Below are 144179 nucleotides of genomic sequence, written 5' to 3'. Positions count from 1 at the left end.
TCACAACTGCACATCTCCTATTTTTGCTATGTTGTCCATCTAATTGCATGTTAAATGCCAACTGCATATCTCCCATGTTTGCTATGTTGTCCATCTAATTGCATGTTAAATGCCACTGCATATCTCCCATGTTTGCTATGTTGTCCATCTAATTGCATGTTAAATGCCACTGCATATCTCCCATGTTTGCTATGTTGTCCATCTAATTGCATGTTAAATGCCACTGCATATCTCCCATTTTTGCTATGTTGTCCATCTAATTGCATGTTAAATGCCAACTGCATATCTCCCATTTTTGCTATGTTATCCATCTAATTGCATTTTATATCACAGCTGCACATCTCCTATTTTTGCTATGTTGTCCATCTAATTGCATGTTAAATGCCAACTGCATATCTCCCATGTTTGCTATGTTGTCCATCTAATTGCATGTTAAATGCCACTGCATATCTCCCATGTTTGCTATGTTGTCCATCTAATTGCATGTTAAATGCCACTGCATATCTCCCATGTTTGCTATGTTGTCCATCTAATTGCATGTTAAATGACAACTGCACATCTCCTATTTTTGCTATGTTGTCCATCTAATTGCATGTTAAATGACAACTGCACATCTCCTATTTTTGCAATGTTACACATCTAATGGCGACCGCACTGCTCGTGCCAAATTTTATCTACACCCACACTTGCTAACTTAGATACTAAAACAGCAAAACAGCACACAATATGTGCACCCCAATTTCACTGCTGTTACTATTGTTAGTTTTCTCCGGAGATGCATAACAGCACACTTAACTTTCACACCATGCGAGTGGGCCATACCCCTGCTTAAATATGATCACTACTAAAGCCTATACTCCCGCAATCAGAGCCTCTCCCTTTCTACCATCACTAAACCTCAACATACTTAATGCCTCACTCAAGCCCACCACATTCTTACCTAAGTTACTTCTTGACACCATTTGCGCTATCAAGACCAAGTCAGGACTACCCACCATTAAGTGCACCCTAACCACACCCACTAATCTCCCGTGCCAAATCAATGACAGAAACTACAGACTCTGTTCCAGACTACCTAGTCACACCCATCCTTCATTCAAAGACCACGACAAGAAACCTATTCCAACTACCAAGAAAATCTCCCCCATTGGGAACTCAATCACAAATAAAATCCCCAATAACCAATACAAAAATCTAAAAAAGCCCAGACATAGTTCCACTATATCCAGCGATTCCAAACCAATGCTCAAAGGAGCACTAATAAACTCAAGGTCTATGATAGCTCATGCCACCAACATAGCTGACATCATACTAGCCAGAAATCTGGACTTCTTAGCTGTGACAGAATTGTGGCTGCATGCAGCTGCTGACCCGGCACTCCTACTCACGGTACCAGACAATTACTCCCTCATCAGAGTGGACAGACCTAACTCCTAAGAGGAGGGTGTATTGCCATTATGGCTAAAACTAACCTAGACATGAGACTAGCCACCTCACCGTCAATCTCCTCATGCAAACTGCTATCAGCCAAACTGCTGACATCGCATACAAGCACGATCACAATTCATCTAATCTATAGACCGCCAGGACCCATAGGCTCATTCGAGGAAGAAATGATGACTCTACTCTCCAACAATATTAAAACCTCCTCAGAAATTCGAATACTAGGTGATTTCAATCTAGGCTTCAACAACTCTAATGACCTCCAAGCATTATCATTAGCTAAGACCTTTACCGAACACAGTTTCACGCAAAAAATTACCCAGCCTACCCATGAAAAAGGGACGACCCCCAATTGGGTAGCAGATCTAAACTGTAACATCACAGTTACAGACAACTTTCCACAACCATGGTTCGATCACCACCTTCTCTCCTTCGATTTTGCCAATAATAATCCACCTAACAAACCTAGCCCAACAGCACCACCTTGCCTAACCAGAAACAAAAGAAACACTACTATAGATGCGATTATGCCACTTGTGATCCCTACCCTTAACTCTCTTCAGGATACCACTGACCCTGACTTACTAGTGGACATTTACAACTCCACAATGACCAACGCCTTAGACACAGTTACCCCCTTCAAAATGTGCAAAAGCAAACCAAAAGCCCACCTGTACTCCTGGTTCACCCCTGAGTTAAAAACCTTAAGAGCTGAAAAAAGAAAACTCGAGACCCAATGGAAACAAACCCCATCCTTAGAGAACAAAACCAATCTGGCCATCCTCTCTGCCAAATACAAAGATGAGATCATCCGTACCAAATGCGATACCTACAATAACAGAATTAGCCAAGCAAGCTCCAGCACTAAAGAGCTCTTCATCGTCTGGAGAGAAATTGAGACGCCTAACCCCTCTGCCGAATCATGCCTAAAAGACAAACGATGGTGCGCAAACATCCAGAACGCCCTTACAAACAAAATTGCTACCCTGCAAACTAAAATAACAAACGGCACAACCTAACCAATCTAGCCTCGACTCCCTCTCCCCAAGAGCCGCCTCTTATTCAACCCTCCCAAGGCTTTAAATTCTCAAATGTGTCAGCACCAGAGGTGCAAAAAATCATTGCCTCCCAGAGACCTACTAGGTGCCAAGGTGATAGCTGTCCAGCACAGATCATCAAAGACGCTGCTAGAGACCTGGCCCCATTCATTACTAATTTAATCAACATATCCTTCTCCACAGGCATTGTACCTAGCAACTTGAAGGTATCTTTGGTACTTCCACTACTTAAAAAATAATCTCTAGATCCTACTAGTCCCACAAATTACAGGCCAATTAGCACGGTCCCATTTCTGCTGAAGATTCTGAACAGGGTGGCATACCTGCAAATCCAGGATTACATAGTCCAATCAGCTCCTGGGGACTCAACAATCTGACTTTAGACCTCAACATGGGACCAAAAGAGCCCTGATTGACTTAAAAAGCTAGACTGACAAATTTAAAGACAATGGAAGACTGGAAATCCTGCTCCTTCTGGACCTATCGGCGGCCTTCGACCTGGTTGACCACAGAGAACTCTGTGATCACCTCGCCACGGGGGTCCATTTCTCCCAGTCTGCAATCACCTGGATTTAATCATCCTTAAACAAAAGAACCATGCGAGTCTTCTCACCGTCTCCAGCAGCCGACCCAATACCTATCCCTTGTGGAGTGCCTCAGGGTTCCTGTGTCTCCCCACCCTGTATAATATCTCCACAAAGCCACTGTTCGATAAGCTGGACTGTCTGGGTTTCACCTACACAAATTATGCAGATGACACCCAGATCCTCCTTCCTCTAACCGGTGACTATGAAGCTGATACTCGACTTGTAAACGAAATGTATCTAATCATTCAGGCGTGGATGGCCACACATGGCCTCTGCCTGAATGACGATAAAACAGAACTCCTGCTGGTAGGTTTCCCAGCCAACCTCAAAAAGATTAGCCCAAACTATGCATCCTTCAATATAGATGGGAATAACATCTGAGTGGCCAAAGAAGTTAAAACACTGGGTTTTTACCTGGACGCTACATCTAATCTACGCAAACAAGTCAACATGACCGCCTCAGTCACCGCCTATACGGGCAAACTAATAAGGGGCTATAGACCACTGCTGTCAACAGAAAGCTGCCTCATACTAGCTAGAGCACTCATATTCTAGTTGGACTACTGCAACAGACTCTATCTGGGTGCCATGCCAGTAAGTATGTGCTCAATAAACTGCAAATTATGTAGAATAATGCACTAAGATCTTCACTAAATATACCAAGTAGAGAGCATGGGCCTCATTACGAGTCCGGTATTACCATTCCGCCTCCGTGATTCCCGGAATTACCGGGGCATTACAACCCCGGTTTTCCGGGAATCACGGAGGCGGAATGGTGTAAATCCCCATTCCCATTGAGTCCTATGGGACTCGATGGAAATGGGGATCATGGAAACACCGGCAGCATCTCGTAATGCTGCCGGTTTTTCCTCGTCCGCCTGCATGTGGGAGGTGTTAAACCCGCCAGGTCAGACCTGGCGGGAACATCACCTCCCGCCTGCAGGGGTCGGACTCAGGCGGTCCGGAAACAACGGTGGCGGCGGGTTTACCGCCACCGTTATTTCCGGACCGCCTGGGTCGTAATGAGGCCCCATATCTCCAATATAACAAGACACCATAAATGGCTCTTCATAAAGGAAAAGGTTGCGCTGAAAACTCTATGTCTCACATTCAAATCCCTGAACCACACAGCTCCTCCCTACCTAGCAGAAGAATCCTCCACTCAAGTCACTAGATCAGCCAATACGTCATGCCTGGTTGTCCCGAGATATAAACAAAAAAAATCAGGAGGGAGCAGCTTCCCTGTCATGGCGGCCCAACTGTGCAATACTCTCCCACCCTCCATATAGACAACCAAGCTGCCCAACAACTTCAGAAGAAACGCCATATCCTGACTAATCAGTAAGAACTAACAAAGATTAGGAGCTCACCTTATAACTCTTCAACAAGTGTAACTAATTGCCTACCACATGCCCATATCTGCAACCAACTATACTCTTGCCCAATGGCTGCTACATTTGAGAATGTAATTGTACCGTGCCGTCCATGTCTGTAACCAGCTGTACTTTTGCCCACAGCTGCTACAATTGTAATGCAATATTATCATGTTGTCTATGTCTATAACAATTTTCATGTGCTCTAATATGCCTAGATACCACAGGGTCAGGTGCGCTATAGAAATAAATAAAACAAACAAACATCAGCAGGCTTATCTCTGAATAGTCGTGGCTCATTGATTAGTTGGAACGCAGTGAAAATAGAATTATTAACCAATGATAAAACGAGTGTCTAGTCAAGGTTCTATAAAAATATCAACTTTATTATTATCACCACCACAGACAATCTAATAACACTACAACTCCAACCCACCCTGTAAAGGAAAGCAGAGGACACACAGTTTCTAAGAAAGAAAAGGATGCACTCTGGATATTCACTTGAGGGTAGTTAGTATGGTTAATAACCACAATAATTTATTACAGTTTCTTGGTTTCAGCCGAAAGGACAAAAGGGTCTTTTACCTTTTACTGTAGTTTTACTTGTTGCTCGACAGTGTTGAGTCAGCTTTAGGGCACTTTGCAGGCTTGTGTGACAGAGTTCTAGACAGGAGTCAGCAGCGGGTATCAGTCAGAAAGATGGTTAAGCGAGTGAAGCTTGACGAACGCTGCAGAATGGTCTTGACGGTGAATCTGGGTCACAAATCGTTGTGTCAAAGTACTGGTAGAGATGTCTTGTGTTCTTTCAGGGGCTGCAGCTTGATGGCAGACAGTGTTGCAGGCAGTTGCGGATCGAGGAACTCGACTGGCTCGAGAATATCCGTTAAGGTGAACAGCGCTAGGTGCTTGTCATTGCACTTCTCCCAGCTTCTTCAATGGGCTTGCATTGTCCTTTAAGGCGGACGGGTCAGAGCTAGGAAGTGTGTTGCAGGCAGCTTCCTTGTCCTTGGTTTCGGGTTTAGAGACCTGGCGCTCCCTATACACAAAGCTTGCTGCAGAGCTTAGCAGGGCACGCTGTGTGCTGACTGGGTACCAGTTTCGGAGCGGCTGGAAGGTCATCTGAGTTCTTTTCTCCCTCTGTTCCCTGGGAGACATTAATGGGAGGGATCTTGCTACTCCTTTTGGATGTCCTGAGCTTCCTTCACTGACGGATGATGTAAGGCATCCCTCAGCCAGGTACAAGTATGTACAAAGACTGTACCCTCAGCCAGGGTACAAGGATGAGTTCTTCTTTCTTACTTCTTGTGAAGTCTTCAGACGATCAGCTTAAAGATGGGCTGCAGCCCTCTTTTAAAGCCAAGTTAACCACAGTGATTGGTGTAGGATAAGCCTACCTTAGTGGCCCAATTCCAGGGTCTCTACCAACACGTTTCTATATGAGTGAGGTTTTAACCAAAGTGCTTTGCAACAGGAACAGGTAAAGGGGTGAACCAGGAACCAGGGGTGGAAACTTCACATTAACAGAGAGATATCTGAGTTCACGCCCTTGTGTTTTTATGTCCCACTCATCTTCCTGTCTGCTGTGATCAAAGAGTCCCTCTGATTAATGGATCTCCCCATGCTTCCTGATTAAAGCGGCAGTTCTCCCTTGAAGATTCTTAAAGACCAGACTCTCTGGCTTCTGAAAACCACATTCTATTATCTTATGAATGGGGTCCTGCTAGTGGGGGTGGCCTAGTGCAATAAAAGACCCAGACAGGTCAGTTCACTTGTTATTGATACTGAGGGCAGGAGCTGGCTTCAGGTTGACACAGTTACATATGAAATATTGTTGGGTTTCCTGCCTCATTTGTTATCCTTTGTAGCCAGGACCTGTTTGAAGCACCCTCTGTTGCTTTGTTAATTGCTGCCACCCGCTGCGAGGCCTAACAAAAGAGCAGGGTGGTTCCATGAAAATCTTTGTCAGTTAATCAGGCTGTCCATGGCAGGGGGATGTTTTGTCCTCCCCCTTCTAAGGATGACATCACGCCTACCTCTTCTGTCACATTCCAACTAAATATGACAGGGCAGACTTTGCCTGTAGGCTGTGTCTATGCCAGAGTACACAGGTCTATGCAATTGTTGTGGTGTGAGAAAAGGAAAATGTGTGCGGATTAGCCCCACACATTTTCCCGAGTTAGGTCTAACATCATTCCATTGAATTTTCAAATTTCTAAAAAGCCCAAGCGAGCGCATGCCCTCCATGCGGATCGTCGAATTCCTCACAGAGGTGCTCGAGGAAATCAAAGGTCTACACAGAGCACTCTGCATGCCTTCCACATCCTTAATAGAGACTAACAGTAGCTGTCCTGGAAGAGGAGAAATCACACCACCAACATCTCAAGGGTGGCACTGTTCAGATTGTCCAGGAGATGTCCCATCATCTTAAGGCAGCTTCCTCCGGTGTCCCTTCTCAGCAACTCATCAACAGCCTAACAGAGCTCATTCACATGAGATCAATGCACTCTGTGCCAACACTGCATCTCCTGCACTACACCTCCACCATCACTCAGCCTCCAGCCACACTGAAAACTATGGCTGTGCTCTTAGGCTTCAAAATGGTCATGGTCCAGAATGTCAAAAAGTCCATGAAATCCTTCAAGGCCTCATCAACATGCATTGATCTCTGGAAGCCCAGAATTGCTTCATTTGGGTTCCCACTCATTTATCTGCTGATCACAAACCTCACCAGCACCCACATATAGGTAATGATAGTGCCCCCAGGTTTAAGGCTGTGATCATCACACCAGTTCTGAAGAATGTGTTTGTAAACCTGACTTCCAAGCTAAATTCAGGTCTCGCAATAGTCTACCAGGACATGCATAGGTCATCAATCTGCAATTATTTTAGCCCTCACCCTACCTTGAACAGCACTGCCTCTTTAGTGACTATCAAGCAAGTTTCTGCCTGCATAGCTACTGAAACGGTATTACCCGAATTGACTGATCACAATTGAACTTTTGACCTAATTGACCGAATTACAGTGGTCCTAATTGACCTTCTGTACAATTGACTGTTACGTTTTATATATATATATATATATTGGGTTGGTTTTGGTTTATAATAATATAAGGGGATTGGGTGGGGGGTTGCGAGGGTTTGGATTGGTTGGGGGATTACGGGGGGTTTCCCCCGCATATAAGTCCTAATTGACCTTTTAAATTCGGTCAATTGTCAATTCAGTCAATTGTGAAAAGGTCAATTCGTATACAACCACAGAAACCACTATCATGGGTGTCCATGAAGAATGACATATTGCCTGGGTAGGGCCTGTGGCCTGATTCTACTCAACCTCTCAATGGCCTCAATACGGCCGATACATGTGATCATTGCATATGTCTCTGCTAACTAAATGAGCCACTGGAAAGGCTTGTAGCTGATCAGTCTCTTGTCTCTTGCCTTTTGAAGGTTGAGGCACAGGTTGAGAGTTGCTCCTGTGCTGTCCTCGATCAGGTGAACCCCATTCAGAGAGCCCCAAGGTTTACTCTTGCCATTGGTCCTTCTCAATGTCCAATTGGCCCTCTGTCCCAGATACACAGCCAATATGAGAACGCGTATTCTTTGTGTGCTGGTCATGCACAATTACAAAGGTTCTGGCAGTGTCCAAGTGGTGCAGCAGTACCTCCTGCACTCCCGGCGTGGGTGAACATGAGCCACGCGTGTCCTAACCCATCCATGACATAGGCGTTGGCATGGCTTAGGGATTGACAGGAATCCCAGGTCTCGGTTGGATACATCAGACACATTAGGAGTTTGGATCCCATGGAGTGAGGTTTGGGAGTAAATACAAATGAAGCGGCTTGTTTGGGCTTTGGCACTATGCCCTTGCCTCCCTCCTGATCAAATCAGCTCTGCCTGGGCAAGGCAGTAACTCACAGTCTCTGGGGTTTTAAGTCTGCTTCTTCCTTGGCACCTTGTGCATTATTTCGGGACTGGACTGGTCTTGACTGGATGATGCAATGGTCCGCCTTGATGAATTGAGTACCTAGAACCATCACTCCTGTCTCCCATCCCAAATGTGTCCTTCTTACTCCAGGTTTCTCTCCATCTTTGCTACTTCTCTTGCTCTTCTACACCTCAATGTATCCTTCTTCTATTCCTCTTTCTCCCTCCTTTTCTCTATCCTTCAAATCCACGTCTGACTCTCCTATCTGCACTCCATTCCTTCGTTCTCATTCTCTCTCCCCTCTGCTACTATTTGTCCGTCCTCTACTCGTCGTACTCCCTCCTGTGATGCTCTTTCACTCTTCTCTGCTGCCTCTCGGCGTCTGCTTTCCTTTCCCCTTCAACCTCTCTTTCCTCTCTCTTCACCATTTTCTGTCGGCACCCCGCCTCCATGCCACCCACTGAATGCCTAGTGCCCTCCCGTACTTCTAAGCCCCACATCACCTGCCAGGCACGGCCTACTTTTATATCCGCAGGGACCTGAACCTGAATTTGTTTAGCTGTGCGTGGGGCATGTGAGGTATAGGATCAACACCTGGGACTAACTGGTCATTGGCAAGTGCTGTGGACCTGTGGGCCAGTGGATGAATTCTACCAGGGTGTCATCTTTGTTTCACATTCCACGTGTGGACTGACTTTGCAGTCTGCCATCTTGTGTGGTGTCTGCCATCTTGCAGACTGTGTGGCTGTGCAGGTGCATGGTCCCTGCACTGCCGGGACAGCCATATAGATGCCAACATGGTCCATTCCAGTCTGTAGGTACGTATCCACTCCTGTTTTTTCTCTTCATTCTGGGACTTGTAGGCTGCGTTCTGTAAAGGGAAAGCAGAACTGCAAGTCCCTGAATGCAGACCCGAAAACAGGACTGGAGTAGCATCTCCAGATTGGAATGGATCGCGTTGGCAACTATGGAGCCCCACTGGTGAGCTGCTGCCTTTTCCTGTGCCCTTACACGATCCGTGGATGCGCTTGCTGGTCCCTCCATGAACAACAGGACTCTTGCTTATCATTTGTGTGTTTTGCTGATATGGTAATATTGCTTTATAACACTTATCTGCCATTTTAATGTGGTTATGAGATGGTAGCCTATCCTTACTCTGCCAAGGGTCATGTGACTGGCAAGGAGCGGCACACATATGAGGCTACTGATGGACTGGGGCGCCTGAGATATCCTTCTCTGGGGTCTGCATCATAGAACGCATGGCATCCCCCAGGGTCAGCCCAGTCCCATCCACTTGCCTTAGATTTGGTACTGTGTCACAGTCCTAAATGTTGGATTTCATGATCTGCACCTCCTGCCATTCAAGCCGCTGGCTGGATTCCTATGCCCTCCGCATAAAGACAGTCAATCCCCATCACACATACAAATGCTTTTGAGTCAGCATTGTCACAGCTCATCCCAAGGTGGCGTCTGGGCATTTCCTTCTTTTTCATCTGAAATGGGCCCACACACCCCGAGGGACATCCTGTGACAGACAGGTCACTTAGTGGTTCAGTGCACAGTTTGACAGCGGTTTGTTGTTGTTGTTGCTATGCACAGGGACATACAAATCTTACTTTATAAACCGTCTCCACACTGTCTCTTCATTGAATGATCTACCGTTGCACCCCAAAATCCAGGCCCAAACTGACCCCTTGACATATCCACCAAGGAAGCCACATTCTATGCTGAATGCTAATCGACCTCTAAGCCAGCAAGGAAGCAGTTAAAGGTGTGAATTGTGAGAAATAAAACCGTTATTGCAATTGTGTATGATGTTGTGATGGCGCGAGCGGATGCGTGTGACAAGGCTTTAAAACATCCGTAGATTACTTACTCGTGTGTGTGTGCTTGGCCGCGCTGGGCGAATATCCGTGCCAACAGAAAACGCTGCTCAGCTGTGCCGTCAGCGTCAAGTGAGGGCCACGCCCGCAAAAGAAGTCCGGCTCCTGCAACTGTAGTGCTGTAATCGCTGTTTTGGAGTATAGTGCCAACCGTTCGAGGCGAAGCTTCGCGCCTAGTAAAACGCGCCTGAAGGGGCTAAGAGTTAATGTGCTCGTTTTAGTTATTTAGATTTTCAAAGCACTATACATATAGCTTAATCAAAGAGGCTACCAATAAAACATGGCATGCCCATTTCACAACAATAGTCAGCAATTAAGAGTGAGCGCAGGGCAGTAATTTAAATGAGTTTGAAGGAGGGTGTGGAAAGGGAAGGCGCTGATGGCACAGGGAGGAGGGCGTGGGCGCTGCAAACATAAAGAGCACAAACGTGATCGAGAACACGAAACAGCTAAGGGATTATGAGAAGAACAGAGAGAGAGGGGAGTGCTTTACATTGGGGAGAGAGAGGGGAGTGCTTTACATTGGGGTGGTAAATTGAGGGGGGCTCTCGTTGGGGGGCGTGGCCTAAGTATGAGTGCTTAGGCCACGCCCTCCAACAAGAGACCCACAGAGCCCTTGCATTCAAGGAGCCATGGTTAAAGAAATGCCTGCAGGCGTCGCTTACCCTCCCAGTCAACCCTTTAACCACATTGCTCCTTGAATGCAATGGGCTGCCTGCTGCGTGATATATTCTGAAACAAGAGGAGGGCTGGGTTGGCCAGCCTCACCTTTTGTTTCTGAGTAAAGAGCTAACACGCATTTGAAACCTTTTAACCTATAGCAGTTAATGGGCTTCCTGCTGCATGCTAGCTCTTTAGTCAGAAACAAAAGGAGACGCTGATCAACCTAATAAAGAGACATCACGCAGCAGGTTTAGCCTAAGTGCTGCTCGGTTACACAGCGGACTCCAGGTCTCACAATTTTCGTATTCGAAAAAAGGAACAGTGATGCCTTTTTTTAAAAATCCGAAGTGCTGACACCTGCAGGCAGCTGCATAACCGTACAGCACTGGGCTAAATGGCTGCCTGAGAGGTCGGCGTGGCTGGGCTATTCGGGGTGAGCCCTGGCAGGGACCCGGCTTGGGAGCCCATTCCAGAGACTGTCGAGCCTTGGCCCCGGCCCACTTAAATAAAGCCCTGGTAACAAGCGAGAGCAAGACCATGAACACATTTAAATATAATACAAAGTTGTCAAAATCTGATTTATGAGAAAAGAGGAACTAACAAAGAGGAGTAAGAGAGGGAGAGATGTGCAAGTTTGAGGGAGGTAGATGAATAGTGGAAGAGCAGAATTCAAGATTGACTGCAGAAGCGAAGGGGCAGTAACAGGAAGACAAGGAAAGAGGGAAGAACAATAGTCAAAACAGGAGAATATTAAGGTCAGAATGAGTGTCCTGGTGGCCTGAAAGGTGATAAACGGACAGATTTTCCAAACATTATAAAGTGAGAGCTGACAGAAAAGCTCAGTATAGGTGTGACAAATCAAATCCCGGGGTCCCAGTGGTCCCGGGGTGAATATTGTTTTCTGAACTGTAGTTTAGCATATATCTTAGAACTGCCTGTGCGGCTGACTTGGTTCCCCTGTAACCACGGAACCATCATGCCAAACACCTTCCTACTGCCACTGTAAGTCAAACGTCTTTGTTTTTCTCTGCTTCTCCCCCTGCATTGAAGTCATCCCCACTGCTTAAGCCACCACGATCTGGTTCCACTGTAACCAAGGAATAGCTGGCTAACCCCGCCATGTAACTCTAACTCTCACTGTAATTTTTAACCTGATTGTCATCATTATCAATACTCTGTACTCCTCTCTCAACTAAGTAAGCCTGCTATAACAGCACCACGATGCCCAAGAGCCGTTTTGTGTGCTATATAAATGTAAATAAATAAATAAACCATCAATACGTCCCACACCCCTAATACTCCAGAATGGATCGGAACAGAATGGATTAAACAAGCATACAATTCAAATTATAAACCTCCTTGCCCAATTTTGGTAACGTGGATGGAACGGCAGGCTTATCTTCTCTGAAGGTTATTTGCAACACAGTGAAAATACAATTATTACCCAATGTTAAAAGGAGTGTCCAGTCAAGGTAGTATACAAATATCTACTTTATTATTATCACAACAGACAATCTAATAACACTGTGTGCTTGCTGGGTACCAGTTCTGAAGCAGATGGAGGGTCTTCTGAGTTATTTTCTACCTCTGTTCCCTGGGAGAAGTTAAAGGTAGGGATCTTGCTTCCCTTTTAGGATGTTCCTGGCCTTCCTTCACTGGCGGTAGCTGGAAGTCAGACAGTACCTTCAGTCAGGGTCCAAGGATGAATTCTTCTTCATGCTTCAAGTGAAGTCTTCAGATGATCTGCCTGAATGAGGGTCTCCAGCCCTCTTTTAAAGTCAGGTAGGCCACAGTGATTGGTGTAAGCTGAGCCTACTTAGAGAGCCAATCCTGCGGTCAATTTTCTGTATGTGTGAGATTATAACCAGAGTGCTTTGGAACAGCAAAATGTAAGGGGGTCGTACAGGAACAAGGGGTGTCCCGGAACCAATATGGCTGAACCCTTTTCTCAACACAAAGAGTTCTGGACTCACGCGCCTGTGATACTAGATACCACCCACTTTCTTGTCTGCTGTGATCAAAGAGTCTCTTTGGTCAATGGTTCTCCCTGTTTGGTTCTGTTTTGAAGCAGCAGATCTCCCTTGAAGATGCCGAGAGACCAGACTCTCTGGTTTCTGCAAACAACATAATGATATCTTATGAATGGGATGCCCGTAGCAGGAATGTGTCTACTGCAACAATAGACTACGACATTTCAGTTCCCTGTCATTGATACAGAGAGCTGGAAGCTACAGTTACATATGAAAGGTTTGTTGTGTTCCCTATCTATTTTGGTATCCTATGTAGCCAGTCCCCATGGGGGCCTGTTGAAGTACCGTCTATTCATATGTTAATTGCTGCCACCAGCTGCAGGGCTAACAAGGGAGGAGGACAGTTCCATGGAGCCCTTGTCAGTTAATCAAGCTGTTCATGGCAGGTGGAAGCTCCCCCGCTTGGGATGACACTGTGCTCTCCTCTCCTGTCATATTCCAACTAAATATGACAGGGACGCACTGTACCTGTAGGCACTGTCCATGCCGGAGTTCTCAGGTTTATGTGTTTGTTGTGGTGTAAGCATAGAAAATGTGTGTGGATTAACCCCACACATTTTCCTGGGGGAGGTCGACCATCATCAATTCACTTTGCATTTGTATCAGCACACTTAGCCTTGAGGCATTGAGGCACTAGTTACAGGCAGTAGAGATTTACCTACAACACAAGCAGGTCCCACGGTAGGATGCGAGTTGAACAAGTAGGTCTTCAATTGTCTCCGGAACAGTCTGTAGGAGGGTTCTGACCTGATGGCCGGGGGGAGTGAGTTCCAGCGCGTGGCCGCCAAGGCAGGAAAACTGGAACCTCTTGAACTGCTTGAACCTAAGAATGGACAGGCGGTTGCATTATGGGGTATATGTAGGTCTGGTGGAGGTGGGTCTAGACAGTCTTTGGGCCAGGTTGCTGGGGGCAGTGTCAGAGAGGCACTGGTGTGTGATGGTGAGGATTTTGAACTTTATTCGTTCTCTAATGGGGAGCCAGTGTGCATTTTTCCTTGTAGCAGAGATATGGCCATGCTTGTTGAGGCTCAGGGCAGCTCAGCGGGCATTGTTTTGTACCACCTGGAGTTTGTTAAGGTTTTTTTCAGCGGTACCCCCAAAGAGCACATTACAGTAGTCCAATTTGGACCCAATAATGGAGTTTGGACCTTACTGAGGGTCTGGCTCGTCATATAGGTGAAAGTACCGGCTTAGACCATCTGCATTCCCATGATGGGAGCCTGGATTGTGCTGAAAGTCCACATCTACTCCCTGTAGAGATAAGGCCCAGCGCAAAAGCTTAGGGTTCTCCCCTTGCATGGCCATTAACCATCTAAGAGGCCAGTGGTCTGTTTGGACTGTGAAGTGAGACCCAAAGATATAGGGTTTCAGCTTCTTCATGGACCAAACAACCGCATAAGCCTCTTTCTCTATGATGGCCCAGTTCCTATCCCTTTTTGTCAATCGCCTGCTAATGTAGGCGACAGGTTGCTCCACCCCTATAGAGTTCAGCTGCGCTAACACTGCTCCTATCCCAAAATCATTCCTGACCATAGTCTGTCACTTTCAGAACTGGGGCTCTACACAATCCATCCTTCAATTCCTTAAAAGAGGTTTGACAGACGGGGGTCCTAGTTCCCTTTCTTGTCATCTTTTTTGAATTTACATCATTCAGGGGCATGGCAATGGTCCTATACCCCATGATTAACGACCGGTAGTACCCGGTGAGGCCTAGGAAGGCTCTCACCTGTGTCTGTGTGGTCAGGGTGTCCCAATCCTTCACAGACTGTACTTTGGCTTCTAGAGGTTGTCTCAAACCTCCACCGAGCAGGTGGCCTAGGCAAGCCACTGTGCCCTGAGCTACCTGACACTTTGTGGCCATGATAGTCAGACCTGCATTCTGCATAGCATGAAACACTTGTTTCAAGTGTGATATATGGTACTACCAGTTGTGGTAGAACACAACAATGTCATCTTAATAGGCGACACCTACGTTTCCAGGCCATACAAAACCTGGTTAACCATCCTCTGAAAAGTGGCTGCGGCATTCTTCAGTACAAAGGGCATAAATGCAGACTTTGTGAGCCTCTTGAAAATGATCTTTCACAGATTTCCCGACCCTCTTCAACACGTCAGCTGTGCGTTATCACCGGCGCGTTTGAAGAAGCCAGTTTTCTCTGCATTAAAAGTGTATTCCACACCCTCAGCGGCCGTTTAATGAAGTGTGCATGCCATCAGTGTTTGCTTAAAAACTGAAGCTACTGACAGACAAATTGTTGCCACGACTTGAAAATCCTTTTTTGATGTAAACTGTGCTCTTTGTTCTTAATTTGTGGAAAACATTGACTAGCACTTGTGCAGATGACTACTTGCCGCTGCAGACTTTGTGAGCCTGAATGTGCTGGAATTGTAATAGTAGTTTCTTGAAAACTACATTTCGCAGCTTTCGTGGCCCTCTTCAACCTGTTGGTGATGCGTTAGCACTGGCGCATTTGAAGAGGCCTGTTTTTGCCCCATTAAAATATAATTCCACACCCTCAGCGGCCGTTTAAGTAAGTGTGCATGCCATAAGTGTGTGTGCTTAAAGAATATAGCTACTGGCAGACACATTTTTGCCACGATTTGAACAACCTTATTTGATGTAAATTGTGCTCTAACTCTGTTCTTAATTTGCGGAAAACACTGTCTAGCAGGTGAGCAGACCACTACTTGCCACTGCAGACTTTGTGTGCCTGAACCTGCTGGAATTGTGTTTCTTGAAAACTACTCTTCCCAGCTTTCTGGACCCTCTTCAACATGGCAGCGGCGCGTTTGCGACGGATCGCAGTGTTTTGGCACCTGCTTGCATATCCACTTCTTCCAAATGGCCTATGTCTCTGCCCTCCTCTGCACCCCTGCCCGGAGTAACAGAGCTGCAGTAATCCTCAGGAAATGTCAAGCAATGGCTCTTCATCCGAACAGTTTAGTATCCCAGCATGAAAACGTTCCACTGTTGTAACCTCTTCCCACCACCATACAACGGGACACGGTGGATGTTGAACCTTTAGTTATCAACTATGCTGTGTGTGACCTATCCGCTTTGTCCTCCTCACCAGTTAGTGCCAGGCCCGATCCTATAGGGATCCTTCCTCCTTCACATCACTAAAAACAGCATAATAACATGGACAACACAACCATGTCTAAATCCAATGTTAATATGGACCTGCTTCCTATCCACTCCAATATGGCTACCTATAAGGCAAATACCCACCTTATACAGACATCCTCTGACATTTATAGAGATGTGGATTTGCAAATGGTTACTTGCAATACAGAAACCATCCAACAGGAATGCCCCAGCCTGCAAACACTTCTTCTATTTCTATTTCTGCATATTTGTTAAGCACCAAAGCCCTTAGGCATCTGGGCACTGAGTTCCAAATTATAATACAGCACCCTTCTTACTTGACCCTAATACTGCAATCCACATAGAGGATACCACCAAATCCACTACAGGAGGACACAACAAAAAGCTTATATGCATGCTGTTAAACACCAGGTCATTAATCAGAGACACCACTGAGGTAGCTGATTGCATTACCACCCACAAGATCGAAATATGCGCAATTACATAGTCCCGGCTGCATGCTACCGTAGGGCCATCACTTTCACTTGCAGTTCCCGCAGGGTATAATATCTTGAGAGAAGTTCGTATGAACGCCATAGGCGGGGAGTTGCTGTGATTTACCGTATGTCTTTACAGATTCAAAAGGTTGAGAGTATTGTTTTAACTGATTGTGAAGTAATATGGGCCAAGTTGGCGATTGACCCCAATGCCACAGTTAATATCTTTCTCATCTATAGACCCCCACACAACATCCCAGATTTCCTACTGCACTTGAGTGATCTGATATCACCTACTCTCAAAGCCCTATCAACAATTATCATTCTAGCTGATTTTAACCTGGGATTTGCTGACAACTCTGATTCACTGGCTATGATGGTCAAGACCACTCTGCTTGACTTGGGCTTTAATCAGCACATCAACGTACATACCCACAACAAAGGCAGGACCCCAGATTGGTATCACTATTGGGGGTATTGAAATTAACCCATGCCCATGGTCCGCCCACCATTTAATTGAATGGACCATGTCTATACCAGCCCCAACAAAAAACAGACCAACTAAATGCTGGGTTTCATATTGGAATCTTCACACGTTAACACCTTCCACCATGGCCCATTTTATTGCATCAACTATTGGCAGCCGCATATCAAAATTCGCTTATGAACACCGTTCACAGCTTGGCTCTGGTGAAATCTCGCCTGTTGAAACACAACCCAATAAAATTTGGTATTCCGCCGACATCCACAATCTTAAACAAACTAAGAACAAAGCTCTGAAGCAGTGGAAGAAAACCAAATCCACTGAGGACAAAATTATTTATTCTCTTGCAGTTAAAGCACATAAATCAGCCGTCTGTGATGCAAAAAAACTATCATACGACCATAGAATTGCGGGAGCAGCCTCCAATTCCAAGGAGCTCTTTAAAATTCGAAGGGAATTGTAGGACCGCTGCCCTCGCCTTGTACAGGTGTACGATCATGCAAAATGCCTGGACAGGTAAGTTAAAAAACATTGAAGTAGACATTGCAGCCAAATGTGGTGCAGGAGAAAGATCTAAAGAAAATAGGTTCCACGTAATAATGTCGCCACAAAAATATCGCCATGCAAAAATATCGCCGAAAAAAGTTCGTTTTTTGTTGCGACATTATTGCATGGAACATGCGGGCGACACCCCCGCAACCCCCAATTTTTTTTATTTTTTATTTTTTTTTAAATACATTTATTGTTTTGCCCCTGTCGCCATATATATGGTCACCCAAATAATATTGCCATGACATTTTCCCAGCAATATTATTTACGGCAACCATATATGTGGCGATATTAATACCTGATACCAGAAAATACAGCTCCCATGAGGATTAATATGACCCGCCCTAAGTTTGAGCTTCAATTATTAACTGAGCACGATTAAGCAGCAGCACTAAGGAAACTTAAGCCCACAAACTGTAAAGGGGACATTTGTCCTGGCCTTACGGTTAGGTCATGCACCCCACAATTAGTCCCTCTGATCACAAAATGTGTGAATTCTTCCTTTAGGGAAAATGATGTACTATTATATATCAAACAGGCATGGATCTCTCACCTGATCAAAAAGCCCCCCTGGACCATAATGTGCCCGGTTAACTACTGGCCCATTACCATTGTTCCCTATCTATCGGAAATACTAGATAAGGTGGCTCACATGGAAATCAAGGAGTTTCTTCTGAACCATGAAATCCTGGGACAGAAATAATCTAGTTTGAGATGCGCTCACATCTACTCTACTAGACCTGAAAACTAACATCTTCAACACCTTTGAGAAAGGCAACACAGTGTTGCTCATGCTGTTGGATCTGTCCACATCGTTCGATTTAGTGGACTACTCCATATTGGCAGATAGTCTCCCGAGCATGGCATTGTTCTCATCATCAGCAACAGAGTAGATAAAATCCTTTCTCTCTGACTGCAAGACCAACGTTTTCTTTGAGGAGGTTATGGCAGAGGGGTTTCTGGTAACGTTTGGGGTTTCCGGTAATGTGTGGGGTTCCACAGGGGTTGTGTGTGTCTCCAATGCTGTTTAACATCTTTATGCTACCCCTATTTCAACAACTGGATGCAAAAGGCATCATTTATGCCAACTATGCAGATGACACACAATGCCTTATTCCTCTCTGGGAATTATATTACTGACTGCATCACTGTTAACTCCACCTATTGCCTGATTCAAACTTGGATCCGAGTTAATGGGCTTGTGCAAATATGATTCCAAAACATTGCTCATTGTCATGGGCACAGCACCATCAATACGTAAACTAAGCCCAGAATATGAGCACTTTCTCATCTCAGGGTGTTCTATCACCACTAAACCCAATGTTAAGACCTTAGGAGTTACCCTGGATCAAGAGCTTCCCCCAGAAACTCACAGTCTCCAGAGTCCTAGGCTGGACTACTGCAACAGTCTCTTTCTCAATCTGCTTTCCTTGACTCTTCAGCCTCTCCAGCTAATCCAGAACAGGAATGTGAGACTGTCCTTAGCCTCAAGCCCAGGGACCATATTTCTCCAACCTTGAAATCCCTCCACTGGCTCCCGGTGGCTGCAAGGATCGATATGAAGACCCTCTGTATCAGCCACAAGGCTTTCTGAGGCCAGGGCCTGCACTAAAGCCACCTCTCTCTTCCAAAACTCCTTCCTTCTCGAACCCTTTGGTCAGCTCCCTCAAACTCACTGAGGGTCAGGCGCTTCTCCGGGCAGAGAGCTGAGGGTAGATCTTTCTCCTCTGCAGGTGCTTCCCTCTGGAATGGCCCCCCTGCCCCTCAAAAACTTGAACTAGAAAACATAAAGTTCCGGAAGCCGCTCAAAACCTTCCTTTTCTCCTCTGCTTTGTCTCTCTCTCTCTCTTGATCTCTCCTGCTGACCTACTTGTCTGCTGAGCCGACTGGTTGCTTGGCTAACCTCAGAAGCTCACTGGGTGCCAAGCTCCTCCATGATCAGTTTCCCCTGCACTGCCTACGGGCATACCGTGCACTTAGGGTCTGTAACTGTAACCATTAGTCCCCTGCCCTGGCTTCACTTACTCAAAGCAATGCTGCCCTGATTGCACTTCCCTCTCCCTGATACATCCCCTCTCTCCCTTCCCCCTGCACTTAGCATTGTCGCACTTGCACGATCTGAATGACACAAAGTCTAGTCAGATCATTTGTCTTGTCCTCTCTCTGTCTTCCCTTCCTTGTCTTGTCATACTGTAAGGGATGCATGCATGGTATCACAAGAATGACACTGACCCAAAAGGTACAATTTGTCAAACCTTTATTCAATTTTCAGGGTTTGGAAGAACTCCTACCTTGCCCTATAGCTAGGATGGGGGTAGTCTCTGCCATCAAATAATAAATAAAACAGTCGTAGTTGAGTCTGTCAAATCAAAATGACCTACACTAACAAAACCTAATGCCTGCCCTATCTCTTGTACAACAAGTGTGTAAAGGAGAATATGCATGCAAAGGAAAATCAGTGTTAAGATGCAAAGAATAAATGTGGCTGAGTCAGCTCTCCTCCCCACTTTAGACAGCAAGGAGTAAGGCGGTCCCCGTAGACAGGATACCACACTCTGGCTCAGCTTCTCAAAATAAAGGCAGTTTAAAACATGGATCGAGATTAACATTTCTCTTTCCAGCTTTCAAAACACAGTTCAATAAAAAGTTTGTGCCGGTCTCCCTCTGCCGGGCTCGAACCTTGCAAAGCAAAATGTCCATGTAGGTCTCCCTCAGTCGGGCTCGGACTTTGCAGGGATTCCCTTCCCCATGCTTAATTCATATCCTTTAGGGGTTCCCGTCCTCTAACTTATCACACCTCTGGTCTCCCTCAGTCGGGCACGGACCTGTTCCTGATGTTGAAGACTTTTGAATGTGCATGGCTTTTACTATAGACCTCTGCAGGACTGTTAAGATGGATTTCTGAACTCTGATCTGGTGGGCAGAGGTTCAGATAGCCAGCCTAGTTTCTTGGAACAGGGTAACCTTCTGGACAAGCCAGACCAATCAAGGTAGCATTGGGGATGGTCAAGACTAGGTCTCAGGAGGGGTGAGGGTGATCGAAAGCCCACAAGGAGCACACACAGTACATGCCACTACAAATTACTCTCAGTCATGTGTATATATCAAAGATACATATAGATTTATTCAAGGCCTTTTAAATCAAACGCACAGAAAATAGCAGTAATAACTAAACCAACACAATGCTACTATTAAACATATATACAGTCACGAATGGCCTAAAGGAATAGTACACAGTAAGGATCCACAACCTGTAAAGAAAAGGAGCATACAGTGAAAATATTGTTTAGGCAGTCGTTCACTTATCAAACCCAAACTGAGAGGCAGTCCAATCCCTAAGATGATGGGAGCCTTGTGCTCAAAAGTACTTTCTGTGCTGGTGCATGTGACCATGTGGTTGGGCAAAAATGGGGTCTCTTGCAGGGGCTGTATTGACTCAGGAAAGTGGGTGAGGCAGTAAAGAATAAGTTCCCACTATTCGACGAGGGTCTCTCCAAGAGGGCAGAACAGGATCCAAGAGTTGGGAATAGTTTGGTAGCACAGTCTACTTCGATAAGGGTTGCAAGTACTCACCAACCCTCGGCGCACTCCAAACCAAACTTCAGCAGTGGAGTCCAATTCGATCACAAATCCTGCAGTTGCGCGGCTCTGCGGCTTTCACAGGCTGCGTTCCAGGAATGATTCTGTGGCATGACAGTGGCGATTTCTCTACTCCTGGTGAAGGGATCAGGCCAATTCTGCTGCAGCGTGTCTGAGGGCACAGGGGGGCATAGCAGCAAGGCACCCACAAAGTATGTAACCATGACTGGGCGACACAATTACCGCCTGTGCTCAGGTTCAGGAATACTCTCCTAATAACGGTCCTAGGGATGCCAGGTGTATGAAACATGGCTGGGGAATGCCTTATACCCAGAGCTTAGAGTCTCCAAAGTCTCAAGTGTCAACTCAAGATGACAGTGGTTCCAGGGCAAAGGTCCCATGCAAGCTGGTCAGTTCACTGGTTGGTCCAGGAAAACCTATGAGTAGGCTTGCTTTCAGGTTAAGTTGGAGGTGCTGAGTCTAGTTAGACCCACTATTCCAAAGGGGTCAAAGCACCTTTGCAGACCTTCTAGGTTTGATCAGAAACAGGGGGTCCAACAGGACGACAGCGGGCTCAGGGTGCCAAACTTTCCTGTGGATCACCAGTGGTTCCGCTGCTCTGCTTCTTGGTTTCAGGATACTTGGCTCCTATCCTAAGTTCGGTGTGAACTCAAGAGATCAACCTGGAATGGGTGTAAGATGCCTTCTCTTATTCAGAATCTCGTGCCAAACCTAAGAGGACCCAATGAGAGATCTGCTCACATACAGACATCCCAGACGTGGATCAATAGCGGACCATGGTGCTCCCAGTCATTCACAGCACACCAAACATCCTGGCACCCAGGATGTTTATTGGAACTAGAAAGTCCACCCCAAATCCCAGAGGCACGCACACAAGGCATGCAGAAGCCTGCAAAAGCTTTGGTTTGTGCGGGGATCTACATGGCCAAATAAGGACTTTCCCGTGTCTGCTCGACCTGGGGAAGGCAAAGGGACAAGATGGCCAAAGGACAGAATAAAGAATCTCGTGGCAAGGCCATTTTAGGCACTAGCCACTGTCCTGGGCCAAATGCGGTAAACGGGGTATGGACCATAGGAAAGGGTTACAAATATATGAAAAGTAACTGCTGCCACCAGCTCTGTCCAAGGTACTGCTACCGAAAAATCCTTTGAGGGTGTCTAGGGCTTTAAAAATGAAAGGAAGACCCCAGCGCACTGTACTGTAAGGTACTTTGTGCACAGTTAAAATGTTTCAAAGAAATAGCAACAAAGTGAAAGACTAATGAAAAAAGCAAAGTCTACCAGTACTGACGGTCTTTGAGGGCATGTCAGTTTCCCCTTAACAAAGAGAGCAAAAGCCCAGGGGAGTTGGGGGTTCACAACTGGAGTGAAAATTACACATAAATGGAAATCTTTCCTAACAAGGACCACTTCGATTTTCCCTTCAGTTTACACTCTTGTATTATTTGTCCCAGTGTCTCTTGGTCTGGGTAGTGTGCCTTTTTTTCTTGCCTTTGCAGTTTTTAATTCATGAGTCAATGTTAATACCTTAGGCTTGGCCTCGCCTCCCCAACTCTGCCGTTCACTCAGGAGGGTCGCTGGCATCCTTGAAACACAATGCGGTCTTCTTGTCTGGGATTTGGCCTTCTCCACGTTTCTTGCGACGACCACCTTCAGGGAACTCCTGGGGTTCTCGACCCGCTGCTCTCATCACTCAGTCCATCACTCTGCTCCAGTGGGTTTGCCTTCGCCCCGGAAATTCTGCTCTTGCTCGTTTTCCAGCTTGCACAGAGTGTGTCTCTATGTTGAGCCTTTATCCATGTGAGGAGAGCTAATTGGTATCAGACGAAGGCACTTAAAGTCAAGCGCCTGACTTTGCCTGACCCAATTAGCGGGACACGTCCAATGAGATATGTAAGGGTTAGCCTCTTTAATCTCAGTCACCCTGTTCCTTGGCCCAGAGTTTGTGTAGAAAGGGGGGGAGTTGGGAAATTAGAGAATACTATAAAATAGGATGGGTCATGTGAACGGAAAAGGGCAGAATACCGTGTCTCACCATTGGTCACCTCACCCCCACTCCCCGAAGACCACTCACCCAGGTGATCCTCCCACACAGGACTACCCCCAGGGTTTGGATCCAAAGGCAATGGCTGTGCCCTGGCCACCTGACAGAGAGATCCCCAGGGCGCTAGTAGGTGAGACACCCTTTGGTTTCTCACAACACCTAGAAACACTTGTGTACAGGCATCTTAAAATGACATATCTTATCATTATTAAATATGAAAGCTCAAGTTAATAGCCTTGTTTCAGGCACATCCAAGCATCTTAAATTGCTCACTCAGCTGCGACCCTTTTTGAATACCACCAACTGTGCTACCATTGCATGAGCCATCATAGGGACAAAGCTTCATTATTGCTCCAGTCTACTGCTGGGGATTGCCAAGGGTGAACTCACTCATTTACAGTACATTTACACTGTACGCATTGTCGAGGGGCTGCGCAGAACAGACAATGGGCCTTATTACTGGTCCTCCCCCAGACAATGCATCTGCAGAGTGCCAGAAAACCTCCACTCTTTCCCTCACTCTTATTCACTCTTCCTTCCCTCAACCCCTCTATCCCATTCCCTCTCATTTACTCACCCCATACTACCCCTCATGTCGTCGATCCTCAAAGACCCACTTTGCAATGCCTATATCAAAGCCAAAAGGAATGGCTTTGCCAATGCTTGCTTAGATTTTATATAGCATTTCATAAAGTGGTTGCTGTTCTATGAACTCCCAATTTCGACACTAAAGTAGATTAAGGCTCAAAGAGAGAAAGAGATGATGCTCTGCCCAGGATCCCATCATTTTGCTAATGTGCGGAATCCAGGTATTCTGTTTCCAAATCAAGCTCCTGTGCCTACAACAGTTTGACACAAATAGGAATTGTCTTATCAAGCGGACGTACCAAGCCCCTAACCCAAATATTTACTGTGCTTTGCTTAACCTGGGGGCAGAATGCAACACATCCTTTGGAGAGCCATCCTACAGTGGATCTCCTCACCAAGCAAACATTCGAACTCATCAATTGTATATCTTACCTGTGAAAGAAGGGGGGGGGCTTATTTGTGTACCTGCCAGTAGATAAGAGCTAACAGAAAGATGTTAGGTAAAACAAGAATGGTTCAGTTTTAGAGGGGAAGTAGCACAACAGACAGTGCATATCTTTCAAAGTCAATATGGCAAAGCAAGAAGATTAGAACAATAGAAATCGATTGTGTTATTTGTAGGATGTCAAATGCATGGAAGGAAACACATAGGGCCTCATTACGACCCAGGCGGTAAGTTACCGCCTGGGCCGTACCTTTACCGCCATGGCGTAAACTACGTTTACGCCATTGTGGTTGGCGGATTTACCGCCCCATTCCGAGGTTGGCGGGGCGGTAAGTCCCCATTAACCCATTTACCCTTCCCCATTCCCATTTTTGCCCCATAGGGCATAATGGGAGTGGGGAAGGCGTTAATTACGCCACCGTAAATTACGGTGGCGTAATTAACGACAAGGTCCCTTAGCGCCATGGATTTTAACACCTGCTAAATGCAGGTGTTAAATCCTCCATGGCGCTAAGGGACCTCGGAATCAGGCGGTAAGGGTCGGCGCTGTTTACGCCGCCGTAAACCCCTTACCGCCTGGGTCCTAATGAGGTCCATAGTGAATTAAAAATTGAGGAGCTAACAAACTTGATGAAACTGAACTACTTCTGCAGAGTGATGGGGTTATGAACTGCTGCATCTGACAAGAAATGTAGACCAACGTGATGAATACAGTTTGGAAAGAAGAGAAGGAATTTCATTTTGAAACCTTGATTATTGGAGAAGACACGGATCTGGATGACCTTTTGGTACCACCAAGCAACATGGATTTTGAAAGGTTGTTTGGCTGCGAAAAGGATCATTCTGCGTATTTGGAAATCATCTGTATTCCCAACAATTGAATCATGGATGGAGGAAATGTACTCAATATGTAATATTGAAAGAGTTGTAATGTCCCTGCAGAAGAAGGAGAGACTGTTTGATGTGTCACATCTAGATAGAAATGTTAGCATGTGCCACACTTAGATGGAATTCTTAACTTTAGCCTGCATCACATCTAGACAGAAGTGTGAATGTTAGCATGTGCCACACTTAGATGGAATTCTTAACCCTGGCCTGCGTCGCATCTAGATAGAAATGTGAATGTTAGCATGTGCCACACTTAGATGGAATTCTTAACTCTGGCCTGCGCCGCATCTAGATAGAAATGAGAATGTTAGCATGTGCCACACTTAGATGGAATTCTTAACCCTGGCCTGCGCCGCATCTAGATAGAAATGAGAAAGTTAGCATGTGCCACACTTAGATGGAATTCTTAACCCTGGCCTGCGCCGCATCTAGATAGAAATGTGAATGTTAGCATGTGCCACACTTAGATGGAATTCTTAACCTGAGCCTGCGTCACATCTAGACAGGATTATGAATGTTAGCATGTGCCAGACTTAGATGGAATTCTTAGCATGTGCCACACTTAGATGTAATTCTTAACCTTGCCTGCGTCACATCTAGACAGGATTGTGAATGATAGCAAGCACCACACTACGATGGAATAGTGAATGATAGCAAGTATCACACCTAACCATAATTGCAAGGACAACAATGCCAACTAACCAATCCACTAACAATTTCATCCCTCTGCATACACCTCTCAAACTCTAACCACACACAACCACAAGCCTAAAACGCAGCAATCTACACAAACTTCACTACACTGCAACAAAACAAACCACACATAGACTTGCACAACAGCACACAATGACTACCGACCGTAAAACACCCCAAGCTCAGCCAACGGACCCACCGGGCTGAGGCTGCCATCTGCTCTCTTGCACTTTTCCAGCTTATTCCTACTAATTCACCCCCCCTCTCCTTCTTTCAGAGCCGCCAGAGCGCCAGGGGAATACTCCGGTGGTGATAGTGCGCGGTACAAATATCCTTTAGCATTAACATTAACATAAAATATGGGGTGGTGTTCTAAGCATGGAACCGGATTAAACTGGTAAAGATAGAGAAGAGATGATGACTTGTTGAAATCTGGATATTAAGATAGGTCAATTTTTAATGATTTCATGAATCTGCGCTAATATTCATGGACTGTAATGTGTATTTGACAACATATGTAGTGTGGTGTACGGGCTAGGGTCTGTTTTTTTCTCTCTGTCTTAAAGGCGGCGGGAAGTATTATCGTTTGATTTAATGGATAGTAATTCTTAAAGATAGGATGTATTAACTGAAATATATTCTGATATATATTTGTATGATGGTAAATTGAATAAACTAGTTTAAAAAAAAAAGAAATGTAGACTACTCACGCGTGGTCACAGGTTATATGGCTGCAGACAGCTGTTGACACCTGCAGCTTCACCTCATTGATGTATGCCCCCCAGTCTCATGGTCACAAGTTGGGAATGTCCCAGCAGGAGGACGAAGCCTGATGTCCATTAGGTGCTGAGAGAGATCATCAAATGAATTGCTGATGGTGGGCAAAGAGTGTGAGCATCTCCAGGTGCCCTATTGTCCTGAAAGCAGAGTGAAGTCCCAGTGTATGCCGCAAAGCCCAGGGTAAATCACCCCGACTGCCCCACTCCTGATGGTCCCGAAGAAGGGAATGATGAGCAAAGTATAGAGTGATCCACGGGGTCAAAAACTGCAGACAAATCCAAAAACATAGCTGGGAAGAAATGATTACTCCCCTGGAGCAGTGCAGGGATGAGAATTGACAAAAGTGAAGCGCCTACTCATCCGAAGCGCTACTATTAAACACACAGTGATTCAAATCATAAAGGTGAAAAGGGCACAGCCTGACAGGATTACCTCCAACTCTTGTGGTACTGTGGGCCAAGGGCAAGCTATATGCTCCAAGAGGGATGTGAGCTAGCACAGGAGTACCCAAACAGTCACAGTACTGAGATACCAAAATAAAAGAAAGTCCAACACAGATTCTATAAAATAGGAGAATTTAATTAAATGAAAAATATAAACACACTAAACAAAAACACTATAACGCACCTCTGTAAGAAGATACAGAATATGCAGTCTTTGTGATGAAAAGGAGAACTCTGGGTCTGAAGGCAGGGGTGCACAGGCATTCATTTCAGCAACTGAGCCATGTTTACTGAAGATGTCCTTTAAAAAGGTTGATAGCGGGGTGTTGCTCATCTCTGAGGCCCATTAATGCAGGTCAAAGGCACAGAACCACTTCAAATAATGTATAGGTTTATTCTTGAGGCTCAAGAGCATGGAGCCACGATCCTATGTACTTTACAACGGGTCGATTCAGCGTTGATAATGTTTGAGTTGTTTATTCACAATAGATCGCGAGTGTGGAGACAGTCAAGCCAGCTCAAGATTGGGCACAAATGCAGTGCAGTCCTGTAGCAGTGGCCACCTCGAATCTGGTGAAGAACAGGCAGGTGATTTGGTGTCTCCAATTTGTCATATCGGCTCATAGAGGTCCATCAAGGGGATGTGGTTCTTCAATGGCGATCGGCTCGGAAACGGCTGGCACGCTGGAAGGTGATGAGTCGATGGCTCGACAGCTGATTGAAAAATAGTGAGTGGACTGGCCACCAGGGGGCGCACGTATGATCGCCTACCCCGTGTGAGCTCCGTCGTCGATGGTCCGCGAAGTGACTTGAGCCCCCACATCGCGACCCCCCCCACGGCGACAAACCCGTGAATAAGGCGTCGGAACACTTCCCCACGGAGCAGGAAAAGACCCTAACGAAATCGGGGCTGGGAAGCCCAGGAAAACCCCATCTGAAGTTTTCACCCCATCGGAAGCCAGAAAACGAAACTAGTCGACCCGACGCAGCCGCGCTGGATGGCGGGCCTACCCAGAGGAGAACACTCGACTTCTGGACTCCTCGCCCAGGCCGCGGCCCTTAGTGTTGTAGTGCCCCCGCTGACTCCCCGGCGCGGACCCCCACTCCTGGCCTGTGGAAAAACAGAAGGACCTGCCAAGGAAGTAGGCCGCACCCCGAGCCGAGTTTGGCCTACACAGCCAGTGGAGTTCAAGGCTCCTCGCAGTCCCGAAGCCCGTCACTCGGGGGACTGAACCGGACCCCCCCACCTATGAGCGCCCGGCATAGACGCACATCGCCCGAGGTGGCCCCGACCCTGACCAGGCCAAGTGGGGATAAAGAGGTGGCGCGGGACCCAAGGTGAAGCGCCCGACCCCCTAGATAACGAACGGCCGCCATCGTCCTACGCCTCATAGACTGGTCACCTAAACCTTCGATGGCGCCACGTCAACCCAGATACCGAAAATAGAAGACAGCCTTGAACCTGCATTCCTGCATGTCTCCATAGAGGGTAGGGCCCCCTACTCAGGGGCGTGTGCCTCCTCTTACCCGGGTCGTACTGTATGGACCCACTTCACAAACTAGCCAGATTTGCCTACCATCCTCTCCCCCCGCCACGTAGGCCTGCAGCAAACATGTCCACGGACTCATCGGAGGAGAGTGCTGCCGCCACCAAAGGAGACATTACCACATTACTGAATGAGATAAAAAACATGGGAGCCAACCTTGGCGGTAAAATCGATAAAATTACCCAGAGGATGGACAGATTTGAGGAACGGCTGGAATGTGTGGAAAATAATCAAACGTCGATCGATACCCTCGAAACTCAGATGGATGTACGGATTCGTAACATTGAAAAAAGAGAGGTTGAGGCGCGGCTCAAGATGGATGACTTAGAAAATAGGGAGAGGAGGAACAATCTCCGCTTTTTCGGTATCCCAGAGCGCAAAGGAGAAACTGGAAAAGACCTCAGAGATACCATATATGATATCATAAAAATACTCACTGCTGATGAGGAAATTGATGAGCTCATGACCGAACGCATACATAGAGCTGGCGGACCGCCCGGCGGCCCGCGTTCCGTCCTAGGCAAATTCCATCGCTATCAAGACAGGACCAGGATTCTGGAGAAGGCCAGATCCGCAGGCCCACTCACAATGGGGGGCGCCCAAATCACGATCTTTCAAGATTTATCGTCACTAACATTGGCACTCAGATGCCTCTACAGCCCCCTGACGAAATGGCTCAAGGACCAAGGTACACGATATAGGTGGGGCTACCCTTTCTCACTCACCTTTGAGCACGGGAGCAGAAAAATCGTGCTACGCTCTGAGGATGAAATCAAAGACTGCATCGCTGACTTCCTTGGCACGGGCTCGAAGGGCAACGAAGGAGGTGACAATGAGCAGCTGGGACCACAGTGGGAGCTCCAGGGCCCCAGGCGCAAGAGGGTGAAGGGATCGAGGAAATATAGACGTGCCAACAACACGCCTGACAAGGAGCAAGGGAGTTGAAATGTGTACGACCCGGCCACTACCGGTGAAGAACGAGACGTTGGCCCCCGCAGAGTTCCGAAGAAGTAATATCTGTCGTTGGGGTGCCACCGCTGGCGGGGCACCCCTCTGGACTAAGCAACGACGTAAACTCTCGCGGGAGGCCCCGGGAACGCACGTAACGTTAAACTTTTATATGCTTGTTACCATTACTGTTGAAATGTTGAAGTTTTACAATGTTTTTGGGGGGGGGATTGAAAAAGGGGCTCACCCTTAAGTTATGATGGTATACTCGACCGGGACCGTGAAGCAACGGTCCCCACTGATGGTCCGCCAACGGGTCGCACAATGCCATCCGGCCCGTACCGGACGCCGTCAACAGCTGCCCCGGCAGCACTCCCAGTTCCCAAGCTCAATGGAGCTCCACCAGATACGGCGGAACAAGGGGGGAGAGGTGAAGGGTCAGAGACACTTGGGAAAAGTATGCGCATCATTGGGCGCACTCCGGAATGTCACCGTTCAGATGTCATTGAGAATCGGCAAACCTATCTGGCTGCAACAGATGCACGATCCTCAAACCCAAATTATCGATGGCTTCACTTGAGAAGTCTAAGGGCAAGGGTCTCCTGAGAGTTGGGACTGTCAATGCGAAGGGATTGAACTCTCCTACTAAGAGATCACTGCTCCACAGAGAATTCCGTAGATCTAACATAGACATTCTTCTCATCCAAGAGACAAAATTTGCAAGGGGAGAGGAGCGAAGCATCCTGGGAAGACGCGGTGGTATGGAATACTGGGGCTCCAGCCCACTCAGAAAGGCAGGCGTCGGAATCCTCATCAAGAAGGGAGTTGGGTTTGAATTGGAAAAGACTTGGTCGGATGTGAGTGGTCGAGCCCTTCTAATAGTGGGGAGAATTGCACGAGTCCAGGTCACAATTGCTACAATATACTCACCCAACAACGGGCAGGCCGCATTCCTTAGAAAAATGATCCCCAAAATTGTGCTAGAGACCGCGGGTCAGCTCATCCTAGGTGGTGACTTTAATCAATGGGTAGACCCTGCCGTAGACTGGAGACCAGGCACGCCGGGCCTGAAGACCCAACACAAAGGGAACCGTACTGAATTTGCCGCCATGATGGATCTATACGACCTACGTGAAGTGTGGAGGACTCTACACCCGGACGAAAGTGGCTTCAACTTTTATTCGCATCCCCATGGCACACTCACACGGATAGATTACATATTCCTTTCTCCTGACCTTTCGGAATCCACAAGCTACTCTGGAATCGTCCCAATAACATGGTCTGATCATGATATGGTCTTAGCGGACGTCAATTGGACAGACCTACCAGTCGCTGGGGGATCTTGGCGCTGCAACGAGTTCCTCTGGACTGATGCAGTGTTCAAAAACGAAATGGAGACCGAGATCGAAGAATATTTTAAGGTAAACAACAACGGAGAGGTCTCCAAACAAGTGGTCTGGGAGGCTGGGAAGGCCACCTGGAGGGGAGTACTGATGCGCGAGGGCCCATCTAAAAAAAGGGAACGTAAGATTATAGAAAATACACTGCATAATGAGATACACCAGCTGGAAGCAGAAGTAAGAGATAATGCAGGGGTTGACCCCACCAAACTAGACGCAGCCCACCGTAAAAGGGAAGAACTACGACTGTTAGAACATGGCCAGGTGGTGAGAAAACTGCAATTCCTCAAGCAACATATTACGAGAAAGGGGACAAGGCCGGTGCACTACTAGCTGCCAGACTAAGAGAACGGAGGGAAGAACGTAAGGTGAGAGAGATAACAGAGCCCACTGCTCCCCCGGCCGACCCCCCCGCTCAATATTCGAGTGCTTCGCCGACTTCTACCAAAACTTATACACCTCTGAGCTGATCTCTACCCAATCTGACATATCCTCCTATCTGTCCTCAATCAACATGACTACAGTAACACTCGCGGAAGCCGAGCTCCTTGACACTCCTATACTTGAGCATGAGGTACGAGATGCAATCAAACGATTAACGCTAGGGAAATCCCCGGGGGAGGATGGTTTCACGGCAGGCTTTTACAAAACCTTTAGCGACCAACTCTCTCCCTTCCTCACAGAACTCTTTAATGAGATAGTGGACACTGGGGCTGCCCCGGAATCTTTCAAGAAAGCCCTCATAACAGTCATCCCTAAGGAAGGCAGGGACCCCAAATTATGTGGATCATACCGCCCCATCTCCCTCCTCAACCTCGACGCCAAGATCTATGCTCGAGTGTTGGCCACAAGACTGGAAACCTTGATGCCTAAATTGATCCACCCTGACCAGGTTGGGTTTATTCTTGGGAGACAGGGCGCCGACACCATGCGCAAAACTCTGCACCTCATTCACGCAGCACATACTCTACCAGAGGACCCGGTCCTCTTATCCATTGATGCAGAGAAGGCCTTTGACAGGGTGGAGTGGGATTTCCTGAGAGCAGTCCTCCAGAAAGTAGGGATAGGCCCCAAATTCTGCGATGGGATACGTGCAATATATACCTCTCCCAAAGCATCGATATTCGTGAACGGGGAGTATTCCAGGTGGTTTGCGCTACAGCGGGGAACTAGACAGGGATGCCCCCTTTCCGCGATCTTGTTTGCACTATCCCTTGAACCCCTGGCCCAAAAACTTAGAGAAGACCCCCTGATAGAGGGTATAAGGTTGGGAGAAACGGAATATAAGGTAGCGTTGTACGCAGATGACATCCTTCTACACGTGACCAAACCCAATGACTCTATTCCCCATGCCCTAAAACTAATAGAAGAATATGGCCAATACTCCGGCTTTAAAGTAAACAAGTCAAAGTCCACTCTCTTCCCCCTCCAAGGCACCCCTGATGAGAACAATGCCAAGTTCCTACCACTCGGGCTTAATCTGGAGCATACGAAACTGCAATACCTGGGTATTCAGATTACTAGATCCCTAAGCGACTTATATGAGGCCAACTTTCCCCCTCCTACTCCGACGATTCGAGGCGGACCTTGAGAAGTGGAGTAAACTGACGATCTCCTGGCTGGGGCTCCAAGATGGTGTGCCTCCCCCGCTTCCTCTACCCTTTCCAGATGCTCCCAATTGAGATGCCCAAAACATTCTTCACAGAGGCCCGTAAGATCATGATGCGATTCATTTGGCAGGGGAAAAGACCAAGGATCGCATATGACACACTTATACTCCCCAAAGACAAAGGCGGGGTAGGCCTTCCCGATCTAACTACTTACTACAAGGCCGTCCAGTTACGTGTCTTGATTCCGCACCTTAGAGACCACAAACACCTACAATGGGTACAGATGGACAATCATTACATGTCCCCCGCCACGGTAGCGAAATGGCTATGGTCTCCTTACCAGAGGGTCCAGAGGAGAATCAAACACCATCCCATACTGACCACCATATGGAGTATATGGCACACTGGGAAAGAGATGCGAGAAGTCACAACCTGGCCATCCCCGCTCAGTCACTTGTGGTCTCCTGGCATAAACAACCATATTCCGAATCTAGAACGGTTTCAGTCATGGTACGAGGCGGGCCTGGAGAGGGTGGGGCAACTCCAAAGAAAGGACTCGTTCATAACGCTACCGGACCTAACCACAGAATTGGGGATAGGTAACTTATCGACATTCCACTTTCTCCAATTGAAGGGGGTGCTAACGAAACCTGAGTGGAGAGAGAAACTGAAGAGAGATCTTACCGCCTTCGAGAAACTACTAGATTCCAGAACGGAAATGAAAGGTCTTATATCTGTGATGTATCAGACGCTAATAGCGGCGGGGGGTGGATCCAGAGACCCCCTCAGGGCCAGGTGGGCAAAAGACTTTGGTGAAGAGATACTCCCCGACCAATGGGACTTAATGTGCAGAGCTGCACCCAAAGCCTCCTTGTCCAATCAATACAAGCTCCACGCCATAAAGCTCTTACATAGGTGGCATTATGATCCACTTAAACTCTCTAAAATGTTCCAGTAGTTGAGCCCGAGATGCTGGAGGAACTGTGGAGCATCCGCTGACTACTGGCACATGTGGTGGAGCTGCCCGCATATCACAGTGTACTGGACCGAGGTCCTGGGATGGATTAAGGAGATCGATGGAATTCAAAGGGAGCTCGACCCACTCCTTGTGTTGTTCGGCCTTGAGAGAGACGATGAAGAGTGGCTCTGGGTGAGAGGTCTGGCCCCCCAGCTGCTGTTGGCAGCGAGAGCCCTGATAGCGATCAAATGGAAGTCTCCCCTAACCCCAGGGAAAAACTAATGGATTAAACTGGCCATGAGCATTTACGTGATGGAAACGATCACAGCCTCCCTGCACAATAAATCAGCTAAATGTGAAACCTTATGGATGGACTTTAAGAACAAACACATCACACCCATTACAGACTCTCAGTCAGAAGAACCCTCAAAAGCCTAACTTAACGATGTCACATTCTAAAGAACACTGCGAAGGATCAGAGACTCACTCCCAGCAGCCACGGTGACGACAGATGTTGCACTACGCCAAATAGGTGCTCCCAATGTTTATGTTAAATGATTATACTTACGATGTACATTATCCCAAGTGGGGGAGGGGGGTGGGAGCGGGTTGGGGTGAACAGTATAAGAGACATACCCAGGCAAATGGAACTGTCACGAATCTAAGCCATTTCTAATATTGTTTTTTACTTTGCATTGCTTCTCTGACATGTACCCCTGGACGATGTACAATTTTCTTTGAATACTGTTTGCCCTTCTTTTGTCTTCTGTTTCTGTAAAACCAATAAAGCAAAATTTAAAAAAAAAAGAGAAAAATAGTGAGTGTCAAAGGCAACTCAGAATGTTTGCGGCAACACAAAAAAAAATCTTGAAGCAGTCAAGCCAGCTCAAAAAAATAGATTAAAGTAGGCAATCAGTCCCCAGAGCTGGTTCTTCACATCTCGTTGCTTGGGGACCTCATCCAGGGTGTCTGCAGGCAACGTGGATCCTTGTTATGCCATTTCCAGCCAGGAAGATTTCTGGAAAACACTTGTAGGGGTCATCACCTCCCATGACCTGATTCCTGGGTGCCCGTAGTCTGGGTTTACAGTAGACCTTAGCCAGCTAGCAGGACACCCCAAATGTTCCTGTGGGACGTTTGAGGGAAAGTGATTTCTACTTTCTTGAAAGGCTTTGTCTTCACCTATATGGAAGATGACTTTGGGATAGACCCTACCTGCAATTAAATTCTGTAGTCCACATTTGGTTCAACCAAGGGGCTGGGCAAATCTCCTTAAATAGACAATCTGTCACAGAAGGTTAGTCCCTTTATACCATTCTGTATGGGGCGCAATGTTGATTGCTCTGTTCAGAGTTTTTTGCCTGGTGATGTCAGTCCCTTTGTCTGCAGGAAGTGGGTAGGGGGTACAGGAAGTGTGGGAGCTCTGGCAAGTTCCAAGATTGTTGGACCCCTCTGTGGAATGGTACTTAACTCCTGACTGCTCTGACTCAGCCCTCTCTTCTATATGTATTGCATCAAGGAAACTATGTCAATTACCACCCTGGTGGGAGTTCTCCATCCTTCTGACAGGGTTCGCTTTTGACGATAAGAGGAAGAGTCCTCACCACTATAAAGTTAAGAGTGTGTAGGTAAAAAAATACACAATATCATTAGACATGATTATTTGGTGCAAACCATCATACCATCCGTGCAAATGGATGGGCATACATATGTACATGAACAGACTGAAGAACATCCCTAATGGTTGTACCAAAGTAGTATAACACTACAGACATTTCTAAACAACATTACAGCTTGACAGGTATCAGGTAACAAAACTTCATATACAAATCTCGGTGCAAGGCTTTAACGGAAGATCACGCCGAGTCGTCCAATGCATTTCGGACCAAACAGGTCCTTCATCATGACGATATCTGCACAGCAAAAAAACAACAACAGACCCAGTGGAGTAAAATTGTAGAAAACCCAAGTGAATGAAAAAGAGAGAAAAAAGAGGAATATAGGACTCGTGTTATACCCAGTGGTCGAAGTGGATCGGAGTGGTATGGAGCGGTGCTCGTCTAATTTTTGTAATTACTTTTTTGTTCCTATACTTTTATTTTACAAAGAAACCGTTCCAGAATGGTTACATTTTAAAATGGAAGTGTAGGAATCACTGCAATGAAATTTCTCTTAACCAGCCGGCCCATGTATTTGGGGGGTTGTATTGTGCGTGGGAGGTGGTTCTTTTCGTACCATGCGGCCACTGGTCATACTTGGCCCGAAGGATTGCCAAGTAAACTACTTAATGAGCTGAGTGCCTAAATGTAATCTGAACGAACAAAATAGTGCCAATAATAGGATAAAATATCTCATAAGATTGCTTAGGAGATAAGAATGAGAAACTGATCTGTATACCATACCTGACGCAAAGAGAGGCCATGTGAGCCACTCATGAAAAAACAATTCTGCATCGTAGAGCCTATCAATAACACTTACAAAATGTAAATAAATAAAAAAAATGGTACATGGACCAGAGCAAGAAGTATGTAAACAACAAAAACATGTATAGAATCAAAAAAGGTCATACCTTATACTACAACCTTCTCAATATGTGTGCAATGTGGCACATGCACACGAAGCCATAATATGTAAAGTATGAAAAAACAAACAAAAACGCTAAGCAAACCAGCATTACAAAATTTAAAAAATTCCTGAAAGGTATGTGTCCAAAATAGGTCATATGTATTATTAATAATCACCTCAAGGTGACAACTTAACAGCCGGCGTTGTACAACATGTGGCAATTGTAAGGAAAACCCCAAAAACCTTCCTATATGTAAGTATTTAGCAGATGGCAAATGTCATTAAAACAAGCGTTCTCTCTACCGTGAACTGGTAGATCAATGATGCAGTCGCGTGACAAACGCGTAGGGAGTGCTTTGACATCATAGCGTGAAACTCCATGCGTCACTCACCTTGGATAAATATGTAACTAAAAAAATGTAACTAAAAAATCTAGTCTTATATACAATAAGAAAAAGGTGAATAAACAGGTTATAAAAATTGAAAACAGGAAGTCAAAAATAATTTTAAAAGTATGAGTGGGGGGGCTCTGTTGAGCAGCCTGGAAGATGGCTGCTTAGCTGTTTAGCTCTGTGCCATACTGACGGAAGATCCTAGGACAGCGGCGGTTCCTTGGTGCAGTTCCACTTTTAAATTGTTCCCAGCTGCAGGTGAAGGTGGGGAGCTCATCTGCCCCGAAAATCGTGTGGATTGGGCATACTGGTGCTGAGATCTGGCCATTTACTTTCCACTGTGGCGTGTGCCCGAGGTGGCCTGGCGTCCGTTGTGGCTGGGGGGACTGTCCTGCCCCCTGAGCCAATCTGAAGCCGGCGCCCGTTCGGAACAGCTACTGTGGCCTGCCACTGCTGGGGATTTGGCTCGGGTGCTGGGCCTGTGGGCTGCCACCTGTCACTGCCTGGGCGCCGCGGCCCAGGCACCCACCCTCGGCTCTGCGGCCTGGGCCCGCTCCTGTTCCCTGCGTGCCTTGGGACAGCGCTCCACCAAGAAGTGTCCTGCAACATGGGGGAGCTGACTGGCCTGCCGGGAGATGGCCATGTTGGGCTCCCCACATTGGTGACACCTGCGGGCTTGTCTGGCGCTGCACCCTGCCCCCGGACTCGACCTGGTGGGGGGTCCGCCTGCCCTGCGGTGGTCAGCCCGGGCCGCGGGCTGTGCAGCCTTCATCTCCTGGCGGCTGCGGGCTGAGGAGCCGTTCGACACCCACGCTGACAGGTAGGCCTGTCCGCGGGGCGCTGCCCTGACTGATCCTCTTGCGCTGCCCCCGGTCAAGACATCCTCCTCCTGGGGCGCCGGGGCTGGGCCCCCGCCGGGTCCCTGCAACCCCAGCATTATATTCAGTGACTCTGTTGTGCCGGATGCGCTGCTTGTGGGCCTGCATGAGCCACCCCCGCTTCCTGAACAGCCAGCACCAACTCCCTGCCAGCCAGCCCGCTGCCCATTACCTACTCATTGCCACCTTGCGGGCCAACGAACCATCCGTGCAGGGTGGGTGCCTGGGGATCCTGATGACACTCCCCGTGCCTGAGGCTCCTACCACACAACACATGCCACATTGTAGGGGGATACTTGTTGTGGCGAAGGACCCTTTCTGCACGAGGCTCCTGCCTCTGCCCTGGGCTCCAGTAATTTATCTGAATCTCTGGCTGGGCACATCCCTCTTTATACTGCTAGGGTGAACTCCGGCCCTCTCCTTGCCTTAAGGGCCCCCGTACGCGCCCTTCGATCTTTGGACACCCTTTTCTTCCTGTGCCTGCTTTCTTTGCGGTGGGGGCCCCCCTGTGCACCGCCTTCTTCTGGATCGACCTCTTTGACTGCATAGCCCGCATTTCATTGCCCCCTGTGGAGTAGCTGGGCGCACCTGTTCTGCGGCTTCCCCCCTGACACCGAGCAGACGAATTCGACTGGGTGACCCTAACGCAATCTGGGACTCTGGCACAACTGCGGTGGTGCGCACTGGGACCCTTGCATCTGTGCGGACACACTTGTGCAGCGTTTTAGTGCTCCCTGCTGGGTGGCACATACCAGGAACATCTTCTCACCCTTGCTGAGGTCTGGGCTGCCCACTAATCCTGTGGACTTGGGGGGGCCTGCGACTGGTAACTGTGTCTAGCCCCTGCTGACAGCCCGGGATCCTGCTGGACCCACGCACGACAATGCACCACCACGGCTGAGGAACTTTGAGCTTTCGAGCGCTGTGCACCTGGACCTGGGGGGACATCACCTGCACAGACCATGTCCAACAGATCCAGTGGCGCTAATAAGGTCAGAGCCATGGACAAGTTTGCCAAGGCGGCACCCTTCCACGAAAAGCTGGATGATATAAATGCAAATGTGGCTTCACTCAAATCCCAGCTTGACCATGCCGGCACTAGGATCACAGAGGCCGAGTCTAGGATCAGAGCGAATGAAGATGGCATAAATACCCTTCAGGACACAGTGGCTCCCCTGTCTCGCGACATGAAACTCGTGAAAGCAAAATGTGACGACTTGGAGTCCAGGTCACGCAGAAACAATATTAGAATCGTGGGGTTCCCGAGAACGCTCTGAAGAGAAGGATGGAGTCAGCAGTCGAAAACGTACTCAAAGAATTACTGGACAATCCTGACTTATCCCCCTTCTTCACCGTTGAGTGGGCCCATCGCGCCTTGGCTCCACGCCCCAGACCTGGAGACTTCCCCAGGCCCATCATTGCCAAATCTTGAGCTACAGAGACAGGGATCAGGTTCTTTGTCTGGCACGGTAGAAGGGGGAGCTTCGACTCGGCTCCAAGATAATCAGAATTTTCCCTGACTTTTCGGTAGGGGTTCAGCAGGAGAGACGACAATTCACTGGAGTAAAGAAGATGCTCTGGGAACGAAATATCCCATATGCCATACTGTTACCTGCATGGTTTAAGTTCACCTTTAGAGAGAAGCTCTACTTCTTCACGGTCCCTGATGAGGCAGTAACATTCATCAAAGCACAGATTCCACTGAATAACCCTGCAGACGACCTTATGGAAAATGATTAAGAGGGAAGTGGGCGCCGCATGTAATTTTCGGACTCTTGGGCAATGCCATCCTACGGCCCATGTGTAGATAGCGACAAAGAGAATCCTCGCCTTCCCATTGACTATGACAGTGTCTGACCAAATGAAAATTGGCAGTCTTCTTGAGCTAGACAACTCTTTGCCCCCTGCCAATGATCAGCAAATTGAAACACATGTTAAAGTTGGTTGTACACTGCACGCTGCATATAACTGTGCTGACTGGACTAGGGTTGCATATTGCCAAACAACACTGTCATTACTTTCTGGTATCCTCACTACTGTACGTTGGTAAGATAATGAGGTAACCTATACTGTCAAATATATGCATTGCTGATTAGCAATACCAACGATGCTACAAAGTTGGTTGCACAGCAGCAGCGCACCCCACTGCGGCTGCAAAGATTGTTTCGTTGGTTTGGTTGCATGTGGGCCCCCGTTGGGCCTGCTAGGCAGAGGGGCCAAGTTGGGGGCGGCCTTCCGATGATTGGACCAAGGGGGAGAATACTGCACTGCCGGTTGGGCAAGGGTGGTGGGGGTGGAAGGAGGCGATGTTGGGGAATGTTGTATTAAAAACTGCAGAGGTGGTGGAGCATTTCACGCATCGGACAAGCGACAAAAGCACAGCATTGATATGGGAGTACTTACACGGAGTGATAACAGCTGGGATGTCCCTTGAAGTAGTACAATGGCAGTATGCCTAATGTCGTGGAATGTCCACGGGGTGGGGAACTACACGAAAGCCCATAAAATTGTGGCCTATGCTTATAGACATGTGGTCAAGATACTCATGTTACAGGAAACCCATTCCTGCGGCCACTTGGCCATGAGCCTACCACCATCCTGGGGACCTAACAAATTTTACACGTCATATTCTACAAAGGCCCAGGGCGTTGTGACTCTGATCCATAAGTCTGTTAAAATTGTACTGAAAAGGAGCTACATTGACCCATAGGGCCGATATGTTAATTTATATTGCATAATGGCGAATGTAGAGTATCTAGTGGTGAATACATATGGGCCCAATGTGGATACCCCGGGCTTCTTTGACGCTGTTGCGTCAATCCTCGTGGGCTACATTGGGGTCCGGATCATCTGGGGGGCGACATGAACCTGATATTAGATAATGATCTGGATAGAACCGTGGCTGCCCCTAGGGTATTATCGCGAGCAGCCCGTAGGCTAAGCACGCACATGATGTCGCTCGGCATTTTGGATGCCTGGAGGGCCCTCAATCCCCAGAAGCAAGAATATACATTCTATTCGTCTGTTCACGACAGCTCCTCCAGGATTGATCTTCTCCTGATATCGGGTGAGCTGATTGGCAAGGTTACCAATGCCCAGATACTTGCTCGCATGTTGTCTGACCATGCCCCTACAATACTGTCCATTGAGGTGGGACTGCCCCCCCTGCCCGTAACAATTGGCGCTTCAAGTCGACAGCCCTCCTGGACATTGTCTTCAAAGCAGACATCCTCGCTGGTATTGACACCTTTTTTGAGTGTAACACACAACATGCCACATCAGCTGGGGTGCGGTGGGAGGCGTTTAAGGTATACATTAGGGGTATGGCGATCCTGAGGGAGGCAGGAGTGTTAAAGATGATATGAATCAACCTGTGCAGATCTGAGGCCATACTACACGCCCTGGAACGTGAATGTGTGACAGCGGCCACTCCCGCTATACTAGCGCAGATAAGGGAAGAACTTGAGGTTTTCGAATCCAATACTTTGCGGGAGGTACGCTACTTCTCCTGCCCACAGGCCGCTAAGGGCAAGGCTGCGGGGCCAGATGGCCTCATGTCAGAATTCTACCCGGAACACGTAGCGATCCTGGCCCCTAAGCTTCTGGAGGTTTGGAACAAATCACTCAAAAAATCCATTCTTCCCCCCTCTCTGCGGGCGGCCATCATCACCGTCTTATTAAAGCCCGGCAAGCCTAGCGATGAATATGGCTCATATAGGCCCCTCTCTCTCATGAACATCCATGCTAAGATCTTTGCAAAAATCAGTGCAAACAGGTTTCTTCAGATCATGCCACACTTGGTGCATGAGGATCAGGGAGGCTTTGTCCCCAGGAAATCAACCTCTCTCAATATCAGACGGCTCTTTAATGTCATGTCAAGGATTGACCAGGATTTGGATGCTGTGGCAGTGACGCTGGACGCCCAAAAGGTTTTCGATATGGTGTCATGGCAATATATTTGGGCAGTTCTGGAGAAAATGGGCGTAGGCCCCAAAATGATTGGTTAAAGCAAATTACTGTACACAGATCCCACGGCTAGAGTTTGGGTCAACTCTATGACATCCAAGGCATTTACGCTACATAGGGGCACATGTCAGGGCTGCCTGTTCTCCCCGATCCTCTTTGCGTTAGTCATCGAGCCTATGGCGGACTATATCAGAGCTATGCATGCTCCCAGAGGGATACGCTTGAAGGATACCCCTGAAATAATATCCCTATATGACAATGACATACTGTTGAACATCAGAAACCCTGCTACCAACCTTGAGCCTGTTCTACACGATGTGACATGCATAGGCACCTTCTCGGGATTCATGATCAACTACTCCAAGTCGGAGATTTTCCTGCTCACTAGCACTACCCCGAAATCTGTGTGCAAATACCCTCTCCGTTGGTCTCCAGGGGGAATTAGGTACTTGGGGGTCCAGATATCCTTAACCAGACTGACACTAATGGCAGAGAACTATACTGCCGTGGCACAGCAGTCTGAATCAAAGCTTATGAAATGGCTCTGCCTCCCCCTTTCACTTGCCGGGAGACTTTTCCTGATTAAGATGATTTTGGTTCCCAAATTCCTTTATCTCTTCGGGAACGTACCGATATGGCCAGGTAATCAGTACTTTGATGATCTGCATAGACTGTATGTGCAGTTCCTGTGGCATGCCGGGGCGGTTCAGAAAAAATGGTTACATATGACCCTGCCCTATGAAAGGGGGGGATTTACCGCCCCTAACCTGCTCCTATACTGGACTGCTCCGCAGGCCCAAAATGCTTCCTACTGGTACCCGTCCGAGATGGTGCCACCACATGTCAAATTGGAAAAGCTGGCTACTCCTGAGGTTAATACCATGAGACTCATACTATGCCGTAATTACGCGGCTGATTCATTGGCCGACCCCATTGCAACCACGATGCTAGCATGGAATCGGCTGCTGCGCACGACTACACAACCCTGTCCTCACTACAAGTGGCTCCCGATCTAGGAATTCCCAGGGTTAGAACCTACACATGACAAATGTCTTGCTCAGCACTGGATCTCCTTGGGTTACCAGGCACTGACTGATCTGTTTCCCGATGGGAAGTTTGTTACCCCCCAGACTTGGCGGCCGGGCCAAACCGGGTCCGAGCTCCAGATGCTGCAATATTATAGGTTCTGAGCTGCTCTTCGCCCCATGTGGCCATTGTGCCCTGACGAGCTCCATGATGCTCCGGAAGTCGTGTACATAGCTAACTCGGGCAATGCCCATGGAGTAGTCTCCTCTCTTTACAAGATGTTGTTAGCAGAATGTCCGGACCAGCCCCCTAGAGTCTGCAATGGCTGGCTGAGGATCTTGGCCTGGAAATTTCGGATGATATGTAGAAAAGGATCTGTTCCCACACCAACAGGGAGTCCCTTAACTTCTGGTATAGGTGCATACAATACAAACTCCTAAACAGGTTGTACTACACCCCCACAGAATTGCTAAATTTACGAGCGATAGTGTACACACCTGTGCTCAGTGTCGAGAAGAAGGGGCTGATCATCTGCACATGTTTTGGACCTGTCGGGCATTGGAGGACTTCTGGGATGGGATCACGCGGGCCCTCTCGGATATCATTGGTGCAGCTGTAGATCCTTGCCCGCTGGGGCTGCTATTTGGGTTATGGAACACAGATGATACAAAGAAAATGCTAAATGTCTGATTATAGCCTGCATGGTTGCCAAGAAATGTGTGCTACAGAACTGGAAGAGCACGTCCCCTCCGTCTTTCAAAAACAGGCTGAATGCACTAACCTGGTCTCAGACCTGCGGGAGGAATATATTAACTCTCTTCCGCCTCACTCGCGTCCCAAGAATGTGTGGTCGGCATTTGGTAGCCATCTTATTAGACAAGCTGAGAATGTCTCCGGAACATCCTCGCCTGGGCTCCTGTAGGAATGATTAATGTTGACAAAGCATCACGTGACTATCCACTCTGAGATCTGTACTGTCCCTCTCTGTCTAATGCCGGAAATGTGTCTGCTACAATTGTTTTACTTGCTTTGCTGATGCTGTTTGCTGTACGCCTCTGCTAATAAATAACGTTTAAAAAAAAGTACGAGTAAAGAAACATGACAAATTAAATTAGAAACAAATATAATAAAAAATCATTTGAATCTGAAAAGCAATAAAAAGAAGTAAAGAATAAGTGAAATAAACAACGGTATAAAAAACATGAATAAATCATACTTAGAAAGCATATATAGTGAGTTTTCTGCTAACTTGAAACCAACAGGTTTTGTATACACAATTACACTGTAAATTATATGTGAAAATACTAGTGTGTCATCCTACAGAAGCTCCCCTTAACGTGTTATAATTCTTAAAGACTCCACACAGATTATCCAAAATTCCACTGTTAAGTCTGCATCCAACCTGGCGATGCGGTGTAGAGTAGCAATGGTAGCAAGCGCTATCCAACAGAAATCCTAATCATGTACAATTCTAAAGACTCCACACAGATTATCCAAAATTCCACTGTTAAGTCTGCATCCAACCTACCGATGCGGTGTAGAGTAGCAATGGTAGCAAGCGCTATCCAACAGAAATCCTAATCATGTACAATTCTAAAGACTCCACACAGATTATCCAAAATTCCACTGTTAAGTCTGCATCCAACCTACCGATGCGGTGTAGAGTAGCAATGGTAGCAAGCGCTATCCAACAGAAATCCTAATCATGTACAATTCTAAAGAGTCCACACAGATTATCCAAAATTCCACTGTTAAGTCTGCATCCAACCTACCGATGCGGTGTAGAGTAGCAATGGTAGCAAGCGCTATCCAACAGAAATCCTAATCATGTACAATTCTAAAGAGTCCACACAGATTATCCAAAATTCCACTGTTAAGTCTGCATCCAACCTACCGATGCGGTGTAGAGTAGCAATGGTAGCAAGCGCTATCCAACAGAAATCCTAATCATGTACAATTCTAAAGACTCCACACAGATTATTCAAATGCACAAAATTGCACAGTTCGGGAGACACACTGGCACTGTTAATGTGGGGTAGCAATAGTCGTGTGTGATAAAAATGAACAGAATCCCACCACTTCCCCCCACCGTATACAATCCTGGAGACTACACACAAATTAGATGATCGGCAAGCGGTGATGTACCGTTGCACAAAGCAACGTACGCTCGCCTCTGCATTCACGCATTAAGGAATAAGAGAATTCAGCATGTGTATCCAACAAGTCTCCTCTTAATGTTTCCTGAATCACTCCATCTGCTGACTACTTGTAGAATCTGGAAACGCAATTGTGTGACGTGTATCCATGTCTATTGAAATATCTCGCAAGAGAGGATTTGGGATTATTAGTTCTAATGCAAGATTTGTGCAAATTCCATCTCTGGCTTTCCGAATGGTCTGTCCCACATAATAAATGCCAAGAGGGCAACGTATGAAATAAACAATGTTTTCTGCGTCACATATATTGTAAACTGCCTAAACTGTATCTTCTCCCTTCTCCTGTGGTGGAACACATTGTTATCCATGACAATATTATTGCAAATGACGCAATGTAAAAATTGTTATGTTTGTTGATGTGTCAGCCTTTAATTGTAAGTCAAGTTATTGCTCCTCCTGTGGGCAAAAACATGAGGTGTGGTGAATAATCCTTTTGCTCTTACATCTTTCTCAAATATTTCCCAATGCTTGTTGATGCTTCTTTTGATTTTATTATTAAGTATTTAAAATGTACAGACAGGTACAGACATATACCAACAATGGTGGCGTCTTAGTGATTTTATCCTGTAGAAGGGATTCTCTAGATCTCTCTCATGCTTTAATTTGGGCTGGGTTTAATTATTCATCAGAATAACCTGTGTTGGCAAGTGTACGCAATAATCTATCGAATTCTCGCTGGCATTGAAGTACTGGTTTTCAGCTAATCCCCAGGGGGGTTTCCTGTTTGATGCTGAAAGTGACACGTCTTCCCAGAGATAAATACATGGGCTGGTGTTCCTGAGCTGGGCCCAAATTGTTGTTTTGGACACAACCCAGACCCAGATGCTGATTCACATATGCCCCTGTCAGTTGTAGGAGTTACCAGCACCCACGCGGACAATAAAATGACATCCAGTAGGTTGAGAAGTGGCCGGGGAGAGTAGAAGGCAGTGAAAGCCATGTACACACCACTGGTTCAAGCACAGACTTTCGAAATGTGGTGGTCCTGTTCAAGCCACCATTGATTATCAATTTAAGGATGATTACCTAATTAACATGATGATCCATAGTGTTATGTCCATTGAAAAGATAAGGATGATGGCTATGAAACTCAAGCACTATGGCGAGGTCAGGAAATACATTGATGTCTGCTATAAACAGCCTCACCACAAAACACATTACAAGATGCCAGAACCTTATTTCTTATTCGATAGGGATGGCCAGGCATAAACGGCTTGTGATAATTGCCACCATTTGGCCTCCCAGTGCATTTGGATCAGTGAGTCCCAGTGTTGCCCATAGTGGCTTCCCCAGGAGCAGGACTCAACCCCTCTCTAGCGTCGATGGCCGTGGGTGGCCATTCCTGTAGTGTCATGAGCCTAAGGGACCCCTTCAGTCTGCGCTTCATTCTCTGCTTGTTTGCAATTCTTTGAGGCTAGGTAAGCGGGTCACCACAGGAGTGAACAAAAGGCCCACTCTAAATCCTGTGCCAATGATCACTTCCTTTTTATCAGATGCTGTACTTACCCACCAACTCTGTCTCGATTTTCCCCTGGGAACCTGTGACATGGTCTTAGGGACCTAGAAGAACATGTCTCTAAATCAATTGACAGGGTCATGATCTTGGAAAAGGAGGCGGACGACCTTTACTGCACAAATAAAACAGGTTAACATGAAGGGTTCATAACAAGATAATTGCTCCTGGAGGTCAAACATATGCATTACAAGGTTCACAGAGGAGGCATAAAAAGGGAAACCAATTGGATTCCTACAAAGGGTGTTTCTTCAGAACAGTTACCACTTGCAAAGACCCTTGGAATCGAAATGGCACATAAGGGCAGGCCGTTAAACCGGCAACTCACCCATCCCCCAATACCTTTATAGTGGGATTCCTGTGTTGCCCAAGTAAATGTTGATCAGGGAGGCCAGAGATATGCAGACTGTATGGCGTGACAACAGAAAGATCATTTTTCTTAATGACTATAGAAAGGCGTTAGTGGACCAGTGGTGGGAGATAAATGAGACTGAGTGACCTGTGAGAGAAGACAATGAACATTACATGTTCTACCCTGAAACCTCACAGCTTATGATGGATGGATTAACTCATCATGTCATCGATCACAAGAAATCTCTACATTTCATCTCCAGAGTGGGGAAGGATTCAGTGTAATTAGGGATGAAAAGAAGAGAGGAATGTTTATTGATTGTGCACTGTCTGGCATTTTAGTTGCGTTTAATCTTATTACAATGTGTTGGTCAGGTGTTTCATAACTTGTAAAGTTATTTAGTAATGTCACAAAGTCAAGCTGGATCGTCAACAGGCAGACATGGAGATATGATTCAAGTGCAGTTTATTAGGATGTTTACATCAGCTTCCGCTTTGTCTCACCGGAAACTTCCGAAAATGAGCCTGACAGTCAGCCAGAAATGTTTATCTTGAACAAGCCTTTTCCTAGTGCCAATACCGTGCAAAATGCACTAACACTGGTGAAAGAATTCTGTAATATGGCTATGGCATCAAGAGTGTGATCAAGCGAAAGTTTCAAAAATGGTTACATGCACTCAGAAAGGTCTACCCATAAACCATCTTAATTCCCACACATCTCTCTGGCATTACTACTTGTTTACTAGCGTGTCTCCTCAGTTTAGAGGGACTTGGAAAGGTTTAAGAATGCTGTGGTTTCAGAATATGTTTGCAATTCCATCCTGGTAGGAGTCCCCATGATTCAAGTAATGTAATAGAGATAATGATTTATACTGGCCCAAAATACGAGCTTAGTAGACACTGCCCTACAGATGAAAACATCACTGGGTGCCTGCAGAGTGTTGTCCCCACAGTCCCCTGCAAGTTTGGGAAGCAAATCAAATTTTCCTCAGTGCTTCATCCAGAAGTACAGCAGAATTGGTTGATCTTTTGATCTTGAATTGTAGAACATGCACATTCAAGTTCAAAGGGGGGCCATTCTACAAATAACCCTAAATAGGATGACCACACCACATCCTCAGAAACATCCACAACTGGTGCTGTAATCGCTGATAATGTGAAGAATTCCCACAGTGAACAAAGCCTCCCGGATTCATATACTTTAGAGTTTATGTTTCTTATGTTTATGTTTATTCGGCTTATATAGCGCTTTAATCCAAAGCGCTTTACAGTATAACAACAAAGTACAATAATGAAAGAAGCATATTTATAATCATGAAACAAACCAGTGATACAATATGTAGAACAATTTACTTATATGGAGGGGAAGAGGGAAGGGGGTAGGGAGGGGAGAGGAGGTAGGTAAGGAAGGTTTCAAATGTCTGATTTGAGATCAGTGGGTCAGAGGAGAAGGGGAAGAGAGGGAAAGGAGATAGGAAGGGAAGGGGAGTTGGAGAGGAGAGAAGTTAGGGAAGGAAAGTCGGGGGGGGCGAGTGGAGAAGCAGGGCTTTCAAGGAGGTGTAGAAGGATGAGTAGGTGGGAATGGAGTGGATTGAAAGAGGTAAGCAGTTCCAATATAGGGGGGACCAAGAGCTGAAAGGAACGGAAGCGTGAGGAGGCAAATGGGGCAGGGGGTACAGTGAGTAAGAAGAGATCAGCTGAGCGGAGAGAGCGGTAGGGAGAGTAAAATGAGAGGAGGGAAGAGAGATAGGGGGAGCGAGATCATGGAGGGATTTGAAGACCAGCCAGAGGAATTGAAATTTTAGTTGTGAGAGGAAGGGAAGCCAATCAAGTTGAGAGAGTGAGGTGGAAATAGAATCTCGAAGATCAAGGAGACAGAGAGTACAGATAAAGGAGTGGTAGATGGAGTCAGATGAGAAGAAGAGCAGTAGAAGAGGTGAGAGAAAATAAGGGAGGAGATTAAGAGTTTAGAAGCATGGAAGGTGAGGGAGGAGCGGATCTTGCGGATGTTGAAGAGATGGTGCAGATAGGCACGAGAGGTGAGAGAGATGTGGTTGGAGAAGGAGAGGGAGGAGTCAATGTAGAGACCAAGATTGCGGGCATGGGTGCAGATGGGGAAATTGGAAAGGGAAAAGTGGATGAATGGGGGGGGTTAGGGGAAAGTCTGTTAGGAGCGGAGAAAGGGACTTCCATCTTGTCAGTGTTGAGGGAAAGAAAATGAGATGACATCCAGTTTTTGATGGCCGTTAGGCAGGAAGATAGAGTGTGATGAGGTTAGGAGTGAAAGAAGAGAAGGAAAGAGTTGGGTGTTATCAGCGTAGAAATGGTGGGAAATGCCGAAAGAAGAGATAACAGGGGTGTGAAGGGAGGTATAAAGAGAGCAAAGAAAAGGTCCAAGTACAGAACCCTGGGGGACGCCATAGTTCAAGGGGAAGTTGGAGGAGGTGCGGCCACCCCAGGAGAAAGCAAAGGATCGATTGGAGAGATAAGAGGAGAGCCAGGTGAGGTCAGAGCTTTTGAAGCCGAAGGAGGACAGAGTACTAAGAAGTAAGGGGTGATCTACGGTATCAAAAGCAGCAGAGAGGTCAAGGAGGATGAGAATTGAGGATTGTTTGGCGTAGAGAGCAGTGAGGAGAGAATTAAGTACGTAAGTGAGAGCACTCTCAGTGGAGTGTTTAGGGCAGAAACCAGATTGAGAAGTGGGGAGGAGGGAGTGAGTGGATACGAAAGCTGAGAGTTGAGAGTAGGCTAGGTGGTCGAGGAGCTTAGAGATGAAGGGGAGAAGCAAGATTGGTCAGAAGTTGGAAGCAAGGAGTGGGTTAGCAGAAGGTTTCCTCAGGATAGAGATGATGGTGGCGTGTTTGAAAGCTGAAGGAAAGGTGGCAGAGGAGAGACAGGTGTTGAAGAAGGTAGTTAGGTATGGAATGAGGGAGCCTTGGTCCACGACAAGCAGAAAACCATTCACCATAAACTGTCCCCTAACCACAGAATGGTACCATTACTGTAACTTCAAAATGTCATCCGGTACAAAAAGTGCACCTTTGCGCAGTCCCAAAAATCTGACCCCCATTACACAGGCTACAGCGAGTGGGGTTTGCAGAGGTGTGGCCCGCTCTCCTCAGTCGGTGTAACAGAGGTCGGTGCTTCTGTTACATGGAGAGCGGGGACATAGTTTAAGAAAGAAAGGAAAAGAAAAGGACCCTGTGGCGCCAGCTCCGACCCATGTAAGTAGGTGGGAACTGACGCTGCAGGGGATAGAGGCAGGTCGTCAGCACACTTCTGTGCCACTGAGACGGTAAGTGTGTTGGGGGTAGCTGGTAGGGGGATTCGGGCGACGAGTGATCTATGTGATAGAAGTCGTGCTGTAATAGGGGTCACATAGATCCTTAGCCATTAGTTAAAATGTTCAGTTTTGAGAAAGTACCAAGAAGTGACAGGAAAGTTTCCCTGAGCAACATTAAAATGCTGATGCTCTCCTAGCAATGGTATCACTACATTTTTATCCCCACCAAAAATATCGCCATATATATGGTCGCCTGGAACGGCCATAGGTGATATTTTTGGGGGTTTTTGGGAGCGGGTGTTGCGGGGGTGTCCCCCGCTCCTTTAAAAATAATGCGGGGGCTGCAGGGGTATCCCCTGCAGGTTCCATGCCTTAATATTGCAGCAAAAATATGGAAATATTTTGTATGTCGATATTTTTGCGGGGATATTAACACATGGAATCCTTTCAATCCACAGACCGAAAACAGCTTAGAAAGTCTACAAGAGGGTGAACCCCACTTGGTAGTCAAGCTGGAGTGAAGGGCCTGGGAGACAAGCATGTAGTATTCCAAGGTGCGTTAAGAAAGAAGAGGTTCATCTGATTGCAAAAAGAGAGGAAACCTAGTGCCTGGAAGATGAGGGAACTTAACATTATCCCTTATTGGGCAAGCCGTAACTCTGCTTACATATGCCCATTTCGGGTACCTCAGGGAAATGCCAACTGCAAGTGCAAATAGGATGGGGGGGTCACATTATAGTGATTCTAGACAAAGGGGGCAGGAATATTGCCTTTGGGGCAGATGTGGTCCCCCTTCTCCCTACAGAATGATGTGGGAAACTCTGTTAGTTGTGTCCATGGCTACTGGGACTGTTATGCCTACTTATGCATTTGGATCCAGCAGCAGTAGGATAGGTATCCAATGGCGATTGTGGAAATCCCCAACCTACTCAGAGCTATTTTGTTTGGAACCGATTTTCTCCAATTCAGTACACGGTCCAGCCAGTCCTGTAGGCTGTTCCATTAAGCCCAAAGACAGAGGAATCATGTGGGTGCACACCCAGTTGTTATGTTTCTCAAGGGTTCAATCACGTACAAAACATAGCAAAACATTGGGCCTCATTACGAGTTTGCCGGTTCGGAAACAATGGTACCGGTAAGCTTGCCAGTATTGTTTTCAGACCAGCAAATTACGAGTTCTGCCAGCGGGTGCCATTCAGCCCGCCAGGTCTGACCTGGCGGTTGGAACGGCATCCGCTCGCAGACCTTGACGGATGCACGGCACTGTTGCACACAGTGCCGGTGCATCCGTCCTCCCCATTTCCATTTTTGAGTCCAATGGATGGGAATGGGGAAAAATGACTCCGGCGGCAGCTGTGCCGGTATTTACTGGCACGGCTACCGCCGGACTCATAATGACCCCGATTGTCCAATAGAAGTGGATGATCATGGGTCCAAAGTTATACAACATAATCACAATGGAGATCTAGAGGGAAAGGGAAGGGCTGTGTCTTAATGTTACAGGCGGTACACCCTCTTTTGACGCCGTTGTTTCACCACAGGCAGGTTCGGCACAGCCAGTTGCTCAGCCACCAATTCAGTGTACACGATTTGGCGCAGGAGCCTTTCTGGCACGGGCGATTTGACGCGAGGGACATTTGGGCGTGGCTGACATTGCAGCCACTCCTAAACTCCCTCACGCCACATTTAAAAGCATAATTCTTTGCAAATGCAGCACGTTGACAGGTACTGTCCCTGTTAACGTGTTGCATTTGCAAAGAATGATCAGCCGCTCCCATGAATGAAAGACTGTATCTGGATGGAAGTGTAAAAAGCTCAGAGGGATGGAAGCAGAGAGGCAGGGAAAGGGGGAGAGTGGTAGGTGATGGAAGGTGGGAGTTAGGAGGGGAAAGGAAGTAGCTAGAGGGGCAGGACTTAAGGCAGAGGGGAGACAATCATTAAAACATTTTTAAAAAGTAGTGTGCTTCCCTGACTGTCAGTGGTGAAATATGTAACTTGTGCACATTGAGATTACAGGAGGAGTTTGGCCTTGCGCTCTAGTGGCTGAGCTAAACCTGTATTTGTTTTTAAATGTGCAAAACATTACATTATTTTAATTTTAATGGAAAAATAAAAAAGGTTCCGTTTAGCCACGAACCAGGGGACACGTATGCCGCTGTGGTGGATGTCTTAACTACAAGGCCAAACCCATCTTGTAGTTAGTGTGTGCACAAGTGACACATTTGAGCAACATCATTTATTATTGTAATTAAAATTAAAAAGTTACATATTTCAATATGTTTTGGCGTGACACTGTCATTAAAAGAAAAATAATGTCAGTGTCGCCAAAACATACTTAAATATGTAACTGTTTTACATATTTCCCCAGAGGCTAGGAGTGGAGCTCTGCTGCCATGCCTGGATGGGTCCTTCTATTTCCCCAGAGGCTAGGAGTGGAGCCCCGCCGCCGTACCTGGATGGTTCCTTCTCTTGCATGTATCTGACAGTGCAGGTAATCTGTGTATACGATGGGGAGCGAGCGTGAATGAACGACGCCTTACACAAACACAATCCCCCAAAGAGGGCAAGAGAAATTCTGCACGAGACCTGTTACTCAATTTCTCTGTATAGGACACATGAGCAAAAGGTAGAACTGCCACCTTTCAACTCCATTCTTAGAAGTATGGGAATTTCCTGATACATTTCTCACAGGTCCAGGGCATTTATCCCAGTGACCGGCATCAAACACTGTACATATATATGTAAAAAATGCATCTGCAGAATTGTCAATTTTCGACATCCCTCGCGGCAAAACATGCCGGCAGCGAAACATTCCCACGTTGAAGTGGGCGAGCCAAAATGGGTGTGCCAAAATGTCCGCTGTGCCAAAGCGGGCGCGCCGAATCGCGCCGTGCCGAACTGGCCACACCAATACATCCTGCTCCGTGTCACAGGGGATTCATCTTCGTCTGGTCTCCATGTAATTTGGAAGAATTATAACAGGGATTTCCCAGAACCCCTCCGAAACATCCCACAGACCCTCATCTCTATCCCCGCTCTTCCGTAATATCAACCCAACAAGTGCTAGATGATTATGGAGATTCAGTGCAGATAGCTGGTACTGGTGGAGGTCCCGCCTTTGCAGTCAGTCTATCCTGGGTGAGACCATCTGAGAGATATTTCCCACCAGTCTCTCCCATCACTCAATCAAAGAAAGAATAGGACCCCCACAGAAAGGTACCCTGCCTCCTTTTAAGAGAACTGGAGTTCATGCAAACTAAACCCAGGACTAAGAAGAGAAGTTCATTGTGCAGCGCCACTTCAATTGTACGGCGCCCTGTTCAGGGACATTTAGCAATCCACCCACACACATGATGTGTACAGTGAATTAATTTGAGCCCTATTTTGTTTGGACACCTGCAACCCCCATATAGTGGCCTAAGAGACAGTAATCCCACTCCCATCCTCTGGAGGAAAAAGAAGCTGTTTTCAAAAATAATTAATTTTATTCCAAGTGTAGGTTAATATTGCACACAAATCAAATAATTCCCAGATGATTCCTACATACAATACAAGGGAAATACCTAAAACACTATTGAAAATTCGAAGCTCGCAAAGCAATTGATTCTAAAACAATACAATCTATTTAGATTTACCCTTTTAATAAGCTGTGTAAACAATAGAGTAGTGAAATGGCATCAAACATTCCAAATAAACACCACTCAGGTGTATGGGAATTCAGAACAATACCTTAGTTATCAAATTCATGTGCTTGAATTGGTAAATGCACTACCCACAGTCTCATGTGCATGAGTGTGCATTTCAAAATGTTGCAAGAGGATATGCCATGCTCATTTTGTAATGTTGCAAAGTCACAGGTTTTGGAAATATCAACATAGTATGAACATCTGCAAGTCACATGCTATTGGCCCATATGCCCACTTATATTCAACACTTTACATTCTATGTTGCTTGAAAAAGGAAATCATTCCACAGTGACTCTTAACTCCTCTAGGAACATCGAAACGGAGAGTGTGGCGCGCTCATAGATCCCTGCAGAGTAGATTCCCTCTATACCCACCCCCCTTTCACGCTGTCTATGTTCTAGGCCATTGAAATCCACAGTTTATCTGTGAAATCCGCTGGCCAGTCTGAAACCTCAGTTCTGTGAGATCCTTTAGTTGCTGCACTTAATAGGGAATTGAATTGATTTGCTAATTTCAGTTTACAGAAGTAACAATCCTCTGCACTATCTTTGGAAATCTGTAAGGTTGTAACTGTGAAATATTCTTTAAGCGCATCCTGGTTCACTTAAATTTTGAATTCTTTTGATCAGAGACAAAGCATCAGCGCCCTGCACATACCGGTCAATCTGTGTAACTCCATCAGGCAAATCTTTCCTCTCTATCTGGACCCGAGCATTGCACCAGCTGTTCAGAGCAACCAAGTCCAACTGGAGGTGGTCTGATTCTGCTTCGAAGCATTGGGTTCCTTCTGCTTTTCTTCCAATTTGAATCAGAGCTCCACAAATGCTTTCTGGGTCCCCTCCACGAGAACTATGCATATATCTCCTTCCGGCTGAAATCAAATCCCTTTTCTGTAATCTTGACTAACTTCCTGGTTGTCTCTCTGACCCCCGACAGGCTCAGGCTTTATGTAGGTCCTTCAACATACATTTTGTAAGATATTGTAATGTGGGGCACTTTCGGTTTTTTAAATAATTGAATTGGCTCCTATGACATCTTGAAAAATCCAGCTACCACCTGATTTGCTACATGAGAATTGCTAACCTTTCATTTGAGTTTAACCGCGAGGCAATGACATCGCCCAAAGGATCTGTTTTGTTGGAAAAAACTATCATGGTTAATGAAAATGATTCTTTTTAAAAATGTCACGGGCTGGAAAATTGTAAGGTTAGATAAATGTGAGTGAGTTGATTTCAATGAATGGATTTACATTTCTCTAGAAAGAGGAGTGATAAAGATATCAAATTCTTCTCAACATGGCAACACGTGCCTGAATAGGTGCACATTTAATATTTCCTGGAAGTCAAAAGTCTCTTGTTTACAAATGTGCATTCAGAGGAACAGTATTTTGTATGCCCAAAAAGTTACAGAAAACTGGAAATACAATGATTGCTTGCTTCAAGCATGGTTGCCTTAATGTCTGCACAAAGTAACACTCAACTGGATACATTCAGATTAGGGAAAACGTGTGTCCGTGTCTTTGTAGATTATATAATCAGTCATCCATTTTGCAATTTAATAACTAATCCCTTCTATGTACAGGTAGTTTCAGTGGGAGTTGATAGACTACCCAAGTTCTGTGATTAGAAATTAATATCCTTTTGAAGCCAAAGCTGCTTATTTATTGCTTGCTTTAAAGTGCTTTGGGAAGGATGACATCTTAACGAACACCTGCTTCACACTTCTTCCTTCTGGGGATCTTGGATTGTAAATCTGACAACTGTTTCAATAATCAATCAAAGTGCAAGTGACAGGGAAGAACTTTTCACATCGGAAACAGCCCAAATCGGCTTCTTTTATGGTATTTACATTCCCTGACAGAGGATGCTAGCCATTTGGGAGAGACATCTGTCTCTTTTCGACTTTGGTTTGTGAAATCTAGAGTCATTTTCATGAAACTTTCACGCAACAATTGAAACATACACTTTGATCTTCCCAGACACACATTGAAACATTTTGAATTTGCTTCAGAAATGTCTCTTTATTATTAACACTTCAGAGGAGGTGTCATGCAGTATCCCAGCCAATCAGGGAGCTCTGAATGCAGGCTTCAACTAATGGTATTGCCCGTGCTCTGAACCCGCGAGCAGCAGCAGGTCGCCATCTTGCCTGTCAGACAACAGGTAAGTCAGCATGCAACGCCTTGCACCCCCAAAAAAGTCTACCTTGCCACCCACTCATCTCCTAGCCCACTTACCTGCAGCTGCCTTGCCACCCATTCACCTCCTAGCCCACTTACCTGCAGCTGCCTTGCCACCCATTCACCTCCTAGCCCACTTACCTGCAGCTGCCTTGCCACCCATTCACCGCCTACCCCACTTACCTGCAGCTGCCTTGCCACACATTCACCGCCTACTCCACTTACCTGCAGCTGCCTTGCCACCCACTCACCTCCTAGCCCACTTACCTGCAGCTGCCTTGCCACCCATTCACCTCCTAGCCCACTTACCTGCAGCTGCCTTGCCACCCATTCACCTCCTAGCCCACTTACCTGCAGCCGCCTTGCCACCCATTCACCTCCTAGCCCACTTACCTGCAGCTGCCTTACCACCCATTCACCTCCTAGCCCACTTACCTGCAGCTGCCTTGCCACCCATTTACCGCCTATCTCACTTACCTGCAGCTGCCTTGTACCTCGCCAGTGCCTGGAACTTTGTAAAAAGTCTAAAAATAACAAATTTCTGTTAGATAAATGCCATTACCGAAAATAGAATTTTCTAATATTTAAAATCTATATTTATATAGAAAATGGTTCTCACCTCCTTATATGTAAAGAACATATTATTTTTATGTATGCAACAACCTACAACACCTCCTTCCAGTATGCCTCAATAAGTCTCGAAGAGGGCACTCACAACGTCTGCAGTCATGCCCCAAAAAGCTGACTCCTTACTTCAAAGTAGCACTGAATCTCTTAATATCATTGGCTACAGTGACACTGCCAACAGGAGTATTTTCTTCAGCCAAAACTGAAAATCCTTATTAATTCAGAGAAAGCAATTCATAGAGCAAGGATGGAAAAAAGGATTAACCAATTGCTGCAAGAGGGGCATGAGGAGATGCGAAACAACCTATTGTGAGGGGTCAGTAATGCGAGGCGGACATCTGCTTGTAGCTTTCTGAAAGTAAGACATTTTATGAAAGTCAATGTTTTTTTCCAAATAAAGCCTTGCTTGGCCTTCTCAATCGAGGAATTCCCTACCTAGTCTAAAGGCTTAGGGGACAATCTCTAGCATGGGTAAACCGGCCCTCACTCTAAACAACAAACATGCAAGGAAAATGACAAGGCAACACAAGATAATAAACAACATGAAAAATATGTGGGTGACCTTCACCGTCTTGCGTAAAATCCTTTCCCTGGTTTTCAAAGTCAGCTTCAAAATGTTCAAAAGAAAAGAAAAGTCTTGAACCAGTTATTATCAGTTCCAAGTCAAAACAAAAGTTCATCAAGCAACAATCCACTGGTAACAATTCTCTGGTTTTCGTTGAAAAGATCCCCTTCCAATTCCAGCAAAGAAAATAGCACCAATGGTAAACCTGGTTGTCTTCTCTTCAAGAGTTTCTGTCACAGTTCAAAAGAATAGGTCATACTTATCCGTAGAACTTCTCCATCTACAACTTTACAATTTAAAAAGACTTATGCAGTACATTTGGAATATTTGTCAGAGTGCTTCTTTTTGGGTTGCTGCTTTCCTTTCAACAACCACCCTTCCACTGCTGTTACTAGGAGAACAGTCACCTTCATCCCACAGTATAGTACTACTTCAAACCACTCCAATTTAACATCCGCTAACAACGTTGTATATCACCACAGTTCATGTACTTCAGCCACTACTTTGTACTTCTGAATAATCAGGCTAAGTCTGACAAAATACCTTGACCTCTTCAGGTAAGCAAGGCACTCTTCCCTTTAATTACTTTCTAAAAGGGTGCAGCCTCTTGGCCTCTTCCGTCTGTCCGACTGCCACAAGAATAACCTGTCTCTGCCCACAAGACGTACTTCCTTTCAGCCTCACTAGTCTTTAGCATTGCAGAGTAACTTCGGAATATTATTTACAAACCCCCATGCCCTCTTCCCCAGCTTTACTCACACTTTGTCTGCCCAGGTAATTACCTAGCAGCCATAGTGCCACTCTTTCAGCTTCAGGTAACAATGCTACACTTATATCTGAGGCCATTGGACTGTTGACAACTTCATAGATTAGGTGGATGGGTTTAAACAAGACTCAATTCACTATGAATGGGTATCGCCCATATGCTTGGGTAATGCTTTTTCTTCTCTTTGGTATTGTGACTTCTTGGAAAAATAAGGAGTGTCAATTCTGGATACAATACAAGGTTCAGTCTTCAAAGTGAAAGCATAACTGGACAGAGGCGACACTCTTTAAGGTAGATTTTTAAACTTCAAGTGTTGAACATAATTGTACTATCAAGGAGGCAACTTCTGACTTCCTCCGGGAAACGCAATTAGTCGCACACAATCTCCCTTTGTTGCAGTTTTCACTTATTCTTACTTGTAACTCTTCTACCATGTCAATGTTATAGTTTCAGAATGGATTCAACAATGTTCCTTCTTCACAATTAAGGAAACGCGACCACTCCGGTAATTCAAAAAAAGAGTAACAATGGATGTAATAGCTTTCTACTTCCCGGGCAAATAACACAACTTTTGAAATAAGTGCGAGCGTTGCAATCCCATTGTTCACAAACAGTTTACAGTTGCCGATCATCTCTTACTCGCTTTGCACACAATATGAGTTACTTCAGAGCTAGTTCCAGTTCCCGGCAAGGCTTGTGAAGTGAATCTGAAAGCCGTACTTCACTCACCGGCTTCAGGGACCCTGTGGTTGTGGGTTGCTCTGCTTCCCCGACTTCCCCACCTACTGCTACTACTTCGAGCTCACTTGGGACCCACGCCCTTCTCCAGCATGGGTGTCTGCGGTCTGGCAACCTTAATTGGTAGTCTCTCTCACTCCTGAGACCCTCTGCTTGCCTTCTGCTTCTGGACTTGGGCTCCTTCACAGTCTTGGATCTGCAATCAAAGCATTTCAGCTCATATAGGGAAAACGTCACTTCCAGCACGTCTTCCTCTGCGCAGCCTCTGCAATACCAGTTTTGGGGAAACAGGACCCTTCAGAATTTGCAGGTGAAATCTGCTGTTTCTACGTTCCGGCGTCCGTTCTGGCCTCCCACTTCCTCATGAATTAACAGCCTCGTGCTTCTCCTCTGCTACTACTACTTCCAGCCTGCCAACTCCTGCTCCAGCTCCTTCTCTCTCTACTACTTTCCTTCCGGGGCCTTTAATGTCTCACAGGTTGGATGATAGGCTTCAGGTTTGAGTCATTAGTTTCAATTGATTGACCCTTGCTTAATTGCCTGACGACTACATCTACATACCTCTTCAGCCCTCTTCTTCGTCTCAGTTCCTCTAGGATTCTGGGACATGTAGTTTGTTTCGTCAAAGTTTGTTTTTCTGCCTCTTGCTTATTTATAAGGGTAGATTAAAATCCCTTGGTGTTTTTTTTACAGTAAGGAAGTGGGTTTTAACTTTTATATAGGAAGATGCTTTAGAAGACAACATTTCCACAATCCTTTGTAGTGCACCCTTGGAATTGAGGAGGACATTTTGTTTTAGATACCAAAGAGTCTTTCTTTTGGTTTAGTTTGCTTTGATGTTACAACCTTAGGGGTCACAACCTTAGATTTAATAGGCGGTTGAGAGACATTCTAATGACAATAAGCCATAACCTATATTGGCACAATGGTAAGAATCTCGCTATCAGAGGAAAAATACTGTCTCATCCTGCCAAATCCCCACACTAACCTGGGCCCTGTCTCCATCTAGGTGATCCTCCAACAGTACACCACCCCCTGGGTTGGGATCAGGAAGCGGGTGCCTTCCCCTGACCTCCTGGGAGGAGACTTTAGGCAGGGTTTCAGTGAGGGATGGGCAGGATTCTTCAGACTACCTAGAAGAATAGTAGACAATCTAAGCACACAGTAGGTCTACAAAAGAACCCAGGGAACTGCCTTCAGTGGCACAAATTGTGCTATTGACTAGGCAGCAGGAAGAAGAAATGTCCAGAAACAGGGAGTAAACCACATCCTGGGATGGAACCAGATCCCCAGAGAGACTAGAGTTAGAGAGTCAAGAGAGAAAGCCCATTGCCTGCGGAGGGTAATATTTCAGACAAGGGCAAAGACATGTGTCAGACAAGGAGAGAAAGCTAAAAGCATGCTGAGTGCTATATCCCAGACCTTGGCAGAGACCAGAAACATGGGAGGAAAGTCAGCTACAAGGCTGCTGAAGAAAGAGAAAGCTATGAGACTGCTGAAAGGCATATCAGAATCTGACAGAAGCCAGATATTTAGAGGGAGAGAAATCCATGAGCCTGCTCAGGGCTACATCCCAGAAAAAACTCAGACACTGGTGGCGACCTGACAGAGAGAAGGAGGGAGACCAGCCAAACCACTGCAGGCCACCTACGAGAGGTGAGGCAGCAATCAAACCATCAGAGAGAAGCAAGGAGACCATGGCATAGGAGGGTGATTTATAGCTGGGGGTTAAAATATCACAGCCTCACAAAAACCCTGAGCAAGAAAGGAGGAAGAAATAGTTGCTAGTATGAGTTGGTGCGAAAGTTACCATCATTTGCACAGGAAGCAGATCCATGGACAGAGTATGACACTATCTGCGCCATACCCATACCATAAGGCAAGGGAGGGGGGTACATTTATTTTATTTATTTATTTTATTTTATTGGTCATTTGTTAGGAGCGTGTACAATTAGCAAAAATGTTTCAAAGCGTCCACAGGGCAACAGGGTGGGGAAAGAGGGAGACAGACAATGAATTACAAGACAAATAATTGAATTAAAAGTACAAACAAATCATGGGAGTAAGGGAGTGGAGACAAACCTACTATGCCTTGTAAGTGTTCAGAGTGTGCAAGTGCAAAGGGGGTAAAGATTAGTAAGACTAAAGCAAGGTGAGTAGTTCTGGGTGGACTTTTTTGAACGATTCACTGAATCCCAAGAATATTGGTGGGTTTGTTTATGTTTTGATTTATATTTATAGAGTACTGAGGGTGCAGGGACATTAAAGCGCTATGAAGAACTTTGAGTTAAATTCACACCTGAAATAAATCGGCACTATATTAGGAGGCGGTTAAATGTTCAGATGCTTAAGAGAGAGATGTGTTTGCAAATGTGTCTTTGCAGATGTTGAAATTAGGCTGCTTTCTTATTTCTTAATTCTGAGCAGAGGCTGTTCCACATTTTAGATCCTTGAACTTAAAAGGTTTGAGCACCTTCAAAATGTAAAGGAAATATAGGCGTTTTCAATAACTGCGCCTCAGAAGACCTTATCAATCTTTTGGCAGGGTGTATGTCCCAGAGTGGATGCTTAAAGGTCAAACATGTTTGGACTGGGAGCAGTGTGAAAATAAGGTCTATTCAGGACTCTTGCAGCAATATCCTTTTGAAGAAAGCGTATGGTTTTAATATGTTTTTGGTGACTAAATGTAGGGCATTGTAGTAGTGCATTATCGTGCCTGTTATTGCCCTGGAAAGATTACATATGAGTTTCTGATAAGTAGGACTGTAGTTTGTTAAAGAGACATATGTCCATGTTATAAAGCTTACAATTTAAGCAAAATCAGTTTCTTATTTGGCGCTTTTTGCTGGACTCCATCCTCTAAGCGCAATACCGGGACTGGGTACCTAACCTGTGTTGCACAGTACAGGTGTGTTTACAAGACTGGAGCATTGCCCCTGAGCTATCCTTCCTCATCATGTACAGACATTTCTAGATGCGGGTCAAAAAAGACACTCTAATGTTTTTATGTTGGGGACCAATGGAAGACTCATTACGAGGTGGGCGGTAAGGGATTACTGCACCGGTAAGGGCACCAGTGCCGGTAATCACTTACCGCCCTACTACGAGGTCCCTTAGCAGGTCCCTTCGGAAGGCACCCGTTAAGGGACTTCAGAGCTAATAACGGGCACGTTAGTAGCCCCTTCCCCATTCCCATTGAGCCCTATGGGTCCTCCAAGGTTGCAATGACCTGGTAAATCCCCATTCCGGGAACCATTCCCCATTCCCATTCGAGCCCCCATAGGGCTCAATGGGAAGGGGGATGGAGCTAATAGCGGTAACGCAATTTGTGGTACCTTTATTAGCTCTGAAGTCCCTTAACGGGTCCCATCCATAACGCCTTGTAAAACCAGGCGTTAAGGAAGGGACCCGCTAAGGGACCTCGGAATTGGGTGGTAAGGGATTACCAGCACCGGTGTCCTTACCGGTGCCGGTAATCCCTTACCACCTACCTCGTAATGAGGCCCTAAATCATTAACAAGGTAGGTGATAGTCCATTGTATTTCTTTTTATTTGGCTGGTGTGCTGACTGATTTAATCTCAGTATTTGCACTGTTCTGTCTAGGTCAATGTGTAGCAATCCAATTTTTCATCGTGTTCATAGTGATATTTAGTTTGTTATAAAACATTATTAGAACATTTGAAATGTAGTTGAATATCATAAACTTAACTATTATAATCTACATTTAAAACTTTCGAAGAGGTCATGCAGTGGTTTCAGTGAAACAGCCAGGGGAACATGGCAGACCCCTGTGGAGCACCGCAGGCCATTTGTATGGTACATGTGGTCAAGTCAGTCAAAGTAAAACAGATATATTGATTCGTTTTGACGGAAGTGCACTCATTCCTGACCTAGTCCTATATCCTGTACACCAAGGGGAATCTTTCTAACATAATTCAGTGGTCCTGGACGCCGAATGTTGCTGATGGATCCAACATGAGAGGCAATGAAACCTGATTGGTGGACGTACCCGCTAATACATTTTCCCTGGAATACGATTAAAACCAGTTCTAGGCTGTGATTCAGGCGGCAACTGGTTTGTTTCTCTCCCAGACAGTTGCTTATTTTTATGAACTGCTACTGGTGGTATACAACTACTCTTTCTATAATCTTTGCCAAAAAAAGGGCATTTGCTATGGGCATGAAGTTCATTTGGCCTGTAGATGTATTCTATAATAGCGTGATCAAAGTTATTTTAACAAGGGTCCTAGTTATGAAGGCCATCAAACATCCAGAAAGTCCCTTAAGCAGTCTTCAACAATATCTGAGGAACACCGATTACTTAAGCAGGTAGTCGGGTTCAGTTGTTTAACAATGGAATGTAGCTATCATTAGAATTCTAGCATGGGTTCAGATATCATATCCATGTTAAACTTTTCACATGTAAAGTTGTTTCTTTCATTGTTGGTGCAGAGTTTGTTATTTTGGAAGAATTTTTCCGAATTGTGCAATACTGTATCCAACGCTGTGTGAATCGAATCCAACCATTGTCATGCAATGGGTTTAGTGTGTTGATGTAAAGGTCTCTTTTCGAGCTTCCTGCATATGCCAGAAATGTGCCTTGGGCAGATTGATGCTCGATCAATCTCAATAATATGTTTGTTTTGGTGGCAGTTATGGCTATTGTATAGTGCTTGCTAGTATTAGCTAGCAGACATGTATGTTCTACTGACATGTTTCATCCATGTCTTGCAGTTTTTTTGTAACTTGATTAGTATAAGCCATAAATATGGTAGATCCAAAGTTAATGTGTAGATTTATCTGCTTGCGTTTGTTTTTTGAGAGGGACCATCGAATCAGAAATGTGCAGCGAGGTTTTTTTCGTAAGTTTCAAAAAATACCTCATATATATATATATATATATATATATATATATATTCAGTGAAAAACCTTAGTGAAGAAAGAGTTAAGGTGATCAGATTTAATGCAACAAAGCCCTTAAAATTAAACAGATGTGGGAAGTGATGACGGTCTTCACTCCGCGCCTGTGTTGCCTTGGAGTTGTATTGTTTCAAACTTTATTCTGAGAATTGAGTTACCTTTTTAAATCAATCAATGAATGTGAATGTGTGTCTATACTGTGAGATATTAGGAGATAAGTCATTTACATTTGATTATAGGTATGTATGTATGTATGGGTGTTTGTGCACATTCGGAGGAAAACCTTAGTGACACAACAGCAGGCATATTGGGCCTCATTACGAGTTTGCCGTTCCGGATACAACAGTACCGGTAAGCTTACCGGTACCGTTGTAGCTGGACCGACAAACTCCGAGTTGTGCTCGTGGGTGCCTTTCATTCTGCCGGGTCTGACCTGGCGGAATGAAAGGCACCAGCAAGCACAGGTTTATAACGGTCCCTGTGCATCCGGCTTCCACATTCCCATTGAGCCGTATGGGGCTCAAATGAGAATGGGGAAGAATTCTTTCCGGCGCCCAGGAATGGGCAAATCCCAGGTCCGGCAAGGCCATAATAACCCAGTAATTGCCTATTTCTGGGCACCGGAAAAAATGCAACTCCCGCACATACCGCCAGGGTGGTAATGAGGCTCATTGTGTTTTCTGCCTGTATTTAACTTCTTGATTGATTATTGTAATTAAAGCAGAATCTTCACATTAAACACAGCCAGATTCTTGTCCTGGGTTGTGGGGTGAGATTGCCCTGGTGGGGGAGGAGGGGTATTAGATGTGGGGCACTTCTCAATGAATGAGTCAATCACTAGAAATGTAAATATACATGTTGTAGCTAGATGCCATTACACACCCCTCATATGGCCTCCAGTGGATACGCCAGCCTGCGTATGTGTACTCCTTGGGGGGAACAAAGACTAGTGCTGATGGGACTTGGCAACTATTCGTGCACAAGACCCCATTATTAGAACAATAAACACATATATCGTAATGAGCAATGACCATCAAGGGTTACAGCAATCATTTCATAGTCAGCCTAATGTCAGCGGTGAAGCACTCACTTTTTCCAATTAATTTGTAAATGATTCAAAACATTCCAATTATAAAATGAAAAGTACAATGGAAAAGAACTTGATTAAATTGGAGTGTTTTTCATAATATGATTAGCAAGCGATAAGCAAAATCAAAGAACTGATATTAGCACCCGGCAAGGGGGGTGGGGGCATGGCCTCCCAGCCAATCAAGAAACTTGAAGGCAGTCTACACCTCATAGTATTGTCCATGTTACTAGCTGCCTCAGAATTGGGGGCCACCAGCTTCCCTACCGGGCAGCAGGTAAGTCCTCCTGTGTCCCCTTTGTCCCACCCCTCCCAAATTTCCACTTTTACTACCCAATTCACCCCAACTCCAAGCCCTGCCTACTTATCTGCGGCTGCCGTGTCACCCGCCAGCTCCAGCACATGGAATTGGCAGCCATGGAAAGAGAGAAGGGACTACATGTGTTTCCCTTCTCCCTTCGTCCATGTCAACCAAATTGTATTGGAGTGTTGTTTTTGTTTTAATCTGGAAACAGCAACCACGTGTTTCTTCATGTAAAAAAACATTCTTACCACCCTGGAAAGGATGCTGGTTTGCTAATAGCAATATACACCTCCTTAGGAGGACATTACTAGTCAGGTAATGGGCCAGAACCTATTTTAAGGTCTTCTCTTTGCTCAGGCCTACATTGGCCTACATAGCTTAAACAGAAATGTGAATAATGCGAGAACAAAAGCATATAACAATTGCATTTGCAAAAATAGCAATAAATAACAAAATTAATGAACAAACGAAGCATTATGTACCACACAGAAAAGACCGAGCCAAAAGGTCAAAAGAAATATTCACCTCAATCTGTTCAGATAGCTTTGCAAGATCCATCCTTAACTCCTCCCTCACCTCAGGGACCTTCCCAGCAGTATTCAAAATATCACACATCAAACCCAAACTCCTTTTAAAATCACTTGACCACCTCCTCCCGTCCAGCTAGAGACCAATCACTCTTAGCCAAACTCATTGACCGAACAGACTACTCCCAGCTTTGCACCTTCATGGAAGCCTATCAGGTTCTCGATCCCATTCATTCCGGCTTCTGACCCCTTTACGGAACTTAATCAACCCTAATTTCGGTATTGGATGACCTTAAAAACTCTGCAGACACTGAGGGATGTGCCACACTCATACTCTTCAACCTCTATCAACCACAACATCCTCATAGACAGACTCCACTCTCTCGGCATAAGAGACACAGCACTACGGTGGATCTCCTCATTTCTGTCCAACAGATACCAAATCGCCCACCTCCCTCCCTTCAGCTCATCTGCCTTCCCCGTCAATAACAGAGTCCCACAATGCACCTGCCTCCCACCTCTTCTCTTCAACCTCTACTTGAGCCCCCTCTGTGCACTTTTCCGATCACACAACCTCACAGGCTATAACTATGCAGACGACACACAAATCATCTTTAAGATTCCCAAGTCCATGTCAAACCCCCCCACCCTGACCCTACATCCTGTCTCACTGACATTGACCAGTGGATGAAGACCACCTCCTATTCAACCCTGGAAAGGCAGAAATCATGCTCTGTGGAAGGTCTGGGCTCTTCCCTCAACCCACCCCCTATACTTCTTTCCTAGACACCCTCCACCCTCCTGCATCCATTACAGTTAAAAGCCTAGGTTGCATCATGTACACAAGCCTGACACTCTCACACCACATTAACATTGTGGTGAAGATCAACGGGTCCAGACCTCTGCAGCTAAGACACTCCCTGCCCTCTGGCCCAGAGAGCACATCACCTCTGCCTTTCGAATCCTCCACTGGCTCCCGGTCGAATGAAGCCATGTGCATCACTCACAGTGCCCCCAATAGACAGGCCCAGAATACCTCCAACAGAAAATCACATGCTACCAACCTAACAGAAACCTGCAGCTCAGGCACAGCACTGTGCCTGGTGATCCCTTCCTTCAAATCAACCAGAGTTGGAGTCTCCACCATCTCTGTCCAAGGTCCCACAATATGTAATTCAATGCTGCTTAACATCTGATGCACTGAGGTCCACTTGACATTCCGCAGGGCCCTCAAGACATGGCTCCTCGCCCTAGCACAATGATAAACCCTGCCCTCTTGAGCTAGCCACTGACCATAGGCAGGCCAGGGCAGCAAGGAACATCCATGCATTCACCGAATGACAGTAAGAATAAGCTACGCTAATAACCTCCAGCAGAAGAAAGGTGAAAGTCAATGCCATGACTATGAGAACAAGAAGCCAGCATCAGCAGATGGGTATTTATTTATTTATTTATTCATATTTTTAAAGCACACAACAGCCCATGGGCATTGTGGCGCAGTTATATATAAAAGACATTGGACCTCATTACGAGGTTGGAGGTAACCATGCTGCATTTAGCGGCATGGTTGCCTCCTTACCACATACCGGGCCCGGGTTCCTCAAATGAAGATTTACCGGGCCATCCCAACCTTGGTGGACCCAGTAATTCCTCGTCCGAGGAACCCAGACCCGGTCCATCCCCATTCGAGCCCCCAGAGGGCTCAATGTAAATGGGGATGGAGCTAACAACGGGCCCGTTAATAACGGGCCCGTTGTTAGCTCCCTGGTCTCCTCGCAGGACCTGGTATGGATGCCTGGTTTTACCAGGTGCCCATTGCGGGTCCCGCAAGAAGACCTCGTGATAGGGCGGAATGGGTTTACCGGCACCGGCACCATTACCGGTGCCGGTAAACCCATTCCGCCAACCTTGTAATGAGGGCCATTGAGCTGGTTACAGAGGAAGGCATAAATGGATACAAGGCAATTTGCTTTACAAGAGCATATTTGAATACATAGCATTACAGACATACATCGTTATGGTACAGTTAAAGGTCAGGGACAGAGAGGGCAAGGATAAAGGTTATGTGAATAGTTTTGTTTTAAGGGATTTACAAAAGGAGTACAGAGAGGGTTCGGCTCTGAGAGAGTTGGGGAGAGCGTTCCAAGGCTAAGGTGCTATGTGTGGGAAGCCAATGCCGCCAGCTTTAGCTCTTCTTATAGTGGGAACATGCAGTTGGTTAGCATGGTGGCTTCTTTTGGGACGGAGGGAAGAATTCTTGGTTATGGTTTCTGATAAGTAGGGAGGTGCCGTGTGATTGATGCATTTGTGTGTGAGGGTGAGTGTTTTGAAATTGATTCTTTCTTTGACTGGGAGCCAGTGTGCATTTCTTCGGGCCTGTGATACATGGTCAAATTTGGGAATGTGCAGTGCAGCGCGGTGCGCATTGTTTTGCACTGTTTGGAGCCTGGTTTTTGGTTGATGTGACGGCTAAAAGGGTGTTGCAGTATTCCAGTCTTGCTCCCATGGTGGCTCTGGCGATGGAGAGACAGTTGGGTGCGGTAAGGTAGGGTTTTATGGCATAGATGAGTTTGGTGGTCACTGCGGATGCGGAGGAGAGGGCGCTGACCTGTCTTGTCATGGAGAGTGTGGCGTCTAGGTAGACTACTAAGGTCTTCACGGCAGTGAGGACAGGTATGTTAATGCTGTCAATGGTCATGTGTGAATAAACTTGGCTGAGCTTGGTAAGAGTTTCGCTAGGGGCTAAGATGATGATCTCGGTTTTGTCGCCGTTTAGGCAGAGGCCATTGATCGCCATCCAGGTTTGGATAGTAGTGTAAATGTTAAGGAGGGCTTATGTGTCTTGGTCATAGTCTCCGGTGAGGGGGAGGAGTACTCGTGTGTCGTCAGCATAGATTGTGTAAGCTATGCCGAGAGAGTCCAGTAAGTCAAAGAGGGGTTTGATGAAGAGGTTATAGAGGGTCAGTGCAGTGCATGACCCTTGTGGGACTCCACAGCTGATGGTGGTGGGGGGAGCGTTGGCCTGGTCAGAGAACACTTTCATGACCCTACCTTCTAGGAATGAGGTGATCCATGTGGTTGCTTTGTGAGAGAAGCGAGTTGCATTGAATAGGTGAGAGGTGAGGATGCCATGGTCCATTAGGTCAAATGCTGCAGAGAGATCGAGCAGTAGCAGGAGAGCAGGTTTGCCTGTGTCCATTATTTTGGTGATTTCATTCTTTAAATCTAGGAGGGCAGTTTCAGTCCCATGGCCTTTGCGGAATCCCGATTGTCTTTTGCACAAGGTGACATAGGTTTCCAGGTCATATTGGATTTGGTTATGGGCGGCTTTAGCTAAGATTTTGAGGAGGAAGGGGACGGTGGTGATGGGGAAATAATTATTAGGATAGGTGGTTCAAGGGAGGTTTTTTTAGGAGCGGACAAACCCAGGCTTCTTTTAGGTATTGTGGTATGGATCCAGAGGAGAAAGAACCATTGATGAATGCTGTGATGATAGGGGTGAGTGTGTCTGTGCACTCTTTGATGATGGTGGGTTGTTAGATGCTCCTCTGCACATCAGAACACTGCTAGTACCCCCACAACACCTTCCCCGGTTTCCCACACTACTCCCCCCAGGTTTCGAGACTCACGTGATTTGGTTGCCCCACAGGACCGAAAGCTCCGTACCAGGTACAATGTACTTGCCCGGTTGCAGCCCTTCCTGCATTGGCAGTTGCCATGGAGAGCACACAGCAGAAGGGGTGGCAGAACGCTTCCACATCGAACAGTCGTCCGCTCACGTGACTCAGAGCGGCGTTTCCCACGTGACGATGGAGGGTGTCACGTGACTCGGAAGCGCACAGTACATAACGCTTGATGCACGGAGCACTCACCGCTTCTCAGCTGTCTTTCGACTCTGTTTGGCGCTACGTCTGGACTTTTGCTCTTCTGGTTTACCTTGACTTTGGATCACTCACTTGGACTCCCTCGGATTATCCTTTGTACCTTTGCTTGCAACTGTTGACTCATCGCTGAACCTCGGCCTGTCCCTCACATGCCTTCGGATCATCCCTTTGAACTTTGTTTGTCTGCACTACGCCATTGCCCTTTGAGGACTCACGCTACATCTCCAAGCCCTTGGCTAAGGTGGGCTGTCCTGTACCCACGTGTGACTCCGGTCCCCGTTGTTCTGGGGACTACCTCTCATCTGAGTCTCGAAACTCCTTCACTAGGTCTCCTGGGTTTTCCAAACACTGGATAGGTAAGATCATTCAGACCCTGTGATTCTTGTATTCTATTGTATTTGCCTGGTACTTAACCCCGTTCTTTCTGCAGCAGCATCGGTGTTCCTGAGGTTCCGTGGATCCGGGAAGCAACATCTCCCACCTGTGGCTCCAAAGGTCGCACAGCGGGGTTCTTTTAGGTTCCCCTGTGCGTCACTTGGGGACGGAGGTATCAACGGTCTACACGACACTCAAGTCAGAACAGACTGAGAAGCCGTATAGTCGTGTTGAACAATGCAGGGGTCCACGGAAGAACCCATAGCTGCTTTAGTACAGGCAATTACAATATTAAGGGCGGATATGGCCGCCGCAAACACCGTGATTCACCAAAGGTTAGATTCCATACAGAGTGTCCAGCACTCCCTCCCTGCAGACTCTGAATTCGGGGATGCTGCCGCTCCAGCCACTCCTCCTCCAGTGGCAAGTACCCCAGCCCCAACCCCGGTGGTCCTTCCAGCCCCTTCTCCCCTGGCTGCCCCTGAACGTTACCAAGGCGACCCCAAGAAATTCAGGACCTTCATCAATCAGTGCAAGTTGCACTTCCTGTGCAGACCTCTGGACCTCCCCAACTCTCACCTAGCTGGACCAGCTGCCGCTTGGGCTAACCCTTTTCTGGAGAACAATAGTCCGGTTCGCTATGATTTTGACCTGCTAGTTACCGAGATGTCCCGAGTCTTCGACACCCGTCACAAGGCACAATCCAGGGATATGGAGCTGTTGGAACTAACCCAGGGTAGAGGGGCCTTGATAGACTACATCACCCGCTTCAACCAATTGGTAGCCAAGACATCATGGCCAGAAAACAAGTGGGCGGTAGTCTTCTATAGAGGGTTGAGTAATCCAATGAAGGATGCCTTATCAGTGGTCCCCTCCGTGCCCACTCAGTATCAAGAACAAGTGGATCTTGCCATGCAGGTAGATGCACGTCGCACAGAGCGCAGGGCTGAGTTGGGCTTCTCCCACCCTGCAACGGTCAATACTCCCGCCTCCAGCACTGAGGAACCCATGCAAGTGGGAGGGTTACGTAGTCCCATCCCGACATCCGAGAGAGAACGTAGGAGGGTGGATAATGCATGCTTTTATTGTGGCATCACGGGACACTATGTTAAGGAATGCCCCCGACGTCCCAAGAAGTCCCAGGTTTTTTGGACAGCTCGACCCTAAACCCGGAGACCAGGTCGAGCTTCCAGTCCACATCTCCGGGTGCCTCTCCTGCTTTTGCTCGTGTCCAGCCCATCTTTGTACAGGCCACTCTTTGTCCCTCTGCGGGTATCTCCCAAGCAGTCACGATCATCATCGACTCTGGTGCCACGGGGAACTACGTAGACATTGCTTTAGCCCATTCTCTCAATCTACCTTTAGTGGTGAAAACCCGACCCGAACCTGTCCAGGCTGTAGACGGCACTGCTCTAGTCTCTGGTCCAGTTAGGCACCAAACTGCCCCCCTCTTATTGACTATACAAGACATTCACACAGATACGCTAAGTTTTGACCTGATTACCACACCCCAGTTCGGTATCATATTAGGAATACCCTGGTTGCGTGAGCACAATCCTCTCATTAATTGGCAAACAGGCACGGTCCTCTTTGAGTCAGATATCTGCCAGAACTATTGCCTCCCAGCCCATCAGGAAGCAAATACTCCATCACGGACCGTGGGAGCTCTCGCTCATTTCACATTGAATGACGGTGGATCAGTGGTTGTGGATTCCCATACTGTTGGAGGGGTGGTTAGCGGAATTCCCCCTGAGTACAAGGCATTCGAATCAGTGTTTGATCGCGGTTCTTCCGAGGTGCTTCCCCCACACCGACCATATGACTGCCCGATTCAACTAATCCCGGGTTCTGCCGTTCCTTCGGGTAGAATCTATTCTCTGTCCCCCTCGGAAGAACAGTCTCTTAAGCAGTATGTCCAGAACGCCTTACGACTAGACCACATCCGTCCCTCTACTTCACCAGCTGCAAGCCATATTTTCTTCGTTCCCAAGAAAGAGGGGGATCTACGCCCTTGCGTGGATTACCGGCACCTTAATGCCATCACTAAAAAGGACAGGTATCCAATCCCTTTGATCACCCCCCTCCTGGACCGCTTATCCCATGCCTCTGTTTTTACCAAGCTGGACCTTTTGGGCGCATACAATCTAGTGCACGTCCACGAGGACGATGAGTGGAAAACTGCTTTTTGCACCCATTACGGGTTGTACGAATACCTAGTCATGCCCTTTGCCTTATGCAAAGCCCCGGCCACATTCCAGCGTTTTATGAATGACATATTCAGGGACATTCTGGACGTGTACACGGTTGTTTATATGGACGACATCCTGATCTTTTCGCGAGATCTAGATGACCATGTGCAGCATGTCCGGGAGGTATTATCCCGTCTAAGGAAACATTCGCTGTTTGCCAAACCCGAGAAATGTCAGTTCTATAAGACGTCTGTTGAGTTTCTGGGTTTCCACATCACCCCTGGGGCCCTGTCCATGAACGAATCCAAGGTGAGGGCGGTCCTAGAATGGCCGATACCTCAGACGCTCAAGGCCTTGCAGGCCTTTTTGGGTTTCGCCAACTTCTACAGGCGCTTTATTTCGTCCTTTTCCACCATGTGGCCCCACTCACGGCTCTGACTAGCCCTCAGGTACCCTATCAGTGGCGGAAGGAAAATCAGGAAGCCTTCGAGGCTCTGAAGACCGCTTTCACCTCCGCACCAATCCTTCAGCACCCCAATCCCGAACTTCCATTCATAGTTGAGGCGGACGCTTCTTCCTTCGCCCTCGGTGCGGTGTTGTCCCAGACCTGTCCGACCACGGGCAAATTGCACCCGGTGGCATACCACTCCCGCAAGTTTTCCAGTACTGAGGCCCATTATACTGTGACGGAGAAGGAACTTCTGGCTGTCATGGACGCCTTTCGTGTCTGGCGCCATCATCTCCTGGGGGCCAGGCATCCAATCACTGTCTATTCCGATCATCAGGACTTGCAAGACTTGGCCTCCCTGAAGTGCAACAACAGCAGACAGGTCCGGTGGCACCTCTTCTTTTCCGCCTTTGACTTTCACATCACTCATCGTCCTGGGGTTACTCATGGGAAAGCGGATGCTTTGTCACGCTCTCCGGGTGGGGTCTCATTGCCAACCTTCCCTGATACTCTTCTAGGCAAGAGTCACGTGATCTGTCTCTGTACTCCCTCTCTCCCATTGTTGGATTCTGTGCGAGCATGGACGAGCAGTCACTCTGACCAACTGCGAGATTGGGATCCGGTGTATTGTGACGGCTTGCCTTTCGTGCATGATCGTCTGTTTCTTCCCACGCCCGACACCCGTAACCTGGCCCTTGAATGGTCTCATGATGCCCCCTTTAACGCCCATCCCGGTCAGGAGCGTACCATGGATCTCCTAAAGCGTTGGTGCTGGTGGCCTTCTATGAAGCACGACGTGGAATGTTATGTCAACTCCTGCTCTGTTTGCGCTCAAGCCAAACACCGCAGGTGCCGCCCAATTGGCCTGCTGCTTCCGCTACCTGTTCCCCCGAGACCTTGGCACACTTTGACCATGGATTTCGTGACCGACCTCCCCAGGGTGCAGGCTTTTGATACCATCTGGGTGGTGGTGGATACATTCACCAAAATGGCTCGCTTTGACCCCTGTAAGGGGATCCCTTCGGCCCTGGTGCTGGTTGACTTGTTTTTCGAATCGGTTTTCTCTTTGTTTGGGCTCCCTTCTGTCCTTATCTCTGATCGAGGGTCGCAATTCACGTCTCGTTTTTTGGCGAGCTTTGACTAAGCTGCTTGGCATCGATACCAGGTACTCCTCGGCCTATCACCCCGAGACTGATGGGCAGACTGAAAGGACAAATCAATCTATGGAGCAGTAGCTCTGGTGCCTTATCTTACAGCAGCAGTCCTCCTGGTTGAGTGTTTTGCGGCTTGCCGAGTTCGCCTACAACAACGCGGCTCATTCTGCTACCGGTCTCTCTCCTTTATACGCCCTCTATGGCCAGCACCCCAAGGTCTTGCCCGTCCCTGACGCTTCTGTCTCTTTGAATCCTGCTGCCACAGCTTGTCTTAGGGATCTGTCTGCTGTTCATGCTTGTACTTTGGTCCACCTTACTGAAGCGAAGGCCTCCATGAAGCCCTGTGCTGATTGCAAGTGCTTGGCTGCTCCTCCCCTTGCGGTGGGTTCCCGGGTGTGGTTGTCTTCCCGTCACCTTCGCCTGGTTGGTTGTCGGAAACTTCTGCCTCGCTTTGTTGGGCCGTATGTGATATCCCAGGTTGTGAATCCTGTGGCTTTTCGCCGGTTCTCCCGAGCTCTTGGCGCATCCATCCCGTTTTTCATGTCTCCCTTCTCAAGCCTTGCCCTGCTTCCTCCCGTCTCCGTGCCCCGGTGGCCTGGTGTCCCTGGCCTCTCCTGATGTCTTTGAAGTCTCGGCTATTCTGGGTTACCGTTGGTTTAGGGGTAGGCTCCAGTATTTGGTGGACTGGGCGGGTTATGGCCCGGAGGAGCGTTCTTGGGTTTCTGCCCTGGACGTTAACGCTCCTCGGTTGGTGTCCCGATTCCATCGGGATCGCCCATCCTTCCCACGGGGTCGTGGGCCGTTGGGGGGGGGCTATGTTAGATGCTCCTCTGCACATCAGAACACTGTTAGTACCCCCACAACACCTTCCCTGGTTTCCCACACTACTCCCCCCAGGTTTTGAGACTCACGTGATTTGGTTTCCCCACAGGACCGAAAGCTCCGTACCAGGTACAATGTACGTGCCTGGTTGCAGCCCTTCCTGCATTGGCAGTTGCCATGGAGAGCACACAGCAGAAGGGGCCGCAGAACGCTTCCGCATCGAACAGTCGTCCGCTCACGTGACTCAGAGCGGCGTTTCCCACGTGACGATGGAGGGCGTCACGTGACTCGGAAGCGCACAGTACATAACGCTTGATGCACGGAGCACTCACCGCTTCTCAGCTGTCTTTTGACTCTGTTTGGCGCTACATCTGGACTTTTGCTCTTCTGGTTTACCTTGACTTTGGATCACTCACTTCGACTCCCTCGGATTATCCTTTGTACCTTTGCTTGGAACTGTTGACTCATCGCTGAACCTCGGCCCGTCCCTCACTTGCCTTCGGATCGTCCCTTTGAACTTTGTTTGTCTGCACTACGCCATTGCCCTTTGAGGACTCACGCTACGTCTCCAAGCCCTTGGCTAAGGTGGGCTGTCCTGTACCCACATGTGACTCCGGTCCCCGTTGTTCTGGGGACTACCTCTCATCTGAGTCTCGAACCTCCTTCACTAGGTCTCCTGGGTTTTCCAAACACCGGATAGGTAAGATCATTCAGACCCTGTGATTCTTGTATTCTATTGTATTTGCCTGGTACTTAACCTCGTTCTTTCTGCAGCAGCATCGGTGTTCCTGAGGTTCCGTGGATCCGGGAAGCAACATCTCCCACCTGTGGCTCCAAAGGTCGCACAGCGGGGTTCTTTTAGGTTCCCCTGTGCGTCACTTGGGGACGGAGGTATCAACTGTCTACACGACACTCAAGTCAGAACATGGGTGGGCAGTTGTCCCCTTTGCAAGAAGATGGTTTGATGTTTTTGAAAAGATTGGAGAGTTCTATCTCTGTGACTTCTCTGAAAGCAAAAAGGGGTATCTGCGGGTGAGGATTGTGAGTGGAAGGTGTGGGAAGACTGTAGTGTGTGTTGAGGGCTTTACGTTGGAAAGCTCTTTTATCTTGGAGCGTTTTCACTTTTTTAAGGAGGGTAGTCTGGATGCCTGTGCACCATGCTTCATCCTTGATTATTTCATCAGAACTGGAAGTGGGAGAGGTGAGTTCTTTGAATATAGAGAATATGTCTCTTGATTTGGAGCTGGCTTTGGTAATTCTCTGGTTATAGGATTCGGATTTAGCTTGGAATATGGCATTTTTGTAGGTCCGTGAGATTTCCTTGAATTCGTTGAGAGAAGATTGGTTGGGTGCTAATTGCCAACTGGATAGGGCTTTTTGTTTCTTGGTGCGCAGGGCAGATAGCTCTTCTGTGAACCAGGAGTTGGAGTGCATAGATTTATTTTTCTTTTTTATCTTATGGAAGGGCAATTGTCTCAATGGCTTGGGTGAGAGCATTAGTATAAATGTTAGCGAGAGAGGTGGTGTCTTGGTTAAATGGATGTTTGAGTTCAGGGATATCGAGAAGAGGAGTGAGGTTGGTAGCAGTGAGTTTTTTGGAGCTTTTCACTTTAGCGGGGGGGGCATGAGTAAGGGCTTTGTGGGTAGGTGTGGTGGGAATGGCAAATTGGATGTATTAGTGGTCCGTCCATGGAAGGGCTGTGATAGACGTGATGGCAGATGAGCATTTATGATCTGAAACCCAGTCAATGGTGCTTTTGCAATGAGTAGGTGTGGTGATTTTGTGTTCGAACCCCATGTGTGAGAGTTCTTTAGATATGTTTGTGGCAGCCTTATCCTTGGGGTCAGTTAAGCCAAGGTTAAGATCACTGAGTATGAGGGTTTTAGTAGAACTTTTGAGGTTGTTACCTATGATTTGGAGGAGTTGCTTATGGTAGTCAGGGGGTGATCCTGGTGGTCTGTAAGTGATTATGATGTTAATGGTGCAGTTAGGGGAGAGAGCTAGTTTGGCAGTGAGAAGATCAGCGTTATCGTCCCACTGTTGGTTACACATTCTAACGGTGAGGGTGTTTTTGAAGATGAGGACGACGCCACCACCTTTAGAGGTTTTGCAGTCTTGTCTTAGGATAGTATCATCTTGAGGGAGGGCAAGGTGGATGGATGGGTTGGATGCTTCATGGAGCCAGGTTTTGGATATGGCTAGTAGATCTGGTTTGTGGGAGGTAATGAGATCATTGATCTCAACGGCATGGGCATGGATGGAACAAGCATTAATGAGTGCACATTTTAAGTCTAGTTTGGCTGGTGATGGAGTATGAGTGCTGGTGTTGGGGGTCAGAGAGGAGGTAGATGTTTGTATGAGTGGGGGATGTTAGAGTGCAGTGGGTGTGGAGTGGTGGGGGATGTGTGCATGTATAGGGAGGTGTGTGTGAGAGTATGGTGTGTGGGTGCGAGAGCAAAGCCTGTGATTTCTACTGTAAGTGGAGGGTGGAGTGTTGCGGTGTGAGGAGAGAGGCTTGGTGCGTGTTCTTAGTCTACAGAGCCTAAGGTGGTGACCAGGCGGGTCAGTAGCGCAGTGGTTGAGTGCGGTTTGTGCTGTTGTGGGTGATGCAGAGTGCATGATGTCTGGTAGTGGTGTGAGGTCTGGGTTTGCAGGCAGCATGCTGCAGGTGGCCCAGAGAAAGAGAGTAATGAGGTAAATGGAGGAAGGGGAGAGGAAAGGTGTGGGTGCTGTAGAGTGGGTACCTGAGGGATGCATTTGAGGAACAGATATTGTGGAGCGCTAATGCAGAACTATTTAGGCAGGATAAATAGCATAGTGTTCAGTGTGTTTGTTTGGCTGGACTCTATAGGCTAAGAAGCTGGTAACGGTAGACACAATCAATGGCTGCTAGGGGCTAGCAGTGGTAGACACAATCAATGGCCGCTAGGGGCTGGCAGTGGTAGAAACAATCAATGGCCGCTAGGGGCTAGCAGTGGTAGACGCAATCAATTGCCGCTAGGGGCTAGCAGTGGTAGACACAATCAATGGCTGCTAGGGGCTGGCAGTGGTAGAAACAATCAATGGCCGCTAGGGGCTAGCAGTGGTAGACGCAATCAATGGCCGCTAGGGGCTGGCAATGGTAGACACAATCAATGGCCGCTGGGGCTGGCAATGGTAGACACAATCAATGGCTGCTAGGGGCTAGCAGTGGTAGACGCAATCAATGGCCGCTAGGGGCTGGCAGTGGTAGAAACAATCAATGGCCGCTAGGGGCTAGCAGTGGTAGACGCAATCCATTGCCGCTAGGGGCTAGCAGTGGTAGACACAATCAATGGCTGCTAGGGGCTGGCAGTGGTAGAAACAATCAATGGCCGCTAGGGGCTAGCAGTGGTAGACGCAATCGGCCGCTAGGGGCTGGCAATGGTAGACACAATCAATGGCCGCTAGGGGCTAGCAGTGGTAGACGCTATCAATGGCCGCTAGGGGCTGGCAGTGGTAGAAACAATCAATGGCCGCTAGGGGCTATTAGTGGTAGACATAATCAATGGCCGCTAGGGGCTAGCAGTGGTAGACACAATCAATGGCCGCTGGGGCTGGCAATGGTAGACACAATCAATGGCAACTAGGGGCTAGCAGTGGTAGACATAATCAATAGCCACTAGGGGCTAGCAGTGGTAGACACAATCAATGGCTGCTAGGGGCTGGCAGTGGTGAGAGCAAATGTCTGCTATAGCAGAATGAAGTCAGGCAGCTATTCAGACAGTTGTCCGTGGGAGCGGTGGGAGAATGGAGTGAGACACCTACGCCGGTAGGGTAGTGCGAGCGGGTTTAAAGTACTTGCTGCCAGCATGTGTTGAGCTATGCAGGGACAATAGAGAGACAGGGTCTAGGAGTGTTGCAGGAGGATTATTCCTGGGGGTATGGTACCCTATGTAAGGAGTTTGGAGTCACCTATGACACTAGATGCGTCTGTGTGCGAACGGGCAGCATGGCGGCTCCTAGTGCCTGTAGCGCTCTGTCAGCTCGGTCAGTGCATGGCCTTCTTGCATGTATCACACTCCATGCTTATGGAAGATGGCCTAAGGCAAGGCCGCTCACCCGCGCAAATCTGCAACCATACTCCATCCCTAATGACATATTGCATATCACCTCTGCCAATACAATACAGCTATCCCGTCAGTGCTGTGCCAGGAACACTATTGTTCCCAGCACAGCCAACGTACAAGGAGCAAGAAGGTACGTAGGGAGGGGGCGAGGTGCCTTATTGGGCTGAAAAGGGGGGTAGGGGATAGGACACAGGGGCATGGGAAAGCAGAACAGCACAATTGTCTGGAAACCCAGCGAGGGAAGATGTCGACCACCCTCTCTGAGGAGGCTGAGCGGGGGCTTTACCGTTTAGTAAAGCCCCAGCTCCAAACCTCCTCATTGGCTGGGAGGCTGACATCCCCCGCCGCCCTTCCCTTTTGCCAGGTACTAATTCTGAAAAACCATTCTTGGAAGGGAAGCAGTAACATGGATAAAAGATAAACGAAATGTGAGCAAGCTTCAACTGGATGGAGTCTTGGTGTCGTCATCAACATAGAAAAAGAGAGGACTGTCTATCAGTTATGGAGTTGATTTTATCTGAGTAGATTTAATATTTAGTTAAGTCATTTTGATAATGTGTTTGTTCAAAAGAATACTCAGATGTTTCATGGAACTGGGACCATACCAAAAAGGATTGGAGGCAGGGCTCAAGTCGAGGGTACACGCGGGTGGACAGAGTCCCCCACTTTTTTCTGAAGTCCCCCACACTTTTTTTCAGAGGGCACCTTGATTTGCTTATTTATGGTGACACCATATTCAATTGGTATGTGAATGAGTCCCCCCACTTTATTTTTTACGACTTGACCCTTGATTGGATGCACATTTGCTAAGGGAAGTATTTAGATTTACTTGATGTAATGGGGTTAGGACGTAATTACCTAAGTTGAAAAGTCCTACCACCAAAAGTCCGACCCCCATTTATTCACATATGTATATGTGGGCGGGGAGGTTATTAAAAAAGTATAGGTGTAAGGAGGTGGGCTGTGGGGGGTCTCCCCCCACATATATATATGCGAAAAAACAAAATAAAAAAATAAAACAGACTTTTGGTGGTCGGACTTTTCAACTTGGTAATTTCACGCAGATCCATGTAATGTATATTCAGGCACAGAAAAATAAAGACTAATTGATTCCAATGAGGAACTTACTAACATTTCAAGATTTTAAAGAAATATTGAAAGATCATCTACGCATGCATTCAGTGTGGGCGTGATGTTGCATATTCTAATACCAGTAATGTTTTCATTCAGTCTAACCGAGAAAGAGTACCAAAGCTCATATGATATGATAAGATATGGCATTTATAACACGCCCATACACAGGTGACTCAAGGCCCCCTTTCTCCCTTACATACATAGTAAGGGAGAAAGGGGGCATGTCTGACAGATGCCTCTTAAACTAGCAAACGAGAGGGAAATACAATGACTGTTTTAAGTGTAAGACTTTTATTATTTTATGGAGCTGAGTCTCTTGCATAGAAGAAAATCAGGCTTAAACTTGAATGAATAAGAAGTTGAGAATTTTATGACACTCAATACGATGATTAAATTGAAATTCCAAGAGATAATTTTAAGGGCTCAACTTAAATTAAAAACAAGCAATGATATAACACATAGAATAATACATTAATAAAATATATTAAGATGCTTAAAATCAATGCAGTGAAAACAGCAAATCCAAATTACATGACAGGAATGTAAGATGCAGGCAGGAAGTGGAATACGAAAAGACATCTCAAAGAGATTAAAGAATACAAAAGTGGACATCACATGCATCGAGGAGCATCATCAGGTTATCTTGGGGGCCCCAGGGGAAAATGACAGCCACCTCTACACATCTCTATCACTTCTCGAATATATGTAAGATATGAGTAAAGAAAGCATAAGTCAACATGAATTGGAATCTGATTAAATCAAAATATTCTCCTGTAAAAGACACACATATCTGAGCATTGTAAGAGATAAGTAACAGTCAACAGTTGTTCGTGAACATGTACTAGCTTAATACAAAGTGCATGGTATTAGGAACAATACCATGACCAAGTGTACAGAATGAATACACTATCAGCAAGGAAATTAACCCTATTCAGCAAGGTTATTATGTGGGAATCGGAAGATTTAAGGGGTGATCTAGATCTGCCCCTGAACTCCCCTAGGGATCTCCCGCCAGTGTTCATTTAATTTTTTCCACTCTACTTCCCAATGATGTACATTTTCTGCCCCTTGAAGTGTTCTGTCTACTGGCTCTTGATGATTTAGGAGGGCAAATGTCCCTGGAGGAGGATGAAGTGGGAGACAGATCTGGAGACAAATTATCCATACGATCTAATCCAAAAACAGAACAAAAAGCAGATCATTGGACAATGGAACTCTCTGGAGACCCCCCATTGTGCAGTAAAAATCATGTTTTCAGGATCACGGAGACCATGGGCCTCATTCCGAGTATGGCGGTAAGGGATAGCGGCCACCGCTAACGAGAGCGGTGGCGGTAATCCCTTACCGCCATACTCCGAGTTCCCTTAGCGCCATGGTGCTTTTAACACCTGCTTTTAGCAGGCGTTAAATACCATGGCGCTAAGGGACCTTGATGTTAATTACGCCACCGTAATTTACGGTGGCGTAATTGACGCCTTCCCCACTCCCATTATGCCCTATGGGGCAAGAATGGGAATGGGGAAGGGTAAATGGGGATTGGGGAATTACCGCCCCGCCAACCTTGGAATGGGGCGGTAATTCCGCCAACCACCAAGGCGCTGCCGGTCCGGGTACGGCGTCAACCAAGGCGTTAATAGCGCCATTGGTTAGCACCGTACTCGGAATGAGGCCCCATATCTTAGGCCAAGCTCTTTGAGATGTGGCCTCAAAGTAAAGAATGCTTTTATCTTAGCATAAGTTCCCGTCGAGAAGTCGTGAGCAATAGAGATTTTGTGACAGGCAAACAAAAGTGATACTTGACAAATATAAAGATCAGGTGAGCTACATCTCACTTTAAAGAAATTGATGCAAAAATACATTTCACAGTGTCTTCTCTATCGCAAATGAAAGCCGTTGAGTGGCCTTAAAGGTACTGCATTGCCTGTGGTTCTTATAAATCAGAGACTCTCAACTGCAGATATTGTGAATAGTCTGCAGCATTTCTAATATCTTGTACCCATGGAGATCTAGGCCCATAAGGACTGGTTAATATGGAAGCAGAAAAGTAGCTTCTTGCGCAGATTTGCTTTCTATGGGGCTTTTGAAGCAAATGAATTGTGATATCATGTGCCCATTCTAAGTCTAGCAGCCCCTGAAATAAGGGTGCCGGTAGCAATGTACCAGAACCCTTTCCTGACCGTCAGGGATGTTTTTCACTGAAGCATCGGCACTGGTAGCAACAGTGCCAGTGCTTCCATGCCCCCATTCTCATGGAGCCCTACGGAACTCCACGGGAATGGGGACTTACACTTTTCACCACCTGATATCCCAGGCCATCGGGACTTGTAATGTCCCAGGTGGCACCGGGATATCAGGCGGCAGAACAGTGTTACGAGTTCGGCGGCACCTAGCTGGTAGCACCGGCGGGTTACAGCCAAACTCATAATGAGGCCCATTACATGGAGTGGATGTGACTGCGTTATATTATTTGATTTAGCTAAAAAATGTTGAGAGACAGTTTCACTTATATTAAGCCTCATCATGAGTTTGGCGGCATCCCTTAAATGCTGGCGGTAACGCTATTACCACCACATTTAAGGGTCGGCCTTCATGAGTCGGGCGAAAGTTGGAGTTTTACTTCCAGTTTTTTGCTGTGGGTAAACATCTCCACTTTCCGTCCCCCTTTTAGTGCTGTTAGTGTGGTGCTAATCGCACTGGCACTAATAGCGCCGAATAATCCCATTGGAATGGGAATTTACCGCCTTAACGTTGCTCATGATCCCACGCTAATAACATCAGACCGAGTAGCAGTAAAGCTATTTGGGTTGGCGGTATCCCAGCGCAATTACCGCCGGGATACCACCAACCTCGTCATGAGGCCCATAGTCTTTTGTCGCTTTTTGCTATTGAATGACGGATTGCGTCAATGTATCGATTTTATTAATGAGTTCCTCTGCATGGATTTCTAGTTAGATATTATTTTAAAAGGTAGGTGATTAGTGGTGCAGCCATCACCTGTTATCATGCACTTGATAAAGGTTTGAGGGGATTGACTGCACTCAGAAGAAGCATTTCAAACAATCTGAGCTGCATGTATCTCCCTGCATGTAAAGTTGTGCCTTGGAAACGATGCAGACACCATACAAAAAATGGAGTGCATTTCCTACAGTTGCGGGGGGCGGCAGAGTGTGTGCTGACTTTTGTCACTGGATCTTTCCCCTCCCCCTTAAGCACTCCCTTGTGTGTCCACTCCTGAAAAAAACATCCTCTGACCCTATCGACCCTGCGAGCTATCGCCCTCTCTCCATAACCCCTTTCCTGGGAAAGCTGCTTGAGAAGCTGGCCTTGCCCCAACTCAACTCTCACACTGAACTTGTTAGTGGCCTCAACAACCATCAATCTGGATTCTGAGCATCCAGAGGCAAGGAAACTGCTCTTCTGAACACCCGTGAAAAACTGCTCTTATCTCTGGACTCCAACTCCCCAGCTGTCCTTATCCTTCTTGATCTCTCCTATGCACTGGTCACAGTTAACCATTCCTTCCTCATACAAAGGCTCCACGATAAACTTGGTATCTCGGTGCGGCACTAGATTGTCTGTCCTCTTTCCTCACTAACCACTCTTCCCAAGTCATCCTGGGCCCCTTCTGTTCTCCTACTTCCATCTCCACCTGTAGTGTACCCCAGGGCTCTATACTCTCACCTTGGCTCATTAACAGCTACCTTGCTCTCGTTGCATGCCTCATCTCCTCTTTCTCCTCCAACTTCCATTGTTACGCAGATGACTCACCGCTCTTCTTCAGCCTCCCTGATGACCCACTTGCACCCGCCATCATCCCTGATGCCTATCTGCCATCCAGTCCTGGTGTGCCTACAAGTGTGCCTACAATGGTCTCTGCTTCCACTCGGGTAAAACTGAGATCCTTCCCATTGGGACCCCTGCTCCCGCCTTCTTCCCCTCACTCTGTCCTTCCTCCTTGGGCTCTCCCCCTGTGCCTTCAACTGAAGCTAGAAACCTTGGAGTTATCTTCGACTCCTCTCTCTCCTTTCCCCCTCAAACTCAGGACATTGCCAAGAAGACCAACTATCAGCTCTTCCTTCGCAAAGAAACTTTTCCTTTTCTCACATGCCCTCAGAGGCTCAATGTGACTCAAGCAATGGTTCTCTCTAGACTTGACTACTGTAACAGCCTCCTTCTGAACCTTTCTTCTTCAACTCTGCGACCTGTCCAATTTATCCAGAATAGGGCAGCAAGACTTATCCTTGGCCTTAAGCCCAGGGACTGCATCTCTCCTGCACAGGAAGTCTTCACTGGCTCCGGGTTGCTGCGCAGATTAAATTCACATACCTCTGCATCATCCACAAGGATGTCTGGGCCCAGGGACCACACTATCTTCAACCTTATCTTACTAAATACTCCCCCTCTAGACCACTTTGCTCCTCTAGCACCAACTCTTTGTGTGTAAAGCGTTTTGCTAAACAGAGGACAGGGGGTTGCTCACTCGCCTCTGCGGGCTCCCGCCTCTGGAATAGCCTACCCCTCCCCCTGCGCCTTGAGCAGGATCTTCTAGAATTCTGGAAGCTTCTTAAGACTTTCCTCTTGTCCTCCTCCTTCCCTCCATCTCTCTGCTAATCCGTTGCTGAATCAGTGTCATTGGCCCTTATGCATTCTCTGAGCTTGACCTCCCACTCAAATTCTTCCCAGCTCCTGTCTATCCACAGCACTTTGCATCTGCACACCCTCTGCACTGGAGGCTCACACTTACACCTCCCATGGCCCAGGCCGTGTAGCACTCAACATTCCTAGCACTTCATCTATGGTTCACCACGAGCTCGCACTCCTCAGCACTTACCCCTCTTCCTTCCTCCTTTTCGGTACTTGCAAGTTCTGAAAACTCAAAAAGCATAGCAGGTCCCTCCCTCTCCATTCCCCCCCTTCTGCTCTTAAATATTATTTTGTAATGTATTTCCCACCTTTGCTCCCTCCCTGCCCTGTGGGTGTTTTGAAACAGTATTTTCTTATTGTAAGAAATAAATAAATAAAATAAAAATGTGCATTGCAAGTGTGAACATATTTTTTCACTTTCCACCTCTCTTTCAGGTCCCATGCCTCTTGACCTCGGAGACGCTATTGATCAAATGTTCTTCAAGCATACACTAAAGCCATAACTATGCACTGGAAAGACCAACAGGTCATAGTTTTCCCATGTTATTCTGTGGAGGGTGTTTGAAAGTGTTTTTTACTCCTAGTCCCAAGATGCCACTTTAAGGAAAATGTTGGGCACTATAAAAGTTAGTTGTATCAAACCATCTTCACAATACCAGGAAATTGATATAATCACCTCAAGAAGTGATGGCATATTTGTTGTGATTCTTTCATCGGTCTAAGGACCTCGTTTGTTGGTGAACTGTTCCTTGAAGAGCAGTGTCGTCAGACCATTCCTGACTCGCAGGAGGGCGGGAGACAGCCTATCCGTAGCAGCAAGATTGTTCCAGAGTGTGGGAGCATAGCAGGAGAAGGCTTGTTTTCTGGACGGGCCCTTCTTGGTCTTCTTGGATTTCAGTCTAGTGATATCATGGCCCTTGATGTTGTTTTGGCCTTCTGAGATGGTGTTCTTTTCAGTATGATCTTATCTTGCACACTAAAGCTTTGCAGGTGGCGCAGGCTGTCTTGTAAGTGATGTGAGCGTGGAGCGGTAACCTGTGCAGCTCCACGAGAGGGAAGGGAAGGTGACATTTCTTTAGTCTCGCAGTGAGGCATGCTGCACCGTGATGGACAGCTCTCGGATACCTGCCAGGAGGGCGCTGCCACCATCCAGGTCAGAGAGCACCAGGGCCTGGACGACAAGTCTCAGGTGGGCTACCTGACGCAGGAGCGAGAGCTGCTGTGATGGTGTGCGTGCCTTCTTCGAGTTGTGTGCTTTGAAAGAGAGGTTGCAATTGATAGTGAAGCTGAAAGACAGCAGTAGCTGGGACCTGTGGAGGGAGGCCACCAGGAGCCATCTGTGTCAGCCAGTTTTGAACTTGGATGTGTTTGGTGGCATCCCAAAGGAGGATGAACTCTGAATGGCTTTGGCTTGCCTTTGATTACTTGACATGAGGGCCCCCCCATGCAATGTGCACATAAAGTGCAAAGGTGCATTCTAGCTGCCTGCATTTTATAAGGCGCACACATGGTGAACCGTGTATCTGCACTCAGCTCTAAATGTTACAGATTATATGAGTCTGGCTGAGTTATTGCATAGGTCCCCGCCTTTGCACACTGCCTGGGTGGCACGGCACTGCGGGGCGGTGGGGGAAGTTGAATGGTGGGGGGTCGCGGGGAGGGGGTTAAATAAAAGAGGCCCTGATGTTAATGCTAAACAGATCCTCGACATATGAGGCAGGGATATTTTCATAGCATCCCAGAATGTGTTTGCCACATGCCCCCAGTGCCTGACACTAAAATACGTATAAATACGTCACTTCATATTACAGAGGGGGCTTGAGTGCACATACATACATGCGTGCTTTCAGTGACATGTTCTGTTATATGATCCAGCAGAACCACAGTTCTTCATAATGGGGTTGATTTTCATTTGGGAAAACTAACCATATATGTCACCTATAAAGTTAAACAAAGGGTAACATTGACACAGACCGAACCATAAACATTTGAAGCAAATTATTTTTCAGCTGCAAATATATTACATCCTACAGACGTTCATGTCCTGATTATGAGTTATAACTAAAATAAGAAAAGTGTTGTTCTATGGTGGACAACACTTTTCTTATTTTCTATATATTCTGCATCTATTTAAATATAGGCGCATAACATGGAGCAAATAGGAAACGTGTTGTTCCATCACAAAATTACACTTTTCTTATTTTACATGGAGCCCAGAATCAGGCCCCCACAGAGCTCGTTTTAAGAGCACGGAAAAGCACGCCTTTTTAAGGGAGCCCTGAACATTATATTTTGTTCTAGCCGCATTACCTGCTCCATACCAAAATACCATCAAGAAATAGCTGCGAATGTTCGAGAATGCGAGGCTGTCATCGCGGTGACGGATCGCTCTGGAATATTGGAATTGTCAGCGCTGCGAGCGCGGCCTGCGTGCAGCCATGGGAACCTCGCTGGCAGTGATGAACGCGGAGACGGAAAGCGAGGCTTTCTTCTCCCTCTACCTGGCTAGATTGGGAAGTTTCCAATCTCGTCCCATACCACCGTCGACGTACGTGGGTCCATCAATAATAAGGCGCCCACGGGCTCTCTGTCAGTGCCTGGAGTTCCGGGGCTTGTAAGCACGTCATCAGGGCCCGGGAATCTGTTGTTTGGAGTTCCTTTGGAGACAGCCAGGTTATTCCTGAATTACAATACGTACAGTGCGTCATTACACCGCCGACTCTGACTTTCATGATTTGTTTATCATTTTTTGTTTGATTATAGACTTCGTGCGCCTCAATATGAGTGCCCTGGCCATACTGCCCAACTGTACTTCTGTTACCGCCACTCGGCCTGGCAGTATTACCGCTGGATTACGAGTGCTGGTAAGGGTGGTAAATCCCCATTCCATGAAGTCTCATTGGACTCCATGGGGGGATTTTGCTGGTATTACTGTCAATTGTTGCCGGTACGGCACCTGACTTACCTCTTAGCTGGAGGTAAATCAGGTGCTTCACAGTCAAACTTGTACTTTGCCGTTGCGGTAATGTGTCAGTAAACAGAATGACTGGCACGTTATTACCACATTGGCAAAGTTAATGAGCCCCATTGTGCCGCAATCTGGGTCACCCATGCCGTCATCTGCCAAAGGAGGAAAAGGCAAAGCGGTGAAGCGGTGGGGGGAAAGAGGGTGCAGGCAAAACAAACTGGCGGCTTTCATTCAGGGAGAGAAGCTTAAAGGAAGAAGTATACTGTGATAGCTTGATCAGGGTTACAGAAAATAGGAAAATAATTCTAGGGGCCTCATTCCGAGGTTGGAGGTAGCCATGGTGCTATTAGCACCATGGCTACCCTCTTACCGCATACCGGTTACGGGTTCCCTGAATGGAGAATTACCGGTCTATTCCAACCTTGGAGGGCCCGGTAATTCCTCATTCAAGGAACCTGGACCCGGTACTTCCCCATTCCCATTTGAGCCCCCATAGGGCTCAATGGGAATTGGGACCATGCTAATAACGGGGCCTTTATTAGCGGGCCCGTTATTAGCTCCCTGGTCCATTAGCGGCTCTCACTAAGGGCGCCTGGAAAAATCAGCCGCCCTTAGTGGGACCCGCTTAAGGACCTTGTAATGCGGCGGTAAGGGGTTAACGGCACTGGCACCATTACCGTTGCTGTTTACCCCTTACCGCCAATCTCAGAATGAGGCCATAGATGTCTAAAGTGGAAGAGAATATTTACCTGAGGGCAGTTTCCAAGGGAAATGAGGGTTACTAAGAGTTTTGCATGGCTGTGTGACGGGCCTGAGAGGTGTTCAAGCAGACCCATAAGGCATGCCAACATTGCATGCCCAGGGTATGTTTAATTTCTCCCACAAAACATATTCCAGAATTATGTTTCTGGGACTGTCAAGTCTAGTGGCCAAGACAGGCACAAAATAGCTTTATAGACAGAGGGAGGGGCTATTATCGTGGGAAGTAATGGCCTGCCCCAATGTTATGGCCCAAGGTGAAGTTGAGGCCCTTAAATTGGAGATGCCTCATTATCCCAGGGGATAATGAGGCAAGCCCAGGTCTCTAAAGCTATCAACACATAGTGACAGTAGCAGTGCACGTTTTGGAGTGTTAGTGGTAAAGTCAAACATGTTTTTAATGCTGATTAAAGCAAACAGCCTACATTTGCTAGAAAATTAAATGTGCTGTTATTTTGGAGTATTTCCAAAAAGATTGTCTTCACAAGTTAGACTTACTCATTTTGTCGACCTCAGAAGGATAAAGGGCTGAGTGGACCAGCCGGGATTCAAACCTGTGACCAGGTCAAACACAGGCCCCCGGAGTGGATGCATTAGTCCACTGAGCCACAGACCCAGCCACACACTTTTGCGAGCCTCTTGCAAGAACCCTGGAAAGGTGACCAATGTCTGTTAAACTCGTAGAAGTGAGTAGAAAGGTTGTCAGAGGCCAGTACACATTCCAGTCAGAGTGATGCGTGGTTGCTGGCTGTTGCTGGGGTTGCCGGTTGTCAGTGTTGACCAGCCAAACCCTGTTAGAAGGTTCTATGTCCTACTTTTGTGGGGCTGGAGTCACCTCGAGTCCTGAATTTGGGATATTAGGAGAGGACATGAAGCAATTCTTCATTAAACCACCTGAGCCAAAACTCCAGGCAGTGCAGAGGGATGCCAGAGGACTGATGTGGAAACCTATATTGGCCAAGTCAATCCACCACCTGATCAAACTCTTTCTCTTCTGTGCTGTAATAGTGGAGACCTGCACCTACTGCCTCCTTCCTTTCAACCAGATGAAACATCTAGTCCTGAATTCTTCTCTGCTGTCCTCACCTCCTGGAACAAGGAAGAGTCCCTGTGTCTGTACCTGGCCTGCACCCACTGCAATGTAATTTAATACCATGTAATGTTTGTCCAAGACGTTTATCTGTAACTTGTAAACCCTGTGTAAGATGAACCACATGTACGCAACCAAACTCTTAAGCTCAAGCGCCAAGATACCTTGGGTTTTTGTGCGCTTTATTAATGTTCAAATAAATAAAAATAAATAAATAAACAAAGAGAGGGCATCCCCACTGCGTTTATCTCACCTGTCCTTCGGCATGGAAACATAGTGGGCATTCTCCCTGTTACCTAATAGTGCTGCCTTCGGGTCCAAAGAGGGAAGTTTCTTTTAGACTGTGTTCACTGGCCCTGCCTCTTCGTGCCTGTTGACCTTTGGCAGGGACTCTTCAACTGCACCCTCCGCGTACTGCAACCTTGAAGGTCTTGTCTCCCTGCGTAGGTCCTCCTTCAATGAAATCCTAAGGTCCAGTCTAGTGATGCATTCACTGATCTAGGGCCCGGAGACCGGAACAGCCACTCAGTGGGACTCAAATTTGATACAGTTGGTCATTGACCCCACAAACATGACCCAGGGGCTTGGTCGGCAATGACCAATGGAGAGGACATTGACCATGACTTACCTAGGGGTGTTTTTATCATGCAGATATCACGAGGCTGTTGTTCTCTCTGGGTGTAACCCCCACTCCTGCATCTACATGGGGCAGTCTTTTGATGATGGACCTGAGTCTGGCCACCCTTTCTTGGGCACCCCAGGTCCTTTCTGCTAGATGGCTGCCCCTTCCTTTAACTGGAAATCTTTCATTACTTTATTTCAGTTCTTGGGGTGACCTAGCATGCAGCTTCCATCAAGCCTCTTTCTTCTCTATAGTAAATCGTAAGAAATATTACAAAGTCTAATTAATGTACCAAGAACTGAGCTACTTCCAATGGACGTTTCAGACATACATTCTAAGACAAGTATTGGACTGCTGAAGTTTAGTTGTAAATTGCTGGTTTACCTTTTAAAACATAGAAGACTAGTGTACGATTTATACCATCCTTTTCCTTCCACTTTATGTTATTAATACTGTGTATTGTTTGACGTAAACCATACACTGTATGTTTTCTGAGTGGAGTGTGTGTGTGTGTGTGTTCCCATTGGGGCACCAAACATTGCTTTATATAATGTGTAAATATTGCTTTTTTTATACTACTGTTTGCTCAAAGCCTATATAGGGCCTCATTACACGGAAGGTGGTAAACCAAGGTGCAATTAGCACCTTGGTCCATGCCGGTAAATTACCGGCACCGCCTTGGAGGAAAGGGGAATTACCGCCCTATTCCAAGGTTGGCGGGGCGGTTATTCCCCCTTCCACCATTGCCCTTCCCCATTCCCATTTTTGCCCCATAGGGCATAATGGGAATGGGGAAGGTGCTAATTATGGTACCGCAAATTTGCGGTGCTGTAATTAGCACCAAGGTCCCTTTGCGGGTTGGTTTTTAACGCCTGCAAAAAGCAGGCGTTAAAGTACCAACCCGCAAAGGGACCTCGTAGTAAGGCGGTAAGGGTTAACGGTCACCGGTACCATTACCGGTGACCGTTAACCCTTACCGCCTTCCGTGTAATGAGGCCCTATGTCTTGCTAAGTAATTGGAACTGTTTTTTTAGGCACCTGTGTGAACATTCTCATGATTGTCGAGCGCGTGTGTTCGTTAACTGTACTTTGCACCAACCCCCTGATCTCTTAAGCTAGCCTAACTGTTCGTATTTGTTAACAAGGAAGAGCTATATTTGTGTCACACTTGTGCAGGTGCAGTTAGGTTGGTTTCCCAGAATTGCACACCAGTTGTGGTTCCGATAAACCTCCCAACAGCATAGTGTACCAAAGCAAACAGAGCATAGCATTTCAAAACTTCAATATTAACTCTTCTGGCATCAAGTACAATAACATAATTGGTACTAATCTTTCTGCATCTCCGAATCTTCAAAGATTGTTGTCCGACTCGATTCGAATTGATTCGATTAACTTTATTTCAGTCAAGAACCATAAAAGTAATATCACAAATGAAACACATTCACAAACAGTCCATAACTGGATACAATGCAAAGTTCAACATAGTTAACACACAATGGGCCATAAAAGTCGACATCAAAGCAAACAACACGTGTCAGATACATTCATAAAAATTCATATAAATTCAATAAAAACTTCAGATTTGAGAAAGTTCTTAGTTTGATTAATAGTTATTTTCATAAGGAAGGGGTCAGTCTATTGAAAACGTGGACTCATAGTTATAATGTAAGCAAGTTAATGCCCGGACCCAGTGGTATGCCCAGTGCATTCCTTATTAGGCGATACAATGGCATCTCAGCCTCCAAGCCCTAAATACATAGTTAACGACTGAATGTATTGGGAGACCATTAGAGTGTGTATACACAGCCAAGGCTTGGCTCACAGTACGTGCTGCTCTGTGAATAAGCAGAACCTTGCGATACTTGTTCCTGCTTGCTAGATAAGAGGGACAACAAAGTGCTGTATTCTCTGTCGCCCCCTCACATAATGGACAGATATTACAAGTGTCCCTGTTCCCCTTGTGTAGTGTATCAGCAAGTGGATCATTTAGAAAATACATCATCCAGGTGTCTGTCATGGGTTTGCACAAAAAAGACTGAAACAAAACAAAAGAGATAATGCACAATTAGTGTGCATTCGGCCTGGTTAAAAATACAGAATCCCAAAATACCTGCACAATGGGAGCAGCGTTTGCAGGGGTGCCTCCTGCCCCCCCTAGTTTGGTATGATTGGCTTCAGGGGTCGAGGGGTGTCCCCCGCATACATTACAGGCATGGCGGGGGATCCAAATAAAGAACGAGTTACAAAATGCAAACAAGAGGTATTCACAATTTTGTAATTCGATGTTTTGGTTATCGATTTGTTAATGAACATCCATCTTTCATAACCAAAACTCTGTTTCAGCTCCTCGTATCTCCTTACACTCTCGCTACTTGCAACATCAACAAGAACTCTATAGCCTTCATTAGATAAAATGGAATTTTTGATCATCGTTTTATGATTTGCATTAATGAGCTGAGTTTCTGACCAGCATTCATGGTGCCCCCATGCGATGAAGGCCTCCTTCAAGTATCTCATCCAAGGTAAGGAGCGGCTGCCCTCTTGGGATAGTATGGGCCTCATTACACGGAAGGCGGTGAGCCATGGCGCTATTAGTGCCATGGCTCATGCCGGTAAAATACCGGCACCGCCTTGGCGGAAAGGGGATTTACCGCCCCATTCCAAAGTTGGTGGGGCGGTAAATCCCCCTTCCGCCATTGCCCTTCCCCATTCCCATTTCTGCCCCATAGGGCTCTATGGGAATGGGGAAGGCGCTAATTACGGCACCGCAATTTTGCGGTGCCGTAATTAGCTCCGAGGTCCCTTAGCGGGTTGGTTTTTAACGCCTGCAAAAAGCAGGCGTTAAAGCACCAACCCGCTAAGGGACCTCGTAGTAAGGCGGTAATGGTTAACGGTCACCGTTACCATTAACGGTGGCCGTTAACCATTACCGCCTTCCATGTAATGAGGCCCTATGTCTTCCATAGCTAGTCTGTACACAGTTTAGGGGCTGACCAGCTCCTCATCCAATATAAGAGAGGTTTAGATTTCCAAATACTCCCAATACTCCAAAAGTCAGCGTCTAGGTGAACAGGAATAGTAGGAGCTCCTTTGGGAAGTCCTAGCAGGTATTTCCCCAAAACTAATAGTGAGCTGATCACATTTAGTGGCTCCTCAAAGCTCTGCCCGATAAAAGGCTGCTTGTCTGGCTGGGGCCGAATGCACCTCCAAAGCAACGTTCACCGCTTCATTACCAAATTCGTGCGAGAACTTAGGGATATCACCACTATAGCGATTTAGAGTGACATCGGCGATAGCCACTTGGGACGAGCATTTGCAGTTTTCAGTAAAACGTACATCCAAGTAATCATATTCACTAACCTGTTCGAAAGACTCCCCGTTTAGTAACAGTTTTAGGGCCTCATTACACGGTAGGTGGTAAGGGTTACCCTTACCACCTTACTACGATGTCCCTTTGCAGGACCCGACCTTAACGGCTGGTGTAGACCAGCCGTTAAAGATGGGACCCGCAAAGGGACCTTGGTGCTAATTACGGTACCGCAATTTGCGGTACCGTAATTAGCTCCTTCGCATTCCCATTGAGCCCTATGGGGCAAAAATGGGAATGGGGAAGGGCCATGGGGAAAGAGGGAATTACCGCCCCGCCAACCTTGGAATGGGGTGGTAATTCCCCTTTCCTCCATGGTGGTACCGGTATGGTACCGGCGGCAACCATGGTGCTAATAGCATTCCGTGTAATGAGGCCCTTAATGTATTATTCCCTTTAATTCCACTCTCCTAAAAACCACAGCTTTTCCTTCAAATGTGATTAGTTGCTTCTTAGCGCCACATGGATTATAAGATAAAAGAGCAGCGTCGTTGGCGAACATTAAAATTGGACGTTTTTCCCCCCAGCCAAAAAAGGCGCAACACATGGTGAGTTCATTAATTGCAAAAAATATACCATTAATAAAAAGGCAACCATGTCTGCCTGATAAATCGCCTCGTTGGTGTGCACCCATTTGGATTCGGACCTTCTCAGAGACCCTGCCATTACCTCTCCATCTTACTGCAGCCCCATTCCCTGCAAACAAACCTTCGATTGCCCTAAGAAAGGCTGGAGGAATATTCAAATCTATGAAGCTGTTCCATAGCCCTAACCTAGGTACCTTGTTACATGCAGTTTCTAAACCAAAGAATGTCCCATAGAGTCTCATTTCTCTTAAGGTGATATATTTGTCGCACAATAGACCTAATGTCAGGCATTGGTCAATAGTGCTGACATACAAGGCAAAGATATCTTGCATTTTAAGACCCTGAAGGATGATACAATAAGTTAGAGTTCTAGGAGGTTGATTTATTAAGTCTCCTACTTTAAAGGTGTACCCATGGCACCTTGGTGTCAAGTCCAGTCACCGCAGAAATAGCCGGTTTCTGGCTGTTCCACATATAGTATGCAGAGAATGTACAGTACGAACAGTACCTGAATGCATAGTAATTTGGACTAAATGTGTAATGTTCATTTGTTAGGATCATTTGTTTCACTTAATATCAAAAACACGGTGTGTCTTATGTAACACTAGTATTTATGATTTAGATAATTTCGGATGGTCTCAGCACCATTATTTGTAAATTTCACCACTATTGTTGCTGTTTTGTCACATCTGATTGCGTTTAAAAGTGAATTGTTCATATGTGTTTTATTGCACTTGGATTAAAGTTATACTATTGAATTGTTTTACAAAATTAAAACTTGTTCTTTTTCTTTACCAAGAAGTGGGTGTTCACTATCAGACCAATGACTCACAGACTATGGTGCTGTGATAGAAAATGAATCAGTTAATTCATTTGAGATTTGTAACAGGGACACATACATTTTGTTCAATGGTGCTGACATACACCTTGAAGCTGGCCTGCAGGTGATAGACAATATTCCTGTCTCCAATGCGTGCTTACAGGTGCACCAGCTCGGCCTTAGCAAAGAACTTCCCACCTGCATCAATCAGGGAACAGGGATTCCAAAACCATGCTGGAATCGAGGACTCCCTCAGTCCTAAATGAAGATTTTATGCCCAACCTTAACGCTATTGCAGCTACGGTACATGACATTTTTGGCATAAGCTCAAACCTGGCCAAGGAGCAATTCGAACTTAAAAAAAGATTTTGGCTAACGGGGTGGATATTATTTTACACAACAGTGGGGTTGTGGATGACCATAATAGCAGTGTCTCTACTTGGGACAGTCCCTCTACCATCTCTTTGACACCCCGTCCCTCTTCACTTGCTTAATAGGGGCCACCTGAGTTAGTGGATACTCCTAATCCTCTGCCAAGACAAATTACCCCGCTGCAATCAGGGTGGCCCCACATTGAAAACCTAGTGGTGCCTGGAATGACAACTATTACCACTTTTGCTACTAATTTAGAGGCCTTGTCTAACCACGCTGTTATTGAAAAACAGCGTCTAGGGTGCAAAAAATCCCTAGTCAAATCAGAAAAGATAAGAACAATTTGGCTGAGAAAGGGATCTCTGAACCTACAAATTGAGGAGTAATCCACATGTGTTGATTGTAGAAATCTTGCTCGTGAGTGCATAAGCAATTGTCATTCTGTGCGGGAGATTGATTCTAATTGTATGAAGCCCCCTGTATATACTTCACTATCTCATTGTCCGATGGATAATTGGCTAGAAAAGCGTGCAGAACAACCTGGGGACTGCCAGTCATCAGCTCCTATTCCTTTGATGCCGGAGCATTCTTGCAGCATACCTATACAACCTAATGTTTGGCCTTCTATGTCAAATGTGGCATTTCTTGTCTCTCCTGGTACTGATTCTAACATTGGTTAGACTGCTAAGGCTGGAGAAAGTATCTTTCTCACAGTTGTCAGTGCAGTCTACATTACCTCATTCTAATATAAGTCAGTCAGCCTTCAGTCCACCTGCCCTTTCTTTGGGTAAATGGATAAAACTGAGGAGCAGGCTCCCTTGACTCAATACGAGACTCAATTTTTGAGCCACAGCCTGATCTTACATTTGTTCTATCAAATTCCAGCACTACGGTCTATTTCTACGACTGATATTGATCATGTCTAATTGCCTGAAATTGATTGTGCTCAGAATTGGGCTCTGCTGGGATTGGTTTGTTCTATCATTGTGGAGCTCCTCTGCACAGTATAGAGCGGCCACGCTTTGAAGGCATGCTTGTCAGATGTAGGGTTACATTCCGGGCATACCTTGTACGTCGTGGTGATCGATCTGTCCTGTCTGTTTGACAATGTTGACACCTCTATGCTATGGGCGAAGTGTCGGAGTGGAGGATTGACCCATCCCTGCTAAGTATGATACAGCTGATGTACTGCGCAAATGCTACCAGAGTCAGGCTGAACACACTAGGAGAAATGTCCAGAAAAATCAAGCTGAAAAAAGGAGTGAGACAGGGGTGTGTGTTAGCCCACACTCTATTTAATCTGTACTTGGCTGATTTGTGGGACAACAGCGAGGAGTGGGGAGGATTTGTTCCAACATAGTCAGGGCTGAAACTGAGGTGTGTTGCATTCGCAGATGACATCTTGCTAATGGATTACACCCCGGCTGGCCTCCAACGGCAGCTTCTCGGGGTGGAAACACCTTGCAAATTAACACAGAGAAATCCTATGTTATGATCAGTACTACCAAAGGAAAGTGTAAAGAGTACTCCTGGAAGCTGAATAATGTCACAATGCAGCAAGTCCACGCAATTCGCTACTTAGGTTTTGAGATCGCAGTTAAAAACCAGCGCGAAAAACAAGTAACTAGAATAGCAGAAAATATTTCGTCATGTATGTCAATGTTGAAGATGACAAAACGCAAACTGTGTCAATATTCCCTGGTTCCACTGATTGAGCTTTATGGAGTAAAAGTGTCTTCAATTGCCCTGTATGGGTGTGAATTGATGAATATTACAGGCAGGAAGTTTGTTGACGTGTGTGTAGTATAGAAGCTCTATGGTTTAGGAGTTAGCCATAAACCACCAGTTACACTACACGCCCCATCTTTAAACTACATCTGTCTCAGTGCATTTGGACACATTATACCCTACCCTCACTTTAGTATGATTTTTGATGTATTTGACGGAAACATTCTGAAACATGTTCTGGGTCTCCCGACTTCAGTGCCAATAAACATCATCAGATTGGAATCAGGTCTTACGTCTTGGTTGTCTCAGTACATCAGTAGGAGTATCTCTTTGGCTGATACCCTACACAGAGCAGGTGAGCACTCAATTGGGTTCTTTCTAAATGCCCTACTGATGCAGGACACAAGCCCATTTCTGCAAAAACGAAGGAAAAGATGCGATGATCGACCTAAACGGATCAGAATCTGAAGCGGTCTTCGAGAATAAAATCTAAAAATTGGACAAATCTACAGACCTGTTAGATCATGGAGGTTTAAACCTGTATGCGGGGAAGGAACTTTTCGATTTACCATCAAATCAGTTAAAAGTGTACCTAGCAACATTTCCTTGTTCTAAACACAGTGATTGGTATTTGAAATGTTGGCTATATTGTCTTCCCACTTTAGAAGTTTTGGGCTCTAAGGTAGGAGTTTCGAGGGAACTGCGTACCTGTAGAATGTGTGGATCAGACTCTGTTGAGACACTGTTTCATCTGGTGATGTCCTGCTTTTCTTCTTCTAAGGGTGCGCAGTTTTGAGCAGTACATTCATTCAACGTCAGCAGTTCGGACCGATGACATATGGCACAGACTTACGACAAGCTGTCATTATTGATAGCACTGGTCAAAATGCTAATAGATATTTTTAAGAAATTGATAAAGTGACGGAGCAAGGAATTCTAGACTTAATCAAAGTATGAGAATTTTAATTGATGCGCATTTTTAATTGGTGCACATTTTAAATGTGCGCACCAAACCAACATGGAATTAATGTCATGTAAGTTACCATGTGATTTATGTGTTCTATTTCTTATTAGTTATATATTGTGTACTGTTTTAAATGTGATCATGTTACAAATGTTTGTATATAATTTGTGTAAATGTACATTTTGCACAGAGAAGATAAATTAAAAAAATCATAAATAAATAAAACATTTGGTTAATACAGAGATCCAATGACCTGTGTAGTGTAATTAAATATAGTCGCATCACTCCATTACATACAAGATACAAGAACTGGCTTTGTAGCTACAAGTGTAGCCTTTGTAATGCTAATTGGAGGTTCCGCTTTATTGTTTGTTTTCTTTGTTTTATTTATTTGTAAGGCGCACCGAACCCGGAGGTAACTGGGCGCAACGAATACAGGAATACTTTAGGCTTAGGTTACAGAATGCATACACAGTATTAGAAGTAAGTTTAAACAGGCAAGAATACAAGGTTATATAGTAAATGAAATCAGTCAGGCGAGGGATGCATATGAAACAAGGCATGGAGTACAGCAAAGTCAGATGTCATTTGGTTGCAGCCATGTCAACATGTTACTTCTGAAGCTGAAGTAGGATTGGTCCACTCTGAGTGAAAGTGGGGGGGGGTGTTCCAGGTCTGTGCAGCTTTGACTGGGAAACTGCTACCTCCTGATTTTTTTTGCTTAAATCAGGGTATGTTGAGGCAGAAGTAATTGGCCGTTCTGGAAGGATGGGTGGAGGATTTCCTAACTATTCTCATGGTTAAGTAAGGAAGTGCCGCTTTGTTGAGGCATTTGAACATAAGGGAAGCTGTTTTAAGCAGGATTCTGTCATTAACCTTTAACCAGTGATTTTCTCTCCTTAGCTATGAAATAGGTTCTCTATTTGCAATGTTTAGAGCGGTTCTTAAGGCATTATTCTGTAGGATTTGAATTTTTTCCAGGGTATACTTACTTGCTTCTGAGTAAATGGCATTGCAGTAGTCCAATTTCGAGAGTATCAATGCATTGGCAAGGATGATACAGCTGGATTTGGATAGGAATGGCCTGCAGCCCCTAATTAACTTACACGTGTAGGCTGTTGACAATGTCATAGTGTTAACTTGTTAGTGTGGAATTGAGGTAGAAGCCTAAAGTTTTTACTTCCTTTAGAACCTTGATTATATTTCCATCAATGTTGAAAGTGGAGTAGTTAGTATTCAATTTTTTTTGGTTGGTAGCTGTTCCTAGAATCAGGAGTTCCGTTCTGTCGTCATTCATACAGTGGCCATGGGCCGCCATCCATGCCTGAATGAGGAGGTACATTTTATTCACCAGAGCCATGTCCTTAAGGTAATCGCCCAAAGGGGGTATGAGGATCTGGGTGTCATCTGCATAATTAGTGTAGGTGACACCCAGACTGTCCAATTTGTCAAACAAAGGCTTTGTAAATATATTGCACATGGTTGGCGAGACACAGGACCCCTGTGGTATGCCGCATGTAGTCTGAATGGGGTCTGCTGATGCTGATGGTGAGAAGATTCTCATAGCCCTGTTGTTTAAGAAGGATTGGACCCATGCTATTGCGTCTTTAGAGAAGTGAGCCGCTGACGCCAAGTGTTTGCACAAAATTTCGTGATCCACCAGATCAAAGCCGGCCGACTAGTTAAGGAGGAGTAGCATGGCGGTTTCCCTTTGTCCTTGAGCTCATCAATTTGGGTTTTTAAATCGATTAGTGCAGTTTCAGTGCAGTGTTGTGACCTGAAACCTGATTGACGGACTCTTAGGAGATGGTTAGTTTCAAGGCACTTCTCTATTTGAAGATGTGCTATTCTGTCAAGTATTTTAAGCAGGAAGGGCACTGTTGTAATTGGCCTGTAGTTAGTTGGAAAAGAGGGGTCCAAGGTGAACTTTTTTAGTAGAGGTAACACCCATGACTCTTTTAGGTTACTTGGGACAATATTTGTCAAAAAGGAGGCATTAATTAATTTATATATGAATGGCGCTATGTCTCTAGCTGCGTCTTTGATTAATTGTGCAGGACAATTGTCTCCTTGGCACCTTGACGGTTTCAAAGAGGAGATCATTTTTTCAGTTTCAAGAATGGAGATTTTAGAAAATCTGAATTGATCTGGTGTTTTAGCTGATTCAATAGGATTTGTTGATTGCAGGTCATGACTAGGCAAGGTGGCTTTCTTGACAGCAATCTTATTTTGGAGTGATACTATTTTGTTAGCTAAGGCGTTCTGTATGCTAGTGCACCAGAGTTTATCCTTGACCACGTTGTCTATAGGAGGAATAGGAGCTTCCATTTCTCATAAAATCACAAGTAGTCCCTTAGTATTGGAACTTGCTTTAATGATTCTTTCATTGTGTAGGTCTTTTTTGGTGCAGATTATTTCTTTTTCGTAGTTGTCGGCGAAATTGGTCAAGTTCATTTTGTTTTCATCAGATGGGGTGTGTCTCCATATAGTTTCCAGTTGTCTTTTTTGTGATCTAAGGGCTTTAAATTGTGGTGTAAACCAGACATTCACATGTGCTCTCTGTTTACTTTTACACATTTTGATGGGCGCAATGATGTCTAAAGCTTTAGACATGGTGTTGTAGACCTCGACTAGTAAGTTAGGGTCAGAGGCACTCGGGAATACGTATAAGGAAGGGACGATATGCAGTAATATCCTATGTGCTGTGATATTTCTTTTGTTCCTGGTGGGGAGAGGTGGTGTTTTAGCTTTGGTTTTAGGCATTTGTTTATTTATTGCTAATTTGAAAGCAATCAAGAGGTGGTATGTCCAGGATTGTGGAGTTATGCAAGTGATAAATACTTCACAATTCAGGTTGGCCACCCAGTCAAGCGTCCTTCCTTTGACATGGGTCGGCTGAGATACTCTTTGGGTAAGTCCCTGTTCTGAGAGGATATTGGCTACTGCCTGAACATGTTTGTCAGCAGGATAATTGAAACCAAGATTAAAGTCGCCTAGTAATATTAGTTGTGATGAGTCCTTGGCATTGTTAGCAAAAATGCTGGAGATATCCTCCTCAAAGATGCCAATGGGTCCCGGGGGTCTATATACTAGGTATGATATGATATGATATGATATGATATGATATGATATGACATTTATAAAGTATATGGTTAAAGTACTAGTACAAGTACTAGAGTTGGAGATAGGAACTTCAGCAGTGAGAATTTCACAGGATTTAAATGATGGTGATGGGACTAGATTATTGCAAGGTTCGAGTTAGCAATGAGGGCTATGTCACCTCCCCTGGTATCAGTTCTGTCTGCTCTGAGAATTTGATAGTTATCAGGGACTGCTAGGGCAAGTGCTGTACCAGCTGCCGCGTATAGCCATGACTCGTTGACTGCTAAAATGTCAAGGTCTCCCAACGAAATGAAGTCTGCTACTTCAGTGGCATGTGCCACTAGAGATCTAGCATTAATTAGTGTTCCAGTAATATTTGTGACATTTTTAGGATCCTGGGGGTTTGTAGGTTTGGGTGGATTTGTTCTAGTCTTTAAGTGATTGAAGGTTGTACGTTTCAGGGTCTTAGGGGTAATCTCGTTGTTTAGACCGTAGGAGGGTTTAATGTTGAGAGTATTTTTATAGGAATGATGGCAAGGGTCCAAAGTGTTGCTAGTTTGTGGTTCATAGAGGCAAGGTGGTCTGGCTCAGAGTCTATTGTTTCTTGCAGGTAACAGGCAAGGTAAGAGCATTATGTTAGTTATAGTTAAAGTTTGCTGATTTGTAGAATAGGAGGCAAAAGCTAGTCTGTTGGAGGCCTATTAGTATAGTAAACAGTAGTAATGTCAGTTGTACAATCTTAGGAGTCATATTTCCACCCCAAGAATGAGACACTAGTCTAAGGGGAACTTCTGGAAGAGGCAATCATACAGCTGTGGCAACAGGCGATGGTAAGATCACAACGTGTAACGGGGTCGTATTAGGTGGTGATAGAAAGTCGGTATAAATGGCAATCACTAATAGGTGGCAGTGAGAGAGCGACATAAGCTGTAGTCAGTAGTGGAGTGATATAGTTGGTAATAGTTAAGCAACAGTCTATACAGCATTTGCAAGCAATAGGTCTGAAGAAAGTACTTTGCTTAAAACAAGTGACAGCAAACATGCTGAGTATAATTACAGAAAATTAACTAGGGAGGACACCCCTGTAGAGGTGAACCCCATCTCTGATGAAAGCTGGACTAATTACATCACACAGCTGTATTGTGATCCCAAATTTGAGGTTGATTTCCCTCATACTCTACAGCCACACTTTTTCTAGTCCTGATGGCATTGAGTTGGTGGATGTGATGGAAGCCATCAAAACAATTAAAGGCTCATGGGCACCTGGGCCTGATTGTATAGCAAATGTGGCCATTAAAGATAATCCTGACTTTTGGGCACAATTATTTTCTGTGCTATTTGCATGCATTCTACACGTGGGCAACATACCCTCTATGTGGAGAGCGTCCATTTTGGTATTTGTTTTTAAAAAGGGGAGTAGACTTGATCCATCAAATTTCAGGCTTCTAGCTGTGATAGATTCTAGCTGCAAAATGTTCTCGGCCTTATTACTGTGGAAACTGAACATATGGGCAGATGCCCATGGCTTATTGAAAGAATTCCAAACACGATTTAGGAGTGGATGCAGTACCATCCATAATGTTTGGTTGCTACAATATCTGGTGGCAAATGTACTGCACCATCCCAATAACAAATTATATCTATGTTATATAGAATACTCCAGCGCATTTGACTGTGTATCTCATCCTAAGTTATGGGGCAAACTGGAATAATGGGGTATTGACTGTCAATGTATTCTAATATCTCAGTCATTGTTCAAACTGATCAAACTGGTCATATTACTGGAGTAATCTCTACTAACTGCAGCTTAATACAGGGGTGTGTGCTTGCACGCCTGCTGTACAATTTATATATCGCAGATATGGATATGGAAGTTAGAGTCTGTAACAATTTCCCTCCCCGCATTGGTAAGGAATCCATCCCTTGGTTGGCGTATGCCGATGACTCAGTGTTGTTAGATCATACACCAATAGGATTGCAGTGCTCGATGGAAGTTCTACTATCGTTTGGAACAAGTAAGAGTAATAATAAGAAGATTCATTTCCACAAGACCAAAATAATGATCATAGGCAAATATTGGTCTAACAAAAGGCTGTATAACTGGAGGATATGAGGGACCATTTGGAGGTTGTGACTACATATGTCTTCTTTGGTATCCTGATTAGCGTCCGTCCCACTGTAGCGAGTCTTGATAATTATGTGTCTTTGAAGATCTTCAAAAAATTGCTTGTTATCAAACATTACATCTTAAGAAAAGGGGGATACAATCTTGAGGGTATGATGGAAATTTATAAAACTAGTACTGTGCCAAGCATTAGAAATGATATGATATGATGTGATTTAGTATTTATAATTAGAAATACACAAGTATTGCTGTGTGCAACAAGACAATGGAGGGGAGACAGGGGGATGACAAGACAAATGATCTTAGTAGGCCTTGTGACATTCAGATAGTGCAAGTGCAACGAGAAGTGTGGGGAGGGGGTGACGGGAGAAGTGCAAGGAGGGGTTAAGAGGGGAAGTACAGTCAGGGCAGCATGACTTTGAGTAAGTGGGAGGACAGCAGAGGACCAAATGGGTTCAGTCCCAGACCAGAAGTGCTGGGTAGGCCATAAGGCAGTGCAGGATGACTGGTCACGGGGGGGGGCAGCAGTTTTACACTTTGAGACTCTGAAGGCAAACACACCACCAGTCAGGATGAGCACACAGGTAGATTAGCAGGGGAGAGGAAGAGAGAAGGAAGAAGAGAAGAGGAAGGTCTTGAGCAGCTTCTGGAACTTCAGGTAATCTGGTTCAAGTCTAAGAGGGCTAGGGAGCCAATTCCAGAGGGAGGCCCCCTGAAGAGGAGAGAGATCTATGCTAACTCTCTGGAGAATCGCCTGGCCCACAGAGAGTTTGAGGTAGCTGAGCAGAGGGCTCTAGAAGGACAGTATTAAGGTAGCGCGTGTTGGATATAGAGAGGAACATGCCCCCCTTGTGGATAATGCAGAGGGTCTTGAACTTGATCCTCGCAGCCACGTGGAGCCTGAGGAGAGATTTCATAGCTGGAGAGATGTGTCCCTGGGTATCAGGGATTAGTGACTGCCCTACAGTATTGACCACAGGGTCTGCAATGTCCTCCTCCTCATTTGATAAGAAGGGTTCCCCCAAAGTGCCTTCCTCCTCCTCACCTGATGTTGAAGAGTAGTGGGTTCTCCTTCGTCGCGGTTTTTCCCCTTGAGACTTCTTCTTGGAGAGCAGATACGGTCTGCCTCGAAAATAAGCCACCGTGAATCTCTACAGAGAAAACTCATGATGACCCCCTCCCGCGACAGCCAGTTGTTAATAGGGGAAAAAGCCACCGAGGCACAAAAAAACCCACAAATATGAAGGAAGACTCCTGAAGCAGGTCTGTAGAAGCGTGGAGATCTTGAAGCAGGATCCAGGAAATAAGCTCCAAGAAGACGCAATGGTGATCACAGGAAGGAACAGAAGCAGCGTGAATGGGCGCTGCTGAGGAGGGAACACACGGGGATACTGAACAGGAGAAATGGCCAGCGGGGGAGAAACCACAATGGAAGCAGGAAGTGAGGAATAGGGGGGAGAGCAAGCGAGAGAGAGCAGTAGGTACGGGAGTAGGAAGAACGTAGGGAGGAATAACGCTACAGAGCGCACGCAATGAATGGGAATGCAAGTTGCAACGCGCCGACCCGCCGAGATTCGAATAGTGAAATACTCGGCGGGCGGCCATGTTGGAGAAACACTAGACTGCGCCGTACGTTGGAACAAAAAACGTGGCGGAACAGTCTAATGGCGACGGAACTTCCACCTTCGCCAAACCCTCCAAGCGCCAATGGTCGTGACAGTATGCCCCCTTCGAAGACCCCTTCCTCCAGGCTTACCCGGGTGGAGACTGTGGAATCGTAGAAGTAACCGGGGGGCAAAGACCTGTGTAGCCGGTTCCCAAGTATCCTCGGAAGAGGGGTAGCCTTTCCAATGTATGAGGTACTCTAGGCGTCCTCGATGGTACCGAGAGTCTCGAATTCGGGAGACTTCGTATTCCTCCGAGGTAGAAGTAGGTTGGATCACTAACTTGGGAGCAGCTTGTTTCCTGGCATCAGGTACAAAGGGTCGAAGGAGGGAGGAATGGAACACCGGATGAATCCGTCGGAGAGTCTTTGGCAACTTTAAACGGTAGGCAACAGGATTGATCATTGACTCTATTTTGAAAGGTCCAATGAAACGAGGGGACAATTTAGAAGGGCGGACCCAACGGGGTAGGAACTTGGTGGACAACATGACCTCTGTACCCTTGTCCCAAGAAGGCACTTGTCTTCGGTGTTTATCGGATAGTTCCTTATACCGTCGGCTGGTCTCACTTAAACTTCGTTCTGCGGTGTCATGAGCTTCTTTCAGTCGATTGAGAGTGGTCTCCAAAGACGGGATGTTGGTCTCATTCCAGGCTGTTGGTATGATGGATTGAGGATGGAAACCATAAGTACAAAAAAAAGGGCTGATGCCCGTAGCGGAATGCACCGCATTATTATACGCGAACTCAGCTGTGGGAAGCAGGGTTACCCAGTTGTCTTGTTGTTGATTAGTGAAACATCTTAAATACTGTTCCAGCGAACCATTGAGTCTTTTGGTCTGGCCATTTGTTTGAGGGTGATAACCAGAAGAGAGAGCCCTCTCCTTGCCTAAGAGATTACACCAGGCCGTCCAGAATTTGGAGGTGTATTGGGTACCATGATCAGACACAATCTTTTGGGGTAAGCCGTGTAATCTAAAGATATCTCTGAGGAATACTTCAGCCATGATAGAGGCTGCAGGCAGCTTGGACAGGGGAGAGAAATGAGCAAGTTTGGAGTAGGAGTCAACAGTAACCATGATGCAAGTACAACCCTGGGAACTAGGTAGTTCCACGATGAAGTCGGTAGAGATGGACTTCCAAGGACCCGAAGGAACAGAGTCTTGTTGTAACAATCCCAGCGGTTTTTGGGTAGAATACTTGTTCTGTTGACACACTAAACAAGACCGTACATAGGTCTTAGTATCTGTCTTCATGTTAGGCCAATGGAAAGAACGTTTTAACAGTTCCAATGTTCCTCTAATTCCTCGATGTCCGGCGGTCTTGGCGTTGTGACACCACTGAAGAGCCTGTTGGCGATGTTTCTGCGTGGGCAAGAACAGTTTTCCCTGGACGAAGTATAGACCATCCTTCATACTGACTGGCAGTTTACTGGCGTCTAGAGCAGGAACATCCGAAGAGGTTTCTCTTACCTCCTGTATAAAAGAGGACACCGTTGAGATAATTTGGGTATGTGGGAACATTAACTCTTTTCTGTAGGTAAGGTTCAAGGCATCTCTGCGGGACAAGGCATCAGCAATCTGATTTTGAGTACCCGGGATGTAGGAAATGGAAAAATGAAATTGAGCAAAGAAATGAGCCCACCTGGCTTGTCTGGTGTTGTAACATTCTTGTTGTCTGAGGACCTGTAAGTTCTTATGATCGGTGCGTATTTGGAAAGGATGAAAGCTTCCTTGGAGTAGATGTCTCCACTCAAGGCAAGCCAGCTTCATGGCCAAAAGCTCCCGCTCGATGACTGAATAGTTCCGTTGGCTCGCAGTCAGTGTCTTTGAGAAGTAAGCCACAGTGTGTTCCTGGCCTTGGTCTGATTGCAGAAGAACTGCTCCTACGGCTGCCGCTGAAGCGTCGGTCTCCAGAATGAAGGGACTCAGCTGATCGGGCTGCCTAAGTATTGGTGCTGAACAGAAACTTTGTTTCAGGCGGAGAAAACTATCCTCAGCGGCTGTTGACCAGACAAAGGGTTCAGAAGACTTCTTTAATAGCGAAGTTATGGGTAGAGTGAGCTGTGAGAAGTTGGGTATAAACTTTCTATAAAAGTTTGCCAGTCCCAAAAACCATTGTATCTCTTTGACGAAGGTGGGTGACGGCCAACCAAGAATGGCTTTGACCTTTTTGGGGTCCATAGTAATCCCTTGCTCGGATAAAATGAATCCCAGGTAGGATAAGGAAGACTGGGCAAAGGTACATTTCTCCGGCTTTACTAGAAGGTGGTGTTGTTTCAGCCTACGTAGGACCTCTTCAACCTGAGGAACGTGGTCTTTTTGATTGCGAGAGTACACCAGAATGTCATCCAAGTAGACCACGGTATTCTGGCCCAAAAGATCTGAAAACAAACGGTCCCTGAACCTCTGAAATATGGAGGGTGCATTCACTAGGCCAAACGGCATCACTTGATATTCGTAAAGGCCGTAGGGAGTGCAGAAAGCCGCCTTCCATTCATCACCCGCTCTTATCCGAAGTAGATGGTAGGCGTTTCGTAGGTCGAGCTTGGTGAATACTACAGAGCCCTGAACGGCTTCCAGAATCTCGGAGATGATGGGCATCGGGTAACGATCTTTGACGGTCACTTTATTGATACCCCTGTAGTCTATCAACTCTTTGCTTTCGCGCTTAGGAATGAAAAACAAAGAGGTGCCTGCGGGTGATTTAGAAGAGCGAATCAGTCCGTTGGTGAGATTGTCATCAAGGTAGCGCCTGAGCACTGCCTTTTCTGACAATGAGAGGGGATACATCCTGCCGAAAGGAACCAACGCCTGAGGGACCAGATCAATACCACAGTCTTCGGGTCTATGCGGTGGAAGTTCAATGGGTACCTGCTCTTGGAACACTTCAGTAAATTTGGAAAAGCAACTGGATATACAATGAATGGTATTCTGTTCCGTAGCACATACCGTCTTTACCATTTCATGTTGGGGTTCCGGTAAACACTCCTTCTGACAATACTTGGAATGAAAGCTTAGCAGGTTGTTTGTCCAATCCACCGTTGGGTTGTGCTTCTGGAGCCAACCGATACCCAGGATGATAGGGAAGTGAGCATCTCGGATTATGTCAAACGATATCTGCTCCTTGTGTTGCTGTATAGAAACTTGTATTGCTTCAGTGGTATGAGTTATGAGTCCGGAACATAGGGGTGTTCCGTCCACTCCCTCCACCTTTTGGTCCTCCTTCTTAGCAATTCTGAGTAGACCCACCTTATCTGCCCACAAGGTGTCCAAAAAGTTTCCAGCGGCTCCGCAATCCAACAACGCTTGCGTGTCAATTTCATTGGGCCTCATTACGACCCAGGCGGTAAGGGGTTTACGGCAGCGTAAACAGCGCCGTCCCTTACCGCCTGAGTACGTGGTCCCTTAGCGCCATGGCGGATTTAACACCTGCTTTTAGCAGGTGTTAAAATCCATGGCACTAAGGGACCATGGAGTTCATTACGCCACCGTAATTTACGGTGGCGTAATTAACGCCTTCCCCACTCCCATTATGCTCCCATTATGCCAGTTGTACATAGCCGTTAATGAAGTTAGCCCTAATTCATAGTGCATCCAAGCACCTGGGATACACTGTGGAAGATGAAAGTTGCCCACCAAAATTTTGTATCCAGTTAATTTAAAAAGAGTGGTTGAATTACTTTTTGGGTTTCTAGACCATACAGTAGAGCGGCTACCACATTTTGAGTCCAAAACATTATGGCTGACTTAATAGAAAATGTACTGTATTTGAACAAAATTAATCTTGTCTGGCATATGGCCGAGGTTAATTTCTGTTCAATTTTATACATCTGAGAGTGGCTCGAGGGAAGGCAATCAAAGATGAGGCCCGAGTATACATAATTTGGGACCACCTCAATGATTGTATTCTTAATTTTGCACTCCAATTTATTTCGACGAGAACCTCTAGGTGCATACAAGACAATTTTTTTTTTTTTACTATTAACAACCAACTCATTAATGCTGAAGTAAGTGCAGAGTGCAGTCAGCAAGTTTTGTAAACCAGTAGGTGTTTTAGAGACTAGTACAAGGTCATCTGCGTACGAGAAAGCTTTTACTTCAACACTATTCATTCTTGGGGCATCAGCGATTACATTATCAAAAATCCATTTAACATCATTGATGAAAACATTGAAGAGTGCTGATGCAAGAATACATCCCTGCTTTAGCCCTCGTGCTGTTGCTACTGCAGCTGATAGCAAACCCTCAGAGTTCAGTCTTATGTGCACAGCAGTATGTGAATGGAGAGCAAAAATAATGTCGCTCAATGTAGGTGGACATTCTGCTTTGATAAATGTATTCATTAGTTTAGGTCTAGACACTGAATCAAAAGTGGAATGCAGGTCCACGAAAGCAAAATGAATCGGTTGCTTGGTTGCTTGGGCTTGCAGTTTGATGGCATTCAAAGTAATCAAATTAACGGTGGTCCCCAAACCAGCTACAAAACCTGTTTGTTTTGGATCACGCTGATGTACCTTATCGGTCCATGTATTAAACTCCCTTAGAACCAAGCGTGAAAATATTTTCCCAGGGGCATCCAGCAAAGCAATAGGGCGATAACATTTAGGGTCCTTACGATCTCCTTTTTTGTATATGGGCACAATTAACGAGGTGCGCCAGTACTTAGGTAGCATTCTTGTTGACAGAATGTGTTGAAAGGTGTTATTCAGAATGGACGCCCAGTGTTGCGGATTTTGCTTAAACATGTAATTCATAAGCCCATCCGGACCTGCTGCCCGTGATGAAGAGGATTTGGTGATGAATTCTTTCACAATATATTCCGAACAAGCTAAATACCAACAAGAAGAAGATCTATTTATGTAATTGAAATCATCCATGTTCTCATCAGCATAGAGTTTGGTAAAATGCGTGAGCTATTGTGCTTCGGTGACCCCATTAATTTGATGATCAACTTGAGAGGCAAAGTTGCATTTGTTTAGCAGTTCCCAAACCTGTGCTGAGTTTTTCTTATGACAGGCTGACATGAAAAGTTCACCATCAGTTTGAAAGAGATGGGCTCTCCTAGATCGAGCCCAATTACGATAGGAGCATTTTACCACTTTAATTGCCTTATCCCTATCTATCAAAGGCAATTTACGTAATTTTCGAAGCTCTCTTTTATGGACAGTTTTCCTCTGTTGTAGAACGAGATCAAAGCCATGAATATGAGTGTTAGAGAGTCTGTTAGTGCACGGTAAGATGTTCCTAAATGTATCTAGCACATCAACATATGATTCAAAACCATTCAACCTTTGACCATTCAAGATGGAAACATTCAATGATATTAACTTATCTTTTGACCATCTAGAGCGATTTTTTGCATTATTGACCACAAACAATTGTTTGGACCATTTCTGTAATTTGACGATTCTCTGATCTGAGATAGTCCAATACACTGACAACAAATGATGATCACTTTTGGTTTGTTTAACAATTACAAATTTGCTAGTATTCACAAAAATGTTGTTACTCAAAGAAATATAGTCAATCGTGGACATGGAACCACCTCTCTCCCACGTAAGATTTGGTGGGATATCACCCTGAATGGCTCCATTGGCCATTTTAAGATTTAGTTCATTCGCAAACCTAATCCATCTCAGACTTTCTCAACTAGCTTTCTTGTTGTCTGTCTAGATACACGTGAGGTTTAAGTCACCCACCACCAAGATACCAGAAATGTTATAATTCTTTGCAATTGTTTCAAAAATTGTAGACAAAGCACGATAAAAGGCATCATCTGTGATCCCAGCCGGGTTACGGCATGGGTTGATTAAAGCATAAATTTGCGATGCATGAGTGATTTTAACTAGTTGCATAAAATTGTTTGGTGGCATCCAGGCAGAAATTTGAAATCCCCTGCTAGATTTCACCGCTACCAGCAAGCCTGAAGTAGGTCTGCCTTTACCTGATGTTACGGCTGGTAGCAAAATGAGATCATGATCATCCCATACAGGGTTTTGTAACATCCAGGTTTCCTGTAACGCCACAATATCAAAACAGTTCAACTGATCATTTAGTGCCCACTTTAGATGCAGAAAGCCTCTCGTATTTCAACTTGCCAGCGAGATTTCCTCTCTTTTCTCGCTAGTTAGTGGTTACGATTGGATTTTAGAAGGCAAAACCTGTTGCGAGCTGTATTCTCTAGTGCAAAATGGGCATGAGCAGTTTGGCTCAGGCAGTGGTGGAGATTTAGCCAAACTTTTGTCAGCCAGATTGTGATTTTGACGAGCTGGATCTAATGCCAGCAAGAAGCCCATGTTAAAGAGTTCCATTTTTGCCTTCCATAGGATGTTACAAACCAACCCTGATTTAATCCACAGTCGTACTATTCAAAGATTTCTATCACATAAAAATTCAGTTTTGTCAAAATCACTCGAGAAAAGATCTTCTAACGCCTGAATGTCTCCAAAAATGTTAAGAACACTTGAGCGACAAAGATCATATTTCTCGAACGGACATCACGCCACTTCAGAATCAGTGTGTGGAAGGAGTCAAACCTGTTCTTGGTATTTCTCTGGTTGTTAGTGCTAGCTTTGAGGTTTAAATTAACATCGGCTCTCATCGTTGGAGCATCTTTGACGGTTGGACCATGGATGCTATTGTTCCCAGGTACTGGGCATTTTTTTGAACAAGAAGTCGAGGCTTTGTTACTTACATAACCTGCATAAGGCAATTGTGCGCCATCTTTCTGCAAAGGACGTGAATAGCCCCCGCCAATGCCTCAGTTATTCTTCGGAGTGAATAAGCATCCACTGCAGATTTTAATGTTGCCATACGTTCCTCAAACCCAAATCGTGAACAGGTAAAGAGGCAGGGTGATTATCTAAGCCCAATGTAACCGCCCAAGCTGGGATAATTGGATTAGCATCAGCAGAGATAGATTTTTTCGGTGGATGAGACTCAGATGATTTGTTTTCAAGCAATTCTACAAGCTCATTTAGGGGATCATACCTCATTGAACGAGCGAGAGCAGGAGGCTCATGTCTTTTTACAGGACAAATTGGAGGGGCCATCAACATTGGCATCTTGGCCACAGCTGGCATATTGGCCGCCACATAGGGAGTACTCCCTCCTTCCCGACTGCTTAGACATGTGTATAACACTCCCTACTTGGGTTATTTCAGCCGGGGGGATTATTTACTCTTGCAAGTCTTTTTTACTAGTTTTGTTAGCCTTCCCCACAGATAACGATTTATGTGTTGATGCTTTTGTTTTTTTCAATACCACTGTTTTCCGGCCTTTTTTATAAATCGGCTGAGAGACCTCGTCACAATGATTAACTTGAAAAGGATTATTATGCACCATTCTCACATCTGTTTCCTCCACGCACTCTACAGGTCGAATGACCCTTGGAAACATGGGCAAAACTGACATCAAGGGCTCAAGAGGTAGTGAGTTAATAGATGAATAATTAGTCTCTAGAACTGTGAGCCTCTGCATCATATTCATAATCATGTCTGTTTTCAAGGGGTCATGCGATATGCATTTCATCCATTCACCAATTTGGTCTATTTTTGCAGATTGGATAGAGATGGTGCTGTCCATGGCTTCAAAGAGCTTGTAGAAGCTCACTATAGTTGTATTAACTACCCCTAAGGTGATTTCTATGAGTGCTAGATTGCCAACTGCATCACCAGTTTTACCAGTTGACAGGCAACGCCGAGGGGTGGGCTGTATATAGGACTCATCCACTGCCTGTCTAGTTGAGTCCATAGAACACGGAAGATGGTGATCAGTAACATTAGAGCACCTGGAACTTTCAAGATCTCCAATACTTGCATGCAGTGACATGGCACCCATAGGAGAGCCACTCACACTTTCATCCGCGACTTCCACAACACACTCCGAATTAGCCACTACTTCAGCACCTGTCAAGGTTTCCTCTTGAACTATAGAGAAGGTTCTCTTACGCTGTATAATTTTCAGAGGAGACTGTGAAATGGTCAAAATAGTTTGATCAGATATAATGGCGTTGGGATTTATCACTTTACGGTCAATGTTATTGGCAATTGAGCTCCCAGATGGCGTTATATGGGACAAGGAAGGATCAAGATGTGAATCAGCAAGCTCTGTTTGCAGAGCGGCTTGACCAGCAACCGGCATTTGACTTTTTTTTCGTAAAAATTGCAAATATCTTGATTGTGTAGTGGAGATTGGGTCACTGGGGTAAGGGTGATGCTTTTCTTTGAGGTTTGTGTGGCACGTTTAATTTTGTCACAAGGTTTTATGAGTGAACCACTGACAGGAGTCCCGCACAGATTGTTTTCAACAGAAACTTGATCCGGCATGATAAGGATACCGGATTTTAGGGTGTAAACAACTTGTGATATTTTGACCTGCTAAACCAAAGCCCCGAACCTCTACACAAATACAGATCCGAAGTCTTTGTTCTTAAATAATGAATCGTGTGAATATAGTTCTTATACTCATGAAAAGGTATCCGCACAATAAACAAAAGAAATCACAAAATAGGAGTGCACCAACAATTGAAAAATGCGCGATGAAAAGAGTAAATTCAGATGTACACAACCTGAAACTGCCAGGAAAAGCGGCAATTAGTTACTAACCGACCCCTTCTCTTCAAGAAGGCAAGCCCCACCGAGTCACTGCGTCTAAGCGGCCAAGCAGGACTTTTACGGGACTTGCTTCGATGCGCGTGCGAGATGCGCGCAGGTGTCTGTTTAAATAGGCGGGGCACGTATTACGTGCAGAAAGCCTAAACAAAACAAAAAAAATATATATTAAGGCTGTATATAAGGTTGAGGGTCCTTAAGTCCTTAAGTCCTTGACACAGATAGTGTTTGAATCACCTTCTGGGCAATGTGGTACAATGAAAGTAAATATCCAAAACGCTGAAAGTCTTAATGAAGCAGGACCTCGAGCCAAGCGGGACTTCTACGGGACTTGCTTTGAAACGCGCGCGCGATGCGCGCGTGCACCTGTTTAAATAGGCGGGGCACGTATTACGTGCAGAAAGCCTTCTGGCAATGTGGTACAATTAAAGTAAATATCCAAAAAGCTGCAAGTCTTCAATGAAGCAGGACCTCGGGCCAAGCCGGATTTCTACGGGACTTCCTTTGATGCGCTTCTGAGGAGGTGCAGCTGGAAATGGGCCTTCTTGGCAAGGTCAGTGATGTGTGGAGAGAAGAAGAAAGCAGAGTCGAAGATGACACCAAGGTTTTTTGCCTCACAGAAGGGTGAGTGGAGGGTGCCCAAGGGGGGCAGCAGAAGTAGAGAGAAAAAGCAGGAGAAGGGAACCAAATGACAAGAATCTCTGTCTTACTGGCATTAAGGTAGAGGTCATTAGAGGTGCACCATCCCTGATTATCAGATAGACAGTGTGAGAAACCAGAAGGTGTCTCACCCACTAGGGCATGGGGATCTGTCATCCAGGTGACCAGGACACGGCCATTGCTTTTGGATCCAGTTCCTGGGAGTGGGAGACACCAGGTATCCCCTTCCCTCTAACACCTTTACCCCATCCTACTCGGTAGGATATTTAGGAACTCTACCCCCCCCCCTTTCCCTACATGAACACTTTCACATGGACAGCCCGCTCTGGGAGAAAATAGACTCACATCCGAGCATTGTACCTAACATGTCCCACTACTTTGGTCAGGCAAGGTCAGGACATTAATGGTAATCACTCACAACTGACTTCCATTAAGCTTCCCCACACAGATAAAAGGCAAAGCATGAGAGCACACTCTGAGCGAGGCAAAGCACACAAAGGAACAGTGTTTTCGAGATGGCAATTGAATGAGGGGAGAAAGACGGCAAACCAAGAAGGGTGCACCAGGAGGGAGATACCCTTGACATTTCTGGCAGAAAACTGTTACTTTCCAGAGTCTTTTGGATAGAAAGGCATAAGGCCAGGAAACAAGACTGAAGAATCCTGCATTGTGTTTTGGAGATATCCAGGGCCCTCCTGCATGGCTGACCAAGTCAGGGAGGAGCAGCGGCCGCCGTGGTACCATCCTTGGCACCAAGATTAAAGCAGCAGCAGTAAGATTAACACAGCCAGTGAGTTGGCGAGACCGATGAAAGACCGGCCTGTGTTGAAGTCAAGGTTGCAAGCAGTGTTGGAGAGGACCCCACGTATGCCAGAGGGTCAATGGAAGTCCATGGACTTGGAGGACCCAACTCCCTCCCCCCAGGATACACAGAGGACTTAGTCAACGGCAAGTTCAAACTGTGTTTTATTACAGGCAAAACCAACAGGGATCAGCACAGGAACAGGGAAAATCCATGCACATCTCGATCTTCCTCGACTCGCAGGCCAGTTTTACTACCCAATTCCATCAGCATGATGTCACAACCTGGGCCCTTCTCCAGAAAACCTATCAGACCAAAGGGATTGGTTATTGAGTATTCTACCACTTATAGTGGACATTATAGATGTTACTCTACTATCCTTCGCATGTCAGGTGGCTTGCCTGGTCCATCCCCAAGTGACTAACTAAAACATTGTTGCAGTGTTATGGACTTAGCATTGGTTCTTGCCCGCTGCTACCCAACCCTAGGGTACTAAACTGTGATTGGCTAGAGCTGACGTCTCCAGGCCTGGGATTCATAAAGGTTCTCAGCTCACTGTGTACCTCTTCAAGGTAACAAGAATGACTATGTTTAACGCTCACCTGGTATCCACAGGGACGTCACTCAGCCTGTTCTGACCTCCTACGACCTCAAACCCTTCCCTGGTGTCTACTCGACTGGAGACTGGGTCTGAAACACAGGATTGGCAGAGTTTAACCCTCTATTGTCTCTGCGTGCTTGATCCCCTTCTTTCCCGGGGCCCAACCCTTCCCCTCACCTTGTTTTCTTGTGTAGTGTGCTCTGCATCCTGCTTTCGGCGCAGGGGTGCGTTGATTGATGCGGGCTCGTTGCTGCCTAGTTACTTCACTGGCGAGAGCCCGATGGGTAAGTATAATGAGTCCTATGATCAGTTCTCTAACTCTCTTTCCTTTCCTTCCTTAGATGCTGGCCGGTGTCCGGGGGTGGCGGCGTGCTGCTGAGGTGAGGAACACTGAAGGTGAGTGAGAGCACGATGCGCGGTGCGATCTCTTCGTACTTGTATTGCACTGAGTTTGTTTTCTGTGTCTTTTAGGTGCCGTGAGGTATTTAGCATGGATGCCAGTTAAGAAGAAGAAACACGGTGAGTAAGCGTGATATGCGGCGCCTCTGAATGCTTTCCACGTTAACCTACTGTGTCTTTTCCCTCTGGCAGATTGACGAGAAGCTCCAGAGAAAAAGTTCCCCCCAGAGCGGCTTGGATTCAGGTAAGCGTTTGAATCTCGTACAATCTTTAAAGTAAGCGAGGATTTTTGCAGAATGCTTACTAATGTCTTCTTTTCTGTTCTTTTCCCTTTTCGTAGGGAGTGGTATGCCGAGATGAAATGACACTGCCGTACCTGCAGAACTGAAGGAGTGATGGATAGAGGGTGGACGGTCTGCTAGGTAAGGCTATTCCTAATGGTGTTCTTGTTCATGCAGGTGCTGGGCGCAGAAGGTGCAGGGCTTCTGGAGTCCGATCCGAACACAGTGAGTGTCACGCTGCAGAGAAACGCAAAGCGTGTTTCTCGGCCTGGGCGTGGCTTAAATAGTCTCTGGGTATCCCAGGTGTCCCTGGGCTGAACCACACCCAAAAGGCTAGACTGCATATGCAGTTCTAGGAACCGGAATATGTGGGGGCATCCATCTTGTCCCGACCTATGCACTACAAGTCCAATGCTCACTGCCATCCTATGGGAGTGTGTGAGTCTGCTGCCACAAGTGCCAAGTATGACTCCAAGTGGGTCTTTGGAGGGATGGAAAGGCCCTTAAGGGCCATGTAGGTAATCGTGGCCTGGCTCCAGCCTGACATCTTGGAGGGCTGGGGGCATGAGGGGCAGGAATCATGACACTATGTGTCTGCATTGTAACTTGTGTGTACCACCTTAGCGTATGAGAGTGCTCTCCTGATCGGTGCAACACTTGTTGCATATTGTTGCATACATGTTGCTGTCTCTGTCTGGTGGCCTGGGACCAGCTCTCCTTTCCCACCATTGCTAGCTGTCCATTGTCTGCTTTGGCCACGTCACATGTTCAGAGACATCAAATATGAGCTGTGCAGCTCTGAATTATGAGGATTTATCATCATTTTCTGCAGCTGGTCCCTTTGTCATCTGGGGATTGGAATGTCATCCGTATTTCTTGACCTTGGCAGTGGGTCCTGTCTCACACCTCTTGCTCTCTGTCCAGCCTGAATCAACTCAGCTCATCACTTGTTCTGAGGCTCAAGGCCTGCTGTAATTTTCCTAAACCTTATAATGCGGTTTCTACAGTGTCCATGCTATTCTACATTTCCAATGGTTAGTCACACTTGGCTCGGTCAGGTCCCATAGGTGCTCCTGCAGTTGCATAGGGTTATTCACATGTAAGCATCTGCAAGCTCTGCTCTGGATCTCTTGTCTCTTGCAGTTTCTGCATTGTTGTGTTTGGCTAATGGCAAAATAATAAAAGAAATTACAGTATGTATATGTATCTGTCCTCTAACTATAGAACTGCATGCTCGTGTTGTACATGTATTCGAGTGCATGAATGTGTCCCGAAGTGTGGATAGCACGTGTGCTTCATGTCTAATGCTGCTATTTCGTGGTGTCTCTAACAATGTCAGCACCATGGCTTCTTGGTGTCTAGTCCAAGCGTCCATACAGGTGTCCTTAATCAGAGCCTGTGGCACTTCATCCACACATGGATAGATCTGTATTTCCCTTGAGCGATATGGCTGGCTGAGGGGATACCTCTCGACATATTTGTCAATCATGGCTCCATTGGGAATCCGTCCAAAATAGAATAATGATATGATATGATATGATATGGCATTTGTAACGCGCCTATACACAAGTGTTTCAAGGCGCGACGAGGCAGGGGGGGACAAGGGGAGACAGATAACGATCCTACTAGGCCAGGTGTCATTCAGATCGCGCAAGTGCAAGGGTGGAGGGGAATGGGAAAAGTGCAAGGCGAAGGGGAGAGGGGAAAGTGCAGTACATGGTTAGTAGAATACAAGATAAATAATAGGGCCAGCTGGTGGCAAGTGCAAGGTAAGTGCCGGGAGAAGGGGCTGTAGGAAACAGAGACAGTCCCATAGTGCAGGTAGGCAGTGCAGGGAAGAGTGGCTGGGCCAACGACCGAGATCGGTGAGTGGCCCAGTTGCAGATTCAATGCAGGTTCAGTGATTTTAGCAGGGGAGAGAGGGAGAGAAAGCGGAGGCAAAGAGGAAGGTTTTGAGGTGCTTCCGGAACCGGAGATGGTTCTCCTCAAGTTTCAGGGAGGCAGAAAGGCTGTTCCAGAAGGAGGACCCTGCTGGGGAGAGAGATCTACCCCCAACTTGTTGCTTGGAGAAGCGGCTGACCCTGAGGTAATTGAAGGTGGATGAGCGAAGAGCTTGAGAAGGAAGATATTTAGGAAGAGAGAGTTGAAGGTATTTTGGCCCAAGGCCCCAGAAGGCCTTGTGGACAATGCAGAGGGTTTTGAACTTAATCCTCGCAGCCACTGGGAGACAGTGTAGTGATTTCAGTCCTGGAGAGATACGGTTCCTGGGCTTGACGCCAAGGACAAGTCTTGCAGTCCTGTTCTGGATGAGTTGCAAAGGGCGGAGAGTAGAGGCAGGAAGATTTAGATAGAGGCTGTTACAGTAGTCCAGCTTTGAGAGAACCAGGGCTCTGGAGACAGTGAGCTTCTGGGGGAAGGAGAGGAAAGGAAGGATACCTCTGAGGAGGTGTAGCTGGTAGTGTGACTTCTTAGAGACGTCAGAGATGTGGTTCCATGTAATAATGTCGCCACAGAAATCTTGCCATGCAAAAATATCGCCGAAAAATTGCCGTTTTTTGTGGCGACATTATTGCATGAAACATGTGGGGGACACCCCCGCAACCCCCAAACTTTTTTTTTTACATTTTTTTTTTTTGGCCCCTGTCCCCATATATATGGTCACCCAAATAATATATCGCCACGACATTTTCCCGGCGATATTATTTACGGCGACCATATATATGGGGATATTATTACCTGATACCAGAGATGTGAGGAGAGAAAGAGAGTGTGGAGTCAAAGATGACCCTGAGGTTTTTTGTCTTGGAGGTAGGAGCAGGAAGAGGGCCAAGGGAGGCCGACCAGAGAGCTGCAGGGAAGGAGGGAGTGGGTGTGCCGATGACTAGAATCTCAGTCTTACTGGCATTAAGGCAGAGGTCGTTGGCGGCACACAATTCCTGGATAGCAGAAAGACAGTCAGAGATGAGGGAAGGGGAAGAGGAGGCCGAGGGTAGCCTGAAAATGAGCTGGGTATCATCCGCGTAGCACTGGAAGTTGGGACAGAGAGCGGCGATGCGGTGAGCAAGAAGTGGCAGATACTGGTTGAACAACCAGGGGGAGAGGTTAGATCCCTGGGGGACACCACAGGTAGAGAAAAAGATGTCAGAGAGGAAGGAACCCAGTTGGACCTGGGAGGGTCGATTGGAGAGGAAGGAGGTCAGCCACGCCAGAGCCTGACCAGTGATACCCAGGTTATCACGGAGACGGTTGAGCAGGATGGTGTGGTTGACAGTGTCAAAGGCAGAAGAGAGGTCGAACAAAATGAGAACACAAGGAGTGTTAGAGTCAAGGTTTGAGAGCAGGTCCTCACGGATGTTCAGGAGAGCAGTTTCTGTGCTTCTGGCAGCTCGGAAGCCAGATTGATGGTCATGAAGACTACCAACAGATTCAGCATGGAGATTAAGCTGGGAGATGGCCAGTTTCTCCAGGAGCTTGCCCAGGAAGGGAGTGATAGAGATTGGGCAATAGTTAGCTGGGCAGGAGGGGTCGGAAGAGGGTTTCCTAAGAAGGGGTGCACAAGGGAGTGCTTGAGGGGGGATGGGAAGACTCCAGAGGCAAAGGAGGGAATGCAGAAGTCTGCCAGGGCAGGAGCCAAGGAGTCGATGTGGTCCTTGATAGTTTTCGAGGAACAGGGGTGGACCTGTTTTGACAAGACTTTCATAGATCGGACATGTCTCCAAACCTCATCAGCAGAAAAAAGGGGAAAGGCAGAGAAGGAGGGAGGAGGGGTGGCTGCAGAAGTGCCAGAGGAAGAGCAGGGAATAGAGGGGGGGAGGTGATAGGAGGAGAGTGAGGACAGGATGTCCTGAGTTTTTGAAATGAAGTGAGAGGCCAGTGCCGTGCAGAGGGCCTGGGAGGGACAGGAGAGGTAGAGACTGCAGCAGGATTGGCCAGCTCCTTGCAGATTTTAAACAGTTCGGCCAAATTGTTAGATGCCACAGAGATGCGGGCTTGGATAAGGGCTCTCTTCTTGGTGAGAACGGAGAGCCGGTATTGCCTTTGGAGCAGGCGGCAGGCCAGTTTGTCAGAGGATGAACATGAAGCACGCCATTTCCTCTCTGCCACCCTGCACTTGCGTTTAAGGGTGACGAGGTCCGAGTCATACCAGGAGTTACATTTGGCTTTGGGCTTCAGGCAGATTCTCATGACAGGGGCAAGGATATCAAGGGTATCAGATATAACAGCATGGAGAGTGGAGAGGGCTGTGTCAGGGTGGGAGTCAGCCGAAGGGGGGGGGTGAGAAGGTGGAAGCGAAAGCCTCAACTGACACGCACTTCATGGGTCGGATGACTGCGAAGGTGGGTGGCAGTGATGAGGGTGGCTTTGCCTGTGGGGAAGGGACGGTGAGGTGGGAGGATAGGAGAAAGTGATCACTCCAGGAGAGAGGAGTGGAGAGAGGGACAGAGAGGGAAGGTCAGAAGAGATCAGAGCATCAAGAGTGTGCCCTGCAGAATGGGTCGGCCCAGACGGGAGAATAGAGAGTGAGAGAGAGTTGCAGAGGTCGCGAAAGAGTCCAGAGGGAGGACAGGAGGCATCAAGGTGGATATTGAAGTCTCCAAGAAAGAGGAGTTGAGTGGTTGAGGAGAGGAGTGAGGAGGAGAGGTCAGCCCACTCAGAGAGGAAGGAGGAAATTTGACCAGGTGGCCGATAGATAGTAGCCACGGTAAGGAAATGGCTAGGAGAGAGAGAGTCGGCAGACAAGGCATTCAAAGGAGGAGTAGGTCTGCGTAGGAGTGACAATGGCAGGAATCCACCCAGGGAAGATAAGGGCCACACCCCCCCAGCACGTTTGGGCTTGGGCAAGGAGAGGATCTTGTAACCATCAGGTAGGAGTGTGTCAAAGCTGGTGACAGAGCTGGATGTGAACCATGTCTCAGTGAGACAGAGGATGTCAAGGTCCAGTTCCTCAAGAAGGCGACAGATATCAGCAGAATGTTTGACAGCAGAGCGAGAGTTGAGAGTGGCAATGTGGAGAAGGTTGCCATCCTTTAAGGACTTCCGGGGAGGGGTACAGATCAGAGGCACGCCCTGTGGAGGTGAAGAAGAAGGAGCCCGAGAGAGGGCAGGGTGAGAGGGTGGTGGCAAGGTAGCCGAGGACAGAGAAGAGGGGACAGCAGGAGAGGAAAGGAAGTTGATGAGGCGCGGGAAGCGTCTATCAAAGAGGTGTAGGTTGGCCTGAGGGCCTTGGACCAAGACGGTCCCATTAGCGTAGACATTATTGATGGCCTTAGAAGAGCGGAAGGGGGCCAAGAGGACATCCCAATGGGTGCCACCATTAATGGGAGAAGAGGAGAAGGGAGAGAGCACAGCGACCATATGAAGGGTCCATTGGTCAGGGGAAGGCAAGAAAAAGAGGATGTCAGTAAGAGTTTCTTTGGAGGAGGCACTAGTGTAGGTGTCAGCGATAGGGAGGCCTGGGTTGGAGACCAGGATATCCTTTTTAAACTTTTTCCTACCAGATTTAGTGAGGAGAGCAGGATAGTCAATGGAGAAGCAGTTAGAGAAGATAGGATAGATAGAGAGGACCATGGAATAAGGAGGGAGTGGGGGGAAGACAGACGGGAATAATTGATTGTGGTGCTTCTGGCCTTCTTCCTTGTCATGAATTTAGTAAGAGGGGTAGGTTGTGATAGGATTCCCGATCCCTCTTCAGTCCCCCTTCTGGTCGACCTGTCAACCACATCCTTATATGACAGTCGTTTTGCTCTTGGGTTCCATATCTTCATTATTCCTCCTCGGTGCCCATAGTAATTTGTGTGGTCATCAAATGACCAGTTTCGTGTAACAGCACACTCCTCTTGGGTTGTACCAAATCCACTTCCCTTAATACTACTTCAAATTGAATGGGTTGTCCAACTTCATTTATTCCGTTGGGAACAGTTGGCATTGTGCAAATCTTTCTCTTAGCTTGTCCCTTCTGCCAGAATCTCACCCTTAGCTCCTCCTATATTTACATCCATCAGGATCTGCATCCTGATAGCCTCCTCTGCTGTTTTTTTGCACCTGGCCATGCAGATTTTGATCCCACACATCGATGTTGCTTCCAGCATGAGGACTCCCATTATAACCTTTAGTCCATCTGACAGCCATAAAGGCATCCAGGCCCATATGTACGCTATCCAGCTCTGGTACTTTCCTGTCACCCTTGCTTCATCTTCCATCTTGGCATGCATTCATGCCAGTTGTGCTACTGCATCTGATAGGGTTCCGTTACCTTCATTGTTGGCAGGTATGAATGTGCAACTGGAACTCCCAATCTTTGCGGAGCCTCCTTCTGCCATAGCTGTGAGTATATCCAGAACGTACCCATTCTGGAGCACCAGCAAACTTATTGCTCAGAGCTCTTCCTTTATTGTGTTGAACCCATTCACTATGAAGTTAATAGTCACTATCAGCTCCCAGTGAGTGATCTGCAACCACTTTGCATTTGTGTACGTCTGTACAGATGGTATTATTGATGTGAAGAACAATTGCATCTTGCTGAACAGACTGTGCTCTGCTGGAACTTTGTCTAGTGTTGTTTCTGATGCTCCTGAGAAGTAATTTCCTCCTCTCTTTACTCTCCTCAACCCTGCTGGATTCTCTGCCTTCTCTGCCTTGGTTGTTGGTACCACTTTTATCGATCTCTTGTTTCTTTTGTTATTGGCCATCTTCGGGAAGTCGTCAAGCTTCACATCCTTCCTTGGCACGATCAACAAAGGCATGTTGATGTGTACCAATGAGAAAACTCCACCACAGTCAGGTGATAGCTTTTTGCATGCCTTCCATCCGTGAGCCCAGTAATGATCCATCAGTATTGCTGTTCCTGCCTTCATAGCTGCGTGTTGTTCAATGCTTCTGCACCCAACATTGTCGCCAACTTCAACTTTGCCATTGTTATGGTAGCACAGTGCTGGTGTCCTCAGAGGTATTATCGGCATTGGACCAGCTTCATTTTCCACCCATGTCAATAGTTTGGCACTCACGTCCCATTCCTTCAAGCACTTGTCATGTTCTTCCTGTACCTTGTTCACTGGCGACTGTGCTACTGTCAGTGCTTTGCTTCCCACCACTCCATCCTGTCATCCATCCTTGGTGTATACTTGGCCATACACTAGTATCTGTGGTCTTTCCCAGCAGTCAGGTTCACCTCCTGTCTTCCTCACTCTTGTCCAGGGACACGGTAGTTCCTTCAGGGAAATAGTCTTTGTTCCTCCTTTGTCAGGCCCATCAGATATGTACCGTATAACTTTATCTAGCTTCCAATAATTGTTCATCATGTATAATGTCTTTATGTAATTATCTTCATGCAGGAACATTGCTTTAGACATCCATCTCAGTGTGGCTGTCTTCCCTGCAGCACCTACCTCGAGCAGCATCTTTTTCCTGTGCAAATACACGAACGCTTCAGAGCCGGGAAGGGGCTCTCTCTGGTCCTCTGTCCCGTGCCTGCTTCCTGGAGGAGGCGTGGCTTGACGGACACACGTGAGGTATCACGTGACCCCCAGCTGCCTCAAAACACGGAGACACTCGCCCGAGGGGGCGAACGCTGCAGCACCTACCTCGAGCAGCATCTTTTTCCTGTGCAAATACACGAACGCTTCAGAGCCGTGAAGGGGCTCTCTCTGGTCCTCTGTCCCGTGCCTGCTTCCTGGAGGAGGCGTGGCTTGATGGACACACGTGAGGCATCACGTGACCCCCAGCTGCCTCAAAACACGGAGACACTCGCCCGAGGGGCGAACGCTGCATCACCTACCTCGAGCAGCATCTTTTTCCTGTGCAAATACACGAACGCTTCAGAGCCGTGAAGGGGCTCTCTCTGGTCCTCTGTCCCGTGTCTGCTTCCTGGAGGAGGCGTGGCTTGATGGACACACGTGAGGCATCACGTGACCCCCAGCTGCCTCAAAACACTGAGACACTCGCCCGAGGGGCGAACGCTGCAGCACCTACCTCGAGCAGCATCTTTTTCCTGTGCAATAACACGAATGCTTCAGAGCCGTGAAGGGGCTCTCTCTGGTCCTCTGTCCCGTGCCTGCGTCCTGGAGGAGGCGTGGCTTGACAGACACACGTGAGGCATCACGTGACCCCCAGCTGCCTCAAAACACAGAGACACTCACCCTCACGGCGTTAAGCCCGGGGGTGTAAAGCACACCGGCTGTTGTGCGGCTGTTTGGCGCTGGGGCGCACCACCTCAAATTGGGGAGACTGTGGAGAAATTATCTCTTTGATCCCCTCTATGAATGCAAATCTATGTCAGTCCAGTTTTAGAAATCAGCCGGAAAGGAACCCTATCTACAGAATCCCGCATTGATCTACCTCTCGCATTTCAATATTCCGCAAGTCTTGCGACACAAGGACCGTGCTTGAAATCAATTTGACAATCACAAAGAGAGGAAGGATGGCCTCCACTATAATAGTAACAGAAGACAGTGGTAACATCGCTCCAGGAGGGGTAAAAGCCCGCCCCTTTACAAGAGCAAATTCAAGACTCCCACTACAACAACGAGAAAGACTGGGGAATAACCACGACATACACAAAGAAAGAGGTAAGACCCCTGCCTTTCCCAGAATATCGAACCCTGACTTGATCAAAAATTCAGAAAATACAGAGATTGGAGGGAGAGAATTGAGCAGGGAAGCAATCAAAGGCGCTACTAATATCAATCAATCCAAACTGACAATAGAAAGAGCTAAGCCACCTCCAACATCAGCATCCGCACAAATAAATACATTCAAAAAAGTACATGATGAAAAAAATGCTTTTAGTGAGAAAGCCTCCAGGGAAAGTCCGACAACAGAGAGGGCAGATAAAGTCCAGTCCCTATCCCCAGGCGAAAACGTAATGGTACATCAGTGCATAAGTGAAATGGAAAAAATCAGTGAAGAAACAAATCTAGCAACACCATCGCGAGCTGAACACCTAAACGTGACAGACGCCGAACTAACAGATCTTGGACTGCTGATGGAAGCTCAGTAGAATAGATCTGATATAAGAACTGAAGGGGACGAAATAAGAGAAAGTTTTCCCGTGGAAGAAAGGAACGAGGGCAGTCCAACAACGAAAAACAGAGAACACGATGGAGAATACCCACCAGAAACACCGGAAGAGCAAAATCAAAAAAACAAAGTAATAACGACAATTGAAGATGAAGTTATAAACAGCGTAAATCATACTGAAAAAGTCATACAACTAATTGACGAAGACTTGGACGAATCAGTTTACTCAGATGCTTCTGAAATACTATCAATAAGTCACAAAGGAGAGAACCACAAGACAGACAACAGTAGAACATCATACGATGTCTTGAATGTCTCCAGAGAACAAATAAATAACAAAAAGGCACAAATGGATGCAGGACCAAATGAGAACGATCACAAAAAATTGGAATCATTAATCAAGCAAAGAGCGCAGAAAAGAGGACTTAGTCAGAAAGACGGGATTGACTCACACAGACAGATTAACCAGCTTTTCCAATTAGCAAAGAACAAACTGAATTCCCCCATAATCGGGAAAAGACCTGCCGCCAAAAACAGTGGTCAGGAAACCTTAATCGCCGAAGAGATCGGTGAACATGAATGGAGAGAACATTTTATTAAAACAATGGAAGGAAACACAATGAAGAGAATAACAACAGGGTACAGATTAAAACCTGGCCAGGAAAGCAGTCCCTCTCCAATGAGAGAGGAACTAAAAGACCTGGGAGTAAGAACAAAAACAACGACCAGCATTTATAGACATCGAACTGAGAAGACCCCGTGTCGGGCACTAAGAACCTAGCAGTTTCTCAACTTTGAAGATGCTGATATAGCGGTATGCTCGCCAACTGACAAAAGATGCTTGCACTCAACATTTGAAAAGAGGCGCCGGTTCCTTAACGTTCATACGCAAGAAGGGAAAAAGGCATACGACATTGCCACGACGACAGCCACCGCAACACAAACAGATGAATGCTCGCCACAAAGAAAGGCTCAAGACACCATTAACTCGCAAAGTAATAAAAAAAACCTAACAGGAAACACTAAAGAGAGCACGAACATCAACGAAGAAGTAGCTGTAGGTCCAACCTCATTCCCAGAATTGGGTATACAATTGCAGAATAATGTTATGGCCCCCTTAACAATTTTGTTGGCCCCATACATGAAACTGTACAAATCCATCAGTGAAAATGTAAAGGACAATAACGCTCTTGTAGCCCAGATTCTCACTAAGCTAACAGCTCAAGAAATAACAGCTTTAAAACTGGAAGCGAGGTTAAATCAAGAAGCAGAAACCTCAGCAGCATGGCAAAGGAGACTATTTGACCTAGCAAGTGGAGATAGACAAGAAAAAGATATCCTGACAAACGCATTGCTAGATTCATTAAAATGGATGCGGAAAACCACTGAATCGGCAGAGAGGAATCAAAAACTCCAGAGCGTAGAATCAACTATAAAACAAACGGTCATTAGGGAAATCAGACCCGATACGAGCAGCTTCGAGGGACATAATAAAGAAAACCAAGAATACTGCCCAGTAACTATACATAGTAAAAAAACGAACAAAGGCACGTCATATAAAACTAGAGCCCAAGATTCAGACGATTCAATAAAACGAGCAAGTAGCATTGGCGAAAACATGACCTGTAAGGAAAAAATCAATGAAGGTCCAGTTGAAGATCCGATGATGATCAATAGGAGTAAGCAAGCCGACGATCTCTTAGCTGCAATGAGAGAAAACGAGTATATAAAGAAAAACTTGAACAAAGACGAGCACTATCCCCTGTTTGGTCCTAAACAAGGGCAGGAGACCCAAAAAAATGCGGCCGAAGCTATAAAAACATCAAAAAAAAAATAATAACAAAAAAACAAAAACGGTAGAGGCTAAAGAAAAGAGAAATCCGAATACCGCAAAAAAAGGGGAGGGATCTTTAAAAGGCATACGATCGATATTTAGGAATGTTAAACAAATAATAGACAACGAAGAAGTAACCTTAAGTAAAGAAAAAGAACGACTAACTCGACCTCTTCCCAAACAAAGTGAAAGGCAGGTAGTGATGATCACCGAGGATGAAGAAAGCGACCTAGAGTCGCAAGACGAATCAAGAGATCTGATCGAGGACGCCTCATTCTACATTGAAGAGGCGGTAGCAAATAACATGCAACATCCAACGGAAGTGGCCGAGTTTTTACGTCAAGGGCAATATGAAGTAAGGCCGCTGCAAAGAAAAAAAAAAAGGATGATGTGAGCTTGTACTTAGCCTTGGATGAAGACGACTATCATGAACGTCCAGGGTTCTTAATATTAGAGGAAAAAAGAAAAAGAACTATCAGCGAAAAGATTCCGACTGAAAAAGTAAAGATTAAGTGCGACCTTCCAAGAGAAACGCATAACTCGTGGAACCCGAAGCACCCGAGGAAGAAACAGTCCGATGATCAGGACCGGCAATTACATGAAAAAACAGCAAAACGAAAGAGTCCTGTCACCAAAAAAGGTGCTGGTTGAAAACTTGCTTGAAGAAAACGAAGGAAAAAACCTAAACCGTAAAAACGTGATAGCCCTACTGCATTGTGTGGATAAGTTGAGAAAGGTAAGAAATGAAGACATAGCGGTGGTTGAATATGTTAACGAAGAACGTGTGGATAAAGTGGTTTTACATCTGAAATCGAGAACACACAAAGAATTAATTTTAAAATATGGAATAGAGTTGTTGAAACGAGGCTACGAGATTCGAGAAGTTATAAATAATCCAAAAATAGATGACAATAAGATAAAAGAGCAAATACTTCGAGAACAGAGAAGGGCAGCAAAAATTCCTTTAACGGGAAAGGGAGCAGTTAGAATGCAAAAAGAACACTTCAAAATAACAGTGGCAAACACAATTGGAGAACTTGACGAAATGGTGAAAGAAGATTCAAGAAAAACAGAAAATTCGAACCGGGACAGAAAAGACTGTCTGAAAAGAAATGTAGAGTTACAAGAAGATTAGCTATGGCTAGCAAGTTCCTTATCCTCAGACGGAAATGACCGATAGCAAAAAAAGTCGGAAGCAAGAAATGAGGAATCACTGATCTCCCGGAACACGAGGGGTTTCAAGCACCTGATGAACAAGGAGAACCCACAATTAAACAATGCTACAATAATATGCTTAAAGGAGACTTGGATACGTGACGTACCTGCGTGCAGAAACATTGAGATCGCCATGAACCCCGCAAAAAATGAACGAGATGGGAGACCTTATGCCGGCTTAATCACATTAATAATAAAGGGAAGTGGCTGGCAGATTATGGAGAAAGGTAATGCAACCCACCTCATACAATGGACTCTGTTAGAAACCAACAGCGAAATGTTTTCCCTATTGGTGATAAACGTCTACTGGAATCCAGCTGGAACACCAACCACCCAGTTTCTGCAAGCAATAACAGACAAAATAGTCAAAAGAAGGGAACAGAATTCAAACTGTCAAATAATTCTATGTGGTGACTTACACATAAAATGCCTGACAACAAACGGGCTCCCGCGGTTGGAAGAACTACAGATGGGGAACTCAAACGCGGCCAGATGGGCACAGATGGCAAAAGGTTTTAACCTGCATATGTTAAATGGTCAAACACGTGGCGACATTCCAGGTAAACAAACGTGGTCGAATGGCCAAGCATCGACAATAATAGACTACATATGGGTCTCTTTACCCCTGATGTTGGAAATGGAAAACTTTGAAATCTTACATCAAAATGACAGTGATCATAACATCCTTAAAACATCATGGAGAAGTGAGAAAAATTCAAAATCTTATGGGAACAGCACTAACCTAGCCTTAAACCCGTCGGCAAATCGAATAAGGCTGACAAAGAAAGATATTCTATCGTTGAAAGAGGTCTTCGTCGAACCAGAAAACAACTTGACGGGGCACCTCAATTATGAAAAACTTTTAGAAGCCTACAAAATAACGAGCTCAGGACTTAAAACTGAGGTAATAATACACAAGCACAAATAGGGCAGACAACTAGTAGAAAGGAGGAAACACAGAAAAACAAAGGAGCAACAAGGTATGCCGAAATCACTATAAAAACTGGCTAATAGATTTCAAAACCAGACGACACCAAGAACAAGGGGAATCTATGCTAAAGACCCTACAAAAGTCCAATACCAGAGAAACATGGGACTTAATAAACAACTGTACCCTGAACCATCAAAGTAGACTAACATGCGGAGTCTCTGAGTATGATTGGATAAAACATTATACAGAAGTATTTTCTGCTAAAGCTGACGACATGGACTTACCTGAAGGGATTACTACACACGCTTGGATGAAAATGATGGACGAGGTGGAAATTGAAACCGTAATTCGGAAATTAAAAGACTCCTCCGCTGCTGGGCCTGACGGGTTAACGAATATCCACCTGAAGAAGGATCCAAAATCATGGGCAGTGATAATAAACATCTTATTCACTACAATTGTATTGCAAAGAAAGATCCCAGAAGCATGGACAAAAAGCATAACGTGCCAATATACAAAAAGGGTCAACGAGATCTGCCAACAAATTATCGACCGATCTCGTTACTAGCAACAACAGGAAAGCTTTTTGCAGCAGATTTGCAGAAAAACCTGACAAAATGGACAGAGACGAACAACATCATCGATCCGTGCCAAACAGGGTTCACTAAGCGAACAGGAACTGATCTAAACCTATTCATCATATCAATGCTAAAAACCAATGCTATTGAGTTAAAAAAAGAACGACATTTGGCATTTATCGATCTAAGCCAAGCATTCGATTCTGTAAACAGAAGAAAGTTATGGGAAAAGTTAAAATCATGGTCGTGTCCACCAGAATTACTGAACCCAATAAGGGCGTTACATCAAAATACGACCACCCAAATCAGAGTGAACGACCGAGGGGATATGACGGCCAACATCAGAATCAACAAGGGTGTGAAGCAAGGCTGTCCGCTTGCAGCTACATTATTCAAACTGTTTCTAGCGGACATACCAGAAATAACAACATGTACAAGACACTTCAGCCCGAAAAAAAAAAAACAACCAGGAAGTGTCGATAATATGCTATGCAGACGACATAGTAATACTAGACGAAACCAGAATCGGGCTGCAACGACTCATAAATAACGTACAGACTCACATGCAAAAAAATGACCTGGCCATCAACGTGGGAAAATCAAAGATTCTGACGATAAATGGCAAGAACAACGCCATAATGAAAAAATGTAACTGGCATATAGAAGGAGAACCTCTCGAACGAATAGAGATGATAAAATACTGAGGTGTCGGACTCAATGCCTCAACAGTGGAAAAGAGCTGGGAAGATACGCTGCTGGCAAAAGTCAGAAATCTAAGCGCACAAGGAAGGGTCTTAGATGGTAAATATGGAAATTTTTCATTAGCACCGGTAAGAATGTTCTATGTTCAAAAAGTTATGCCCTCCTTAGCATATGGGAGCGAAGCTGGATTGAATCTATCATATAAAATATGGTCTAAACTGGAAAGTGGATTTTGGAAACCAGTGTTGAAGCTTCCAAGGAGCACTCCGATAGTGGCAATAAGAGCGGAATTGGGGCTCGAGTCTCTTGAAGCCATAATGAAATGGAAATCATTATGCATGCTGAGGAAAATTTGTGAAGCCAGTCCAGCCGAGAGCTACAAACTACTGGCAACCAAAGGACTAGATAAAAGTTCAACTTACCTCAACCATTGGAAAAGAGAATGGTTGCAGGTTCTATCAAAAATTGACTCATCTAAAGAAGAACTGGTCACAAACCCCAAGAAAGTAAAAGAAAAGCTCATGAGACAGGACTGGATTGCAACAAGAGAGGCCAAGATGAAGCTAAAGAACATAAAAAACATGGCAGTTGAACATAGAAAAAGAAACGTGCTTCCAGAGTATCTAGCAAAATTTCCATCTTACATACATAGAGCAACACTTTTAAAAATCCGGTTGGGATTCTACCCAACTAATGACTATAAAAACAGAACTGGAGGAAGAGGCACAAATGAAGGGCGCTGCAGATTCTGTCAAAACAAGTGGCAACAAGAGACACCGATGCATCTCATAACGAACTGCACTGCCGTTTCAAAAGAAAGAAACCGAATGCTATCAAGGTATATGTTAAAAATTACCCAATGCAACGACGAGGAACGATGGGACTATTTTATTCAAGGACACAATCCCAGATTCTCATGTGCGGGTGTAAACTTTTTGGACAAAATCCTCAAAGAAAAAGACGATGAACTAGTCGAGGAAAACACGCCAAAGATTAGATAAATTAAGTGTATAAACAAACATATACCTTTGGAGGTGAAGGACTTAAAGATAGACATGACATAAAAGTGAAATGAAAGGATAAGAAACGAAATGAAATGAAATGGAAAGTGTGATAAAAGTTTAAATGTAAACTAAAACACTTACACTATAAAAATAAAATTGTAAAAATTGTTTAAATAATGTCTTTATGTAATTATCTTCATGCAGGAACATTGCTTTAGACATCCATCTCAGTGTGGCTGTCTTCCCTTGAAATCTTCCGCGAGTTTGCACCATCAAGAGATACATTAGGCAGTGTGCTCTTGCTGCGGGTATTTCAGTTGCTATGAATGTTCTGGAGGCACTCATTGAGTAGGGGATTAAGGAGCAGACATAACAGTTCTCCCTGGTGGTTTCCTTACCTACTTTGCACATGTGTGTGTACCACATGTTGTTAATCGAGCAGTGTCGGTGAGATACATGTCAACCCCTTTCATGTCTGTGTCAACACTGCGCTTACCTCTCCTTACCTTATCAGCAGTGTTCTCCTGTCTACCTGACATGGTCGATCCACCTGCTCGGGTTGGGGGAATGTTGGTAGAGGGTACAGCGGTAGTATTAGCAACACTATATATTCGCCAGAATATGAACCCCATCAACCCACTTGGAAATAATAGACACGACATAATGATAATGTTCTTTATTGTTTCCCTCATTGTCACCTACACTGCTTGATCCTTGCAGCTTGAAGATATAGGTGCCCTGCTGAAATTCACAAAGAAATGTTTTATTTTGTTAGTATTCTAAATGCTCTTAAGCCCATGGACTAAATAATCACTGATGGCAAAGGCAAACACCTCTTCCCACAATTTCCTTACTGGGAGATCACTGTGCTGAAGCTGTGGGCATGTTTGGGTCAAAAACTTTATAAAGGAAAGATAGTATACTCCGGGGGATCGGTCTCAGAATCTGCTGGGTCTCCTTACACCATGAACAAATTGGTTGGGGAAAGTATCTGGGTGATGGGTAGAGGGCAACATGAATATAAACAACTGTAACAGTTATATCGGCTTTCTCGTAGATTGTGTGTGAAAATGGACAAATAACAAACAGACAGTGTACCCTAATCTATGTCAACAAGTATTCCAGTCTCTACTTCTGCTGCTCGGGAGCACGTGATCATTGGATGCCCTCCTCCTGATAGTGTAAATTCAAAACACGCTTGTAGCCCTCCTGGGTGCTGAACGTTGGCCTTGTCAGTCAAGGTGACTTGTTGCCAGGTGAGGCCACTGCTTTAATGGGCTTGACGTCCGCCAAGTGGTTCCAAACTGTCTTCCTCTTGTGTTTGACAGGGCCAGTGAACCTGGGTGCATTCCAGCACCTCCCAAAGTTCCTGAGGAGGATGATGTCCCCCACACTCACATGGTTTATGAACTCAGATTCCTGTGGTGCATCGTCGCAGTTGTTCTCTGCGCTGTCTTCTGGGCCTTCCCGGTGTCGTTGTATCTGGCGAGAGTTAAAAGAAGTGCTAGCTACCAAATAAGTAACATAATCATTCATCTCCTACCCTAAGACATCTGTACTATTATCAAAATCCGTCAGTGCTCCAGGGGAAGATGAATGCACTGTCCAGTCACACATCATGGGGTGTTAAATGGTGGTTGGACCCAAGCTTATTGCGCAATGCAAACAGTGCAAGAAGTATACAGTGCAGCCAGTTTTATTTGGTACTCTGCTGTGTCTTGGCGATACACTCTTTCAGGAGGCAGTTCAAGCGTTCACACACCCTATTTTCTTGCAGGTGGTACGCACAGGCAAACACGTGTTGGATGCCTAACAATGCTGTGATGTGCTGAAACACTTAATTGGCGAAGTAAGGCCCATTGTCAGACTGCAGGACCTCACACTCGCCCCATCTTAGGAAAATGTCCCTGACTAGGAACTTGGCCGCTCTAAGGGCATCAGCATGTGAACAGGGCCCAGCCTCAATACACCTGGAGAATGGGCATACAACCACTATCATGTCAGACCTGGATCATGTGGGCATAATTAATGTGTAAATGCTGCAATGGGCCCACTGGTCTCGGTATGGCTCCTCTCACAAATCTCAATGTATGCCCTGCTGTAAACTGTTGGCAAGTCAAACAGTTGCTCACAAATTCAGCCATGTGTTCCACCAAAATAGAACCGAACCATGTTTCTGTGTTGGACAGTGAGATTGTGTCAATGCAGTGTTCAGTAATGCTAGTGGCATCACTACTTTCCCTGTGTCATCCTGGCACTATAGGGCATCTGTTGGAAACATCGAACATCCCCTCCTTATCCACAGCTCCTTCTCTTCCTTGGATGGATCTCCCTGCAACTCCAAAATCTGCGCTGCTGGCAGAACATTGTACCCTTCCTAAAGTACCATATTTCTGTTGCACTCTCTTGCATTTGAAGCTCTTCCTAGTTCCCAATGAACCCCAAAATATGCTGTGCACTTGGCCTCAATGTCTTCTGCTTTGTTTTCCCTTGAGATGGGATCTTCCCCTTTTTTGTGTGCTTGCCACTTCACTGTTGCTACCTGTGTTGGATAAGCAATTACTTCAATCAGTCTGCCCAGTAAGTGTGCATGTTGTACTGGAGTACTGTCTGCCCTCCTGAATACTCTCCTGAGCCATCGTGACAGTCCCGAGTGTACTGTGGATGTCACATAAGTGGAGTCAGAATAGATCGTCATCTCCTTCTTGATGCTGTTTTCCAGTGCTAGTATTAGGGCCACTAGTTCTGCTGCTTGTCCTGGATAATGGGATGGTAGTCGCAGACTGGCTACCACTTCACTTGTCCCGTCTTCCTTCAGTCTTACCATTGCAGTCCCATTATGCCTGACCCCATATGTCTGGTCAATTGTTGATGACCCGTCAATGTAGAGCATGTCTCCCCCCATCAAGTGCATCCTCCGCTACCTTGCGGGTGCCACTGAACGTCTCTATATTTGCTATACAGTCATGTGAGTAGTCTCCTGTCTGTAGAACGTCTGCTACAAATGTTGCCGGGTTGACAATCCTGCATCTTACTATTTTCAGTTCTACATTGGACAGTATCACCTCATAACCTGATGTTCTTTGTGTAGTCAAAGTGCTCTTTGACTTCTGCCGTATCACAAAGAGGGTATGCTCCACGTAACGAGTGGTGGTACACCCCGTGGTCATTGCTGCTGACTTTACTGTGAATGTGGCAGCTGCCAGACCTTGTTCACACTTATAGTCTCCTCTCATCACTGGGTCAAGTTGCCCACTGTAGTAAGCTATTGGCTTGTGGCCGATGCTTGTCTTTTGTGTCAGTACTGTCTTCATCACAACACCGTCAGTGTGGGCGAACATGAAAGATTCCTTTTTGTAATCTGGGATCCCTAGCACTGGTGCTGTGCTTATTGCTTCCTTCAGTGCCTCGAAGGCCTCAGTCATCTCTGTGGTCCACGTCAGTGTCTTGTTTTCTTTCTGTGCTTTTTACAGTGCACCTAGCAGTGGCCTTGTGTATGTGCTGTAGTCAAAGACCCATTCTCTGCAGTAGTTGCCTAATCCTAAGAACTGTTGCATTCCCCTCACTGTTGTGGGCTTAGGTGTCTTGTGTATTGTCTCAGCTCTCTCTGGGGTGATCTGTCGGCCATTTTGGGATATTGTCTGTCCAATGTATAGTACCTCCTTCTGACAGTACAATAACTTGACCTTGTCCACCTTGTATCTCTTGTCAGCTAACACAGTGAACTTGTGTACTGGGTCCTTCCCACACTGATCTTCTGTCATACTGCAAATCAAAATGTCGTCTACATATTGCGAAACTGTGCTTTCCATCTGTATGTTACTCTGTTAAAGATAGATCGTGATTAACAGTACGCTTGTGGTGTGGGGTGCATGTAAAGGCCCCAAACAGAAGTCCCTTTCACATGAATAGCAGCCATTTAAACACTGCAACCAAAAAGGGCCTGGCTTTTTATTTTGTTTTTCATTTAAAGTCAAAGAACCAAAGGGAAGTGGGCCTACCTGTCATTATCAATGGACACACAGCAGTGTAATTCACAAAAGAAGGAGGAATCAAAGAATCATGTGACATGGGAAACAGGATTTTTAAACATTGGAAGCAAAAATGGCCTGCCCATGTGTTTGCAAACAAAATGGCTTTAAAAAGCCACAATAGGAAAAGATATCACTGCTCACAGAAAAATGTCAGAAAAGCAGAATAGGATGTGTGGGTTGGCCAAAGCAAATGTATATTATGTTACATCCACAAAACTCTTGTAACCTGTGAAGAGAAACTAACTTCAGGAAAAACCTGTTTTGGCTGAGGTCAAAAAATATCACAATGAACTGCCCCACTTCCAACCCTGGATGTCACACCTCTCAGTAAATGATGCCCTGCAATAGAATCTGCTGCTGAAGGCGTCAACATTCCCTATTCTGCAGACAAGCTGGCAGGAAAGCAGGGACTTCAAAAGAAAAGCCATCCCTGGCTGAAGCACGACGAAACAGTGTGAACCCTTGTTGCACCCACTTCAAAAGAGCCCACACTGACTTCAAAGAGACTCATAAAAAAACTCCGGTCACAGACAAGCCCAGGGAGACAGATGACTGTGTGGGATGAAGCAGCCCATTTTAGGCATTTTGCGCAGCCATCATACTGAGGATTGATTTAATTTGTATGCCATTTTTCATGTAATATCCAGGCTGTTTTGGGGGTATAACATGCATTAACCTGTGACTCTGGGAACTGTAATGGCCAGTTAGACTAGGTTTCTGGCTGATCTGAACATGTGACAATTGTAAGAATTGGTGAAAAGATGGAAAATGAAATTAGGAATATGCTTGATAACTTACATATTCATGACTGTTGTACATTTTAGGGACATGACAAAAATGTAACACATGGCCATGCTACATCGTATGAATTTGGCGGTCAGCTTTTCTAATTCCCATGATCAGCTAAAATTGAATATATGTTTCATATGACATTTGCTAGTACAATTATAAAGTTATGATACATAACACATTTTTTGCCAAAAAAAGTTGAAATGAGAACAAAGGATGGTAATAAAGGGGAAAAAGACAGATGGTACTCCAAAATCCCTAAACCAATCCTGACTGGGGGCGGAAAGAGGGAAACTGTCCAATCCTGGTGGCAGGGATTATTGAATGGTGCTTCCCCTAGATTGTAACATTTGTGATGTAATTTCTGCTATATAAGTGGGACTGTACTAGGACTCAGGGCACACACAAAAACTGGGGAGGTAGAAAATGAGGACGGAGAGAAGGTTGCTGAAATGTACCATCTTTGAGAGTGGAGTGACCAGACCACCTGCCCTATTTTTCCAGAGTGTCCGGAGATCCAGCTGGCTTTCCCGGAACTTAAACAAAGGCTTGCTATGTAAGTATAAATAACCCCATCCCTAAATTACATAAACACTTCATTTGGTAGCAGTGCATCCAATATTTCCCCATTGCAAACCCCAATTCCCAGTGTAGTTCAGTCATCTCCCCATAGAAAATCCTTTGTTTGCCTGGGCACTTATATACAAAAATGCAAATGTCCGTAGACAGATGCAAACCCTCCAACCATTTTCAACAAAAGTTGCGTATTCGTACGCCACTGAATCCCTTTCAAAAAATGCCCAACTTTCAAAAAGTGTAAATTCTAGACAAAGAACCTTGTTTTTGTTAAATTTCTTTTTATTTTGTACATAAACTAAATATCATGGAAAAACATCTACAACATATATTATACGATTTATTATTTGACCATGCTTAAAAAACAGTTGTAAATAGCATACATATGTTCACACCAACAAGTGAACGCATATCACACATCATTCACCCCATCCACTTTCATCCCCATTCATACCCACAACCTTTCGTACTTGTGCAAAAGAAGCAATATAATCTATTCTAAAAACAGCACATCTCTATTATAGATATTTCACTGCTGGATATTAGTTTATTTTCTAATAAAGGGCATCAACCTCAATCCTGAATGTGGAATATGTTATCAAAACTTGTTTACAACATATACTGATTGCCACACATCTATCTCTATGTAAACCCGACTCAGAGCCAACTCGCCAAAAAGCGGTTGGGTCTAGGTTATGTCTACCCGAGTTTCGGGCAGCTAGGTCATAATACCATTTCCATCTAGTGCTCCTCATCAGGACACATGTTTTTTTGAAAAACAAAGACAACAATTCACTGACAACAATTCAAGTTGGTGAAAACATAAAATGTAGTCCAATGTATAGTGTGTAGATTCTTCCAGCTTGCACTTTTCAAAACTTCTGTTGATCAGGTGTGTTGCTACGGCCAGAAGGTTAGAGAGAGGGGGAAAGAAAAAGGACATAATAAAACACTATACTCTAATCGTTTGTACCATCATCCTCTCTAATGGAGATAGTTATTATTTTCAAAAACAGGGCGGTTGTACTTTGTCTGGTGAATACCCCAAAACTAACTGGGAGTGTCATTTTCTATTTGCTACCCTAGAAGAAAAAATCAAATCCACTTCTAGGTACTATACGGAAGGGTTAGTGTGACTGACTGTTACTGACCCCAATTGGACACATGTCCACCACATCTCCAAACTAAACACCCACACCATAAATGTGGAAATTAGTGCGCTATGTTGATCCTTTATCACATCACCCCAAGTGGTGTCCACAGAGTTGCAAAAGGTTATAAGGCACGGGCAATGAAATTGCTGGTGTATCCCCACACCAAATAAGTCGTTAGGCTGTAAACACGTTCCAAAAACGGCAATTGTTTGAGTCTTACCCACTGCCTGGCAGATGTAAGCACCCTGGATGCGCTAGTGCGTGCGGGCCCATGCGTCAGGGAGAATATCTATACTGTGTCACTGCAAGAAGACTTGATCCTACGTGTTGCATCTGTTCAGTGCTCTATTCCACCTATGACATAAACGTGCATATATAATGTCACAGTATTGTGTAAGCCTCATCAGCCTGCTATTTACTTAGGTGCCAATGTCCAATATATTGAAACACATTGTGTATAGGCGCTATATAAATAAACAATCAAACAAACAAACAAATACAACAAACACTGACAAAGAAATGTATTCAAGCGGAGAACCGCATTACCTTGCAACAGAGTTGTATTTCTTTCACATGAGCCGTGTGGCTTGCTTCAGCACGTAGAAAGCTGATGGTGAAACGCCCAAGTGCAGGACCAGTGCTCCTCCTATGTTTAGGATGTTATGTGGTGGTATTGCCTCTTTTACTGCATTGATGGGTCCACTATGAGTTACTGATAGAGCCCACTTCTGCAGACCGAAAATTAAAAAGAGAGAAGGCGGGGAGGGGGGCAAGGGGGTGAAGAGGGGAGAGCAAATCAGGGGAGGGGGGGCAGAGAGAAGAGGGGAGGGTTGTAATTAGGAAACCATTGTTCCATTATTGTCCCTACACATGACTCATTGATGCAATGCAGCGTAGCTCACAGCCACTGTGCCTGCCTTCGCTGGCCATGAGCGGCCGCCGGCACGAACGTCCCAAAAGGGCCAGCAAAGCCAGTTGCTGGCTCCCGGGGATGTCCGCCCGTGCGGACCCCTCAGGCACACGGTGAGGGACAGAGCAGACGATCCCCAGGCGGCCCTAAGAGTGCCTCCATTCACAAAAACCAATGAGCCTCGAGGTCTCGTGATTACTGCATGGGATCACAAGTATCTATGTGTTAAATGCAGCTATAACAACCGTCCACTTGAAGGGTTCGTAAACTTGTGTGCCGTGCTCATTGTTGAAAAAGCGGGAAGAAAATCTATTCCTGTTATGTCATGTCCCATTGAAGAGCCTTCCATCATTTGAATAAATCGGTAGCATATTTGGTTTATTAAATCAATTCCCACATTACTTCACGGGATAGGGAAAGGTAGCATTCAAAACCACCTCTCTCTTCCCTGTGTCTTGTGAGTCATTTTAAATATAACATTTTCGCCAAAAAGTAATTTCATTAAGAGCTGGAAAACCAAATCCTCCATGTGTTAAATTGTGTGTTTAAAAGCAAATTCCCATTTCCATCTGTCCTATTGAACCTAAATTGTGGTTCCCATTGTGAGTAATCTCTTTGCCCAAAGTCTACCTGTTATGCGCCTCTGTCATTTTAACTAAAAGCCGAGTTACTATGTGAGTTTCCCATCGTTTGAAGCGTATGGCATTTGCAGCATCAGCAAAAATTAGGGCGGTTTCCATTTTTTTTTTTCTAAAAATATCTTTTAACCTTTGAAAAATCGTTTTCTCTACTCTATCCTTCTTCCCCTATCATATTCTAAGCACAGATTTTGAATTGCATTTCCTTGTGTTTCATGGTTTAGGGCTTGCCTGTAATTTCAGCCCCAGCAGAAATTAGTGTGATTTCCATTTTTGTTTTTCAAAAAATTTCAGTTTACCGGTTTAAGCCAATTTTTCCTACTTTATATCTCTTCCCCTACTGAACCCTCATCACGGATTTTGAATTGCATCCCCTTTTATTTTAATTATTTTGATTTTTTTCGTGTTTTGCCTATATTAAAATCGTATTTCCTATGTGTGCTAGCTAATCAGTTTTGAAGCCCTATTTGTCTTCTTACCCCTGCCACTGTCTTCCATTAAAAGGGATTCAATGCAATTTTTGTTTGGGGTGTGGAGTGTTGCAGGGGGGAGTGCTTAACTCTAGGTGCTATCACTTTTTCTGGAATAGTTGTTTTCCTGTTTTGTCATTAAACCAAAAGCAAGTGTAACAGTCTATTTCAACCTGGTTGCTCTGGATAGGGTATTGCATTTGTGTTGCCACAATTGCGGTGGCTGTTGTATTTTGATTACTCTGATTTACATTGAATAATAAATTAATAAAATCTCTTATTAACACACACCGGCTTGGTTCCTAGTCCATCGGGACACGTGGTGTTTGCGGAGGTTGGGTGTGAGACGGTTTGAAGGCCTACTCAAAAAGAATCTGTAGTATACTAAAAATAAAAAGCGCTTTATTGGGCACCACATTCAGTGCCAGGGAAGGAGTTCCCTGGCTCGCGTGTGCCGTGTAATAACCCATGACAGGGGAAAACAAGTATGTTTTCACTTCTAGTTTCTATACATAAAGCTGGTCAAGTCAAATCAATGGCGGTGAAACAGGCAGCTTCCGCTGGAATGCTGCACACAATTGTTGCTGGATTTGCAACTAAAGGATATTCTGCTTCTACAATATGGTTAAGAGGTCTTAAATCCTGTATGAAACACCATGAACCCCATTTTGCCCTGCACACTGGGTTCACTGCAGTGTTACACAGGGATTCTGATGGTACAAGAAGGCCTCTCTCAATCAGGGGTGTGATTGTCTCATAAATGGCATCATCTGCTTCTTTGGTTTGGGGATACTGCTTCACTCTAGGTAAAATTGCTCCTGCCTTTAGCTGGATCTTCACTACCCCTATGCTCTTTAGGTGACCCATGTCATAGGGACTTTTGGTCCATAGGGTGCTGGGTACCTTTGCCACATCCTCATCCCAGAATGGTGGTGGTATCTCCAGCGCCATTGCCATCCTCTGTGGCACTTCTCTGTAGTGAATGTGTAACCAATAGGTCACACTCATCTCAAACACCATCTCTATTTCTAGCCTCTCTTCCCCGAACATCTCTTCGTCTGTCACTGTGGTCATCCTGCACCCCTCTGCCACTGCGATCACTGCTCTCCATGCCCGTCTTGTATCATCCATCCCATGTACTGCAATCCACTCCTCTGTTGTAACCACTGTCTCTATTTCTATTGGTACTATGGTTCCCTCTGCATCATCCATTGGTAGCTCTGGCCTGAATAGGTACTGGTTTGGAACTCGCCACATCTTCCCTGCAATGCCTGGAAGCCATGCAATGGCAATGCCAGTTGCATACTGGAACATTTCTGGGTCCACTAGAACCCCCCTCTGTTCCTTGAGTCCACAATAGGCTTGGGCAATCTTTCTTACATTGAGCATGTGTATTCCTTGTCCGTGAATTAGTTGGTCATGTTTATAGTGCTCATAATGTCTCGTCTTAGTAAGTTCACAGGTGTCTGTCGAGAGTAAAGCAAGGGTAGTGATAGACTGTGATCTCCTATTGAAAGTGAGATATTGTTTGTAAAAGGAACCACTTCCCGAGCCCCAGAGAATGCTTGAGTGTGCATGGCATCGCCTGACAAGGTAAATGCTCCTTCCCTAATGCAGGACATAGTCGCCCCTGTGTCAACAAGAAAGGAAAACATTTTGTCACCTATTGCCACCCCTATGTGAGTTTCCTCTGCAGGGTTGTGTGTGATCAACAGGATGGGACACATCACATTCGTCTTTTGGCTATCCTATTGTGGGTACAGGGACATCCCATTCCCTGTAAAGCGGTTGATCCCTAGCATGGTAAAGCTTCTCAATTGTCTGATGGGAACTGTTGCCACTATGTCCATGTGTGCTGGTACGTCATTGTTATGTATCTCTGCTAACTGCTGTGTATTCCCTCGAATCTGTGTTTGTGGGGCTTGTACTTGTGCTTGTGGCATCTATTGATATGTGCCTGCACCTGTCCTTGATGTTGCTGGTCCTGTGCATAATAATCATCCTGGTCCCCTTGGCATGGCTGCTGGCCCTGCGCTCCCCAATTCTGCTGCAACACCATGTATCTACACACTCTTGAAATGTGTCATGTCTGCCCACAGGTCCAGCACTGTGGTGGCTACTTCCCATGCCCCTGGAACCCCCCCGAAAAATCCCTTGGGTTCTACTGCATCTGTTGCCCATATTCTTAAACCCCCCCTGGGAAACTCCCTTGTTTGTGATGCATCTGTGGCTGCTGCTGCGGCTGCTGTACCTTTAGGGTGTGGCTAGTTATGACCACCCCTTCCATCGCATACTTCGATAGTTTTTTCTGCACTCATTTTGCTTCATCCATCTTCCTGTCTTCCTCCTTTTTCTTAATCTTCTCCTGCCATAGCCTGCAATGGTGAACTATCGTGGGTTGTATTTCAGGCCATCCCCTTGCTTCCATCCCTACCAGTTTTCTTAAACTCTTCTGGACAGGTTCTGGCAGCCCCTGTACCAGTATATGATAAACTATTGCTACTGTTTTGTCCCAAGGCTATCGAGTTTTGAGGTGCCAGAGCTCTTGAATCTCCTGAATGCACTGCACAGGGTCTTCGACTTCCCCCATGATGTAATCGCCCCAATGTCTGACATGTCTGGATATTGTGTCCTCAATGCTTGCCATACTGCTACCCTGCAGTTTGTGAATGGCGAACCGTCATTTGCTATGTTTTGTGTTGTCACACCTGGGACCCCTGGCCGTTTCCATACATCATCCAATGCATCTCCTAAGATCAGTACTAAAAGTCCCTTTTCGTCATCCACAGCTAACCGAGGCCCCGCTGTCATTTTCTCCATCTCGTAGATCGATTTCCCAGCCCTTGCACTCAACGACGGTAACCTACGCCTCACATTCTCCTTCTCTGTGTGCTTCTATGGTACATACTGAGGTCGCACCCCTCCTCTGTCTAGTAAGGGCATCTGTGTGAACGCTGCCTCCTCCTCATGCGTCCTTCTAGTCAGCCTGACTTGTCGGTCCCCTCTCTCACTCTCCATACCTGCGCATACATATATTGGCTTTAGTATGGACACTCTCCCGCTGTTATCATACCTCCTCATCAATCTTCCCTTGAACAAGCCATTGCTGTCTCCCCTTTCCTTCATCCTGGGAGGTCTCGAAGCCTATCGATATATGTAGTGGTGTCGTGTAGGGTGTGCAAGTGCATCCGCCGGTCATGCCTACTCATTCGAGCTGCCCCTCCTTCTCCCTCTATATGCGTCCTAACCTCCCATGACACTCGCTTGTCTGTTCCTGCCCCCGTTGACTGGGGTCGGGACTGCTCGTCCCCACTGTCCCTGTCATCAGGGTCAGACCCTTTATCCAGGTTACTACAAACTCATTATCCTTGCTGTCAAGTCTGTGTTAGGTCTTGTACTTAGGTTGATGTCCCTCAAATCGTACCTGCTTCCCCCTGCCCAAGCCCCTAGACTGACTTCTTTCCTGTCTACAGTGCTCCTGCCTCGTGAGCTTGTGCTGTCTGGTTCTGTCCATCTATCCTCCTCAAATCTGTTGCCCCACATCCTAGAGCTCCCTGTTTCTGTACCGCCCTTACTGCTCGCTCGTCCTCCCGGCATGCTCGCTCTCTTGACCCAACCTATCCAACTCTAACTTCCTCTGTTCCAATTCAGCTAACTTGCTTTTTTCCGCTCTGCTATTCCTCGTCTGCTCTCGATCTCTTCCACTTCCCTTGTCCTTCTATCCCACTGCTTTCGTTCCGCTCACTTCCTTTCCTTGAGGTCTCTTTTGATCCTCTCCACCCTCTCCCTTTCTATGTGCTCATTCTCCTACTCCTTCCTGTGTTCCCTATCATCCCTCTCCAGCTTCTCTACTCTCCTTCTCTCCCTGTCCTTGTACACTACTCTCTCCTCCCTGTCCTTCTCCCTCCTATCCTCCTCATCCATTATCTCCACCCTGTCTTCAGCTTTCTGCATCGCTTCAGACCCTCCATTGCCTTTGTTGCCCCTTCTATCTCTGCATCTGTCTTCCCTTGCAGCTTCAGGAGTATATTTCCTCCAATCCATTCATTCGTAGCTATGCTCCGAAACCTCTCCTTTGCACTCTCCTGTGCCTTGCTAGTTGCCTCTCGCTCGATAACCTGTTGCCCTGCGCCTATCGATTTTTCCTCCTTAGTGTATAGTGGTGGCTTATAAGTTGGGTTTGAGTACCCCTCTGCTGCCCTTAACTCTTGCATTGGGTACATCCCCTGCTCTTCATCTGTGCAATCAGATGTTACACCCAGAGGGACATGGTGAGGTGCGGAGGGATGAGTCCCTGGCTCCTTCATCTCCTGCTGGCTCAGCATCCACTGACGCCTCGCGTCATCCCCCACGCCCTCCTGAAACAGGAGGGGCCACAACTCGAATATGGCCATGCACTTTGTTAATTTCTTCCCCTTACAAGTACCCTGTATGCGTGTCAGTAGTGATTGCTGCATGTCCTTAGAGAAACTTCCACAAGGTGGCCATGGTTTAGTTAACTTTCCCTCTACCTTTGGACCATTTAATGCTATGCTTGCAAATTCTTTATCGATAAGGCAGGAGGGTCTTACACAAGTGCTTAAGGGCGTTTCCCCCTCCCCACATTTCCCCCGATACATGTTCAATACCTTTACCTGGCCTCAAGTCAAGGGTTTAAATAATCTGCTGGTTAGGGAAAAAGGTACAGTATAATGGCAATACTTTTCAATTTCTATGAGCCTCTCTGGCTCCACAACTTATTAGGTGTGCTCTTCACACTGCCCCTGCTTTACAATCGCTGCCTCCTCAGGCACACCCACACTCTTGCACATGTGTCTTTCGCGCACTGCCACTGGTTCAACTTGTCTATTAGTCCCAAGTTTCCGAAACTAGCTCCTCACCGCCTTGTGCTCTCCGTGTCCTATGTGCAAACCTACGGGTGGCTTCACTGGTCTATTAAACTAGGTAATGCAAAAG

This window comes from Ambystoma mexicanum, chromosome 8, assembly GCF_040938575.1.
Source record: "Ambystoma mexicanum isolate Mex_15411 chromosome 8, UKY_AmexF1_1, whole genome shotgun sequence".
Lineage (NCBI taxonomy): Eukaryota > Metazoa > Chordata > Amphibia > Caudata > Ambystomatidae > Ambystoma > Ambystoma mexicanum.
The sequence above is the reverse complement of the archived record's forward strand: the minus strand, read 5'-3'. Positions refer to the sequence as shown.